Raw genomic sequence first — 129,993 nt, forward strand, 5'->3', positions numbered from 1 at the left:
TGCATGCATGAGCAAAGGAAAGTGAGGCAGCATTTCACTTTTGGCAGCCGGGAGCAACAGTTGGCATCCTCTGTGGATGGGATTTAGACTTTCATGAAATAAAACAAATAAAAATGGATAAAAAAAAGAAAAGAAAAAAGAAAACAGGGCCATCCTGTGACCGAAATCAGCATTCAGATGATGCGATTAGGCTGCAGAGCATTTGCTCCGGCTGTCCTGAAATAATATAGCAGCAGCGCAGCCGCTGCAGAGGCAACATTTGGCTAAAAATCCTTCCATCAACACAGTAACATCCCTCATCACGGAGCGACAGAGGCCTCCGACAGCATCGGGAGAGAGTCCGGTCTCAGTCTGCAGGTTTCAGGCAGCGTTAACACATCACTGCACCGCAGAGCGACAGACGGCCTTCTGCTGCTAGAAACGCCACATCAGAAATATTCATCTGAAAATCTGTCACGTATTACATTTCATTTCAGTCTGATGAGTTTCTTCTCCTGGAATCTGTAGCCAGAGCTCAAATGTATGCTCTGTGTGCAAAGTGGATTTAAACAGCAATAATGCAAAGGTGACTGATTGTGATCATTATGTGGACTGCTGGTAAAGGAAAGAAGAAATGATGTAAATCGTTAAGCACAAAGTTCTAAAAACAATCAAAAATCACCTAAAATTGATAGCAGCTTGCTGAGATTGCCTGTAGTTTGCATGGAAGACGCCGACCCTGCTGAAACTCACAAACCAGAATCAGCCAATGATCACCCTCAAAGTAAAAGTCGTACCATCACAACCAGCATGTTTCAAAAAGTGCAGCTTTTACTTTGGCGGTGAGTGGTCTCTGGTTCTGCTGAAATTTGTAGGCAAGTTGACGTCTTCCATGCAAACTACAGGCGACCGCAGCAACCTGCTATTAACCAATCACAGTGAGTTCTTTGGTACAGATTTCACCCTGCAACCACTCGCCAACCACTTAGGGAATGCATGTTTTCCCTTAGCAACCACTCTCTGGGCCTAAATGAATAAGATTAAATAAATAAAATGTATTTTATTATTTCCTTGCACTTCTTTGATTTTTAAGTTCATGTATATCACAATAACACCTCAGACAAAAGCATTTGTGACTTCTCGTTTATTGTAATTAAAGAACCAAATATTAATATTCTTTATTCATGACTAAAGGGCTCTATTTTGGGACCCTTTATTTGTTTCTGACTTAGTTCTATTGGTGGGAATTATGAAAGTATGCAGCAATGAATTAAATAGAATTGTTTCTGTTTAACTTAATTTTTCACTGGTTTTAATAAGCAGCTTCTTAAACTTGAATTTCTTTGCTGGATTTATGTGTTTTTACTTCAGTTTTTAATGACTCCACTGATTCACTTACGTCTGTTAAGTTTTATATTATCTGCATCGTGTTATGTCAGAGTCTCTGTGGTGGAATGAAATGTGCTGTATAAATAAAGTTTTACCTGATTTTTAGTAGAACTGTAATGGGATGGGTTATTTTGCCTCACTGCGCTAGAGAAAGTCTAATAAAGTTTATTGTGATCTGTCTGAGTGCTTTCTGTAGACAAATGATGTAAAAAGTCTATTTGGGACAAACATTTCAGATTTAAGGTGTCAATAATCTACATCTGTCATTCCCAGCATGGCCTAAAACTCAAGACTGAATATTAAAAATGAGAATAAATGGCTGGTTGTTTGCAGACTTAATGAAACCAGCAAAATGGAGTGAGTTTCCCTCCATGCACGGCAGATTATTTCACAGTAACAGGACAAATAATCCCAGCTCTCGCCTTGGGAACGTGACGCTCATTAATGTTTCTACTGCTTCCAAACAGGTTAGTGTAGTTTGGATTTGTTTGTGGCAGCAAACGTGGAGTCACGACGTCGTTCTCGGTTAATGTTGTGAGACTCTTTAAGGAAACTGTGTGATGGAATTTTTTTCCTGGCTTTAATAAAAAGAAACGAGCTAATTAACAAATAAAGTGAAGTTTTAACTTCTCACATTCACCCACTCGCTCTCACACTCTTTGTTTCACTTTAGATTAGTTTGTTGCTCGGTTACATAACTGTGTTTAGAGGGCAGTTACATAAAAATATGAAAACCTATTTAACACAAGGAGAAGAAGCAGCAAAGGTTCACCTTTGTATTAGAGCACAGAGAGAAATGTTTAAAAGAAAAGTTTAAATGTTTAAACTGAGACTGAAATTCCAATTTTCCAAGCAAAACTACTGATCACAGAGATTGAAGATCTCTTCATCATCATGATCATTTCTCTAACACTCAGCGATTTGAATTAAATATCTGAGGTAATTTGTTTTCAGTGTTCACCTCAAATTTTCTCTTTATCCTCATTGGTTTGTTACACCGCAGTTTTAATCTACCGCTGCACTACAATCCACTTTTCCTGTTCCTTTACTCATTTACAGTCTGTGTATTTACCTCTGGGATATAAACCTGTCTTCTTCCTGCAGGTTTATGTCTCCATTAAACTGTTTTTTTAAATCTCCCACAGTCAATGAAAAGTCACTTCACCGATTAGGTGAAAAAAGCTTTAAATTATTTAACGTGAACCCTTTAACTCTGTGGAAGTACTCGACGACTGACTTTAGTTATATTTATTGATAATTTATAGATTAATTGATTTATTGAACCTCACACGGTGAAGAGCAGCCTCCTACCGTTTATCGTCCTTTGACATGTGGCTCCCTCTGCTGGACAAACCCTGAAACAGCAGACAAATTTTTTTTATATTAATTTTGCAAGTTACACCTCTAGGACAGGTGAATGAGCATTCATAGCACGCCATTTCACATTTACTTGCAGCTGTTAAAGCCGAGCAGAACATCATGGTCCAAAGGTCCTTCAGTAAAGGACGAGGAAACTTTCCTAACCTGTTTACTGATTGTGAGTCTGAGAAAATGGTTCAAACTGAGCCTGATCTTTATACGATATTTACAACCGGGTTCTCAGTGGAGGAAAACGTTGCTTGCTGTTTGGATCCATTTGAGTCCAGTGAGGCTGAAATTTGAATAAAATCACAGTTTATTTTAATTATTGGCTCCATAGTGGAGTTGAATCAAATTAAACGTGGAGTTGAAATTAGTCTCATTGTTGATCTTAAGCAGATAATGAAGCTGCAATAAACTGACTGTTAAACACAAATATTGAGCAGTAAGCTTTTGAGGACAAATTAATATAAAGACGAGGGTTCAAACAGATGAGACAGACCCAGTGAGACTGACTTGAATGGTTTCCACATTTAAACAAACCTCACTTTAAACTACAGCCATGACCAGAAGTATTTGAACTGACAAATTAAAGCTCTGATGTTCAGCTTTAATAATCAGAGGGTTTCATAAAAATGCTGCGTTAACTGTTTACGAATTAAAGCCATCTTCACACAAACTATAAATACTTCTAAATAGGAATAATTTACAGAATTATGGACCTGACTGGAGGTTTGGCTCCTCGAAGATTGACACAAACACAAATAAACACCCAGGAGTCATGTTTCAGTTTCATTACCAGAATATTTATTTTATTCTTTTTCTATTAAAACACTAGCTGCCATATTTAATAAAACAGCCAACGGCCAAGTGCCTCAGTCCTCATCCTCCAATCAAAACTCCTCAGACAGGTCACACAGGTCTGTGGGCGTGTCCTTGGCTTTGCTGCTGCAGTGCGAACTAGCTGGCCCCTCCCCTCCCCCAGTGATTGTTGTTGCTAGTAGGTGGGCGGAGTCGGGCGTGGTCCCCTGGAAACCATCTCCATGACAGGAAGTGGAGTATTGCATCGTTAAGTGACGGCCAGCTGAAGAGAGAGGGGTTTCTTTTCCGTTTTTACCCCTTTTTGTTTTCCATAAAAATACTGCCTCACTTTTATGTATACATATTTAAAATACATATACATAACTGGACACTGGTGTCTCCTGGCAGTTAAAGATATGAAAAATTCAAAGCCTTAAAATAAAAACTTTTTGGGATGATTTTTGGATTTTTGAAACTTTCTCAAGCTACAGCTATGAGCTAATTAGCTTAGCATAAAGATTGAATGGGCTTTAACAGGTAGCTTAGGTCTGCCCACAAGAAAAGCACCTCACGATTAGGATGGTATGTTTGTTTAAGCGGCTTTAAAAAGTGTAAAAATCAGAATTTCCTTGGAGTATAGTTTTAACTGGTCCCAACACAACAACGTGTATGTAGCAGATTAAACTAAACAGACCCAAGAGAGCCGGGCTGCCAGTGTCCACTTCCAGTGTTTTTGCTAATGATGCTAATTATCTCCTGGCTGTAGCTTACAAGCAAGGTGGTGGTGGTGTCATGAGGATCCAATTGGTTTGACTGTTACCGGGCAGAAAACAGAGTTGGGACAAAATTTAATTTTAAAAAAAGAAAAAAAAAGAAAAAAGAAAATAATGTTAAAGGTGAAGAAATAGGAAGTTTGAGAAGCAGAGAGCAGTGTTAACAAAAATTAACATAAAATAAGTGAAAAGCAGCAGGTGGAGCTTTCTACATGTGCTGATGGAGCACCTGGGGTTAAACCTGAAGCTACCTCACTAAACCCCAGGTTCTGCATTTCAGTACAGACCTCCGCTCAGTGGGAAACTGTGTGACTCACTGTGGGGGGCTTTCAGTGCAGCAAGTAACTGTAATCTTTAAAAGCGGATACAGGCAGCAGAGTTTGAGTTTTTGGTCTCCAGGCAGAAGCCTTGCAAGAATAACAATTAAAATATCAAACAGATCGCAGGAGTAGAAATAGGTGCAGCTATCCAACTATAAATCCATCCTATTAAATATTATGGCCACTTATCCTCAGGATAAACTGACAGTGGGATAAGCTGGGAGATTAAACCCTGAACAGGCTAACAGAGAACAACAGACAACATTAGCATCACCAATCATCCCAACGTCTTTGTAGCTGTAAGGTCAGGGTAGTGATTGGTGCCTCCTGATCAGGTTTAAGCCAGAGCCAGGAGAATCTGATTTGGGGTTTTATTTACTTAAACATAGCAGACATTTTCTGATTATCTAATCAACGAGAACTTGAGAAAAGTGCGCTGATTTCTATTCAAATAAAGCAAGACAAACTGAGTCCCTTTGCTTTACCGAACAGCCATGTTTACTATGATGAGAACCCCCAAGGGCCGATTATGAGGCAGCAAAACTCAAAATTATTTTTGTTGTAACTGTTCTTATATGGCAAGTGTCAGTTATTTCACCAAACTAAAGCTGACTTCTGCATGGACTAACATATGATCCGACACAAAGGAGGAAAATCTAAAAAAAGAAAAAGAAACTATTTTCTTTTTTCTCCATCTTGAAGAAGCTGAAAACAAGATTTGTAGTAGATAAATCTGAAATGGCATTCACCAGATTTCCAATTTAACGCCATTATCATCCAGAAAGACAAATCGGTTTTCTTAAATGCCACCTCAGATTTCTGTCTTTCAAATGACAAAAAAAAACCCAAAAACGTAATGTCTTTTTCTTTTTCATTTTTAAACAGGCTGCCACCTCAGGAGGATAAAATAACTGCAGATGGTGAAATATGTATAAAAGACTTAATTAAAAAAAAAGAGAGAGATTTCCTGCCTTTTCCTCGAGGTATAAAGGGAACGTGTCCACCTGTGAAAGACCTCCCCTGCAGTATGAAATCACCTGCTGCACTCTCACCTGTCTCTTTAAATTAAACCCGCTTTATAACACAAAGGAACCAAAGGAAAAAAAAAGGATATTTTTTCCTCTTTTATTATGAAATAGTGCTACAATGTACATTGCATGTCCTCCTGACTGTCTGATGATGTGCTCTGGTTTGTAATGCTGGGGGATAAACCTGATAAAAGAGAGTGGGTTAAAGATATCGCCAGGTTTCAGAGAGGTGCGACACAGTGGGAAATAATTATCCATCCTGAAAGGTGATCACTTCCTGTGTTAAAATCTGGTTTCTCTTAAAAGCTTCTGGAGACAAAAATAGTCGATTCTTAAGACTGAGCAGAAACATGAGTCACTCAATCAGATGGACACTTTGCAGTGCTTGTGTCTGTGTATCGAGTCTGTGGTCCACTTCACAGACCAGCCAAATCAAACTGATGGAGAAGTGTGAAATTTAAAAAAAATAATAATAACGATAATGAGGTAAAGAAGGAACAAAAATATGAAAAAAATAAAAGGATGAAGTCTGTTCAGAGAGGAGGACAGGAGCCAGGATGTCCTCCCCGTTCAGTGTGTGCCGGTGGAAAAACCTAATGGGGTCAGGAGGGCCAATGGCAGGCAGGCAGTAGGAGAGACAGCCAATCAGAAGGCCTGCTGGGCAGGATTGTAGTTGAAGGTGGAGGGAACGTGAGGTCGCTCTTCTAGTTTGTCATATTCCAGATGAAATTCCTGAAAACGAGGAGGAAAGTGGTAAATTGTCATCGACTGTACACAGCGTTCATCATATTCTGTGTTTACTTTCAAAATGAAATTTTAGCTTTGGATTTAATGGGATACAAATGCATATTTTTATTTGATCCAATAACATTTTACTATTAAAACAGTTAGCTTTATTTTCCAGAATATAATTGTTCTCAAATGTAGACTTGTTCAATAAAATCAAACAGAAGTTCTGAACCTCATTTCAAGCAGATCTACAGATCCAGGACAAACAGCAAACATTCCTCGCAGAGATGAAGTCTCAAAAATACTTCAGTAATGATCGGTTCATCAGATCTATGTATGTTCTTCCTCCATTGGAGGGGAAAAAAGTAGTAGAACCTTCTTCTTCACTTAGTTTTTCACCTGAGGAGCTCTTTTAGAGGCTGAGACAGGGATAGCAGCAGAAGGAGCTGCCCTTACCACCACACAGCTGTACGAATACAGTCTTTAGTACTGAGTGTTCAAACACTCGGACCAGTTTCATGAAATCAAGATCTGAGAACTGTCAACCTGATCAAATGTAGGCAACACATCCTGGTGCTGATTTAAAGTGTGCGTGTGTGTGCGCGTGTGTGTGTGTTCGTTCACCTTGGCCACCTTCCTCCAGTTGAGGCAGTCAAAGAAGTAGTAGGTCCCTCTCTCATAGGCGTTGGTCTTCAGTGTGGGCTCCATCCCCGGAGCTCGAGTGATCCAAACCCGCTCCTCTTTATGATACCTCCAGTCCCTGTTAAACCTGGACACACACACACACATGCGGAAATGATCGCTTTAAACAGCTTGTACACCATCATAAACGCAGAGAGACATTTCAGACAGCCTGGGGTTCTTTTGGATGCTTTAATCTTTATTTGTAATGAAGATTAAAACATTTAAAAAAAGATGAGAAGCTTCTGAAAAATAGATTCAATCATTAAAAAAAACATTTGCAGACTTATCTTAATATGGAAGGATGTATTTTAGATCAGTATGGAAAAGTGGAGAGTTTGTTGGTGATGACAAGAAGCTGGTGAGCGGATTTCTTTAAAAAGCTGATTGCACTGAACGCCAGCACAACAGGAAACTATGAAATCTTACTTTTATCTCAGTTTCAAGCAATTTTCTCATCCAAACATCAAAGTTATTTAGTTTCCACCCACGTGGTGACTGACTTAGTGTGATTAGGGTGCAGTAATGACCGGTCGCTCTTACAGTTCTACAGCAGCCAGCAGTTGTAGGAGGTCTCCTCCGTTCATATAGTAGAGATAAAACAGCAGATCTTCACCATACCGAGACAACTTGATAGCTGCTAACTGCACATGAGAGAGAGAGAGACCGATTAATACGGACACATTTTTCAGGAGATCAGTCTCATAACAATCATGTAAAGGACCTTTGGGGTGTCTTGTGAAGGAGGTACCTTGTCCCTTATGTGGATGTTGGTTAAATACTCTGAGGGGACGTGGAAGTCTGCAGGAAAAGAAAAGATAAAATCAACAAACAGGACAAAATGAAAAGCTTCATTAGAAAAACTGCACAACTGGTCTGCATGTAATTAATGCAATGAACAGGTGTAGAGTATTTTGATGTTATTTAAGCAACTAAAATTAAATAAATTTAAACTTCAGTAAATTCAGTCTCACATTATAAAAACTGATTGGAAAAAAAATCATGATGCATTAACTCGTTCAGACTACATGGAGGCAGAAAAACTCCAGATTTAAATTTCCTGCTGATGAAGGACTCAACGAGTCCTTATAAATATATATAAACGAGTTTGGCAAACACGCATTAAAAGCAAAGACTTTTTAAAATAAAACAGAATTAAGAATTAAAATCGTTTAAAAACTGTTTGAATCAGCCATGATGATTGTCCTCTGTTGGCCACCAAAACCTTTAACATACAGCAAAAACCCTGAAGAAGAATCTGTGTTCAAGAGTTAAAATTTCCAACTTTGGTGAAAATTAGCTTCACTGCACAGCGTGAAAACCAAGAAGCAATCAGAATGGAAGAGCTCATCGATGCTGTCTGGGGGTGGCTGGAGCCAAGCGGTTCTTCACTGTCAAAGAAAAAGCTCTAACTCAGTGAGGGCTAACAGTCAGACTTCAGGGAAAGCCGTGAAAATGCGTCCAGAAATCGAGAGGACTCCTCCTCGCCCTGCTGGCTGTTTGGAGTGAGCAGGTTTCGAATGAAGCTGGTTTCTTACGTACGACCACATCAATACACTGATGTCGTTCACATATCAGGTCAATTTTGCTTGTCTATTTTAATTCACTCTGCAGGCTGATCTGTCACTTTACTGCTGCACTGACACTGACAGAAATGCCTCCGAAGTCCCAAAAAGAGTCAGACGCTCAGAGTTTCTGAGCCTGTAGAGGTTCCAGCACCTCTCTGAAGTCAGAGTAAACTTAGCATCAGCCTTCACATTTTTTTCACAAAGTATCGTTTCTAATGGTGAGCAAATGGCTCTTCTACAGGTCTGTGAGAAAATGAACACTTTCATGCTGACTTCAAGGTCTCAGGCTACACCCACACTAGCCCGGATAGATTTGAAAATGGCGGTTTTGTCTAAAAACGCTCTGCGTCCACACTATCGTTTTCAGTATCAGTCGTTTTCACAGAGTTCATATATGGACAGCGTCCATATTGAAACGGCAGAAAACTCTTACGTTCCAGTACTGCGCATGCGTGAAACGCAAGAAGATTCGACCTGCCTCATTTCTGTCTGCCGCTTATTTACTTTCCGGCTCTTTGAAATGTCGCGGCAAAATGTCGAGGAAAATCACCGAGTTTTTTAAATGGACTAACAATGAGGTGGAGTTGTTGCTGCGAGTAACACAAAAGTACAAAGTTGCAAAAGCAATTGAGAATTAAAGAATTTGAAGAAAAGTTATCTGAAGCATGTACAAACTGATATTAATCTTTAATTGATTAATTTTAATCTTTAATTAATCTTTAAAATCTTTAAAATTGAGAGCAAACAAAACAACTGCTGTATAATGCCCTCTGCTTAGTTTAATTGGTCACTTGACTGCATCACACAGTTTTCAAATCTCTGCGTTTTCGAGAGCGTTTTTAAAACGCTGTGTTTTCCTTGAACGAAAAACGCGGTCTCAATGTGGACAGGAGGCCAAAACGGGGAGAAAACAAAAACGCATTTAGTGTGGACGTAGCCTCAGTCACTACTTCCAGGTTGGTGTTAAACTCACCTATATCCTGCGGTCGACATGGAGCCGATGCCCACGGAGACGCAAACTTAGGATAGAGATTCCTGACAGAGAGAGGGAGAGAGAGAGGGTCTGAGTGTGAGAACAGTGACAGGTCATTCAGCTGCTGCTGCGGCCATTCAAAAAAACAAACTTTAAAGACGCCGCTCGTCTCCAACTATAAATCGTGTTTGCATGTGCGACTCGTACTCAGGCGAGTTGAGGTTGAGGCCAAGTGTGGTGAGGTCTGAGCCCAGCGCCAGGTGGACCATGCCGGGGTCAGTCTCCGCTGCCCGGATGAATGTCAGCAGGCCAATCATTCCAAACTGGTCTGTTACCATGCCACCAGGGATATTGGTCACTCGCCCTGGGACACAAAGACAACAGAGGATTACGGATTAGCTTAAAATCTCTCCTGCTTGTTTTTTTTTTTGTTTTGTTTTTTACCCAAACTCACTCAAAGATAAGAAAATCTCCTTCTAATGGTTTTGAGTTAATTAAATGAGACGAAAAAAGCAAAACAAAAAAGACATCGCAAAGGAAGAGCTCCCTTTTAAGACAAAATCCACCTGCAGCATCAGGCTGAGGGTGGGGAAGCTATCTGCTGTGACAGACTGGGGATGATGAGGACGGAGGGGAAATAAGGAGGATGAAAGTGTTCGGAGGTTCTTTTAATACACAGATTAAATTCACATTAACGATTTTCAGTTCCGGCCTTTTTTAATTTGGTTAAACACGTCACAGCTGGGTATTCAGAAACCTATTAAACCCTTTCATAGCAACATAAAACTGCATTTGTTTGGCAGACTCATCATCTGATGACAACATTTATGATTTTACATGTTCCATTATAGTTTCAGCTGCTGAAACAAAAGTATTTCCCTACAGTAAGGACAAATTAAGCTTTTCTTATTTTATCTCGAGTCTGTGATAAACTAATAAAGCTCTTATGTCCCATTCATTTCCTTTCTCTTTAAATTCTCAAAGAGATGACTCTAAACATTTTCAGTGTTAACATTCAGAAACAAAGATCAGCTGATGTCTGGCTTTTGAGCGATTATCTGATCGAACTGTCTCACCGTCAGGAAGCACCTGAATCCCTTTCTTCTGCTGGTTGTTGTTGCTCGGTGCAGAGCTCTTATCGCCGGGGAACTTTGGACCATCTGAGTTAGAGGCTGGCTTTCCCGATGAGTTCAGATTCTGATTGGATGGAGACAGACGGGACAAATGAGGATGAGTTGGGAAGTTAAAGAAGCAGAAAGCGGATGACGGAGAGAGACAGAAATGTCACCGTTTTGCTGTCTTCGTTGGTGCTGGTGGGGTCTTTTGTTTGGTAGTTTGGCCCTGGGAGAGCTGGGAAATCTTCGTTGTGGATGGAGAAGTCCTGCGACTGCTCACTGGACGGCTTGGTTACCATGCCAACTGGAGAAAGTGACCAATTGCAGGACATTAACAAAACACACAACAGAATGACACACTGATCAGCAGCAAATGTAAGATTTTTAAAGGTTTTTATTGAATATCTATTGTGTTTGACCAACGGTTGAAAATATTCAGTTTACTATAAAACAAGGAAGAAAATCCACTAAAATAAGCGTTCCGTATTTCTCATCACTGTCCCCCAACGTGCTTCAATTGAAGTTAAAGCAAATATTCTAACAGATCCATAAATGGTTTGATTTTCTTTACATTTTATTGGCTGCTTGACTTTTGTAAAATCTAGACCACTGCGTAGAATTAAAGGACAACTCTATATTAGACAAACGGGACACAAACAGATAAATGTCCCTTCTGTATTACCGTAGGGAGCTCGACCGGTCAGCGGGTTGTGCAGTGGGGTGGGATTCGAACCTCCATCCCTCCGACTCCTGTCAGCTAATGCCGGGAAATCTGACAGGTCCAACCCCGTCACATTCTCACTGCCGTCTGAAACGAGTTCAGAGAGTTCACATTACAGCAGGTTGGGTAACAGCTGACAGATTTTTTAAAATTCTGATGTCACTCTGTTACCTGTGCCATTGAAGATGTTGTTGGATAGCGAGTTGTTCATGAAGCCTGGATTCCTGTTCACCCCGAACCCTGACATACTGACACACACACACACACACACACACACACACACACACACACAGGTTTTACGTAAATTTCATACAGGTTTTTGCCATTATGAGCTCTTCCTCTCTATCGTTTCAAATCATAAATAATCATAAACATTCCTGAACCCTCGTCTCCATCACACGGTCCAGATGTGCTGCTGAAAACCTTCCTTTCTAACAACACAGGTCAAAGGTCACATCTGGACCGCAGTGATGCGAGTTACCTGTTGATGGTAAACGGCTGCCGTGCTTGCTGCTGTTTGGGCATCCCGATGATGCTGGGTGACGACCGGCTGGGACTCCCCATACTGCCGCTCCTCCCTCCTCCACCTCCACGCTCTCCGCCTCCCATCCCACCTGACTGCCCCGTTGGACCCCCCACCTGCTGGTTGTGATTGAGCACACTCCGGCTGCTCATGGGCAGTATTCCCCTGCAGGAAGAAGTTTGTGGTTTGAAGAAGAAGCAGAGACACTGACAGAGAGTTCTTATAATGAGTGCACACAGTGTGAGGGGTACCTGCTGGGTGAGGGGGGCGTGTGCATCGAGCCGGCATTGGGCGTACTGGAGAGCTGACCGGCAGACTGGTTCAGCCCGCTGCGACTCAATGGAGGAACTGCACTGCTGTTCATGCCTCGCATGGGAAACCCCAATGCACCTACAGAGAGAGCAAGCAGACAAGCGTGAAAAACGAGGTTGACTCTCCCACGTTTTCTCTGAGATAACATCACAGTAATGAGTCGACATTATTCAGCAGAAACAGGTCAGTGCCTGTCCGTCTTACTCTGCGGGCCGTACAGGCTGGCTCCGAGCTGTGACAGCTGACCCGTAGAGGAGGCAGAGGAAGACGCCAGCATCTGAGGAGGACAAACACACAATCACACAGATCAAAACACAGAAACACACACAGCAGCTGCAGATGCAGCAGCATGCTCTGTTACTGTCAACCACTCAGGTAAGCTGTGAAGGGCTCTGTGCTGCATCCCCGGGCAGTGAGGACAAAGTGAGGATGAATAGAAGAGGGCAGAGATGACAGGGAGACGAGCTGTGTGCTGTTTTTACAACAAGAGACTCGTTTTTCTTTGTTTTTGCTTGAGTTGTTTCAGCTGAGCTCTCACCCCCTTGGACAGCGGTATCAAATATAAGGCCTGGGGAGCAGGATTGGCCTGGCATAACCTGGCCTGGCCACTCAATGGGTTTGGAAAATGTGAAGGAGGGCTTAAATGTTTGCACTTTTAAATGTACTTTAATGCGCTTTTCCTGCTGATAGAAGCCTCCCCAACAGCCGTTCAAATCAAATCAAATCAAATCACTTTTATTGTCACATCACATGTGCAGGTACATTGGTACAGCACATGTGAGTGAAATTCTTGTGTGCGAGCTTCACAAGCAACAGAGTTGTGCAAAATACAATAATGTAAACAAGCAAAATACAAGAATGGCTACATCTGAAACTAATAAATATATGTACAATTAGGGATGGGTATCGAAACCCGGTTCTTGTTGAGAACCGGTTCCCATTGTTTCAATTCCTTGGAATTGTTTGCCATTTTTCCAAACGATTCCCTTATCGATTCCAGTCGCCCCGAATGACGTCACCACGTTGCGGAGCATCATTTACCTGGCAGGAAACACGGCGGCCAAGCAGCTCAAACGCTCAAAAGTTTGGTTATACTTTACGAGAACGGATGACAACAGGGCAACTTGCAAAGTAGGTATTTCATTTAAGGGAGGAAACACTACGAATATGCAAAAGCATTTGCTCAGAAAACACGCGATAACCTTAAATGAATGTCGTGTTTTTAATTCCGCTCCGGACTCGTGAATCTCAGCCCAGCAGCAGCGGTAACGTTTGCACGTCCTCTCCCGTTAATGCGGCAGGTAAATAATCAACTAACAGTGCATATTATGTTAGCGCGATCTGCCTTATTACAAAACCTGCCATTACTGTGCATTTAGGTGACCATGATGAGAGAGACAGACAGAGTCTGGCTCAGATGCTGGCAGTTCTCACTGCAGTCTACCGGTAGCGTCTCCTTTCAGGCCAGGATAGACGAATGTCACCGAGCAGTGACTAAGTTTGTGGTCAAAGGTTTGCACCCATTTACCACAGCAGATACCCCCGATTTTCAGTAAGTGAATGTGTTTAATTGTAGGCAGGGACATTACTGGATATTCTTGTGTAATTGCTACTGAATAATTTATGTTATACTTTGTTATTGCTACAGAAGAATATTTATTTTATTATTTTACATTTACAATTTTTTTTCCTGGGGACCCTGTAACACCCCATTGATGAGCCGTCGGCTGTGGATCTCTTAAGATCTCACTGCTGGGTTTGTAAGGCCATGTTACTCCTAAATTTCTATCTTGTTCAAAGAGACAATATAAAACAAAGTTCTAAGCTAATCGACTTTAGTGTTCTCCTTTTTTAAAAAGAATCGATAAGAGAATCGATAAAGGATCGAATCGTTAAACAGAATCGAAAATGGAATCGGAATCGTGAAAATCTTATCAATACCCATCCCTATGTACAATATATAATAGTTAGGGGTGCAACGATACACAAAATTCACGGTTCGGTTCGGTTCGATACTTTGGTGTCACGGTTCGATATTTTTTCGATACAAAAAAATGTTCATGCATTTTTAATTTGTCATTTATTAAAATTATAAATATATATTTTAACTCAAAAGTACAGTTTTTAAATTTAACCCTAACCCTTGTGCGTGTTTTTTATTTTGACAGCGAATGCGCACCTGCGGACCACTTATGTGCAGCCCTGGTTATTTAGCTCATCATATTGCAGCCACAGAAATTCTTTTGTCCATGAAACCATAAAGCTGCACTTTCTTTTTGCCTTATAGTCTGATTTGTCATAACTTCTCCGTTTTGTGGTAAGCTTTTCTTTGGCTGTCACTTCTTCACCCTGACCTGTCTTATTTGGCTCAGCAGAACTGAAATGCTTTTACACGCTCACTCACATAAGCTCAGCGATTCTCTGCGCGATCAACCTCTCACATGTTTAAGCTTGCTGCGGGAGATTTCACTTGTCATGTTTGCATAGTAAGCTAACGATTAATAAGACGATGTCAGAGGAATTGGTGCACAAATTATCATCACTCACAGATCAGTGCTGTCGCTCTCTATACACAGTTTGCACGATTGCAAAGTGAAAGCAAAAAAACAAGCGCAAATTCAAACGCGACTTCAATATGTCACATATTGACAGTGGCTCACCCATGCCAATGACATAATTACCCAGCTACATTTCTGAAAGAATGCAAAAGCATTGACATATATTTTTCCTACAATAGCCCGACGGGCAGGGAAGAGATAGATTTTGGTAGCCCGACTGAAAAAATCGCTAGCTCCGGGACGTCGGGCTAGCGATATTGCAAGCCCTGTATCTGATTGAGGAATCACTCATCTTTGGAAAAGAGAGTTTATTACAGAGAAATGGCTCTTTCCAAAATAAAAGCTATACTATCCGCTTCTTCTGGGCTATATTCTCAGCAGCATAAGGAGAATCATGTGCTAACAGCTGTCTAAATGACTCGGCTAAAGTTAGTAGCATGCTTGCTTTTTTTTGTCTGCTTCCACTTGTCTTTGCACTAGGATGATGTCGGCGTAAATGTGCAGTCATATTCGTTGTGTTCCCACTAGTGCTTTCAGGTTAATCTCGTTGAAATGACCTTAACGCCACAACACGGCAAATCTCCGTTAACGAGCTACCGCCGATCGCTCCGTGCATGGGGCTAGACGGCAAACACGTTAACGAGCTAACTGCGCTAACACACTAGTTCACACCAATGTAATTGAGCATTGCATGGCACATCCAACATACTGTTTTACTTTAGTCCATGACTCGCTTACCTTCAGGGTCATACGTCACATGAAAACCAAAATAATTCCAAACGCCAGATCTGAATGTTGCAAGTAGAGCTTAACTTCTGTCTCGCTAGCTTGCCCTGCGCTCTTCCTTCTGACTATGCTGTCTGTGTTGAGCGCTCAGTGGATCTGCGCTCGACAGTGCAGCCTAGGCGGAGTAGTCGAACACAGATTCACTGAGCGCTCAACACAGACAGCATCGTCAGAAGGAAAATTGATAAAATAAATTACAAATGTTGTATTGTTCGATACATATGCGTACCGAACCGAAAGCACTGTATCGAACGGTTCAATATCGATACGAATATCGTTGCACCCCTAATAATAGTATATGCATTTCTGGATGTGTATACTAAATATTTTTCTACGTGTGTGTGTGTGTGTGTGTACACATATTTTACAAATTAAATAGAGTAAACAATAAATAAAATATATAAAATAAAATATACAGAGTGAGACATGTGCAAAACAGTGGCGTTACTGTACAGTATGGAGTGCATAATGTTAAAGTTCCAGTAGTGAAGGTGAGGTGTCTATGAAGTGTTCAGCAGTCTGATGGCCTGATGGAAGAAGCTGTCTCTCAGTCTGCTGGTACGGGACCGGATGCTGCAGAACCTCCTTCCTGATGGAAGTAGTCTGAACAGTTTATGGCTGGGGTGACTGGAGTCCTTGATGATCCTCCCCGCTTTCCTCAGGCACCGCTTCCTGTAGATGTCTTGGAGGGAGGGAAGCTCACCTCCAATTATCCATTCAGAGCACCGCACTACTCGCTGGAGAGCTTTGCAGTTGTAGGCGGTGCTGTTGCCATACCAGGTGGTGATGCATCCAGTGAGGATGCTCTCAATGGCACAGTGATAGAAGGTCCTGAGGATGCGGGGGCTCATGCCGAATCTTTTCAGTCTCCTGAGAAAGAAGAGGCGCTGCTGCGCCTTCTTCACTGTTTTGTTTGTGTGTACTGACCACGTAAGATCCTCAGCCAGATGTACACCAAGGAACCGGAAGCTGCTCACTCTCTCCACAGCAGCGCCGTTGATGGTGATGGGGGTGTGTACTTCTCTGCACCTCCGGAAGTCCACTATCAACTCCTTTGTCTTTGCGACGTTGAGGGTGAGATGGTTGTCTTGACACCAGTGGGTCAGGGCGCTGACCTCCTCCCTGTAAGCCGTCTCATCACTGTTGGTGATAAGACCCACCACTGTAGTGTCGTCCGCAAACTTCACAATGATGTTGGAGTTGTTAGTGGCTGTGCAGTCGTAGGTGTAGAGTGAGTACAGGAGAGGGCTCAGTACACACCCCTGTGGAGCACCAGTGTTCAGTGTGACGGGGGATGAGGTGATGCTGCCCAGTCTGACCACTTGGCGTCTGTCAGACAGGAAGCTAAGGATCCAGCTGCAGAGGGAGCTGCTCAGTCCTAGATCCTGCAGTTTCCTGTCCAGCTTCGAGGGAACGATGGTATTGAATGCTGAGCTGTAATCTACAAACAGCATTCTCACATACGTGTCTCTCTTCTCCAGGTGTGACAGGGCAGTGTGTAGTGTCAGGGCTATGGCATCATCAGTGGACCTGTTGTGGCGGTATGCGAACTGTAGAGGGTCCAGTGAGTCGGGTAGTGCAGAGCAGATGAAGTCCCTGACCAGCTTCTCGAAGCATTTGCTTACGATGGGGGTCAGGGCTACAGGTCGCCAGTCGTTCAATGAGGAGATGGTGGAGGATTTGGGTACAGGGACGATGGTGGCCATTTTGAAGCAGGCTGGGACTACAGACAGAGAGAGGGAAAGGTTGAAGATGTGCGTGAACACTCCAGCCAGCTGAGCCGCGCATGACTTGAGGACGCGGCCGGGAATCCCGTCCGGACCAGTAGCTTTGCGTGCGTTCACCTTCCTGAAGCACCTCCGCACATCCTCCTCAGACACAGTGTGCGCACTGACGTCATCCGCGGTGCACACACTGTCCGGTCTCATGGTGTTCGCTGTGTCGAATCTAGCGTAGAATACGTTTAGATCCTCACACAGAGAGGCCGTGGTCTGCGGTGTGCTGGTTTTCCCTCTAAAGTCTGTGATCATGTTTAGTCCCTGCCACATACTCCGAGGGTTGTCAAACTGTTGCTCCACCCTGTCCCTGTACTCACGTTTGGCTGCTTTGATCGTCTTCCGGAGTTGGTAATGTGCGTGTTTGTAGTCCGATGTGTTCGCGGAGGCAAAGGCGGTGCTCCGTGCCGCCAGTGCCGCGCGAACATCTCCGTTAATCCAGGGTTTTTGATTTGGGAAGGATTTAACTGTTCTGGATGGGACGACATCTTCCACGCATTTCCTGATAAATCCGCAGACTGAGTCTGTGTATTCATCAATGTCCCTAGCAGCCACGTGAAACATTTCCCAGTCCGCGTGATCAAAACAGTCCCGCAGCGCAGACTCCGATTGGTCCGTCCAACAGTGCACCGCCCTCCGGGTTGGAGCTTCCTGTTTCAGCTTCTGCCTGTAGGCGGGCAGGAGCAGGATGGAGCGGTGATCTGATTGGCCGAATGGGGCGCGGGGGAGGGCTTTGTACGCATCCCGGAAAGAGGTGTAGCAGTGGTCGAGTAGCCGATCTCCACGAGTGTTAAAATGGATGTGTTGGTGGAGTTTGGGTGAGACTTTCTTCAGGTTTCCCTTATTAAAGTCTCCGGCTGTGATAAACGCTGCCTCTGGGTGTGCGGTTTCCTCGCTGCTGATCGCGCTGTACAGTTCCCTGAGTGCTCGGTCAGTGTCGGCTTGTGGGGGAATGTAAACAGCCGTAATAATCACTGCTGTAAATTCCCTCGGTAGCCAGAATGGCCGGCACTTAATCATCAGGTACTCCAGGTCCAGTGAGCAGAAGGATTTGACCGGGTGCACGTTCGCATAATCACACCAGCTGTTGTTGATCATGAAACACACACCACCGCCTCTGCTTTTCCCAGTAAGATCCTGTGACCTGTCCGCGCGATGCACGGAGAACCCCGGTAGTTGTATTGCGGAGTCCGGTACCTTGTCCGATAGCCAGGTTTCTGTGAGGCAGATCACGCAGCAGTCCCGCATCTCTCGCTGGAATGAGATCCGTGCCCGAAGCTCGCACAGCTTGTTCTCCAGAGACTGCACATTAGCCAGTAATAAACTGGGTAACGGTGGTCTGCTAGTGCGCCGTCTCAGTCGAACCAGAACGCCAGATCTTCTCCCTCTGCGTCGGCGTTTGCGGCCTCCAGGGCCAGAGAACAAAGGCGTCTCAGGTGAGATGAATGGGGGGTCTGCAAACGGAGCGTCCGTGTTGCAAAACTTGAACTCCGGAAAGTTATAAGAAAGACCGTCTTTTATGTCCAGTAAGGTTTGTTGGTCGTACACAAGGAGACATGTGCTACTCGCGAAAAAATGAAGGAAAAGTAAAATTAAACACAGAAAAAAGCTGTTGCTTGGGGGAGCTCGCGACAAGGCTGCCATACTCGGCGCCATCTTGGATCATTATCGTTCATACTAAATTAAAAGTAATTAATTAATAAATAAACAACTAAATGACTGGACAGTTTCTGTTTTTTCACTACTAAGTATAGAAATTTCAGATTTTTTTTTTAAATGACATTTTAAAACTGACATTTTCTGGACAGTCTAGCCAATGAGCTACAAGAAGATTTTTTTTCTGTAATTTTACACATTTTCTTCCTAATAAGAATTATGCTGACAGATTTCTTTTATTTATTGCAGCATATTTCTTTATCATTTGGAAAAATTGAGACATACTTCTTTTTCTAGTGCATGAAATACAACACCTGGAAAAAGTGACAAAAACGGCCCCAAGATATCATCTTATATTCAATACTGTGTACTTCCACTTGGATTTAGGGCATTTTTTTTTAACATGAGGATACTGAATTTCACACATGTGAATGAAATGTAATGCCATGGGGCACTATGCCTTATGTACATGTGCAAGACCCATAAAACGCCTCTGAAGTTTCTTGACTGGCTGAGCATGTCCAAACCCTCAAATGCAGTTTTTTGACAATAATTATAAACCGTAGGGCTGCTCAATTAATCAAATTTTAATCTCGATTACGATCTAGGCTTTCAACGATCATTAAAAATGACTGAGCCGATTATTAGCCCCTCCCTCGTGCTTTACTCTTGGGCTGCTCTGTGTGGCAAATCGAGCCCACCTCTCTGCATTTCAAACACGTCTCACAAGAGCAGCGGTCCCCAACCTGTTTTGCGCCACGGACCGGTTTATGCCCGACAATATTTTCATAGACCGGCCTTTAAGGTGTTGCGGATAAATACAACAAAATAAAACTAGTACCGGTACCGAAAAAAAGAAAATTTATTCATAACACACGTGAAAAGACCAAGGAAAACCGAGTAAATGATAACAAAATAACGCTGAAAACCGATAAAAACCCTGAAAACCATACATTTCACACCTGAGCCTCAACTCTCACGGCCCGGTACCAAACGACTCACGGCCCGGTACCTGTCCGAGGCCCGGGGGTTGGGGACCACTGATTAAGAGGACCCAAGGGAAGCTCGGAAAGCTAAGCAGAAGTTATTTGGAGAGGAGAGTGACTGCCGTTGGTTGAAAAGAGAGGTAAAAAAACTTCAGTGGTGTGGAAACATTATGGGTTCGCGGAGTCAGACGTGGATCAAGTAGACATAGTGTGTAAACTTTGCTACAGTGTCGTAGCTGCACCACAGAGCAACACTGCAAAGTTCACTAAACATAGATGTTTACATTTTTCATTTATTTTTTATATTGCAAACATTTGCATTGTTATCAGTATTTGCACACTATTTTATATTATTTTTTGACTATCTTTAAAGTCATTATTCAATACATTGTTATTGTTAAATAAATATCGTCAAATAATCGAGATCTCAATTTCAGTGAAAATAATCGTGATTATCATTTTTGCCATAATCGAGCAGCCCCAATAAACCGTAATGATTGCTGAACGTGCAGGACTCACGTCTTTGTCCGCACGGTGAGGAGGGAACATGGACTGCTGGCTGTAGTAGAGACTGGAGTCGTCCGGGTAGTCACTCTCTATCCCTCCCTCCATAAACTTCTTCCGGTTAGCACCAAACATGCCGCGTGTCACCTGGGAAACAAGACGACGGGAAACAGTCAGACCAGTCATTCCTGGACAGAAGTCATTCACTGTCATGGAACATTTCATGCTCTGAAACCAGAAACCTGCTTATGAGCGTGCTCAGAGTCTCATTCAGAAACAACTTTTGCATGACTCACCAAAAAATTGAAATTCAATTTTTAAAATGAAAAACAAAATCCATATAATATTTAGTCTCACTGCTTAATCTCAGGTTTACAGGCTGAGCTGCACCGCTTACGTCTAGATTTTTATGTAATTGTTTTAAGCTTGTTTTTAAAGATACTTCTTATCATTTTCTGCCAAAAACAAACAAATAACTGAACATTTTAATGTTTTTCAGCCTGATCCCAACTCCAACATCTGGATCAGGTTTCAGTATCTTCCCTGTGTGTTGTGCTGACAGCAGTGAAAAATCAATAAGCTACACTCCTCTCTGTGAGGCTTCCTTGATATAAATATGTCTGTGAGCTGATGTTTACTGTTTCTCCTCTGAGTCGCACTGTGGTGGACCTCCTCACTCAGTGTGGCGCAGAGAGGCAATATTAATGCTGTGAACAACATGTTGTGTTACTGTCAGAGCAAAAAAATACAAACTTAAAAACATGTTTTAGCAGCTTCTCTGAACGTTTTCAGCCATGACAACAATTTAAGTGTTAAAGTAAGACCTTTTTAGAAAGTATGTTAGTGCAGCAGGTGTGTAATAGCTGTGCTCACCTGCTGCCTCGCAGCAAAGTAAACAGAGAATAAGGCTGAACTGAGAGAGATACCCGATCCAGGCTTCTGAGGCCGATGTGTGATCCAAACAGATCAGTTGATCCCTGATCAGCGGTTTGGAGCCATTTAGCTGCTACTATATCAGCAGCATTTCTCTTCAGGTTTTAAATATTTGCTTTAACTGAAAGCTCAAAAGACACAGATGCTTGGGAGGCTTTTACTGCATCTATGGCAGGGTAACCTGTTATCAGAAACTGGATTAATACCATTTCTTTCTCTCGTCTCACTCTGTATGAGGATGTGAACTCACTTTTAGGCTAAATGCTAAGTTCTGGTTAAGCAGCATGCACCGAAAGTGACATCACAGGTGCTAGTGCACAGTGTAATATCATCCGGTCACACCCCTCTCAAATTCATGCACAGAGAGATCAGGTTACAAAGATGGAGATGTGACAAAAACACATCTAATCTGGGGAAACACCTGGTCAAAACACAAAGATTTTAATGTCTGTGGCATGTAAAATGTTTTGAATAAACAAAATATCAGAGGTGTGATCTTACTTGATCAGAAACTTTCAGGGCAGCTAAAGCACTGCAGAAAAGGACTAGTACAAGTTTAAGCGTTGATGGTTCCTGATTTTATTCACAGTGAGAGCAGGGAAAGAAGAAACCGACTAAACCACTAATAAAAATTGAGTTGTTGAGTCTCGAGTGAAGCAGTTGCAGCTGTAGACTCTGATCTGAATTAAGACTGTCACCACAAACAAACCTGCAAAGCTGGACCCATTTTAACAGATGAACCTAGGTTGAAAGCATCCAAACCAAAAAGGCTCAAAACTAAAACACTGACAAAGGTGTGTATCCCACCACAGCTCCTCATACTTCCCAGAATACGTTTTAATTACAAAGACAGAGGAAAGCTTCCACTGTTTAACAACTACAGAAAATCAACCGACTACACATCTTCAAGCCTCTGAACGCTTAGTTTTTTTTAACTTTCAGAGTGAAAGAAGTCTGCTGGACGTTTCTGTTTTTTACAGTAAAAGCCTCCACCACTAAATCACTGATCAACAACCAGACTGGTGTGTTTGTGAGGACAAACTGCACATTAGCCAAAAGGAATATCAAAACATCACATCTCATAACATAAAGCACCAGCTAATCTCCATAATGTGTCAAACCTTCCACTAAAACACAAAGCGATGCAAACAGAGATAAGCGACGCCTCCTAAAGCAGGTGCAATCCCAGCTAACAACGGCTAGCTGAGATCCTGCTCGGTTCTGAGGTTTCATAACGAGTTAAAAACCTCACAAACTTTCTTTTTATCCCTGCAGCCGAAGCCCAGTCGTCTGCCTGTCTGTCTGTCTCGTTTCTAAGCGGCGCTGAAGGCGCAGCAGTGTCGCAAAAACGGCTAATGTTAGCTTAGAGTGCTAAGGCTAGCGCTGCTAGTGTGTCTGATTAGCGTTAACTCCAATATTAGAATTTCCTGACAGAACTAAATGAGCCGGCTTGTCCCGCCGTGTGCTGCTATTTGACTGCAGGTCTTCAGGAAACAGCAGTTATCAGCAAGCGTTATCTCTTTAGCGTTAAAAATGTGTCAGACGCTACAGCTATCTAGCTGAGCAACGCACACAGGCTAGCAGCTTCTGTCATAGGAATACATGGGGCTGTTAGCATAGAAGCTAAGCTAGCTGTTGCATTTATGTGAACGTAGAAAAGCATCTAATTGGAAACCCGGAGGTCGTTAAATTACGGTTTAACGACTCGGTAACACCGGGATAGACGCTGCTGTACGGACAGAAAATGGGGCTGAGAGGAGAACTGCGGGCAGGTGTGCTTTTGTCCGTGTTTGGGCCTGCTGCGCCTCCGCTGTTAGTTCCCCAAAACAACAACAAAAAGCACCGAAACCGGGCCGCGCCGTTCAGAGCCGTACTGTACCCGACTGCGCCCTTCACCAGCTGGGTCTTTGCAGCGAGCACACAAACTCGGGTTCATTTAAAGGACCCTCAGACCCGAAACTCCCGAAAAAAGATTTTAAAGCAATAAAAAAGGAGCTCACCGCATCAATCCTTCTTCCCCGCTACAATCCAAGATGGCCGACATCTCACTGCCAATCAGGAGGATGTTGGGAAGGCTCCATCACTCTACTCTGTTCTACTCCACTCAACTCTACTGTCAGACACCAGGGCCTTCTCTTTAAGAGAAGATAAAGTTCAACTTCTGTTATGTTCACTTTAACCGGATTACTCTTATGTTCCTCTTCCTCTTCTGTTCCACTCCATGTGAAGTTGAATCAGAAATATCAGCTTCACAGTGCACATGTGGCTGCTCTGCAGTGGATTATTTATGAATGTTTGCTACCCTAACTTTTCATTTTTTATTTTAATAACACAAAGTATCTGTTGACTTTGTTAATATTAAAAAAGTAACAACATTTGCTTACTTTTATCATAATTGTTATTCCTACAGGGGTTTGTTCATATTAAATAAAAATATTCATCCATACATTTTCTTTTACTTATGGGTCTGGGCCACAGGGGCCATCCTACGGGGTGGATTGCAAGTGGACTTCAAAAAAGAAGTACAAAGTTGTCCACAAAGCTGGACCCAGGTACAGAGATCAGCCAGTCATACTGAGCTCTCGCTTCACCACAAAAAAAACAGAATAACTCCCCCTAGACCCGAAGATGCCAAGACGCTTAAACTCCTCCACTTAGAGAAGCAATTTGTCCATGACCCAGAGTGTGTGCTCCACCCTTAAGCTTGTTGGAGAGGTGCTCCACCCTTGGAGATGCTCATCCAGCTTCTTCACCCTCAGTGGTCAACATACGCCGGTGTCAGTTGGAATTCATCATTCACTGAAGGAAACAGAACTGACGATACCACTGATCAGGAGAACCTTTGAACATAATGTCCTTCAGTTACAATTATCTTATATCGATCAACCTTAAGACATTTTTGTGTTTTCATGTGGATATTTTTCAAAGTAAAAGCAAAAAAAAAGAAAGAAAATGCTGATGTACATGTGGACTGAAGCCTCCTAATGTAAATACACAGGCAGAAAAAAAAATTCATCCTTATTTTTATTTATTTCTAATTTTTGTGCGAAGGTTTGTCAGTGCTGTATCAAACAGTTTTTATTTAGCTCTAGTTTATTGTAATAACCTTGGTCTTCGTATCCTTTTTACATTGTATGAATATACAATGTTAATATAATCTTACAACCTAGTGTATTTTTCGAAGTCCTTTGTGTTTCACATTTCCCTGAGATCTTGTTTGTCACAGAGTGGACTACGTTTTTGTTTCTGATTGGACCATCCCGCTGAAGCGCAAGCTGGCCAATGAGCGATCAGGAAGAGGCCGATGGCGTCGATATAAAGTGAGACTCTGCTGCTACACAGTATCCTATTTCTCCTCGGCGAATGGAAAAAGCTCTAAACATGTCTGGACGTGGTGGCAAAAGCGGCAAAGCGAGAGCTAAGGCAAAGTCTCGCTCCTCACGAGCCGGTCTTCAGTTCCCTGTTGGTCGTGTTCACAGGCTGTTGAGGAAGGGGAACTACGCGGAGCGTGTTGGTGCTGGAGCACCAGTGTATCTAGCGGCTGTGCTCGAGTATCTGACCGCTGAGATTCTAGAGCTAGCAGGAAACGCTGCCCGCGACAACAAGAAGACCAGGATCATTCCCCGTCACCTGCAGCTGGCTGTCCGTAACGATGAGGAGCTGAATAAGCTGTTGGGTAGAGTGACTATCGCTCAGGGTGGTGTGTTACCCAACATCCAGGCCGTGCTTCTTCCTAAGAAAACTGAGAAGGCGAAGTAAACCTCCAGTATTTCATAAAAGGGCTCTTTTAAGAGCCACACAAACTTAAGAGTTATCCTCTGATCACAACCCCCGCGCTAACATTTGTTATACTAATGTGAATTACGATCTATGACACACTGATGATTATTATTATTGTTGTTGTTATTCTTCATGTTTATCTCTCTCTCGGGTAACGCAAATAGAGATTTAAAAATGTCTGTCATATATGACGACAGGGGGGGGAGCCTGTGCAACACTGTGCAATATAAGCAAAAGAGCCATAGCTTAATGTGCAGGATGGCCTGACGAGACCAGGAACTAAAGCTTTCCCATTTTAATAATTTCACTTTTTTTAAATCACCTCAGATTTACCAAGATGGCTGGCTGCATCTATTAATGATGTGTCGGTCGCGAACGAAATAGCTCTTAGAGCCAGATCTTTGACGTGAACGACGCGAGCGGGCTCCTCATCGCGAGCTGTGTTTTAGCACAGGGTCTATCATGTTGCCGAGCACAAAGCACTCGAATGTGATGAGCTTTCAATTGTGTTATTTAATTGATCTCGGTAGCTCTGCTTTGGAAGTTCAGTTAACGCTAGAAATGTGTTTTGGAGTTTGTACTGTTTTGTCTCTTTGGTCCACAGCATATATTTATATATCAACACATAAATAAAACCACTTATTTTATATTAGTAATTCCTTTTGTGCATAATTTTATATTGTTGTTAATAATAAATTAATTAGAGCAACAAAACAACCTGAAGAGGCGGTTCAGAGCCGGCTCTTTTTAGTGAGCCGAGCCGAAAGAGCCGGTTCTCTAAAAAGAGCCAGAAACCCCATCACTAGCATCTATAAACTGTTTAAGCACAGCTCCCAGTGTTAGAACAGAGTAGCTATCTCCAATTTCAGTCTAAATCAATTCACAACCAGTAACTCAATGACATAGTGCGCCGAGAGCAGATGTTTGCTTTCCCAACCCGGAAATGCGCCTAGCCTGTGAGAAGCTGAAATTGAGCCAATACTTGGCTGTTCTCAATTACGTCCGCGAGTCGCCTTTAAATTACGGGGCTGGCTGCTCGTTCTCCAGTAGTGTTTCTACACGGCTTCGGGAAAATGAGTGGACGCGGCAAAGGAGGAAAGGGACTCGGAAAAGGAGGCGCTAAGCGTCACCGGAAAGTTCTTCGTGATAACATCCAGGGTATTACCAAGCCCGCTATTCGCCGTCTGGCCCGCCGTGGTGGTGTGAAGCGTATTTCTGGTCTGATCTACGAGGAGACCCGTGGTGTGCTCAAGGTGTTCCTCGAGAACGTGATCCGTGACGCCGTTACCTACACTGAGCACGCGAAGAGGAAGACTGTGACCGCCATGGACGTGGTGTACGCTCTGAAGAGGCAGGGTCGCACTCTGTATGGTTTCGGAGGTTAAATCCACAGCTCTACTCCACAACACAACGGCTCTTTTAAGAGCCACACACGTCACTTTAAGAGCTTTGTTCTGTGATCTTGTTGTTTTTGTCATATTTTGGAGGGAAGTCCTGAAAATGTTAGTGAACTACCTGCCAGTATCACCCACTGACTTCTGAAGCAGCAGTATGTTGTAACTTCACAAACTATTACCGACTGACACTCCCAACATATTACAATGACTTTATCTTTCTATAGGCTATAAGATTTTGTAATGTGTGCTTTTCTAAACAAAATTACAATAACTGATGTAACCACAAACTGAACTTCAGAGGTTACAGACCTATTCAATACCACTGTTTATTAAAACTCACCTATAGCAGGAATGTGAACATTCATAGACCAAACGATAGATTTCACTGATTTTTTTTTTTTTTTTTTTTTTTTTTTCCCGGTTTATTTGTAAATGTCTTCTTGCCAGAAATTCGCTTAAAGCAGAAGTGCTTATTTAGGTTTGTTTTGTTTTGTTTTTTTTGTTTGTTTTTTTTAAAGATAACCAACCCACCTTTGATCTAGTACAGGGTGGACATGAGTGGATGAAGCTTTTGAAACCTCTTCCTGATGTCTGCCTGAAATATCATTTTCACCAATCATATCAATGTAACAATTCTGATGTGTGATCTTCCTTTCTCCACAGGCTTACTCAGCCTACAATCCTGACATAACCTTCATACAAGGAACATTATCAAAGATATGTTTTAGTACCCAGATTTTATGCACTTGAAATGCAGCATGTCTGTTTAAACTGCAAACAAAGTATCAAAGGCAACTGTAAATGCTCTGTGATGAAATGACCCACATCGCAATCAAGAAGTTTTGTCAGGTTGTCTACGTTTAATTGACGTGCTTCCAGGTTAAAAAATAAATTAAAAACATTTATAAAAAAAAAAAAAAAAAAAAAAAGCTCCTTTGAAGGAGCAGATCAGAATTACAGAAAATACACCACCCACAAAGTGTGTTTGCATGTAGCACACAGCTGTGGCTCGCTGTCGGTCTAAATGAATCTTAGACCTAAATGAGAGTTTGTAGTGATTTATAATTATTATTATTATTAGTCTGAACCTCTTTAATCTACTCAGCTGTCTTGTTTTTAAGTTTTAGTGCAAGTACTTTAAGGAACATACAATGTTTATGCTCTTACTACACAGATTTCTGTTTTTACAGCAAGTTTATAAAAAGAAAAGTCTAATAACTTTACAATGTAAGTCAGTCAGATTTTTATTCATGTAGTAAAACAGCTAAATGTGTTGCACACACTGATAGACTAACAGGGCTGTCCCACTTCAGTTCTAGTGTGAACATGAGTTTGACACCTATGGATTAAAGATTTAGTTTAATTACTTTAAGCAAGTGTAGTTGGTTGAGGACAGTCGCGGGATTTTATTTAGCTTTCTCATTCTTCTTGGCCTGGATGTTGGGCAGCTCACCACCCTGAGCAATCGTCACTCAGCCCAGCAGCTTGTTCAGCTCTTCGTCGTTGCGGACGGCCAGCTGCAGGTGGCGGGGGACGATCCTGGCAAGGGTGTAGATTTGGTTTTGGCATTGGTAGGGACAATGATTCAACCACCGAACACTGCCCTGCTTTTGTTTTTGCTTCTTGATAAAAAGAAGAGAAATATACTTGCCTACATATGCTGTTCTACATGCTTTTAAACCTTTTAAAATTACAATTCATAGTTTTATGTGAATTATATAATGTCAAATTACTATTAAACAAATGACTGAGAATTTTAGACTTTAGTTTACTTCAGACATATCATATAAACCAGGTATCATACAAAAATAAAAAAAAGCTTCATTTTTGTAACTGAAGTCAGTGATTTCCACGTTCATGCCGACTGTAGTTTCTAGTATAGAAAGAGCATAAAGATTAAAGTGTGAGTATAATATTGATGTAATAGTAAGAAAGGAGCGAGCTCTTGGTGGGAGGGAGTTGGCTCTTAAAAGAGCCGTTGTTTGTAGGAGAGCGAGTAGCTTAAGCTCTCTCCCCGCGGATGCGGCGAGCCAGCTGGATGTCTTTGGGCATGATGGTGACCCGCTTGGCGTGGATGGCGCACAGGTTTGTGTCCTCGAAGAGACCGACCAGGTAAGCCTCACTGGCCTCCTGCAGAGCCATAACGGCAGAGCTCTGGAAGCGCAGGTCGGTCTTGAAGTCCTGAGCGATCTCGCGGACCAGGCGCTGGAAGGGAAGCTTGCGGATGAGCAGCTCGGTGGATTTCTGGTAACGGCGGATCTCGCGCAGAGCCACGGTACCGGGCCTGTAGCGGTGAGGCTTCTTGACGCCTCCGGTGGCCGGGGCGCTCTTACGCGCGGCCTTGGTGGCGAGCTGCTTCCTGGGAGCTTTGCCGCCAGTAGACTTGCGAGCGGTCTGCTTGGTTCTTGCCATTGTTTCTTACTTTTCTTTTCCTGTGTTAAGGGCAGATTTTGTAGCAAACAGAGGAGACTCGCTGCTCTTAAAGTGTGTGCCTGGCTGTGACGCGGTGCCGCTCCGGCTCGTGATTGGTGAGGGGCAGCACCACGTGGAGCCTCGGTGTGTGCTTCTCATTGGAGAAAAATGCATTGAAATTGCGCGCTGCCGCAAGCCTCTCTGCGATTGGTGCGTGACGAAGCTGCGCGCGCTCTGCGGAAATATAAGCGAGGCTTTGAGCCGATCAGGCCACATTTCCTTTGAGTGTCGATACTACGAAGAAAAGAACCTGTCAAAATGAGTGGGCGCGGAAAGACCGGAGGCAAAGCCAGAGCTAAGGCCAAGACTCGTTCATCTCGTGCCGGGCTTCAGTTCCCCGTGGGTCGTGTCCACAGACTGCTCCGCAAAGGCAACTATGCGGAGCGTGTGGGAGCCGGCGCCCCCGTTTACCTGGCAGCTGTGCTCGAGTACCTGACCGCTGAGATCCTGGAGCTGGCTGGCAACGCAGCCCGCGACAACAAGAAGACTCGTATCATCCCACGTCACCTGCAGCTGGCTGTGCGCAACGACGAGGAGCTCAACAAGCTCCTGGGGGGAGTCACCATCGCTCAGGGTGGTGTGCTGCCCAACATCCAGGCTGTGCTGTTGCCCAAGAAGACCGAGAAGCCCGTCAAGGCTAAGTAAACGCAAAGCGCTCTGCTTCAACAAAAAACAAAGGCTCTTTTAAGAGCCACACACTTCTCTCTGAGCAAACCTCCTTCTTGATGCGTCATTAACAACTTGTGTACTTGGAAATTTAGCAGAGATGCACCTTTATTTATTTTGAAATGTATATTAATTCATGCCATCTTTCACAGTCAGGGACTCAAGTGCACCTTAAAAACTACATTTTTAACTGAAACTGTCAGTTTGCTTTATTGTCATCAGGCAAGAATAAAAAGTTAAGCTCAAATTTTAACATTGCATCCCAAAATAAAACTAAAAGAAATTTGCAGTGTCTCTCACTGTGTGATTAAGGCCTGCGCCTTGTTCAACCTCAGTGTGCTCCTGTAGCTTAATATTTTGAGGTCAATTTGAAGCTAATCATTAGTGATATCCTAACTATGACTGTAAACATGGTTCACTCGCTTGATGATAATAAAAGCAGATCCTAAGCTCATGGAAACACAAACGCAATAGTAAATCATAACACGGAACATGAGGAGCGGGACAGGTGGAGTTCTTTGGTGCTGCAGGAACTATCCAGGTACAGAGGGAGGAAAATGTGGAGCTGTTTGCAACATGTTCGGCACTGCTGCTGAATTTGGGACATTTTGCAAAGTCTGTGTCTATTGTGAGTACAATAAAACAATGATTACAATACAATGTACTAAGGTTTGCTTAGATAATAGGGGGCAGCTGGAGATCAGAAGAACAGGAAATGATTCGTAAGTGTTGATTTTGTTAGAATGACTTTGTCAACTCCTGTTTTAAGGACAATAGTGGATTTGTGTGCTCGAAGCATTTCATGCGACCTTAAAGCTCTCAAGAATGACATTGAGTTGCTGAACCCTGACCTCTAACGTGCCAAATCAGTGGGTTTATCTATAAACTTTGGCGTGTCTCTGTATGGAGGAAAGAATTTATTGACAGTGGGGGTCTGCCTTGCGTAAAATGGGAGTTACAGTTACTAGCCTGGGGAGAGGACAAACCCCCCTCCCAGACTGAACAATATAATTAGTGGAAAACTACTGAGGGGGACACAGGGCAGCCCCGGACTCTTCTTCAGCTGGGATATCAAAAGGATCGGTGAGGTCAAGAAAAAGTATAAAACACTATATTTTGAAATAATGGATTTCCCCGCATCCTTAACCCTACAGAACTCAATTTGTTCAAATGTACATGAATCAAATTGGTTATGAAATTAGTAATGAAATAAATACATGGTAAAATAAATAGCTGTATGGGTTCAGCTTGGAGTAAAATGTGTGTCCTTAAAATCACCGAATATCAATTCAACTGGCCTAGATTTAGTCAGGTAAGGTTGTTGAGTAAAGCATTTCAAATGGATTATATTGGCTAGGTATCAATAAACTATACATTGTACTTCCACTAAAACAGCCAGTATAGGCTTTCAAAAAATAAAAATATAAGTGAAACATATCTCATATATAGATAATAACATGCATGTATAAATGTAATATTTTCTGTCATATTTGTTGTTTTTTAATAGAATATTTTAAAATGTAGGTGATAACTTTTAAAGGTGTATTTCTTGTATGATAGTGTCTCATAGTAAAACAAGTGATGTGATGTCTTGTACTATGAAGGTATGATTGTAAATATTGAGTTAACATCAACATTATAGCAACAGTGCTGATGTTGACTAGATGTTGTATTAAAAGTATATTATTCTAGATTAACTTGAATACTCACATAGTAATGGAGGTCTCAACATACTGCAGTCCCTCTGGCTGAACCAATACAAAATGGTTATTGGAAACACACAACACACAGTACTGTATGAGTTATGATAAATAAAGTAAAGAGGTTTTAGTATGCAGGTTAACTTGAATACTCACCTTACTCAATGTTGGGGGATAAGTATTTTCTTCAAGAGGTCGCTTTTTTTCTGCAACTCTGTCTATGACCAAGTCATTGTCAAGGGACATGGGGATGTCTTTCTCTGTAGTCATAAGCATGAATGCTTCCAGGTGTTCTTGTGACTGTGTGCTTCTTATTCTACTTTTTATGTGTTTGAGAACAGAGAAACTTCTCTCACATGCTACCTGTGTCACAGGCAGAGTAAGAAGGTACCTGTATCCCCAGCCAAGAATATGATAAGCATCTGTGAAGAGGTTGTATCGTTTCAGAACCTGATAACAACAGACTGGGCATTCCTTGCAAGATTTGCACTGTTTGTTTAGTACATCTGTGTTCTCTTCTTCGTCATCATCACAGCCAACCCCTACCATCCTGACCTTGTACTCTTCAAGTGCAGACATTTTAAGCCGTGGCCACTGAGCTGCCAGACACTTTAACTCAGACTGCAAGTTTCTTTCCTTTTTTTACTTGCAGCTGCGTTTTGCATCGTTTCTTTCCATCGTCATTGCCTCCTACTCCACTTCTTCTACTCCTTGCCTGGCGGCCACAGCCAATGCAGCTGGCATCCAACTTAGAGGTGCAGTGGGGGAAAAAATAGGCGTTGAAAGCATGCGTGGAGAGTGGTGGGCCGGCCCGCCGGCCTTCCTGGAGTACCGGCCGTTCTGTGATTCTCCAGAATCCACAGATGGCCAGTCTGCCCCTGGTGGTGAGTGTGAGGAAGGGGCTCTTGTGTGTTGCTGTGGTGGCTCTGAGAAGAGCCGTTGTTGAGTGTGAGAGTGGTGGCAGCTCACTTCTTCTTGGCTGCTGTGGCCGCCGCTGCGGGCTTCTTGGCCTTCTTGGGCGACTTCTTAGCGTCTGCGGGCTTCTTGGCTGCTACTGCCTTCTTGGGCTTTTTGGCAGCTGCTGCCGGGTTCTTGGCTTTGGCCGCGGCGGGCTTCTTGGCTTTGGGAGCGGCTTTCTTTGTGGGTTTCTTGGCTTTGCTCTCAGTAGCCTTCTTGTTCATCTTGAAGGATCCGGAGGCCCCGGTGACCTTGGTCTGCACCAGAGTGCCCTTCGCCACCAGGCTCTCGATGGCAGTCTTGACACGGGCCTTGTTCTTGTCCACATCGTAGCCTCCGGCACCCAGAGAGCAGCTGCGGACACGCCGCTGCGCTCCTTGGAAGCGGCCACGGTTTTCACAATCAGCTCGCCCACGCTGGGGCCAACTTTCTTGGGCTTGGAATCCTTCAGCTGTTCAGGAGGATTCTGCTTTCTTCCGCCAACTGGAAAATGTGTAAACACAGATTTTTGTCTAAGATAAGTAAAATGCTGCACAATACCTCCGACCAACTCCATCATGTGCTGACCAGTCATAGGAGTGGGTTTAGTGAGAGACTGAGATTACCAAAATTCACCTCTGAACACCACAAGAAATCATTCCTACCTACTTCCTGTACAATCATCCATCTTATGCACAGCACTTACTACAATAGTTGCATTATATAAAGGCAGATAGAAAGGGAAAGGTGGCTACAGAGCCATCAAATTAGGAATCAGATTGAAGATAACTTTGATGGAAATTCCTCTTTGGTCATAGCTAGAAAAGCTGGATGCGAAGGACACAGCAGAGCCTGACTGTGGCATAGGCAGTATAGGCAAATGCTAAAGGTGCCATCGATCCAGGGGGACCACAAGTGGGGGGAAAAAAATACAAAAAAAATATGGTGTTCCATTTGGCATATAACCGACACAGGACCACATAAATGCATGTGTGGAAAAACTGCAACAAAACAAACAGACAGAGGACCAAAACGATACAGACACAAGGCCGTGCAATGGAAAGCTAAGAAACAAAGATGCTGTTATATGCTTCATACTCAGATTATAATTAGAATCTTAAAGTTCAAGTTGTTACGACTTCATGAAATTTCCTGTTTTGAAATTGAACGTCTTCTGCAAATCCTACTGGGGATGTGATCGCATGCATAATCATATTGTAACGATCGTTAGAGGTTGACTTCATGCAGCTTTTCCTTCAAGAGATGTAGTTGTGCTGCAGAAAAGTCAAGAGTGTGCGGGAGCTCTCATCAGTAGTGATGTGTCGGTTGCGAACGAAATGGCTCTTTGACGTGAACGACGCGAGCCGTGTTTTTTTTTTTCTCTCCCTCTCTCTCGCACTTTTTTTCCACTTCACTCCGCATGCGAGCCTTGTGCTTTGCGCTGGGAAGAGGGGGGAGAGGCGGTTGTTACACTCGCAGTAGCACAGGAACAGAGCGGGAGGGAGAGACAGAGAAAGAGAGCCAGGGACAACAACGTCACATTAGAAAGGTATAGTAATCATCCACAACTATTTTCAGTTGCAGATGATAAAGGATTCAGAAAGTTTATTCATGCAGGTCCATATGACAGAGAATATGCATGTTCTTTTTGTTTTCATATTATAATTTATATTTAATTGTGTTGTGGTTTGCAGTGTTTTGTGTTGTTTCACTTTAAATTTGTAAAAGGAAAAAGCTGAAAATTTAAATAGTTAAAAGTTGAAATGTGAATAGTTGGTTTTTGTATTATATGATTTATTACATTTTATGTGGAGTGAATAAATAAAAGTATATTTATGGTGGCCCCTAGAGACAAAGCATGTACAAACTCCAAAACACGTACAAAAGACAACAGAAATGCTCCAGGATGCTAGGCGCAGTGTTGAGCTTTTGTTACCTAGTGGCTACACAAGCCAGGAAGTACTAACGACTGGATTTGGTGTGTGGTAGTAACAGGTAAATGAACATTTTTTCTTTAAATTATTTGAATATATATATGAGTGCTTGTGTATAAATACACAAACAATACACATATGCTTTCATGCTTTCAACTGTGTAATTTAAGTGATCTAGGTAGCTCTGTTTTGGAAGTTCAGTTAACGCTAGAAATGTGTTTTGGAATTTGTACGTGCTTTGTCTCTAGGGGCCACTGCATATATTTATATATAAACATATAAATAAAACCACTTTTTTTATATTAGTAATTTCTTTTGTGCATAATTTTCTATTATGGTTAATAATAAATTAAAGCAACAGAACAACCTGAAGAGGCGGTTCGGAGCCGAAAAAGCCGGTTCTCTAGAAAGAGCCGGAAATCCCATCACTACTCATCAGGGTTGATGGCCTTTTTTTTATTAAAAAAATAAAAACCTTACAGAACGCCAGTTGTACTGTGCCTGTTCAATAAACTGATCAGATCAAAATGTCTGGTGCTTAACACGTTAATGTTACATTCATTATAATTTATTTTAGTAGCAGTAAACCAAACTTGGACTTTTGTCATTAAAGATGAACTAAGCTCTTCCGATGTGTGTGTGGCTCTTAAAAGAGCCGTTGTTGTACATATACTGGTCTCAGATTAACTTGAGCTCTCTCCCCGCGGATGCAGCGAGCAAGCTGGATGTCTTTGGGCATGATGGTGACCCGCTTGGCGTGGATGGCGCACAGGTTTGTGTCCTCGAAGAGACCGACCAGGTAAGCCTCACTGGCCTCCTGCAGAGCCATAACGGCAGAGCTCTGGAAGCGCAAGTCTGTCTTGAAGTCCTGCGCGATCTCACGGACCAGGCGCTAGAAGGGAAGCTTGCGATGAGCAGCTCGGTTGATTTCTGGTAACGGCGGATCTCCCTCAGAGCCACGGTACCGGGCCTGTAGCGGTGAGGCTTCTTCACACCGCCAGTGGCCGGCGCGCTCTTACGGGCAGCTTTGGTGGCGAGCTGCTTCCTGGGAGCCTTTCCTCCGGTGGATTTACGGGCGGTTTGCTTCGTTCTGGTCATCTTGGTTTGTGAAAATAACATTATACGGTGTACTGCGGAGATGCCCCTTTATCCGGTCGTAAAGTCTGACGTCACTAGCCGTGTCTGGACCTAAACTCTGCTGCAGGTCCATATATCAAACATCACTATGGCATTACTGAGACTTGAAAAACTGTCTAAAGTCTTTCATCTTTAATAAAATGATCAGCGTTCTGCTCTACCAGGTGTAACAATTGAGTTTAACATCCAGGCATCCATGAAAACGGAAGTTATGATATTTAACGGAGTTAGAAGTTAGCAGGAAGTTAGCTCGCTAGCTTCTATCTAAATACAATATAGCATGTCCTGACTGCGGGGTTTTGGAAACAAATTAAAACGTACAGCTTTCTTATCACTTCCAACATAAATGAAGACAGAAAACTAAACAGCAGTGACGTTTGTAGGGTTACTGAAGTTGGGCTAGCTGGTATATAATGATGTGCTACGTGACTGCTAGCGACACAGCTATGTTAGCATAATATAAACAAGCTAACTTTTTTCCACTCCATAAAAGTTAACGTGAGTGTTCTCGGTGGTCAGGAACAAATGTAATCGCATGGCAGGATGCTGTAAAAGGACCAAACTTCAGCCAGGAGAACAACTGAGATAATCCATCCACAATACGAGGTTAGTCATTCATATACTGCTGCATGGGCTGGGCTGTAGCTACATCTTAAGGTTTTAAAAACTGAGCTTAAATAAATGATTAGCGGTAATAAAAGCCGAGGGAGGTCAACAGTGATCACTGACTGTTTTAGGAGCTTTTTGAGATCAAATAGAAGAAAATACATAACATTAAACATGTTAACAATACAAAAGCCATATTAAAAACAGACTACTTTAGGCCCGGAAGTAGGATTCGTCACGTCATCACTTAACAACCGGATAGCCCACCGCTGGTGCCACTACATCGCTAATTGGTCCATTGTGCGTACTTGTGTCTACACTAATACAATTCAAATTAACCTATCAGGTCAGCGGTACAGTGAATTTTTAGTTAAAAAACATTAGCACAAGCTTAAAATAACTAATAACTAATAATCCTTTTGTAATTAAAACAATGTTTTAAAGCTTGGAAAGTTTAACAGGGAATGACATTATTTCTTTATTATTTTAAGCTTCATTCTTAAAGCTGTGATAAAGATTACAGGGAGGACTATGTGTTTCTGGATAAAGACAGCTCTTTTGCAGCTTTGCTTCGGTACATCACCTCAGTGGGTTTTGAATTAAACTATGGAGATGTGTTTGAGGTGTAAACTTTCACTTTTAGTTTAGGCTTCAAAACAAGTGTTGCTTTAACTGTCTAGTAATTGCAGACATTTATACAGTCTCACATTTTAATATCTGCAATCAGGATCTGCCTGAAGTCTAGAAACCACAGGCATCACGTGTTTCCTCCTCTTCAGGCCTGTACTGCATCCACCTCGTGCTGCTGCGTGTTTGTGGGTCTCTGCCTTCAGTCTTGTATTTAATAACTGAAAACCTTCTGTTGGGTGGAGATCAGAGCAGCATGTTTTTAGTATCTTTACTTTGAAGGTTGTAAAGTCATTAATGATAAACAGAATCCAGCACATGACGGAGGTCTGGTGAGCTGTGATCGGGTTGCCCTCGAACACTTTTTTGGAGCAGTTTGTGTGAAACAACTCTTTTAATCTGAAACTGTTCAACAGGTCACGCTGACACAGCTTCATGCCTGATCAGTTTATTTATTGATTGATTGAATGGCGTATTTACAGGTCATTTAAACAGTCACTTGGCGTTTTAATCATGGACAAGAAATAAAACAAAGATAGCGAAAAGGACGACCAGCTGAAGGATAGAGGTATGACAAAGCGAGACTAACATATGAGAAAAAAAATAATCATTAATCAGAAATATTCTGTTCAATCCACAGTCTGATAAAATTCAGTGCCTTTAAAAGGACACCAGCTTTCCCCATAAATACAGTACTTTAATGCAACTTAGAGGGAAATAAATACATTTGATGACACTTAACAAAGGGAAAAAAAAACTAATTTAATACACAATCCTCTAAAAAACTCAGATCAAGTTGAACATTTCAGAAGTTAACGCTTTAAAAATTATTTTAATTGCAAACTTAATGCCATTTTGTATTTTTCCACAGATTCAAACCCTTAAATGTTCCTTAATCCAGCTGGAAAAATATTAAATACCCCATAATATACTCTGTATAATGTTAGCCTAATTTGCCCCAAAGAGCAGGAAACAGCTTCATCTGAATCATCAGTCAGAGATTTAAATGTTTTCTACCTGATATTAATTAGAACCTAAAACTTCTATATCAAAGCATCTACAACTCTGCTCATGCTTTAAAGTTTTTACAGAGTAAAATCAGATTAATCAGAGCCTGTTGCTGAAAGAAGGTCCAGTAAATACTCCTTAGACATTGAAGTTAACGTTTGTTTTATTTATTTTTTTTTACCCATTAAACCATTAACATTTAATCCATTAAAACTGTTCTCTTAAATATTCCACTTCAGGTGAAAAACTACAGAACAACGTAAACACACCTGTGGTGATCTTTAATCCATTCATCATTTCCAATAACACCTGCAGCCGAAAGTATTTGACTCCAAACGTGACATAAACCCTCCCTAAACCTGTTGTTCCCGGCTGTGTCCGCCTAAATACTCAAAGGTGTTTCAGGGTCTCTTTGCGATGTGATTGGATGAAGCTGCTCTGCATTCCTTCGCTGATCCTTAGCTGAAAACCTCTCCGATCTTTTTCTTTTAAAGCGACTGAAGCAATTGAGCCAGAGTTTCCAGAGACTCATACAAAAAGCTTTGTCTTCAACAGTCCGACGTTATTTACACAGTAAACACACAGAATATGTACAAACTGCAGCGACACTCGACTCCACTCATCCTCTCAGGCCCCCATCCAGTGTCAGAGTGCCAAACCTGCAGAGGTGATACAGACCAGACAGAGTTACATTTGTGCCAAAATAATCACACTAAAGTTAAAATAAAAGAAAGTCAAACAAGAAGCTGAAGGCAGGTTTTCAGAAGCTGGCTCAGGCAAACAAAAACATTTTTATTCTGTTTCTAAGAAAGTGTTCACGTGTTCAGTGTCAGTGTTCATAAATCCAGGTCAAAATTACCCCCACCTCTGTACTTCCTGTGGGTTTGGTTGCTGTTTTTAAACTGAACTTTTGTGTTTTTCAGCTCTGAAAATATGAAGTAGAAACCTGCTGAACTTTAAAATGCAGAAAAAAAATAAGTTGGCCACATTTGAAACTGTTTTAGTTGATGGTAACATTTTTATTTGCTTCATTAAATATACTAACATTATAATTATCTAATTTTAATGGAACTTTAGGAGGATAATGTATAATCTGTATAATGTTCACTTTTCCCTCATAAAAGACCCTAATCATGAGTGTTGACACTTCAGTATGTATCAATAAATTTGTGGTTTGACGACCATTAGAATACTGGTATTACTGGTAGTACTAAGTGTGACAACTTGATTTTAAAAATCAAATTCTTTTAGAATAAACTTTACTGTATTTTAGGGGTCACTGATCAGCTCATTTTTTGTCCTTATTGTTTTGTTAGGGAGTTGACACTGGTCCATATTATTCAGAGGCACGCTCATAAGCATCTTTTAGGTCTAAATTTTACATGAGCTGATTAAACAGAAATCAAAGTTATGTCAAACATAAGGCCCTGGGGCCAGAATCGGCCGACCAAAGACTCCAACTAGCCTACTGCATGACTTCGGAAATACAAAGGAGGGCATGAAATTTGGACTTTAACTTTATTTTAGTTTTACAGCTTTTGCTGATGGTGAGGAGCTCCCCAATGGTCATTCATACTACATTGAAATAAATAAGTAACAGGTAAACAAATTACAGAAAGTTACAGATTTTATATTGGGTTCACAATAAAAATAAATAAACAAATACAAAAGACATTAAATGGAATGGTTTTGAGAACTGACAGATTTATAACTGTAGGACAGTCTGCACTGCACTTCTTTATCTTATATTAAGATGTCACTGGTTCGGCTCAGACTGGGCTATATGTGGGCTACGGTGTAAAATAAATTTGATATCCCTGGTTTAGAGAAAACATTCAGTCAATAAATTCAGAACCATAAACATCGAACCTGCGTCTGTTTCCGAGCGGTCTGCGTACTTTTTACATTTTAAATCAAACAATAGAAACAGAACCTGCAGCTGATTTACTGTAGTCTTAAATTGAAAACAGAAAAGTCTGACCTCTCTAAGAAATGGTTGTTTTCTGCCAACTCTTTGACCACTCCCTCCATCTCCTCCTTCAGCTTCTTCATCCTGAAACACAGAAGCACTGAGTCAGCACTCACGGCTGCTTCAGATGGAACTCAACACGATGCGACAATAGAGAGGAAACAAACAAACCCCAGAGTCATCTCCACCAGCGTGTTCTGGCTCAGGTAGGCCTGAGGCTTCATGCCACTGGACACCAGAGGAAGAACTTTCTGTGGCAGCTGTTCCTGCAGCTGGAAGACAAACAAACAGACACGTATTTCTGTCACTTCCAGACTTCATTCTGGGAAACTGGTCGTAAACGAATGTGCTTAGTTATGATGACAGATTTCGTGTCCGTCAGCCGCCCAGCACCTGAAATCGCTTTAATGTTTACCTTGATGGCTCTCTCCATCAGCATGGTCACCTCCTTCTCGATGCTGATCAGCTGACTGGACAGGTTTAGCAGCTGCTTCCTCACATGATGAACTTTCCTGAAAAAAAAAAAAAGCAAAAAAGCAAAACGTCAACACTCAAGCCGAGAGGAGCTCAGGTCACGACCCAGCTGCCCGCTTGCCTGTCATTACCTCATCCACTCCTCGCTCTTGGAGATGAAAAGACGGTACTTCATTGCGCACTCGTCTGTGAACAGAGTCCTGGCCTTACTCGCGTGAAGGACCAACTTCTGTCTGTAGGAGAGAAACAAAAACATGGCATCAGAAAGAAGGCGGAGCCTGATGGAGGACATCCACATAGCTGACAGTACCGGAACTTACTTGTCAAACTTGTGGATCTGCTCCTCATTGTACGGCAGACCTGAACAGAAGAAATGAAACCAAACCATTTAAAGTTTCACTTTTACTCCTGTGACAGCGACATGCTCTCGGTTTAAAAGATTTTAAAATTGTCTTAAATTAACTAAAACCTTCAGTTCATTTGCTTTAAGCACAGCGTGACAGTGTCGTGTCATCATAACTGTTGGTAAACCTCAACAGCAAACAAAAGCTTTTATTAAACAGAAGACTGTAAGTGTGCTGTCAGTAAATGGAAAAGAACAGCTCAACAATGACAACAAAGGAGAGCTGCACATATCCCCCACATCTTAAACTTCGACTGATGGAGGATCACTTTTGTTTCAGTTTGTTTGTTTTGTTCAAGAAAGAAATAGAAATAGAAATGATTTCTGATTTTCTGTTATGCAGGTGCAGAATATTTCGTAACATCTGACATTTAAAAAGTTTAATACAGCAGCGAGGTTGTGAAGGTAAATGTGAGTGTCATCTGCATAGCAATGGAAGACGAAAGCAAATAAATAGAAAATAAAATGGAACCCAAAATTGAGCCTTGCAGTACACCACAGGTATTGTGCAAATTGTGAAGAAATGAACAGCCACATAGCAACATCGGGCATGAAATAAAAGCTGCTGATATGGTACAATCTGCAGTAAAGTGTGTGGTGTAAAACTTAGTAAATCATGTTTTTATGTTTTCTTTAAATAATCTTCCAGAATTATTAGGTGCTCTGAAAAGGAAACTCCTACAAATACATGTGCTGTTGGACCAGCCGTGAAGCTAACTGTGTGCAGGCTTTCTGTCTCTGAGCCTCATCAATAAATCTCCTTAGACCAACAGAAGTTTTGACCCTGATGCAGACTGTAGGTGAAGCTGGTTCTAAATGAAACGTGATTTAACGGTGACTCTTCCTCCACAGATAAACAGCTGAATCTGCAGCCGTGTTTGTGAACTCACGTCTCTCTGCTTTGTCCTTCTTGAACTGCTGGTAGATGGCGGTGATGGCGTCCAGCAGCACTTTGATCTTCTCCACACTGCAGAGAAAAAGCCCAGCGTCACGCACTGCATCACCACACATCACTTTTGCATTATTATTTCCTGTTCTTTCAAACTTACTTCCTGTCCTCAGGGTGCGTCCCAACTTGCTGCGTCCAAGTGTCGGTCAGAAGGCCTCCAGGCAGAAATTTACTCTTGACGTCTTGTGTTGTACGTTCGATGGGCTCCAGAGAGCCGGAGATCTGCACAGAAACATTACGTCAGGACGAAACAAAGAAAAATCACCAACATTTTAAAAACAGTTGAAAGAAATAAGGCACAGTTAGACGACTGCACCATAATTAACAGACAACCCCAGACTCTAATGATATCATATGTATGGTGATACTGGAGGTTTTTAAAGTGAGCACGTGACCAAAAATTCTTAACTCAAGTGTTTCTGAGAGTCAGTGTCACAAAACTACTAAGCATTTTTCTTATAGTCCTACTCAGCTGTTAAGTTTGACCTTTTAAACCACATGTGTCAAAGTCAAGGCCCGCGGGCCACATCCGGCCCGGCGTACATTTATATCCGGCCCGCAAGATCATTTTATATAGATGTACTATTATTGTTATGCATGGCCCAGCAATATGAGGCGCTAATAATATACAAACTACAGATCCCATAATGCAGCGCTGCAGCCTCCTCACTGAAGGCTAGGCTAACTGGGAACATTCCCGCGTCAATCAAGTCAAACTTCTGTTATTGCAAAGCTAGCCGCGCACAATGGTGGAGAGAAAAGTTGATTCTGAAAGCAGAGCCTTTCAGCGCCAGTGGGTGACTGAATATATGTTTACAGACATTGCTGGTAAACCCGTGTGTCTTATTAGTGGAGCTAATGTGGCTGTAATTAATAATAATAATGGATTGGATTTATACAGCGCTTTTCAAGGCACCCAAAGCGCTTTACAATGCCACTATTCATTCACGCTCGCATTCACACACTGGTGGAGGCAAGCTACGGTTGTAGCCACAGCTGCCCTGGGGCAGACTGACAGAAGCGAGGCTGCCCCTCTGGCCAACACCAGTAGGCGGTAGGGTAAAGTGTCTTGCCCAAGGACACAACGACCAGAGAGCCTGGGGATCGAACCGGCGACCTTCCGGTTACAGATACGCTTCCCAACCCCCTGAGCCACGGTCGCCCCAATTAAGGAAATTAATTTAAGACGGCACTACGAGACAAAACATCAGGATAAGCTGAAAAACCTAAATGCAGAGCAGAAACTACAGAAAGTAGAAGAGCTAAAGAAGAATCTGACATTTCAGCAGACTTTTTTCACCACAGCAAAATCACAAAGTGAAGCTGTGTATTGTAGCAGAGGAGACAGTCAAATCAGCCCGGTACCACTCTGAAGAGCTGCATGATGAACCTGTGCGACATCTTGTGTCCAGACAAAACGCAGATTTTGGCAAATGTGAGCCTGAGCAGAAATACGATTGCTGATCGGGTTTGTGAGATGGCCACTGATTTAAGAACATAGTTGTGTGAAAGAAGCAAAAACTTTATTGCATACTCTCTTGCTGTGGACATTGCGCAGCTGGCCATCTTCATCCGTGGAGAGGAAATATTGAACATTAAATCGATGCACGGGACAACAACAGGGAAAGACATTTTTTAAAACGTATGTCAAAGTGTAGCCGACATGAAACTGCCCTGGGACAAACTTGTTGGACTTACAACAGATGGAGCGCCGGTGTTGTGCGGTGAAAAAAGTGGACTAGTCGGCAGGATGAGAGTAAAGATGCAGGAGGAGAACTGTACCGACGAGTTAACAGCATATCACTGCATCACACACCAGGAAAGGCTGTGTGGTAAAGTACTAAAAATGGAGCATGTAATGATCACCGTAACGCAAACCATAAATTTTATCTGAGCTAAAAAATTAAATCACCATCAATTTCAGTCTTTTATGTGGGAAATAGATTCAGAGTTTGCCGACATTCCTTATCATACAGAGGTCCGTTGGCTGAGATGGGATAAAAATTCTCAATAGAGTTTTTGAACTCAGCAAGGAAATCTGTCAGTTCATGGACATAGCATGTATGATGCGGTGAAGGCATTTCAAGTGAAGCTGTCACAAATGCACCAGTGCAACCTGCCTCACTTTCCCTGTTGCCAAGTAATGCTGAACCAAGTCAGCGGACTTTGCTGAACTGCACCTGTGCAGATTCATATGGAGCTGCAGTGTAATGATACACTCAAGGGAAAGTACGACACTGAATGGCCCGCACAGTTTATTAGTTCCTTTCCTGAAGCAATGCCCAGCTCTGTCTACATGCGGCTCGAACCTTGTGTTTGCTTTCATTTATTTTTTCTGGGGTTTTTGGCAGCATGTTCATATTTCTAACTTGCATAATTGACAGGATATATTTTTATGAAGGGCAAAATATTTAAAGTTAAAGTTTCTTCAATTCTCAAACTCAAAATCAGAGTCACCACCAAGAGTTCAGTGTGGCTGTTCTCTCAGATTATTACTGTCAGGTTACAATAAAATTAAAAAAGAGGATTTATGAGTTTCAGCTCGTTCAGAGGTTTTAAGAACCAAGCTGATAAAAATCTGGAGAGTCTGAGAGACAAAGAACTGCAGCATGTTAGAAAGATGTCTGAATAACAAATGTGATGCACAGAGAGAGGAAAAGAGCGCCAGCACTCACTCTGAGAACTTTCTTGTGCATGTCTGAGATCTCGTCGTATTCTGACGACAGCATGTTGGCCTGCATCAGCCCCTCGAACCTGAAGCACGGCGAGAGCATCACGTTATTAACAAAACTTTCAGGATTACACTCTGGAAATTATTATTATTCAAACACTGCATTACATTTCACTTTTAACAGTTAATGAAGGCTGAATTATGAAAAACAGATCTAAAGAACTGTGACCATCTAAGAGAGTTGCTTACATTGACTTTGTGGATTTGTTCAGTCTTAAACAGAAATTCGAGGTTGGTGGAAAAACAACTTGAGACTAGGGCTGGGCCATATCATACCGTTCATGGTAACACCGGTATAATGTTTGGCAACGATAAGAAAATGAAATATCACTTTAGAATATGGGTAAAACACACATGCGCAGTGCCTTTGTTTTCGTACGCACATGGCAGAAAAAGTATAATGGCGACGGACAATGAGAAGGGCGAAAGCAGATCGTTGAATGAAACTGATGAAACAGAATTGGTTTGTAAAAATGCTGCAACTTCAGTGGTGTGGAACTGGTTTAGCTTTCATCCCTCAGATACACAACAAAGCACTAGTTTTGGTAGAGCATGCTAGCGGGCCGTCGTGATTACCGTGTATTTTGGAAAATACGGCACACTTAAAATCAATCTGAAAATCGACAGTGCCCCTTATGTATGAATTCTGGTTGTGTTTACTGACCTCGAAACGATTTTATGTGGTACACGGGGCTTGAAAATCTGTCAAATGTTTTAGTACGACTTTGCTAAGCTACAAACTCACACCGCTTGATGGATTGTCGGAGCTTTACGGCTATCATAGGCAGGAGCCTCGCGGAGTGGTACATAATATTACCGTATTGTGTGTGTATAACCACTTTTTAAGTTTTGTGGATATTATACACGGTTATGCTGAGGATATGTCGGCCAGTTTCCACTGGAAATGCCTTTTGGTTAAACTGTCAGCAAGGAATTTGCATTGTAAAATTTTTATATAACTTTATTGCACATAAAAAAACAGCTGCTTGTTTAAGTGAAAATACATGTTTGTGATTTTTTTTGCACTACTAAAGTTGAATAAAGTCTCGAGTTGTTAAGTATTTTGTCTACTGTCAATTATATCGTCAGTTACATCGTTATCGCAAATTTTCAAATGTATATCGTGATAAATATTTTTGGTCATATCTCCCTGCTCTACTAGAGCAGTGGTCCCCAACCCCCGGGCCTCGGACCGGTACCGGTCCGTGAGTCGTTTGGTACCGGGCCGCGAGAGTTGAGGCTCAGGTGTGAAATGTATGGTTTTCAGGGTTTTTATCGGTTTTCAGCGTTATTTTGTTATCGTTTTGATCGTTAACTCTGTTTCCTGGGTCTTTTCACGTGTGTTATGAATAAATCTTCTTTTTCTTCCTTACCGGTACTAGTTTTATTTTGTTGTATTTATCCGCGACACATTAAAGGCCGGTCCGTGAAAAATATTGTCGGGCATAAACCGGTCCGTGGCGCAAAAAAGGTTGGGGACCGCTGTGCTAGAGACTATTAAATGTAGTGTCAAGTTTCTGTGGACTTGTTTTGCAGTAGTTTTAAGTCTCAGAAGTAAATGCTTTCAATACTTGTTCTGAGTCCCTTTGGTGACTTCAGCGTCTTTGTGATAATTTTAAGTCTCTTGGCAATAAAATATATATATATAATTTTTTTTTTTTTTTATTATTATTATTATTATTTTTTTATTTTTTATTTTTATTTTTTTAAATGTCAAGTGTTTTGGTAGTAACTACATGAGTCTTTGTGCTACTTGGTGATAGTTCCAAGTCTCGTTGTTTCTAGTCTCTGCAAGAGGCTCTTTGGGCCGGTTGTTCACTGCAGCGGTTTTGAGTCTCCTTGTTTTAAGATTTTTATGTTGTGGAAACTTGATCATATGACATTAGGATCTATATAAGTTAGAACTGAGGCCATTGATCTCGCTAATCTAAGGGTCAGGCGCTGGCTTTGTTCGTTTGTGATGCATCTGTAGGAGCAGTGTGCGGGTTAACGGCCTCACTCACAGCTGCTCGGTCTTCTCCAACATCTGTGTGCAGAAGTTACACAGATGGAAAACCTCCAACTTCTTGCGCATAATCTCATTGTAGTCCTCCTTCATCAGCTCACTGCACGAGTAAATACACAAAGAAAAATGACATCACATGAGAAAACCAACTGAGCTCCACATCTGAGAAGATTTTTGTGACGTGAACTTACATTAAACCTCGAACTCCTTTCCGCACCAGCTCCTGATAAAGCAGCAGAGACTCTGAAGTTTTCCACAAATGGCCGACATCTCCTGCAAAAGTCTGAACAACAGGAAGAGGAAGGTCAGCGAGCATCGAGGGACTGAAGGAAAAAAAGACTGGCTCACGGTGGTCCCTCTGCAAAAAGCTTCAAGTTTTTTTGTGGTAGTTTGTACCCATCCATCCTCTTCCACTTATCCTTTTCAGGGTCACGGGGGGGGGAGGCTGGAGCCTAACCCAGCTGTCTTGGGGTGATCTATAAGTTATTTTTAGAGTCCCTTTGCAATCATTTCTAGTCTCTATTTATCTATCTATTTAAAAATAGTTCAGAATTATTCTGAGTAGTTCAGTCTTTGTAACTCTGTAAATCTGTTTGTAAGAGTTCAAAATAAACTTTTTTCTTAAAAGTCACCAGATGAGTGAATTAGAGAAAGATTAATGGGTTAGAGTTCATCCTGAAGTGGTCCTGATTTCTTATGCTGACACACCTAAGCTCCTGTAATTGAACAGGCCGTATAAACTAGCAATGTTTTACTATTTTTTTCCAGGGCCAATCAGATTCACAGCTAAGATGATGTGAGTTCAGTACCTTTGCGTAGCTGGCGTCCAGGTCGAGGTCATAGCGGGGCTGAACTTTAGGAGGACTGGCTGTGAAAACAAAATCAAGTCCAGTTTCTAACCAACATATCCCATCACAAAACCCATCACATCAATTCTGGTTTTATTAAACATGACAGAAGAAAAAAAAAAGGACATGCATACGATCTTCAAAGATGAGTCCCACGGTGGCAACGGACTCACGGCTGACGAGCATGATGGGATTTTCTCTGGAGGTCTTGGGGAAAGTCTTGGCCTGGCGGTTGGCGTCGAGGACGAGGCGGCGGCCCTCGTAAAGCAGCTCCTGATTATGCAGAGGGATGCTGGTCCTGCGGCACAACAGTTCCTGGAACAGCGCTGCCCTGTGGGCACATGAAGAACAGCAGCTTTCAGACACCGCGCAGACTGTTTGAGAAAGCAGGTGCACGGGCACTCAAGGCTTACGTGTTATACTCATGGATGTAGACGTGGTGCAGCGTGGCCTGCTGCAGGCTGAAGACATAAACGACGGTTCGGTGCAGGATGTCGTTGGTCTCAGCGAAGAACTGATCGAAGCCCCAACATTTCTCCTGATCGGCCTCCAGGATGTTGGCGAGAACTGGGGTCAGGAGGCTCTGAAGACCCCTGAAACAAAACCAGAGACATGATCTGTGTGTGTGACCATGAAGGAAATAACAGGCCGAGACATTTCCACACATATATCCCTCAACATGTTTGTTCATGAGCGTGATGATCAGGGTGTGTGCGGGTCTCATACTTTGACAGGCTGCAGGACACCGGCATCTCTGTGCTCCACTCGATCTTCCCGTTCTCACACTTCTGATGGCCAGAGATCGTCCCGGACGGCTTTTCTGTGATGATTTTATACCTGAGGCAGACAAACAGCTGGGTAAGTTTCAGCTCAGTCCAATTCGTGTCAGAATGGTCAAAGGTCACAGCTAGATCTCACATGACTTCTTTGTTCCTGCGCGGCCCTTCGAACGGTCTGAAGGGAAGGCTGCCGGTAGCGGCGTGGTAGAACGTGACGCCGATGCTCCACAGGTCCACCGTGGCTCCGTACTTCTTCTGGTGGTCTTTTCTCAGCACAGCGCGCTCGTACATGTCAGGGTGCTGCATAAGAGACATATGAAGAAGAGTTACTCAGCAGCAGCTGCACCAGCTGTGACATCACTCACTGGCATGTTTGTGTATGCTGCCATCTTTTATCTACAGTTCCTGTTCACTGCGTGCGTTTGTTTTGCTGACCAGGTACTCCTCAGTGCCATACAGAGACACAAACTGCTCGTCGTCCTCCAGCTCTCTCGCTGCTCCAAAGTCGGTCAGCTTGTAGACGGAGCGTCCGTCCTCTCCGATCACCCTCATGATGTTTCCCGGTTTGATGTCCCGGTGAACGATGCCGTACTCTCTCAGGTGGTTCATACCTGCCACTGAAGGGGACACAACAACCAATCAGTTTCAGTCGCCATATTGAACCATTTATATGCATTTCTTTCCACATTTAAAGAGAAGACTGATCACTCGTGTTTGATTTCCTTTTAACTGCTGAAACTTCACAGAGCAAGATTTCACATTTAAAAGAACCTGATCGGCTGGAACCAACGCAGAGTGTCACAGTTAAATGTGTCCCTCACCAACATCATGGAGAACAATGAGGAACTCGTCCTCGGGGAGTCCATACGCATTGGACGACTCCTCCAAGACAGTGTAGAGACTCCCGCAGGGACAGTACTCCATCACCAGGACCTTGTGACGGGTGTTGGACTGAGAGGAGGAAGAGGACGTTAGAAGGATGTTTTTACTCTCCTTAAAGATGTCAACATTATTTCTCAGCTACAAAATATAATTTCAGCTTTGGTCAATTTTTACATGTTAGTTTAGTTTGAATTCACTTTGAAGAACCACATAAACTGAGCCTAAAAGCTGAAACTAAAGCTGGAGCTGAGAGTCAGGAGGTAGAAGCGCCCGACAGGCTAATTCAGGGCTAAAAATTACTTGTTTTAGTTACTGAAACAAACATCTGCAAAACTCTTTTAATAACCATGAAATTTGAATCTTTACATTAAAAACTAAAAATTGCGAAATCTGAATGTTGTTGTCAGATTTATGTCATAAAAATGTTATACTTTTGTCTTCAATTTAAATATTTAGGACTTCACTCTTGTTTCTGTTTTTTAGGTTCCATCTTCTTTTCCTCCTCTTACATTAGAGGAAATATTCCTTCTTGTTTTGGGCTATAAACCAATTTTATGATGATGGGAATCTTTAGTGGCAGCTTTCAAGGTTTTGAAGATCAACAACATGAAAAATGAAAATAATATTTTCTGCTTTTTTTAATTAAATATAACTTAACTATGAAGAGCAGGTAACACTCCCAAATTCTGCTGAATATTGTTCACATTTACAGCTGAATAAACTCTGTAAACTTAGGCAGCTGAACAAATAAATGAAGCCGAGCACAAGGATACAGTGGCAATACCTCATCCTTGTGCTCTGCTTCATTTGTCTGACGGGTTCTTTTTCACAGTGAGTATGAGTCGTGGGTCAAACCTTCAGAGGTTTCTGTCTGGCAGAGTGGAGCTGAGCTCTTTATCACAGCCTCACATCATTCAGACACTTTTGGGCCTTTCAGCTCAGTTATGGGACTCACAGGTATTGTGTGAGCCAGATGTGGCCAAAAAGTCGCGACATACCTGACATCTGGCTCATATAAGATGAACCTGAAGCTGCGTTAAAGCATGTAGACTCGACCTGAATCAACAACAACAGCCAGGCCCGAATGTGGGCCAGCAGTTGCACATCTGGGCCACATCTGGGCCCAGATGTGCAACAGCCCTAGCTAACCTAACATGTTATTTCTGGAAGATTCCCGTTTCCTCCTGGGATCAAATCAGAGATCTTTCACTTGCTAGGACTAAATATTCTCAGTAAGAATAAAACATGAAGTTACTGACCTCCTCCTCCACAGCGAACAGCTTCACGATGTTCTTGTGGTTGAGTTTCTTCAGCACCTCGAACTCTCTCATCTGGACATCAAGCGGCCGCAGAAAACTCAGGTTGTTGAACACCTTGACAGCGTATAGGTCGCCGGTTTTCTACACACAGACGTGTACATTACACTCAAGAATCATCACTTTTTAAATAAATCCTGTTTTTAAAAGAGGTGAAACTCAGAAGGACCATAAATATTATGGGAGAAATTTGCCCTCAGCGTAGTCTGCAGGCTGAAGGCAGCGTGAAGGGTTTAAAGCACAAGCTGAGCTCAGACACGAAACTCAACCCGACATCAGATTTAATTATTCAGATCTGAAAAGGAGAAACTTTTCTGCACAGTAACAACGTTTTTATGAATGAATTCAACCTGGAAGAAATAAATGAGATCAACATCGGTGTGAAGATCAATAACGCAGGTTTTACTAAAGACTGAGTTTGTTCACCCCAAGATGATGTTACCAGGGTAACAGACTGTGAAGTCAATGACTCCGCCCCTCATGCAGAAGTAGCTGCCTGGCTCTTTTTCAGTCGGAATCAAAGCTCATATGAAAGCTTTCACGTCTTTACAAACAAGAAACTAATGTTAACTTGTTATTCGTTAACTGTGGATAATAATGGATAATTGTGGATTTTGTGACTCAGGACAAAAACAAACTCTGATTGGCTTTTGTAGAACCGAAACTCTGAGTTCAGGTTTAGAATTTGTTAAACCTGCTTTCTGGAATGTGTCCAGGTGACATCTTTAGGTTTGAGAAGGTGAAAATAACATACGAGCCTCTCACTCTGACATGTTAAACCATAAACTGTAAGCGTACCTGAATGTTTCCCCTTTGCAATCAGGGGAAACACTCAATATCTATCTGCTATCTACCATCAGTTCTGAACTCAAATATCGCTGAAAGACTTTGAAACAGTTCACTTCTTCATAAACAGAAGGGATCAAAACCAGAATAAAAATATCTTGATATCTTCACGGTGTTTCTGTATTTCCAGAGAGAAAAACAATTCGCGGCTGGCATGGCAACATACCTTGTGCCGTCCACGGTAAACATTTGCCGTCGCTCCCTGACCGAGCAGGTCTGAGATCAGCCACAGGTAGTTGGCGGTGCTCTGCATCCTGAAGGCTGCGGGTGATCCTGCAGACACAGCACAAACTGATCAACATCAAGGGAAACAACGATTAATACACAACACAACCCAATCAGTCGAGTTTACTGCTAAAACACTTGGAGGTAAATAGATTAGCTAAAAAGGAGACAACAGTTGTTACTGATACAGTAAGAAGCAGATTTTTATTTTGAAAATCTAGTAACTTAAACCCTAACTGAGGGCCTTTACTTTGAAAATCTGAGGCATTTCTGAGAGTTTATTTTCTCTTAGAAGCATGTTAGTCTTACTTTAAAAAATTAAGGGCCTGTCAATCAGTATTCATCAATATACAGCATAACCAGCCAGTTTATACACACTAGAGACTCTGGCTGTGTTTGATTTATATTGATCAATCAACAATCAGGTCATCAGTTGTTGATTGTAGTGAACAAATCATCGATACCGATTGGGCGTTTTGGTGTATACTGATCTGAATTTGTGGCATCTATTGATTGTTATTTGTGGTTTGTATGGGTCAGTTATTTCTGATCTACACTGTTCAGCTGTTATATTGATCAGTTGTTTCTAAGATGCATCCATTAGCTGGCTGTGGTGCAGAGTCCACAAACAGCTAATCGATAAAGAGCAAAAACAATAGATCAATATTCAGCAGAAACAACTAATCAATAACTGATAAAGTGATCGTGTTAAACTGCTGTACATATCAGTAATAAATCAATCAATAAATAAAAAGCACCTGGTTGGAACACTCCCGCCACTTAATATATATTAAAAAAATAAGTTTAAAAAATGTTTTTTCGCTGCGTCACCGGTTGCGTCGTGACGTCACGGCAGCTGCCTGGAAATTCCCGTTTGAGGCCTGAAACAAGAAAAAGGTAGAAGTGCGCGCAACATGAAGGTTATTCAGCCGACTTTGGGTCGTTACCGGACAAACGATGACGTCTTTAACCTTTGTTTCTGTTTACTGTTTACGGTTTCCGGTTAAACACGAACACAGCTGAACGCTTCCACCTGCGGGCCATCACACTTCAGGTTACCTGCTGACCCCGTGCCGCACGAGCTCCTCTGGGCTGGTTATCGATCCGGTATCTGTTTGATCTGTTTGTGTCTTATTTTTGCTTTCTGTCGACACGAACCGGAACGACCAAAAAAACCGCGTCACTTGAGTAAACCTACCGTCCAAACCGAGCCCGAACACCGGGTCCGTCAGCAGCGAGCCCCAGGCTCTGTATACGTGCGGAAAGTAAAAACACTACCGGGAGTTTTCCCCGTTAAAACGACCCGTCTTTATTTTGTTTATTTCCTTACCTTCGCTCTGCGGTTGAGCCTTCTTCTTCCGCTATTGTCGGGTCACGTGACAGCAGTAATCTAATCAGAGAACCCAACATATGTAGGGGTGTGGCCTGATCCTACCGTAATACCGATAGGATAAGTATGGCCTCAAATTGTGGTCATAAATATTTTGTACTTGTATATCAGTTTTGTACATGTAAATCAGGATTTGTATGTGTAAAAAGAATTTGTGTGAGCGTAAAAAAGATTTGTATGTGTAACAAGAATTTGTGTGTGCGTAAAAGAGATTTGTATGTATCACTTCCTTTGAGCCCATAGGAAGTGGAAGAAATACAAATCGATCTGGATTTATTTATAACATACAGCTGTGACGCAAAGGTTTGTACATCCGGTTATTTGCAAATAAAATAATCACAGATTTCTTTTTTTGGACCAATATTTGTATTTGGAAGAAAAGTACTTTATATTAATTACAATATCACAAAATCGGTATTATTAAAAAACAAGTATTTCTTGGATTCTTAATATATATTAACTCTCAAATATATTTAATATTAATATAGAATACTATTAACATATTATTAATTGTGTGCGAGTGCATTATTAATTTCTTATGCCTTGCATTTTAGTTTAAGGGTTTTATTACATTATTAACATTAGCATCATAGTAATGAAACATGTTTGAAAATATGCTTAATAATCTCTTGTAGCAATTTTCTTAATAGGGATTAACAGGGATTTTCAGCCCTTCTTGCGGGACTTTTAAGTAACATGAACTAAATGTAAATGCAGTGGTAAATAAATATAGATTTTATTCTGAGCCGGTGAAGGCAGATTGGTCATAGAAGTGCTTATGTTTGACCTAATGTCTCACACACATTAAACCTCTAACAGTTGATTTCACTGCAGGACTGAGCAGCCATCACTCATGTGAGGGTGGCTGCCATGGCGACGCTGCAGTTGATCCAATTTTTCACAGACAGCTGGGACCTCTAACACAGAGGCGGAGCCAGACATTTGAAACACCCGGGGCTTAGCCCTAAAGGGTAGTATGCATGTGGGATTTTTTTTTTGGGGGGGGGGGGGGGGGGGGTTAGAAATGACTGAAAGATTAATAGGCTCTGTTTTGAGTTTTGTTCAAAAAAGAATGACTTCATATAGGGAAAAATATATATCACATGTGCAGGATACCTTAAACTAGTTTTTTAATTAAGCAGCAAGGCAGAACAAAGTCGGGGCTGTATCAAGACACGAGGACTAAACCCCAATTCAACCAGACCCAGAACTGATCCGGAATTAAAACAGGACTACAACAGTAACCAAGACAGAACCAGAATCAGAACTAGATGATAGTAGCACTAAAAATCATCATAGACCTGCACTACACTTGTTTTTTTTAATTCTACCAAAGTCCACTATTTAGATTGAGAAAAGTTTATATAATTATTTAGCCTTGTTGTGCAAACAAGCCTGCATAACTTAATAAATATAGAATTTGAAAAATAGCAAACCTAAAAAGAAACACTAGGTACGAGATACATGAGGACCTATGATACGGTGATACTTTTGGTAAACAACCATTTGACTAACATGTGTGTCTCACCTGCTCTTGTTCCATCTCTGTTCTGTCCTCATTCTCCATCTCCCTCTCTGTTCCTCTCTCTCCCTCTTTGTGCTGACAATCATCAAATATACAGTTGAAACCAGATATTTACAAACTCTTCAGACCAAAACACAAACACTTTTTTAATTGTAACATCAAATCAGACTAAATGTTTATTTTTTTTAGATTGATAAATATAAAAAACATATTTGTTAACTTTAAGAGTAAAGAGAGAAACTATCTGTATTTCTTAATTGCAAATTGCACCAAATTGTATTCAAACTTGAGCCACACTTATGGAGCTCCACAGTTCTTTTCCTGGTGTTTTGGTTGACATCTCTTGATTTTCCCATGTCAAAGAAACAGGCTCTGTGTTTTGCCTTATATGCATCCACAGCTGTGCCACCAATTTACTCACATGGACTCTACTAACCTATCAGAAGCTTCTTCAGCTCACAATGGAATCGTCTGGAGTTTCTTATTAATTAACAAACTTAGTGTACATGTACTCACAAATTTGATCAAAGTGATAAAAAATAGACAGCTCTGTCTCTCTTTATTCTGACATTTAACTAATTCAAAAGATATTTCAATATTTATCTAAAACAAAAGTTTACTCTAAATTGATGTTTTACAGTAAAAATGTTTTATGTTTTCTCCCTAAAGTGTATGTAAATAGCTGGTTACAAATGTGAATATCCTGCTGTGTACTGAAATCCCTCTTGTTTTGCATAGAAATATACTGAACAACATACAAAGCATAATATATAAAATAACATTTACCTGAGTTTTTTCTTTGAAAGAACCCTCTAATGTCCATTCTTATATTTCAGTACATAACTGAAACCGATTTAGTCGGGGAGGGTAAGAACTGAAAATATGAAATAAACACACGTAAGCTAAGACTCTCTAAAAAAAATAGCATTTGTTCGGCTTTTCATTTCGCCATTTGTTGATTCACTTGAACAGCAAGTAACGTAATATTGGTCAAGTGATCAGTTTGATATCAATCTTTCGTGATGCACCGTCATATTTACATTATTTGTACGGTATGAATGATTTGCTTTGGTACCTGGTCAAACTTAAGCTCTCCTTAGTATGGCTGGCTCCGTTTCTCCAACAGCGGACTCACAGACAGCAGCTGCCCCGCCCCCTCGCTCAGTCGCTTAGTGCCTGAGCTCGGATCATACCAATATCAGGGGGGATTCACGCACAGTCGTAAATTCCCAGTGTGCACTATGTGCTTCGAATATTGTGTGTACTTTTTGTTTTATACAGTTGTCAGCCAGGCATCTAACTATGAAAAAATTACACTCCAAAAGACCCCGGGCTTCTGACAAAACAACCCGGGCTTAAGCCCAGTAAGCCACCCCCACGCTCCGCCCCTGCTCTAACAGCTGGAGGGTAGATCTCTATGGAGGGATAGGGCTCATGTGAATACTTTCAAAGCAGTTCTGAAAAGTTTGCTTAACCGTGTTAAACTGTGGCATAAACATAAATGCTGTTTTGCTTCCATTCTGGAAAATTAGACTCACAAAAGTAATTATCATCAGATTTTATTTTTCCTGTGCAGACGGAATGAAAGCATTTGAAAATAATGAAAAATGGCTGAAAACCTAGAAGTATTGTGTGAAGCCACAAAATGTTCAAACATTTTTTAATAAAGCTGCATTTGAAAAAAGTTTAACGAAGCTAAACCCTGCATCATTTCTCTTATTCTCTCCCATTTTTTTCTTTTGTAGTTACATGTATTTGTTTATCTCACTCCCTCAAGTTTCTTAAACTCTCTTAACCCTCTGGGCTCTATGGTGGCCATTTGTGGCCACTTCACTTTTTTCAGCCATTTTCGCTGTGTTAAAGCAAATGGAATGAAACTTTCCAAGGGTCTCGATTTTTTTTCAGATTTTTCAATTTTTTTTATTTATTTATTTTTTTTTTCCTGAGAATTTTTTATTGAATTATGTTTTACTTATTTTGAAACTACCAGTTTATTTTACTATATCTTATTTCATTTTTTTCACACTTAACCTCCTAAGACCCAAACTCTTTCATGGCATGCATTTTTAATTTTCTTTGCTATTTGGGCTGATTAGGACCTGATGAATGTAAAAACAAAAAATTTACATGTTTGTTTTTTTTAACCTGATTTTTGTTTCCATATATGAGGACATTCGCTTTACATTTTGATAGAACAGTGGAAGTACAACACCCTCATAAGTGGATATCAGGCCCTTGTAGAGCAAAATTAGTATTTTGGTCTAGACAACCCAAAATGTGATGTCCACATATGTGGACGCCAGGTCCTGGGAGTTTAATGTTCATGTTTAGTTTAGCCTTTTGTGTACACCACTTTGTGATTGCTTGTCTGATTGCTTGCGCTTAATAAAAAAACTTTACATACTTGTGAAGTATGTAAAGTGTGTTTTTGATGGGTTTTTTTGTGAATAAAATTTGGGGTTGTGAGATTTGCAAATCTTTAAATTCAGTTTTTATTTACATTTTACTGGGCATCCCTTTTTTTTCAGAATAGGGTTGATAATCTTCTTTTGCCAACAAACCTTCTTGAAATCATCAAGTCTTTCTTTGATGATAATTTGGTCACAGTTAAACTGACAGCAATGAGAACTACAGAGCATTCACTAATCACTTTTCATTAACACTGTTGGCTTTGTTTTAATTAGCTGTTCTGAATGACACCAGTGTTTCTGTCACACTGTGTTCCTGGCTTACACTATCCAACTGTTGTGTTTACCTTATACTGTACATCTGTTTTACATTTAGTTGTTAAGAATATTTAAGAATTTTTAAATGAGGACTCTTTTTTTTGCACAGGGTTATGTTATAAGTTTTACATTTATTTATAAAACATATTTAGAGTATGTTAATTTGAATCATTTGCATATGTAAACACAATTTGCATGCATGTATACCTTTAAGAATTGCATGCAATCATGAGATAAATCTGTGTTATGGCTATAAAAAGAATAAAAGAATATTGAAAAAAATAGTATGAAACTAATTTTTTTAGAGCTTTTCAAAACTATGAAATGTTAAATCTGTTCCATCAGTGGTATAAATGGCAACATTTCAATGATAAAATGAAAATCTTGGCTTGAGGCTGGAACTTGGAGAAAGTATATTGAGTACCCAAATTAAAAGGATTTGTGCTGTAGGGGAGTATAAGTAAATGTGCTCAATAAATCTGTTGAATTCTTTTGATCAAGATCATTCTTGCGTGATGTGTTTCTTTTCTTTCTTCTTTTCGCTGATGGTTCCAGTAGATGAGAAGTAGGTGATCAGTCAAATCATTATGACTCTTCCCCATGGCCCTTGGCTTTCCATTCCCAATTTCATTGCTGAGATATGTGGGTATTTGTTGATAAAGTCTTAGTTTGGATCACAGTCCAGAAGGAGAAGCTGACCAAATGACTGAACAGCAAAAGTCTCTGCAACCAGAACAGTGTGAGATCATAACATCACAAGTATTTGTAAGTGATATTACCTGAATATCAAAATTCTTGCAATAAACATTTTTACCTTTGTCCTTTAGAAAATCATAACTGTAGACTGAAATCTGCTGACAACATTGATTGACAAACAAAATGAACTGCTTGCTGTTGCAGATCAATTTATAGCAAATTTGACCAGCCTGGTTCAAGACCTTAACAAATTGGTTCTCTGTTGAGTTTGTGACCATTTTAAAATGCATAAAGAATGAAGTCTTTAAAAGGCGGGTGGGTATTTATGCAAATGGATTATAAATTAAGTAGAAAGATAAATGTGATTAATCAACTATGTACAGAAACATAATTTTCGAAACTAAAATTAAATCTGAATTTAATCTTTCAAGAGGCTGACTCATCAACATAAAACCACAATGAAAACACTTCCTCAAATCAAGAGCAGCTTTTTCTTTAGAAAATAATGTGAAGGCAACTCGCCACATTTGAGAAACAACAGATGCCAGGACACAGAAACTGAGGCACGACTAACCCATCTTACTGTAAGTTAACCTCATGGCAGAAGAATTAGAGCTTTCTGAGTATTCCACCATACATGACCTTGGGGGAAAAAAGGTCAAAACTGGAACAAGCAGCATCAACTCTGCTCAATCAGGTAAGAATATGAGAAAAATGCAAACTAAAAGAGAAACAGTCACGATTTTGAAGTAATCAGAAAGCTGTCTCACTATTGTGAATGTACTATGTATTTATCTGTATGTTTACAGAAAGAAGACTCCTGAGGATGGGGATTGTAACTTTAGGAGTATTATGTATCTTACAAGCCATCCTCAATATCTCCCTGCACCTTGCCGGTAAGTTGTGAACACAAATATATATTTATAATGGAAAATAAATGTATCATAAGTACTGTAACATGTTTTCTGATGGAAAGTTAAAAACAAATATGACCCACAAATTATGTTTATTTCCAGTTTATTCAAAAGAGGATATCAATCAGTTTCCTTGCAACACCTCTGTGATAGAAGACATGTGCCAGACCGAGCAATTTCAGTCGAATTCAACCCACTTATGTTCCTGCTGCAACAACCTGCTGCAAAGCCTACTGAGAGAAAGAGACCTCTTGCAAGACAAAATCAGTCAGATTTTTCAATTTTTAACTTCAGCTCCTTAAATACATCAATAATATACACTATACATCAAATTGTTCCTCTTGGCTCTATCGTGGCCATTTTTGGCCAATTGAAACCCATTATAACCACCTTTTTTGATTCCTTGTTATTTACAGTACTAAATCATGCAATTTAGGTAAAATTGCTTTCATTCTAAACTCAACACATGAAAATTGTAGTTTTTAATGTTTTTTACCAAATGACACCATTTACCCATTTTTGGCCAAACAAGCAATTACATGTAATATTCTTAGTTTCCAATAGCGATGTTTGATGGCTTACCACACTCCAATGGACCAAAAGAATGAAACAATTTTGACATAAGTTTGATCTTAAGGATCTAATTGTTTGTGCATGACATTGCAGCACAAACATGTATTTGCAAGACAGACTGGAATAAATAATGACGCATCAAATATTACATAGGCTGCAGTGAATTTCTGTTGATGCAGGCTATTGAGCTTTGAGGTTCCCAGTCAAACTTAGCTTTGAAGCTGTTGAGACAACGCCGGTCTCTGCGATTCTTTTGGTCCTGGTAGAGACCACGCTGAGATGTTTCCATGTTTTACACAATCCTTTTATTACCCATTATTCTTACAGATACATCTGGAGATCAGCACACTGCATTCCTATGCAGTCCTATGCTAAAGGCTGATCTAAAGAACTCACACAACAGTTACAGTTATAACCTCTGGTCTCCTCCCCCCTACAGTAAACACCTACAGGGAGTGCAGAATTATTAGGCAAGTTGTATTTTTGAGGAATAATTTTATTATTGAACAACAACCATGTTCTCAATGAACCCAAAAAACTCATTAATATCAAAGCTGAATGTTTTTGGAAGTAGTTTTTAGTTTGTTTTTAGTTTTAGCTATTTTAGGGGGATATCTGTGTGTGGAGGTGACTATTACTGTGCATAATTATTAGGCAACTTAACAAAAAATAAATATATACCCATTTCAATTATTTATTTTTACCAGTGAAACCAATATAACATCTCCACATTCACAAATATACATTTCTGACATTCAAAAACAAAACAAAAACAGACAGAACAAACAAATCAGCGACCAATATAGCCACCTTTCTTTGCAAGGACACTCAAAAGCCTGCCATCCATGGATTCTGTCAGTGTTTTGATCTGTTCACCATCAACATTGCGTGCAGCAGCAACCACAGCCTCCCAGACACTGTTCAGAGAGGTGTACTGTTTTCCCTCCTTGTAAATCTCACATTTGATGATGGACCACAGGTTCTCAATGGGGTTCAGATCAGGTGAACAAGGTGGCCATGTCATTAGTTTTTCTTCTTTCATACCCTTTCTTGCCAGCCACGCTGTGGAGTACTTGGACGCGTGTGATGGAGCATTGTCCTGCATGAAAATCATGTTTTTCTTGAAGGATGCAGACTTCTTCCTGTACCACTGCTTGAAGAAGGTGTCTTCCAGAAACTGGCAGTAGGACTGGGAGTTGAGCTTGACTCCATCCTCAACCCGAAAAGGCCCCACAAGCTCATCTTTGATGATACCAGCCCAAACCAGTACTCCACCTCCACCTTGCTGGCGTCTGAGTCGGACTGGAGCTCTCTGCCCTTTACCAATCCAGCCACGGGCCCATCCATCTGACCCTATCAAGACTCACTGTCATTTCATCAGTCCATAAAACCTTAGAAAAATCAGTCTTGAGATATTTCTTGGCCCAGTCTTGACATTTCAGCTTGTGTGTCTTGCTCAGTAGTGGTCGTCTTTCAGCCTTTCTTACCTTGGCCATGTCTCTGAGTATTGCACACCTTGTGCTTTTGGGCACTCCAGTGATGTTGCAGCTCTGAAATATGGCCAAACTGGTGGCAAGTGGCATCTTGGCAGCTGCACAATTGACTTTTCTCAGTTCATGGGCAGTTATTTTGCGCCTTGGTTTTTCCACACGCTTCTTGCGACCCTGTTGACTAATTTGAATGAAACGCTTGATTGTTCGATGATCACGCTTCAGAAGCTTTGCAATTTTGAGACTGCTGCATCCCTCTGCAAGATATCTCACTATTTTTGACTTTTCTGAGCCTGTCAAGTCCTTCTTTTGACCCATTTTGCCAAAGGAAAGGACGTTGCCTAATAATTATGCACACCTGATATAGGGTGTTGATGTCATTAGACCACACCCCTTCTCTTTACAGAGATGCACATCACCTAATATGCTTAATTGGTAGTAGGCTTTCGAGCCTATACAGCTTGGAGTAAGACAACATGCATGAAGAGGATGATGTGGACAAAATACTCATTTGCCTAATAATTCTGCACTCCCTGTAGTACAGTGGCCAAGGGTGCTGACACCCTGACCCCCATCTCCTTTTTAAGGTAGTGTCCGTTTGCCCTTTGTCTGCCCCTCACTCTCAGTAACTCTTACTTCTTGCCCTGGGGGTGGGGGTTGATTGTCCTCCTGCCCTGCACCCCAGTTCTTTGTTCCCAATCCAGGCCTATTTTCTATACCCATTAACTGCCATATTGTAATATTACAAGCAATCCCAAACTATATTCTCTTTAACTCTGATCTATATTAAGGAATCTATTCTCAACAAAGTACATGCTAAAAGCACTTTTACTCTTGTACTTTTCATAAAAAGCGAGCAGCAGATGGAAAAGAACGTAGGAGCATTTTCTGAGAACGAGGAGCCGGCGACTGAGTGGATCCCTCATGAAGGGAAAACCATGTGGGTCCCACTACTGAAGAGAGACTGCTCTATAATCCAGTACCTACTGATATCAAACCAGGGCTCACCCTTTATGCAGTTCCCTGTGTAACGCGGTTAAAGGACCAGGGTTTTTATGTTTTTCTGTCACTGCACAAAAAAACAAAGATGCATAAAAGTCATTGATACTATTAATTATTGCTATGCATGTAACCTCTATCAGGGTTAGGAAATAAATCAGATGGCATGTATTATTTGGAAAAAAATTGGGATTTTATGATTTTTTTTCCATTTATGAGTTCTTAGGGTTCTGTGATCTAACTCAGCGGTCCCCAACCCTCGGGCCTCGGACCGGTACCAGTCCGTGAGTCATTGGCCACGAAAGTTGAGGCTCAGGTGTGAAATGTATGGTTTTCAGGGTTTTTATCAGTTTTCAGCGTTATTTTGTTATCGTTTTTATCGTTAACTTGGTTTTCCTGGGTCTTTTCACATGTGTTATGAATAAATCTTCTTTTTTTCGGTACCGGTACTAGTTTTATTTTGTTGTATTTATCCGCGACACCTTAAAGCCCGGTCCATGAAAATATTGTCGGGCATAAACCGGTCCGTGGCGCAAAAAAGGTTGGAGACCGCTGATCTAACTGGTATTTAAAGGTTAAAATTCTGAATTTGAATGAAATTTTGATTTTCATGAAGAGCACTGATGCCAATTAAAACAAAATAAATCAATGAAAGTGGAATTTTCTTAAATATATATTAATTTTATAGCATTTTGTAAACATAAACAAGGGGTGGCAATTTTTGGCCACGAACAAGCTGAGAGGGAGTTTTTATGATTTTGCTCTCCCTGCACAAAAATAACAAAGAATTATAATCAATGTTGATGTGAATCAATTACATGTCGCAGACTCTACTATTAATAATACAAGAAATTCCAGTAGCACTGCAATGATACAAAATTATATTTATGAAAAGAACTGAAGTTAGTTAAAAGCTTTATGCAGAAAAAATGGCAAAAAAAACAACAATATAAAAATAATAAAAATTACAGACTTAATCTGTTGGTGGACACTTTTGGCCACGGACAAGCTGAAAGGGTAGTGATTTTGAACAAACCCAAATTTCTTAATCCTTAAATTATCTATGGTTGCTCTTTTTAGTATGGATGTAATACCCTCTCTGACCACAGAGGAGCGCTGTCTGATGTCGAACCTGAAACACAAAGGTGTATATAAATGAAACAGCCTCTCAAAGTGTCCACTGTTGTGGTTAAATTTAGTACTGCAGCACGTTCATGATGGGGCACACCTTACTAGAGTAGCATGTGAGACACCAGGGTTCAATTCCCTGCTGGGAGATAAAGCTTTTTCTTGTTTTAATTGTTAGGAAAGTGTAGGACTATGAGAGCAACAAATCATTTGAGAGGATTTTCTTGTCAGTGACTCAGGAACAGATCATCATTCTGTGTCAATGCACATGTAAGTTTTGAAGCTCAGTAAGACAACAGAGTCATCAGATGGAGCACCCTCGAGCACCCCACCAAATGATTCCAAGAAGACCGGGTACTCTGAACTGCCGTTCAGCACATAAGCGGAAACTACAGTCCTCCGGTTCCGGGGGGCAACTAAGCGATGGTAGCTTAGACCGTAGTCTCTCGATCAAAATCCAGGAATCACCCCATAAAGTCAATTTACTACGACAAAAATAGTCTTAGTGAATTTCTGGATAGGGTAACGATGGCCACGAAACAAAAAAGCAGGAAGACTACTACGCAAACGACAAAAGAGGCAAATTTGCTTGCGCATGATGCCGCTACTGTTAGCTCTGGCGAAGACATGTCTGGTGAAGCTAACACGGAGGAAGAAGTGATGAACAAATTAATACTTAAAGAACTACGTGAATATCGACAAGAAATTAAGGGAGAGTTCACAAAGACAAATGCTAGATTGGATGAAGCTGAGAGCAGGATTGAGGGAAATGAGAGGAAACTACAAGATATGGAAGAAGTGTTAACAAGCCTGCTGCGAATGCAAGAGCAGCTACAAGAGAAGTTAACAGACCAGGAGGGCCGCTCGAGGAGAGAGAATGTGAGAATATATGGAATACCTGAGGGCGCAGAAGGAAACGCAAAAGCAATGGTAGCGTTTATCGAGAAAGTCCTGAAAGAAAATTTGGGAATCCCTGCCTCAACGGAGATGCACATTGAAAGAGCGCACCGGGGCCTGGGTCCGCAGCCTCCACCAGACGTGAAGCCCAGATCTATCCTTGTTAGATTCCAGAGTTTTAAAATGAAGGAAGAGGTGATCCGTCTGGCATGGCAGAAAAAAGGTTTCACTATGGATAATCACCTAATTAGCATCGACCATGACTACGCTCCAGCAGTTCTGAAAAAGCGGAAGGAATATGCTGAAGCCAGGCGTGCATTAAAGGAAAACAAAATACGTTTCCAAACCCTGTATCCAGTCCGTTTGAGAGTACATTATGAAGATGGAAAGATAACGTATGACACGGTGGAAGAGGCAACGGCGGACATGGCGAGCCGGGAACTGTCAGTAAAAGTGATTGAAAAACCAGTGTCACTTTGGGAGAGGATTCAGCGAGCAGCATGGCAGCCCGTGCGAACAAGGCGTTCTTCGGAGGCGGCGAAGCCACGCAGCTTCAAAAACAAACTGCGAGCGTTCAGACGTTCATCACTGGATAATACAGGTTAAACTTAATCCTAACTATAACAAATGGACTTTAGTAGTGACAATCGACGGTTAAGACAAGATAAAGAGCCACACTTAACATAAATGTGTTAAGTAATTTGATCGAAGTAAAGGGACAAAAGGGGAGAGGACCATCATGACTGTTACCACAGTAGAGGGCCCTGCAACTCATTTTGGGTTGGAGGCTTTCCCTCGGACTTGCTACAGGTCAGAAAGAGGACCGTGTGGGTGGAAGTCAGAAGAGGGAGAACTGTTAAGTGTTCACAACTTTATTTATTTGTTTTTATTTATTTGTTTATTTTTGTTAGTTTGTTGGTGGCAATTTTTGTTTTACTGTGTTTACAAGGCAGCAGCTTATATGAAGTGGGGGAGAAAAGGGGAAATTGTAAGGTATGAATGCAGGGAGAACCAATTGAATTAATATCCTTCAATGTAAATGGAGTTCTAAATCCAGTCAAAAGAAGTAAGATTTTGTCTAAATTAAAAAGGGAAAAGGCACAGGTGGCTTTCCTCCAGGAGACCCTGAGTCAATCAGAACATGATAAATTGAGAAGACAAGGTTTTAAAAACGTATTTTCGTCTTCATACAAGGGAGGACATAGGAGAGGAGTTGCTATACTTATTTCAAATACAATTAATTATGAACATATATCAGAACTACAGGATGGGGAGGGAAGGTTTATAAAAATTACGGGTAAAATTGAAGGTCAGGAAATGACGTTTATAAATGTGTATATTCCTCCGGGAAGTAACTGGACAATATATAAACAAATATTTGATTTAATGGTGAATTCACAAGGTCTGGTAATCTGTGGAGGTGATTTTAATATTAGATTGAATCCTAAATTAGATGTGTCTGGAGCATCTATTAGCTCAAATGCTCTTACAAAAAAATTTAATCAATTGATGGAGGAATTGGGGATAATTGATGTTTGGAGAGAGTTACATCCTAAAAGCAGGGACTATACCCACTACTCCTGTCCCCACAGGACTTATTCTAGAATAGACTATTTCTTTATGGTCAGTAATGATTGTACTAGAGTAAAGGGATGTCACATTAAAACGATAGATCTTTCAGATCATAGCCCTATTTCACTGTCTTTGAGTTTAGAGAAGAAAGCAAGGAAGGTGCTGTGGAAACTGAATTCAACCATATTAAACGATCCCATACTAAAACAAAAGTTAAGAGAAGAAATAAAGGATTTTCTTGAATTAAATGATACCGGGGAAGTGTCGCAAATCATATTATGGGATACCTTATAGGCAGTAATGAGAGGAAAAATAATTTCAATGACCTCCCATCTGAAAAAGATAAAGCTTCAAAAATTAGTCAACCTTCAGGCAAAGTTAAAACAACTACAACGGGAAGATGGATACAAAGGTAATTCTGAGATTAAAAAAAAAGAAATAAAAAAAATACAGGTCGAAATTGATGAAATTTATACACAAGAAACTCAAAAGAAAATTATTTTTTTAAAGCAGAAATATTATGAGATAGGAAGAAAATCCTCTAAAGTCTTAGCCTATAAACTGCGTAAACAGAGATTGGAAAACACAATTCTTAAAATAAAAAATCCTCAAACAGAAATCCCAGTCTTCAATTAATTCAATACAAAATATTACATAGAGTGCACTATACAGGTCATCGGATGTTCAAGATGGGCTTTACGTCTACCAACAACTGCTCACACTGCCAAACCAATTCACCGGACAATTATATCCACGCTCTTTGGTTCTGTCCACCAGTTCAGAAGTTTTGGCGCGAGATATGTGAGGACTTATCAAAGTGTCTGAAATGTAACATTCCAACTTCCCCCTTAGTGTGTTTGTTGGGCAGCTTGGATAATGTCACTTCAGAAAAGAATATAGCCCATATGGTTTTCACTGCCCTATGCATAGCCAAGAAAACAGTCCTCATGAACTGGAAAAATAAAAATAATCTTAATTCTAACCAATATAGAAATTATCTATTAGATTACATTAGTCTTGATACAGCCTCTGCCACCACATCAGGTCAATTGCTCTGGGCTCCTTTGATCAGCTCCATCACCTAGTGGGGGTGGGGGGTCATAGTTTGGTCCCGCCTTCACTGTTGTGATTGGTGTGGGGGTAGGGATAGGCTTAGGGCATCGGGGGGTTCCCCGGAGGCATCTTCCTTGGGGGGCTCAACCCGGGGTAGTGGTCATGTCCGGTTAGGGGCTCTGTTGGCTCTCAGGTGACTGTTTCCTCGTGGCTACGTGCAGCGGGGCTAGGGGAGGGTCTGTGCTGACGGACGTGGGTTACTGACCTGGTAGCCTGGCTGCCCCTGGGTGGGTCCGGGATGGGCGTGAGGTTCTGGGGGTGCTCCGTCTCTGGGCTGGGGCCCGCAAAGATGGCGGCGCACGTAGTTGCAGCAGCTCAGTGTTCTACCGATCGATGCTATGTTTGGATAATTTTGTACGCCATATGTTTGTTTTTGTGTTCTACCAGCCAAGCGAATAACATCTATAGCCGACATGATCTCCTCAAGATTGGAGTAAGTTACCGCGAGAGCGTGACTAGCAAATTTGTCCGCTTACACAAGATACCGGTGGAAATAGCGAGGAGTCCGGGCTCCCCATGGATTGTTATCCCTTCGGGGTGGAGGCGCAGACGGCGTCGAGAGAGAAGGAGACGGCGAGGCTGCAGGGCCGGCGCGCTAGCCAGGCTACGGAGGCAGCCACTCAAACCACCGCTCCCCAGCCTATTCATCACAAATGCCAGATCCCTCGCGAACAAGTTGGACGAATTGAGGTTGCAAATAGCAGCGAATAACTTCATCAAAGACTCATGCATCCTTCTTATCACTGAATCCTGGCTACATCAATCCATTCCAGACTCTGCTATTGAGCTAGCAGGCTATACCACACAGCGAGCGACATGACCGAACAGTGGACTCCGGTAAGCGCAAAGGAGGGGGGCTCTGTATGTATGTGAACAACAGCTGGTGTACCAACACAGTGATAATAGACTACAGGGCTACAAAGCTGTCTCAGGGCTACAAAGCTGTCTCACACCCGGCTTTTGGGAAGTCTGACCACAACGCCATCTTCCTCATTCCCCAGTATAAACAAAGCATACGGAGGGAAGACGTGACCAAGAGGGAGGTAAAACGGTGGACTGCCCAATCAGAAGCTACACTACAGGACGCACTCAACGACGTAGACTGGGACATGTTCAGAGCATGCGCAGTCGACATCAACGAGTTTACGGAAGTAGCAGTATGCTTCGTCAATATGCTAGCGGAGGAGATTATCCCCACTGCGAGAGTCACCACATTCCCAAACCAGAAACCGTGGATGGACAGATCGATCCGCACTGCAGTAAACGCCAGGACCGCCTCCTACAACGCGGGTCTCGCCACTGGCGATATGAGCGCCTACAAAGCGGCCTCATGCGGCGTGCGGCGCGCGGTGAGAGATGCCAAACGCAGGTACCGGGAACGTGTGGAGTCCCGCTTCCACCAGGGCGACACACGGAGTATGTGGCACGGACTACGCACCATTACGGACTACAAAGCCAGGGACACTGCGCCGATCAACGCCGACTCTGCATTCACCAACGAGCTGAATCGGTTCTACGCCCGTTTCGAGGTTAGCCAGGCGGCTAATGCTATCTACCGCCTGACTACCGAGGACAGTGACGTCATCAGCGAGAGACCGGTGACCAGCATCGCGGAGCATGACGTCCGAGCGGCACTGAGGAGAGTGAACACAAGGAAAGCGGCGGGGCCAGACGGCATCACCGGCCGTCTGCTGCGCTGCTGTGCTGACCAGCTAGCAGGTGTGTTCACCTACATCTTCAACGAGTCCCTGGCGAAGTCTGTGGTCCCCACATGCTTCAAAAGATCCACCATCATCCCTGTGCCCAAGAACAGCAAACCCTCATCCCTGAACGATTACTGGCCAGTTGCACTGACCTCGGTAGTAATGAAGGTGTTTGAGAGGCTGCTGAAGAACATCATCTCCTCCTCCATCCCAGACACCACAGATCCGCTGCAGTTCGCCTACAGATCCAACAGATCCACAGAGGATGCCATCGCCCACGTCCTACACACCACTCTCAGCCACGTGGACAAGAAACAGGGTAACTATGTGAGAATGCTGTTTGTTGATTACAGTTCAGCGTTTAACACAATAGTGCCCTGCAGACTGTTCACAAAGCTGAGGGATCTGGGACTTAACAGCCGTCTGTGTGCATGGGTGTTGGACTTCCTCACTGGCAGAACTCAGGTGGTGAGGGTGGGCAGGTGCTTCTCCAACAGCATCACCATCAACACAGGAGCACCTCAGGGATGTGTCCTCTCGCCACTGCTCTACTCCCTCTACACTTCAGACTGTGTGGCCACCCATGGCTCCAACACCATTGTGAAGTTTGCTGACGACACAGTGGTGTTGGGTGCCATCTCCAACAACGATGAGGCGGCCTACATGGATGAAGTGAAGAATCTGGCATCGTGGTGCCAGGACAACCACCTCCAGCTGAACGTCAGCAAGACCAAGGAGCTGGTGGTGGACTTCAGAAGGGGTCAGCACAGAGACTACAAGCCCATCATCATCAATGGAGCTCCAGTGGAGAGGGTGCAGTCCTTCAAGTATCTTGGTGTCCACATCTCCTCAGACCTGACATGGGCTGCCCACATTCAGGTCCAGACCAAAAAGGCTAGGCAGCGCCTGTATCACCTACGACAACTGAGGAAGTTCAGGGTCTCTCCAAAGATCCTCAGGATTTTCTATACAGGCGCTGTGGAGAGCATCCTCACACAGAACATGACATCGTGGTTTGGGAACAGCTGTGTGAAGGACCAAAAAGCTCTCCAGAGAGTGATCCGTACAGCAGAACGCTGCTGCAGGATTGCTCTCCCCCCGCTTCAGGACACCTACACCAGGAGATGCCGGACTAGAGCAGCGCAGATACTGAAGGACCCGTCCCATCCTGGCAACAAACTGTTCCAACTTCTGCAATCTGGTAGAAGGTTCCGCATCTTCCGGGCAAGGACAGAGAGACTCAAGAGGAGCTTCTATCCCCAAGCCATCCGTGCCCTAAACACACACACCCGCCCTCTCACATCATCTATAATTGACTGAGACAGGACTCTCTTCCAGACACTAAACCAAGGCACAATGTACATTTCAATTCCTTTTAATTTTAAATATGTTTATATTGTCTATCCTGTAAAATAGTCAGATGTCTATTCATATTAATGTACAGAATTCACCTGCTTGCTGCTACTACTGCACATTCACCCAGTGTATATACTACATATATATATATATATATATATATATATATATATATATATATATATATATATATATATATATATATACATAATGTTCTTCCTCTACTCCCCCCCCCCCCCCCCCCCCCCAATTTTTGCACATGTCGAGGAGCATGTCAGGCTACATTTCACTGTGTGTTATACTTGTATAACTATGCATGTGACAAATAAAGAACCTTGAACCTTGAACCTTGAACCTAGACCATCACTGTTTACCGGACATTGAATATCTGACTGTTAAATGCAGGCCCATCTACCTACCTAGGGAGTTCACCGTTGTCATAATAACAGCTGTTTACATACCACCAGATGCTAATGCTAACTCGGCGATTGCACTCCTGCATACAAACATCAATAATAAACAGAGCACTTACCCTGACGCTGTACATATCGTAGCAGGGGACTTCAATCACGCAGACTTAAAAAGAGCAATCCCCAAATTCCACCAGCACGTCAAGTGTGCCACTAGGGGTGACAAGATTCTGGACAAAGTTTATTCCAACATCAAAATGGGCTACAGGGCCAGACCTTTGCCACATCTGGGTCAGTCTGACCACTTGTCACTGTTTCTAATCCCTGCATATGCCCCCCTCAAGAAAACTGCTCTTACCATCACAAAGAATATTACCATATGGCCAGAGGGTGCCTCTCAGCAGCTGCAGGACTGTTTTGACAGGACTAACTGGGATATCTTTGAACATCAGGACTTGGAAATGTTCACAGACAGTGTCCTCTGCTATATAAAACACTGCACAGACACTGTTACAGCAGTCAAACGGATCCGGGCTTATCCCAACCAAAAGCCCTGGATGACCCGGGAGGTCAGGCAGCTGCTGAAGGAGAGGAACATTGCGTTCAGGTCTGGTAACAGGGATTACTACACCACAGCCCGATCCAACCTGAAGAGAGGCATCAGAGAGGCAAAGGGGGACTATAGGAGGAGGATTGAGGACCATCTGAAGAGTAATACCAGCCGGCAGGTGTGGCAAGGCATCCAGCACCTAACCAACTATAAGATCAATCTCGGAGCTGCGGACGGTGACCTGGAGCTGGCAGAGGAGCTGAATATCTTCTTCGCCCGCTTTGAGACCAGGGTACCGGAGGTATTGGAGCCGCAGCAGCAACACGCCACCCATAGCAGCACCACCCTCACCCTGGAAGAGCACGAGGTGAGGCGCATGCTGCAGGCTGTTAACCCGAGGAAGGCGGCGGGTCCTGATGGTGTGCCAGGTCGAATATTGAGGGATTGTGCAGAACAGCTGGCTGGGATCTTCACCAGGATCTTCAACAAATCCCTCGCACAGGCGACTGTCCCACTCTGCCTGAAGTCCTCCACCATAGTCCCCTTGCCTAAGAAGCCCCACATCACCGGCCTGAATGACTACAGACCGGTGGCACTCACCCCAGTGGTAATGAAATGCTTTGAGAAGCTGGTCCGCAGACACATCACAGCAGCCCTGCCCTGCAGCCTGGATCCACACCAGTTTGCCTACAGAGCAAACCGGTCCACGGAAGACGCTGTAGCCACAGCACTCCATGCTGCATTAACTCACCTGGAAGAGCATGGTAGCTATGTGCGGATGCTCTTCGTGGATTACTGCTCAGCTTTTAACACCATCCTTCCACACAAACTGGTGGCCAAGCTACAAGACCTGGGGCTTCCATACAGCACCTGCATGTGGATCAACAGCTTCCTCTCGGGCCGTAGACAGAGAGTCAGAGTTGGCCATCACACATCCTCAGCCCTGAGTCTCAGCACTGGCTCACCCCAGGGCTGTGTGCTCAGTCCACTGCTCTACTCTCTCTACACACACGACTGCACTCCTCGCCACCACAGCAACATCTTTGTGAAATTTGCAGATGACACCACAGTGGTGGGGCTCATTTCCAAGGGAGACAAGTCTACGTACAGAGACGAGGTGGAGCAGCTGACGTCATGGTGTAAGGCCAATAACCTCCTCCTCAACACTTCAAAAACCAAAGAACTCATAATAGATTTCAGAAGGAAAAAGGCAGAGATCCAACCACTATTCATAAATGGGGACTGTGTAGAAAGGGTGGCAAGCTTCCGCTTCCTGGGAGTCAATATAGAGGAGAACCTTTCCTGGAGTGTGAACACCTCCGAGCTGCTGAAAATCACGCCATCACGCCACTCTTGTGTTAATCTATGCACGGTCTGAAGCATGTGTGTGGGAACGTATGTGAATGTTTTACTGTTACATCTTATTAGTATTTTAAGTATTCTATCTATTTTATTTATTGAATTTTATTGTTTTATTTATATTTTGATATTGCTAGGGATGATGCAATGATCGGGGACCATTCTTCATTTCGTTGTTCTCGTGACAATGACAATAAAGTTTCTGATTCTGATTCTGATTCTGGGCGGGCCTCGGGGGCTTGGGTCCTGGTTGGTGTGTTGCTGGGGTTGTGGGCGGGTGGGTGCATGGGGGCCCGGCCCTGGCGCAGGGTGCCGCCGGTGCGTCGAGCCACCTGGGGGGCTCTTCAACTGGTGGGGGAGATTGTCACATCTTGCAGGAGCTTTCCTCTCTTCAGGAACTCTCTCTGCAGGAGGGAGAGATACAGGAGAGGTGGAGGAAGATCTCAGCCTGGGCGTCTATTGTCTTATGTAGTCTGGAAGATGAGTGGATGGTGGGGTGGGTGCAGTTTTCTCTGTGGTGGGGTTGGGTGGACTGTCCCGGGCTCTGTGGGGCCGGGAGGCGCTGCTGCACTGGGCCCCGGTCTGGATGGGCCTGGGCCCCCTTTCCCTGGCTGGTCATGGAGTATGGGGGTGCCTACTGGGGTCAGCGGGGGAGCTGGCCCCAGGGAGGGGTCACTTTCCCCTCCCTTCCTTCCCTCCCCATCTCCAGCTACCTCCCTCTTCCCGCTCCACCACAACCACCCACACATGCAGGGCCTTGGAGTAGGGGTATGTCACCAGGGTGCAGAGGAGGCTACCCCCCCCCCCCCCCCCTCTGTCCCCTTCTGGCTGCCTCTGCCTCAATTTTATCCCACAACTTAGACATTCACATTACTCACACTCTCATTACACATACATATAGGATCTTGGGGGTGGGCACGATACACGGACTCCAATAGACCATCAGGGTGTACACCTCACCCCTGGCGTCGTTGCCCACCTCTCAATTTTAAATACACATAGACATTGAGGGCTAGCAGGAGGGGCTATGCGCTTACCTGCTGCTCTCTGGCAGGTAGCTCCATGCCCTCCTGGGTTTTAAATGCACCTTAGAACACACATGCATCAACACTACAATGAGCGGGTGGAGGGAGGTTTGGAGTCTTCTCTCACCCCCATTCTCTGCGGCCTGCTGGAGCGGGGGGGCTAGGAGGAGGAGTTGGCCGTCCGACTGCGGTCTGGAGTGTGGGGCCTCCCTGCTGCTGAGGAGTCGGGGCGGTCTGCCTCTCCCCACTGCAGGGAAAAGGGTAACACCACCTGGGTCTGGGTGCAGTTCCCCCCTCCAGGGGCAAGGGTACCTAGACCCGGTTCGTAGAGTACGCTTGGGGAGTGTGATCGTGTGTACAGCGTCTCTTTATGTCTGTGGAGTAAGTGCATATGAGAGCATGAGGGTGGGAATGGATGTTTGTATCTGTGTGTGCCTGTATGTCTGTGTCTATATGTCAGGTTGGGTATCAGATGCCACCTCTCTGGGGACATCTCAGGCCCTCCAAGGTATGGAGGCCTATCTCCCCCCACCACCACTTCCCCTGCCAGTGGCGGACTCCCTCAGACATCGGTGCGTTGGTGGTTCTTTGTGTCTGGGGGTGGGTGTCCAGGTACACACCGGCTCACTCCTTGGCGGCCGCTTATCGGGGCCTGGAGCCTGGGGCTCGCTCGGGCCACTTCGGAGGTGGGGTGCCCCCGGCCTCTCGGCCTGGGGCTCGGTCACTCAGGCACAGCTGGCTGCCGGCGGAGCTCATGGGCGCGTCACTGCAACTCCCCCTGGCTTCTGCTCCGCGGCTGCTGGGTGAGCCCTCATCTGGGACTCTCCTCAGCTCTTACTGGGACAGTGGCGCGGCTGCCCCTCTGTTAGTCTTCCTTGGTCTCTTGTGTTCTGGGGGCCTCTGGATGTCTGGAGTTTTGATCTCCTCCATACCTGCTTCATACCCTGGAGGACGGGGCAGTGGGCCCCCCACACCCTCTAGCAGATCATTACATGAAGGAACCTTTTAAAAAAACAAGCGCGTCCATGCTCACAGGTGTACACACGGGTGATCACACCCACAAACTACACCCTTTTTGGCTCCTACCTCAAAGCACACTGTGTTCTGTTGATCTTATGTGCTGCACAATAATGTTTAATATTTAGTATTTACTGTCATATTCCCATATATCATTGTGATGTTGTTTATTCTATTACTCTTGTTCTCTTCTGCTTGTTTTCTTTTTTCTTTCTCAACAGGTGATCAATATATGCATTTTTTTTCTCTTTTTTTTTTCTCTTTTTTTATTCTTTTTTTCTGCCCATTCTGTTGCTTTTTGTTTTTTGCCCTTCTCCCCCGTCCCTCTTCTCAGCTGTTTCTCTTTCCCTCTTTCTTTTCCCCCTTCTTTCCCCCAGTCAAGTCTGTCCCGTATTCAACAAGTGAAAATAAAATACACAATAAAAGGTGAATCAAATGGACCATTATAGCAAGGCTGGGATGGTCAATTTGGTAAAGTAAATCCGTTGGGCATCTTTCTTTGCCTTTAGACAGTAATTCTGATGGCAAAAGAGCCAAACGGGACAGGCAAAAAAAAAAAAAAAAGGAAAACACAAAGATAAACATTTTGAAAAATTTATTTTATTTTTTTATTTTTTTTTTGCCTGTCCCGTTTGGCTCTTTTGCCATCAGAATTGTTGTCTAAAGGCAAAGAAAGATGCCCAACGGATTTACTTTACCAAATTGACCATCCCAGCTTTGCCGTAATGGTCCATTTGATTCACCTTTTATTGTTCATTTTATTTTCACTTACTGAGTACGGGACAGACTTGACTGGGGGAAAGAAGGGGAGAAAGAAAGAGGGAAAGAGAAACAGCTGAGAAGAGGGACGGGGGAGAAGGGCAAAAACCAAAAACCAACAGAATGAGCAGAAAAAAAAGAAGAAAAAAAAATGCATATATCAATCACCTGGGTCACCTGCTGAGAAAGAAAAAAGAAAACAAGCAGAAGAGAACAAGAGTAATAGAATAAACAACATCACAATGATATATGGGAATATGACAGTAAATACTAAATATTAAACATTATTGTGCAGCACATAAGATCAACAGAACACAGTGTGCTTTGAGGTAGGAGCCAAAAAGGGTGTAGTTTGTGGGTGTGATCACCCGTGTGTACACCTGTGAGCATGGACGCGCTTGTTTTTTTTTTTTTTTAAAGGTTCCTTCATGTAATGATCTGCTAGAGGGTGTGGGGGGGCCACAGCCCCGTCCTCCAGGGTATGAAGCAGGTATGGAGGAGATCAAAACTCCAGACATCCAGAGGCCCTCAGAACACAAGAGACCAAGGAAGACCAACAGAGGGGCAGCCGCGCCACTGTCCCAGAAAGAGCTGAGGAGAGTCCCAGATGAGGGCTCACTCAGCAGCCGCGGAGCAGAAGCCAGGGGGAGTTGCAGTGACGCGCCCGTGAGCTCCGCCGGCAGCCAGCCGTGCCTGAGTGACCGAGCCCCAGGCCGAGAGGCCGGGGGCACCCCACCTCCGAGGTGGCCCGAGCGAGCCCCAGGCTCCAGGCCCCGATAAGCGGCCGCCAAGGAGTGAGCCAGTGTGTAACTGGACGCCCATCCCCGGACACAAAGAACCACCAACGCACCGATGTCTGAGGGAGTCCGCCACTGGCAGGGGAAGTGGTGGTGGGGGGAGATAGGCCTCCAAACCTTGGAGGGCCTAAGATGTCCCCAGAGAGGTGGCGCCTGACACCCAACCTGACATATAGACACAGAAATACAGGCACACACATATACAAACATCCATTCCCACCCTCATGCTCTCATATGCACTTACTCCACACTCAACCAACGTGGAGACAGACATAAAGAGACGCTGTACACACGATCACACTCCCCAAGCGTACTCTACAAACCGGGTCTAGGTACCCTTGCCCCTGGAGGGGGGAACTGCACCCAGACCCAGGTGGTGTTACCCTTTTCCCTGCGGTGGGGGGAGGCAGACCGCCCCAACTCCGCAGCAGCAGGGAGGCCCCACACTCCAGACCGCAGTCGGACGGCCAACTCCTCCTCCTAGCCCCCCCGCTAGTTTGAAAACTTTAATAGTTTTAGTTGAATTTCTTTTTTAAAATTTCAGTCTGCAACCCTCTCTGTGTGAAAAGGAGCTTATGATGGTGTTTTGAGGTCTCTTCATTCACTTCTGTGTGAGTTACATTTGAGGAATGATATGTACTGCAGTTACTCAGAGTTGTTCATATATATTAGGACCACTCTCACAAGAAGTGAACCAGAAGTGCTTGATTATTCCCTGGCATTGTTCATAAAACTATGTTCTACATCATCCCAGATGTTCTCTGATAAAAATCCATACTGTTATTCACTCTTATTGTAGTATGATCTTAATAGCTTACAGTTGTTGCCGTTGTTGTGTAGCAAAGGCACATTAGACCAGATAACTAAGAAACTTCAATGTAACGTTAAGAATGCCTAATAATTCTAAGCACTAAAAAAGAGGTCCACAGAAGTATATACGTCTTTTCAGTACAGCTGTTAGTAGTAACCCACTGTTTCCTCCCTGCCACTGTTATCTAACACAAAAATAACCCTGCATTTCCTCTCTAATTACAGAAGCTTCTCTCATGCCAGGAAATAACAATTAAACGCTCTGTTAGCACGGGCTAATGTATGATTCAAAAAAGAGAATTTTACTAAGTAATCAATGGAAATTTAATAAATAAGTTAATAGAATAAACATGCTTTCAAACTGCTCTCAAACACCTCCATATCACACAGATATTTCTGGCAGTCATTTGTCTTTCAGAGGAAGGCCAAGTGTAGATAACTGTAAAGGCGAGGAACACCAATAAGTCTATATTTAAAAAAATATCTTAATCCTATTGTGTTATCGTTAGACTTTCTTTGGAATCTCATGTAACTCAGCTGGAATACACAAAAAGCAGACTTACCATAAAGTGCTTACAAGCACCACCTCTTGTGTGTTTAGTCACTTTAGGTATGTAGTAATATTTTATTGCATGTCTGAGTAGTATGAAGAATTGACTCCCTACTGTATATTACTGTATACTACTATTCTTATTGTATATATTGTATATCTTATTCATCTGTTCCTCTGTCTCTCCTGCTGCTTTGAGCATGTACATGACAAAAGAATTTCCCTTGGGATAAATAAAGTTATTCTTATTCTTAAAAAAAAAAAAAAAAAAAAGTAGCCAAGACCCCGGGTTCGGATGGGTACACTGCAGAGTGGTATAAAAACCTTAAAGAGGACTTGCTTCCTATTCTATTGAATACATTCAACTGGATTATGCAAAAGGGTAAATTACCCCCTTCGTGGAAGGAAGCAGTTATTTCCATCATTCCCAAAGAGGGTAAAGATAGGACAGAATGTAACGGTTATCGACCGATTAGTGTATTAAATTTGGACTATAAACTATTTACAGCAATTCTGGCACGGAGATTAGAAAAAATCTTACCTGACATAATAGACCTGGATCAGTGTGGTTTCATCCAACAAAGGCAAACACTGGACAACATAAGGCGTTCCCTACATGTTATTGAACAAATAAACAGAGATGGGGTCCAGGCAATGTTGGTGAGACTGGACGCTGAGAAAGCCTTTGGTTCAGTCAGATGGCTTTTTCTTTATAGGGTACTGAAGACTTTTGGTTTTCACAATAAATTCATTTTAATAATACAATCCCTTTAAGATAAACCAAGGGCTCGCGTGAAAGTCAATGGAGATTTATCTGAATCATTTACTCTAGAAAGAGGGACCAGGCAGGGTTGTCCAGTCTCACCACTTTTATTTGCACTTTATATTGAGCCTCTTGGTCAGTTTATAAGAAACAATACCAAAATTAAAGGTATTGTAGTTGCTGGGGAAGAACAAAAAGTTGCAATGTTTGCAGATGATGTCTTGGTCTTTTTGAAGGAACCTGAAGAATCATTTGAGTAGTTGATGTCCTCTCTATCCATTTTTGGGGAACTGTCTGGTTATAAACTAAATGGTAAATGGTAAATGGCCTGCATTTGTATAGCGCTTTTCTAGTCCCTAAGGACCCCAAAGCGCTTCACACTACATTCAGTCATTCAGCCATTCACACACACATTCACACACTGGCTATGGCAAGCTACATTGTAGCCACAGCTGCCCTGGGGCGCACTGACAGAGGCGAAACCTAAACAAAACACAGGTAATGACACAAAACTATACAGCATCTAACACTTTACGAGATAATTATAATATAAATTGGGAAGCTGAAACACTTAAATACTTGGGAATAATTCTAACTAAGAATATTTCTAATCTATCACAAGTAAATTATGGTCCCTTGTCACAGGCCATAAAATTTGATTTAGATAGGTGGAATCTGGTGCCTTTCTTAAATTTAAACTCAAGGATATTAGCAGTGAAAATGAATGTACTCCCAAGACTCCTCTATTTATTTAGAATTTTGCCTGTTGAAGTAAGTCAAGCACAGTTTGGGGAATGGGACAAATGGATTTCGCGCTTTATTTGGCATGGGAAAAAAACAAGAATTAAATTTAGATCTTTACAGTCAAGCAAGGCAAAAGGGGGGGGCAATGCTCCCATGCTTACAATACTACTATTATGCATCTCAGGTCATCCCCCTGCTGCAATGGTGTAACCCGAATTTGAAAGCTAAGTGGAAATCCATAGAATTCAATACAACCCCTAAATTCCAACTACAAGCCTCAATTGCGGATAAAAAATTGGCAGACCGTTTAGAATATAAAGGACCATGGATTAGCCACACTTTAAAAATATGGAATAAAGTGACTAAAATATGTGGTAGTGAATGAATACTAAAAGTATTTAGATGGTGTGCTTATGACACAGATTTTAAACCAAATGAAAGTGATAATAGATTTCAGTCCTGGATAGAGAGTGGACTAACAACATTCCATTCCTTTACACATAAAGGGACACTACAGAGTTTCCAGTCTTTACAAATAAGAAATGGCTTAAGACAAGTAGATTTCTTCAGGTTTCTTCAAATGAGGGATTACTTTAATAAACACTGCAATATCCCAAACCCAAATATGGTTGAGTCAGAAATTTTTAAGGTAGTTAAATTAGCATATGATAGTTCTCTGAGAAAGGCAATCTCCAAACTATATGATGTGCTCCTTCAAGCAAGGAAGGATACTACTCAAAATGTTAAGATTAAATGGGAATTGGAATCGGGGATGGGTATAACAAACGAGAACTGGGAGAGGATTTGTAATTTTCATTGGTACTCAACAAGTTCTTTATCTTGGAGAGACCACTGTTGGAAGAACATTATTAGATTTTTCAAAACCCCTCATCAAACTAAATATAAAAATGGGACAGCAGAATGCTGGAGAAGATGTGGATCAGAAGAGGCACATTATTATCATATCTTTTGGGACTGCCCTAACTTAAAAAATTACTGGCTGGGAATCCATAAAACTTTGTGTGAGGTTTTTAAGATAAAATTTGACATCAATTTTGTAAATTTGTACTTGGGCTTGGTTGCTGGCTCGGTCCGGGGAGGGGACACAAAACTCTTACAAGCGCTATTAGCAGCCAGCAAAAAATCAATAACCAGAAAGTGGTTAAATCCAACTCCGCCAACACTTGAGGATTGGTTTAATGTGGTTTTCGAAATATTTAAAATGGAAAAATTGACATTCTTTTTAAAAATTCGGAAAGACAAATTCTACAAAATATGGAATAAATGGATTAGCTTTGTGTCCCCCATCTGCCCTGAATTTAGGTAAGACCAGCCCTGAATTGGTGTATCTTGGTGTATCTCCCATGTATCATGCAATGTCAGGTTGACCCTCAACTTCATAATATGTACCTAATGTAGTTTTTGTAAATAAGTTAAACATGCTGCATTATGTAACACATTGTCAAGCCAATGAGTTAATTTTATTTTTTTGCTATCAGAATGTAAAACAAAAGGACTAAGAAAAAGGGTTTTTTTTTTTTTTTTTTTTTCCTTCTCTCTTTTTTTGACTAAATAATGTCAATGCACTTTATTGTAACAAGTCCCTTTTTTTTTCTTCAATAAAAATATAATTAAAAAAAAAAAAAAAAAAAAAAAAAAAGGAAACTACAGTCCTCTCACCAAGGGAAACTCCAGACTCTAGCCCAGCTTCTCTCCAGGAGACAGAGCCCAAACTGTAAGTCCGACCATATCTAGTTAGTATCTATCTCTCAACCTCAAGCACTAGCCCAGGCTCCTTCCTCAACACAGGTTCCATGTCCCAACAGCCAGCCTCAACAGGCAGGGATAGGTCCACCGAAGACCCCACTCTTGACCACCAATCAATACACAATAATCCAACTCCTACGGTGCCTCCTATGGGTAGTGGACCCGCATGAGGGCAGGCTCATGTAGCTTGTTAGGGCTGCACATGGCTTGGCTTCATAGACTAAGGCCCAACCACCAGGTGCTCTCTGCCACGCTCCCTCCCCAGGACGGCTCCAGGGTGGAGCCCGGGTAACCCTTTTCCGGGCTGGATACACCAGTCCCTTGCTTTTTTAATCAATCATAATAGTTGATAGAATTGGCCAAGTGAGCAAAGAGTATGATACACCAACAAAATTCTCAGTTGAAATACACTCTCTCCATGACATTCATGACAATGACAAAGAGTTCCTGTAGCTCATGTGGTAGAGCAGGTCTCTTACTAACTGGAAAGTTTGTGGTTCAATCCCAGTCTGTAATTTCCTTGTGCTTCTCCTAGTATACTTCATCTCTATTCTCTACCATCAGCCAAGCAAGCTGATTCATTCACCATACACACATGGATCACTCTCCAACAAAAACCAAAGCAGCTAAAATTGATCATCAACTTATTTGGCTACTTAACTGACCAGATCAATATCCCAGAAGTTTCATCGACTTGACAGTATAGTCTGATTAAAAAGTTTTCATTCAGTTTCTTTGAACACTATATTCTTTTTACATGTGAAAAACACCACCTTCGAGGGCCCCACCGACTGTCTGCTCCTTGCATCTGACTGCCAGCAAAAAAATCTCTACATATGATATATATATAATATCTCTAAACACAGATGGATCTATCAACAATCACAAATAATAATAGCTTTATTTGTATAGCACTCTTCAAAACACAGAGTTACAGTTATTCACAGTTTAAATAAAAGCCACACATTAAAGATAATTACACATATTTCACCACGCAGTCAGACATTCATTCCAACATACATACATACTTGCAGAGATGCAAATGGCTGCATACTCAAAAAAAACCCCAGAAAGCTAGAAAGATAATCTATAAACATGTGTTTTCAGCAGAATAAAATCATAAAAACAAAATAAATGAATAAAAATCACAGAATCACAGCAAACCTCGCCTCAAGTTTTAAAATCAGACAGAGGGACAGTCCAGAGACCCCAGCTAGAGTATCAGAGAGGCTGACTGCAGTGATATCATAAGCTCTGTCTTGAGTGTTGTTGTTGAAGCTCTCTATGCACTGTTCTTGAGCTAATATGAAGGCCACATGAAGTCTGAATGTCTGTAACTCTCAACTCTGCATGTGGTTTATAAAAAACTGTAGTTTCCTCATTCTGAAGAGGTGAATTCAGAATGTATGTGCGTGTCAATCAGGTTGTGTAAAGTGACAGCACTAGGCCTTTGCCAAATGGTGTAAGGCTGAAATTAAGTGCCTTTATAAGGTACTTGGCCACAGAGTGATTGGCAGAAAGCGATAACATCAAAGAACAGGTGTGCTTAAATGAGCGCCTGTGGGTTTTCCCCTGGTTTATTTCTTAGTGCTGCTGAACATCTTCCAAACAGATCAGTTCCTGTTTTACACAATGCTACCTTTGTTTTTACTAAAACCTGTTTATCCTCTTACTGTTCACCACTTACGTGACACTATTCCCTTAAAAGTAAATACTGCCCACAGATTGAAGGCCATGGGGGAGGTTTGCACTCTGAGTGCTTCTTGCTTGTTCTGAAATTGCTGTCAGTCGTACTTTTACGTTTCCTTTAACTTAACCTGATTTTTATTTTCTTTCGGGATTTTTTGTTTTAATCATTGTTGTATTTATATAAAATTTTATTTCTTTATTCTTTTGATCCTCCTGCTGTAACACAATAATTTATGTTGTGGGATCAATAAAGTATCTCTCTGTCTATCTATAGAGTGATCCGTGGACGTTGTGGATTTATTATTAGGTCGGATTCAACTCTGTTTCCAACTGTTTACACCTCCATACGCTGAATGTTGCTTCTTTGCATTACCTTCTGGGTACTGCATCTTCTCATATATTAGCCTTCCTTGTTGGTATAGCGGTAAGTATCCCCACCGGTTGGACCTGTGGTAGATATTTGTTTGATGCCTCGATGGTGAGATTTTTTTTGATTAGCATTCAAATATCTCAGTGAATACAGAATAAAGATTACCACAAAGTAAGAAAGCACAAGACAAGGCTAATCAAAAGGTATAGGCTGAAGCATATGCTTATTACGCCAACCCTTTCAACCCATGCAGCTCCTTTACACAGGGCTCGAAGCAAAGAAAAAAACAAAGCAAAGCAAAGCAACAAAACAAAAAAACAAACAAAAAACAAAACAAAAAACTTTCCACCTTAGATAAGCAACTACATCAAAGCAAAACAACCAAGAGTTTCAGTATTATTATTATTATTATTATTATTGCTCTTTTCATTCTTGATTTATGTTTTTTTCTAATACTCTATTTTTAAACATGTTTTTAAACAAGGAAAATGAACTACACCTTTTTAAATCACTGTCATAACTATTCCACAAGTTAACTCCTCTAGAAACACATCTTTGCTTTATGTTTGTCCTTATCTTGTTTGTTTGTTTTTTAAAGAAACCTGTTCCCATATTGACTCTCTCTGACTTTAAACAGCTTCTGAGTACTGTGGCAAAGCAAGTTATTTTGTGCTTTATACATTATCTGTGCCATTTTATATTCAACTAAATCATAAAATTTCAGGGTATTCAGATTAATAAACAAAATGTTAGTTGGTTCTATATAGTTGGAGATAATCATTCTCTTACTTAATTGCTAGGAAGGTACCATGTGGGTGTGCATACTGTGGGTAGCTTTTGAACCATCCTATTATTCCAGGGTTTTTCTCCACTTTCACCACTGGTTAACTCACAGGGTTTACTGCTTAATGAGGGTTAATGGCAGTAGATACAGTGTAATCATTTTTCTATAAAATTATATTACTATACTGTATAAGAGTATTAACTACATTACAAATGTATCCTCTGTCCCGTAGGTAAAAAATGCAAAGCCCCAGTCACTCACAACAGACATCGTTATTCAGAGAGCTGTGATATTTGGGGCATCTTGGATGGAGCGTGCCCGTATTAATAGTGTTTGCTCAGGCTGTTAAGTTGCTCCAGCTTCAGGAAGGGATTCCACAGGAATGAACACTTGTCCTGTTAAAAAGAAGAGCATATTTATCATTTTAACAACTCTATTGGTCAGATTTACTAAGTTAGCAAAACTTAATGTTGTTGCAACCACAGAAAAGGCCCAATTTGTGAACACAGCAAGAGCAGCATAGAAAAAAATGATGATGATGATGAGGCAACAGATCTACTTAATAATGATATGCGCTGTAGTAAGAATAGGAACAGGTTTTTTTTAGGATTCTCTTGAAAACAGAAGGTTAAAGAGACAAAGTCATGAAAGTTACTGAGTGCTGGGCACACCGAGGCTTTCAGTCTTAGATCAGAATATGTTATGTTATGTACACTTCTAACAAACTCCTTACTTTGACACACAGTGATGTATGCAGCAGACTTCTTATTATAGTAGATGATTCCAGATATTGCAATAACAAATCCAATCACGAGTCCGCACAGTCCAACAGCTATCTGAGTTCGTTGTGCCACTGGGAGGGAGGGGTCTGAAACAGTGAGATAAAAGTGAAACTCGTAATTATGCAGCTTCAGCTTTATCTCTCTACCTTTAATTGGCATCACAGCAGCAAACTTACCCCAGACCACAAACATCGGCTCGGAGAGACCAAGGTGTTCGACCATACAGGCAATTTTTTCTGCTGAAGTTGGGATGTACTCCAGATAGGAATGAGTCTGGTAGTACCAGTCACCATCAGGCATCACGTCAGAGTAACTGACATCTGTGGTCACCTCCTGGCCGTTCCTCATCCACATCATTCTGATTTGTTTTGGATAAAAGTTGTAGGCACTGCACACAAGCGTAGATGGATGCTCGCCATTAGGCCTTTTCACTGATTTTAGTCTGACGGTGGGTATAGTTGTCAGATTATCTAAAAAAACACAAGTTCCATGCTTATGATTAAGAAAAATACATTAATGCACCTCCTCTGTGAACAGATGTATTCCTTAAATATATGTAATGTATCGTAGAATCGTTGTCAATTATGGCATACTTGGAAATCAACTGTAATGTCATGCAACTGAGCAAAACAAATGAAGTACTATTTTTATTTATAGTAAAATAAATATAATAATCTTATGTCATCAAAAATTATCAGAAAAATATTTGATGTAAAGATTTCACGGCATCAAAACTCCATTCAACATTTTAAAACATTATTAAGAAACAAATCTCTTACATATGGATTGGATGAGGTCTGATGTGTCCGGACACAACAGTTTCCTTTCAGTCTTTCTTGTTAGTGCATCAAAGGGATCACTGTTCCACCTTTTTGCTGCTTCAATTGAATACGCTGTGAATCCCGTCCAGTTGCCTCTTGTGCTGTTGTACTCCATCATCAAGTTCTTATTAAAAATACTAGTTAATATGTACTCGGTTTTTTCAAAGTGTGGCCCTTTGAATGTACAGCATGCTCTCACTTGGTAAAAGTCTTCATCTGTGAGAACTGAAATAAAAAGAAAGAAATGTACTGATGTTAAACATAATAATTCGAATTTAATATTTCACTGATTTGTTCAAACAGAAGACCTTTGCAGCTCACCTGGACTGAAAAGAGAGGCAGCCACAAACAGGATAAGCTTACGAGTGTACATGTTTCATGTGTGTTGTACGACGATTCAGGAAGATGACTTAATCTGCAGCATTTATATGTTCACCAAAACGAGGAAGCGAAAGCAGATAGGCTGATATAACAGTAAAACACTCGGTGGAAACTCCCTCTATCCATTACATTTATGACAATAACTGATAATGATTATGACTTTGCTCCTTTGTTTAGCTAGCTCTTGTTTGTGCACTAATACTAGATGAAGTGACTTCTGTGGACAATCAAACTGTTGTTTGACAATCAGAAACAGTAGAGAGATGTGGGAGCATTTTATGTTGAGACTGTAAAGAAGAATGTTTTGAACTGTAGATTAAATGTGCATAAATTATAAAGATTTGACATGTTGGTTAATTAAGTTCTGTTAGATTTTGTAAATGGATGATGTTACGGCCCTAGCAGGGCCTCTCTCCTCCTGAAGGTGCCTGTGTGGGCGTGTCACACTACCTCTTCTGCCTGAGGTGCCACCTTTCCCTTTTACACAGCTGACTGACGTCAATAATTAAGGAGATTTAAGCCCAGGGAAAGGTGAGCTCTGGGCCAGAGTGCCATTTTGTGTGGGTACAGCTAGTGAGCTGAGTGTTTGCGGTGGTTTCCAGCTAGTGAGCTGCGCTTTCCTTTTGACTTTTTGCTTTGTTTGACCAACGCCTGAGTTTTGTTTGTTTTCTTAAATGGTGATAGCGGCTTGTCCGTCTCTTTTAGTTAGTATAAATTGAATCTTTAATAAAACTCTTTAATTTAACCCTTTTGCCTCCTTGACTCCTTTTTCTGACCCGGTCACTTTTTGTTACTTCCCCCTCCCCGCCTAGACCCCTCAGGGGAACGTAACAAGTGGGGGGTCATCCGGGATATTTGAAAAGGGAGTTCTGTGTTGGATTTGGTTTTCTTTTTGATTATCTCGCTGTGGCACCTTTTAGAGATTAATAACTTCCCAGTTAAGGTAGGTGAGTGCCCAGCTGAGCTTTTTAAGTTCCTCCTTCGGGCACTCTTTTGTTATTTTGCCTTTGTTGTTTTTGGAGTAATCCTGGGTGGGGATTAATTCTCTGTCGGGGGTAGGCAATTCAGGGCTCCGGTCGCTGAAGTTCTGCCTTTAAAGTTGCCTCGAGCCCAGCACGCTCTAGAAGATAGGTAGGTAAAGTTTGTTGTGCTTAGGAACTGGGTAAGTTGTGTTTGTTTATTGTGTATGCTGTAAGAGGTCAGTTGGTCAGTTAAACTAAGTTGTGTAGTTTCTGAGTGAGTTGGCAGACGGGTGTGGTAGTGTCCTAATTGGGGTGTTTTCTAACCCTTCTCCGGCCCCCAAAATGGCTGATGAAGCCATCAGTGCACAGGTGTCTAGAAGCTCGTTTGTAAGCAATAACATCCACCTGGTTCCCGTTTTCTGTGAATCCAGTGTTGAGAGCTTCTTCAGTGTGTTTGAAAACATAGCAACTGCATTACACTGGCCTGAAGACGTGTGGGGGGTGATGTTGCTGTGTAAATTCACAGGTAAGGCTCAGGAAGCTTGCTCTGGTCTGTCTAGGCAGGACAGCCTAGCTTATGAAAAGATTAAAAGTGCCGTCCTCCAAGCCTATGAAGTTGTACCTGAGGCATATAGGCAGCATTTTCGAGGTTTGGAGTTGGCACAGGGTCAGTCCTACCTTGACTTTGCTCGGGAGAAGGCAAAGCTTTTTGGTAGGTGGTGCTCTGCAAGCCAGGTTAACAGTTTGGGGTCGTTACGTGAGCTCATGCTTGTGGAAGATTTTAAAAACTCTGTTCCTGAGTGTATTGCTCTTTATTTAAGTGAACAGAGGGTTTCCACTTTACAGCAGGCTGCCATACTGGCAGATGAGTTTACCCTAACTCATAAAACAAATGCTGTAGAATGTGACATCCCTTCTCACTACAATACATCTTGGAGAGCTAGGAGGGAGCCAGCTAATGAGGCTGAAAAAGTGGTGGTTTCAAGTTCCAAAGCAAAACGGTTTCTTCTGCCACAAGCCTGGCCATGTGGTTGCTGATTGTGTGAAACTTAAGCGGAAAGCGTATCGAAAGGGAAGAAGGCCTGATTTGAAAACCGTCACTCATGGTTCTCAAACTAACAAGGTTGTCAGGCCCAGCAAAGGACCACACTTGGGGCATAGTTGTGTAAGGGGCTCCTGTGGTCAGTGTAAGGGGTCAATTAACCCTGAGCGGCCGCTGGTTGACAATTTCCCAGGTCCCCAAAATGACCTGCAGGGGGACAGGCTGTGTATAAAACCACCAGTAAGACCCGCAACCCTGGCTAACAAACATGCCTGTACCGGTGACTTGAGGAATCGTCTGCAAAGTGTTGCAGTAAGGTCTTCTGACTGCCTGCTGTGTTCTCCACATGTGATGGCTCAAAAAAGCCCTAGCCATCACATGAGACATTGTTTTGAGGGTCTGCGGCCACCTTCAGTAAGTATTTTGAACCCATTGAGATGGGGTTGGCAGCTTCCGCTGACAATGCCTAACCGTTGCTATGGGGTTTGGTAGGTGGAAAACCTGCAATTTGGTGATGCAACCGTTACGGACTTGATTAGTTGTTTTGGTTATCGTAATTTGACAAACCATGGGTTTGCATTTATGGGAGGGGGTGTTACGGCCCTAGCAGGGCCTCTCTCCTCCTGAAGGTGCCTGTGTGGGCGTGTCACACTACCTCTTCTGCCTGAGGTGCCACCTTTCCCTTTTACACAGCTGACTGACGTCAATAATTAAGGAGATTTAAGCCCAGGGAAAGGTGAGCTCTGGGCCAGAGTGCCATTTTGTGTGGGTACATCTAGTGAGCTGAGTGTTTGCGGTGGTTTCCAGCTAGTGAGCTGCGCTTTCCTTTTGACTTTTTGCTTTGTTTGACCAACGCCTGAGTTTTGTTTGTTTTCTTAAATGGTGATAGCGGCTTGTCCGTCTCTTTTAGTTAGTATAAATTGAATCTTTAATAAAACTCTTTAATTTAACCCTTTTGCCTCCTTGACTCCTTTTTCTGACCCGGTCACTTTTTGTTACTTCCCCCTCCCCGCCTAGACCCCTCAGGGGAACGTAACAGATGATAAGCAGATGAAAAATTCATATAAAGAACCCAACTCTAGCAGCAAATGAATGTTTAGATCTTAAAATAGATTACAGAATTCAACCTACAGAAAACATTAAGATATGCTTTCACTTTTCTAACAGCTCTTGTGAAAAACATTACTGAAATTTTCTTGTCGGTAAAGTGAACTGTATAACAAAACCTCATATTCTGTCGCAAAATAAGGCACCTAAATCTCTGCCAGAATGTTTTCACTTGTAATGGTTTATTTATATATTTTTTTTAAACTTAGTTTTCACATCTGTGTAAATAATAGTGTAGTAATTAATAATACTTATGAAGTGTGATGACTTACAATCAGGTAGACGTCTCAGCAACAATGTGTTTAATTCGTTTATGGATACATTCTTTTTTTTCTAGTCTGGTTTTTATTTTATTTCAGTTGAAAAAAAAAAAACCCCCACCATTAAGTCTTTTTTTCTCATTCTACTTGGCATAATGCACCTAATATGATTTTAGAGTTATGGATCATTAGTGAGGCATATTTCAGCGCTAGAATACCAGTAATGAAGACTTCAAGCTCTGCACTAACGCTAAGAACCAAAAATGTGCTGCAGCGTGTCACATCTAAAAGTGTCGTGTGAAAAGTGCTGGTATCACCGTTCAGCTTTACTGCACAGTATTAATAGTATGAAAGAGTTTTATTATAGAAACACTGACACATCAGCCAAAGAACTACTGCTTTATTTTTTAACTAGAAAGACTTAAATCTGTGGGACTAGTGTATTCATAATGGAAAATGTCAATTGTCGCTGGTAATTTTAACACAGCATATGAGCCATTACACAAGGAATGAAAATAAGAGACAGTTCAGGTTTCTCAGTAAACACAGATGAAAGTTATGCCTGCTGGAAACAAACCAAGGACTATGCAATCTGAGCTCTATAAAATATGTAGTATACATCTCAGCCAGCGGGACCAGAGTTCCCTGCTTTAAAAAAAAAGTAGGTTCCTATGAAAACTCCAATCAATCCAAGACTCAGGCCAAGTCCACAGAAGACAGCTGGACCTTTGCTGAGCTCATCTGTTTCAACCTCTGCAGAGGACAGCAGAAAGAAATGATGAATTCTAGACATTAAATCGTAATATATGTGCTAAAATATCTGAAGCTTCTTTGTTCTCACCCCAAAACTTGGTCTGAGGCTCGTCCAGCAATTCATGTTCCACAGTGCAACTGTAGATGTCTCCTTTCTCTGGCACAAAGTTGAGGTAGGACAAAACATAAGCAGTCCCATCAGGATTGGACAAAGTTTTGATAAAAGGGTCTTCCACTGTTACTTCTACATCATTCTTGGTCCACTTAATGTTGATCGAAGGAGGAAAGAAGTGGTTGATGAAGCAGATGAGGGTATTATCTTCCCCTGTTATCACTTCATCTCTGGGGTAGATGATGAATTCTGGTGGTTCTAAATTAAATGAACACATGATTTTCTTAAATTCAACTTTCTGGTTTAAAAAAAAAGATCTAAAAAACTTGCAGCATAAACAGTGAAAACTGAACAGGAAACATAACAGTTTGAGTTTCACTGACCTTTTTTCTTTATTACAGACTTGTCTGGCTTCCATCTGTAGATGTCATTTTTGCACATACTTCGATATAATACTGCATATTTGTAGGCGTCGGGTAAACGAAAACTTACGGGAATTTTGCTCTCCCAAATCAGAAGATCTTTTTTAAAGTCTGCATAGTATACGTCATCACCATCGAATGCTGCACAGATTTGAGTATCACTTGAGTCAAAACATCCATAGATGTGACAAAGTGTATGACTTCCTAGGATCAAGTGACAACACAGTTAAAAACACAGTGTTAATATACTCTAAATGACAAAAACAATAAATTGTAAATACATCTTACAAGATGAAAGTTTACGGATTAACCAGTAATGGGAAATAATGATACCTACCTTCAGCCTCGACGCAGGCTGCTGTAGACAAAATAATTATGGTTTTAAGGAACATATTCAGTCTGTACTTCTCGGTGTTCTGCCTTGTCTTTAGTATCAAAGTTGACGTTGATACAAGACAACTTCCTCATTGTTAAACAAATCATATAAATGTTGCTGGGAAGAGAACAGGAGGAGGGGAAGAGTCAAGTAGAACTTGCTGAACAGCTTAAACTAAGATACATACAGTTTATTGAGCAAAAAATCAAATCCAAATAAACACATTCACTGTGGATACTGTTGGGTTTTTATGAGAGAGAAGCCAAAAATGCTCAAATTATCAGTTTTCACAATTTATAATTAAACATTTAGAATTTCAAATTAGTTTTACATGGTGCCGTGGACCTCCGTCTCTCTGGCTCAGAGACAAAATGTGTCAAGCGGCGGCTGTGTGAAGGCAGGAGAGGTAGTGATGTGATGTTCTGTATCGAGGCTTCGAAGCGTGTGTCGAGTAATGGAGGGGGCGTTTCCGCGATGCGCGTATCGAGGCTTGCTTCATTTATGGGAGGAGCTGAAAATGATGACATCCGAAGCCTCGCTGCCCGGCTGTACCACGTGACTGGTTCATGAAGTGGTTCGGACTTTGCCGCGAGATATGACAGCGATATAAACCCCTCAGACTTTATTCAAAATGTAGGTGTTTGATGGAGAGTTGCGGTTAGTGAGAGTGTGGAGACAGTTTGGAGGTTTATGAGAGTGAGGAGAGAAAGTCAGGAGAGAATGGAGCCAGCTAAGAAGAGGAGGATGTCCTCCCCTGTGTGGGAACATTTTGATCTTATTCCTCCCAACAAGGTATGTAAATTTCTACAGAAGATGTATTTTCATAATACTGATGGTGCAATACAATTTATGTTAAGCGGCTTTACTTTTGTACAAGGTGAAGTGTTTGCTATGTGCCAGGGAGCTGGGATATAACAACAACACCTCATCCATGCTTAGGCACTACAGAGCTTTGCATGAGAATAAGGGGAACAGCGATTGTGGAGCAAGACCAGGTGAGCCATCAAATGCCATGATAATATAGCATGCAGTAATGTTACTAAATGATATAACAATATTATACAACTGTAATAAGTTACGTGTGTGATATTTATATTTGTGCTTTGTCTTTATTGTCTTTCCTCAGGAGAGCAATCTCAAATAGATGAAGACCTGGTTAGCATGGTGATTGAGGACTCCCAGCCATTTAGCATTGTGGAGGACAAAGGATTCAAAAGATTTGTTAAACCTAGCTATGCTCTCCCCACTAAAGGTTATAAAAGGTTATAAAAGCAGTGAAAATTTAGTTTTTACTGAATAAAATATGGGCAGGACTGAGGCCTCAGTGTGTAGCTGTCCATACCTCAACGTTACAAAAGCACAACTACTGTCCACACCCCAACCACACCACACCTCACAGTAAATGATCATTTCCATTTTAAGCATTTCCAAATGATCATTTTCCATACTGCCAGTATAAATATACACAGTGTACTGCCATCAATACAATATACATGTTTTACACACTCCTTTTGTTGTTGACATTTACAGGCTGTGTGCAAAAGGCCACACTCTTCAAATTCATGCCAACTAATATTTTTACGTCCAGTAGGTGTCCTACTAGAGCAAATGAAGCTTCAAGAAGCTTTGTGCTGGGGTGAACCAATTGGATGAAAAGCTTCAGTGCTTCATGAGGCTTCATCTGCCCATCACTAAGGAGAGGACCCAAATGCACGGCTCTAGACACACGGGGATGAACTCAAAGGCCGGTCTTTATTAACAGGAACATAAGAAGCCATACAATAACTAAACTGGGAGCAACTAAAGCTGAGGCGCTGGGAAGACACGGTAAATGCACACAACCTAGAGGGACGACGCAACACAGAACAAAGGGACACTCTGACATAAATACACAGAAGGTAACGAGGGAAGTGGGAACACACGGGGAACACAGCTGAAGACAATTACTCATGACTAGGGATGGGTATCGTTTAGGTTTTATCCGATACTGGTGCCAAATCGGTACTTTTGAAACGGTGCCGGAGCTTAAACGGTGCTCAAACCGGTGCTTAAAGAATGGAGAACACAAACTTTGTCCAAAAACCTCTCATGTTCAGCTGTTTTTTTGTAAAAAGATAACAATGTTAGCCTTTTCTACAGCTATGGGGCATATATGGTATCACTCTTGGCTGGAAGCAGTGCTTAAACAATGGAAAAAACACAAACTTTGTCCAAATACCTCTTGTACCTTTTTAAGGTAATGTTCTTTCTGTCTGTTATGAACCAAATAGGGCCAGGCAATGACATGAGTGAGGTTTCCCACTTTTTCTTTGGTCATTTTAGCCTTTTTGGCCAGGGTGAAGGGAGTATCTGCCATCAAACAAGAAGACAGCCGCATGTAGCTATGATGATGTTTGCTAGTTCACCTTACATGCATTAATGTAATAACGTGGTTAGCCTACTCAACGTAAATTACACACGAACAACATTAAGCTACTCACGCAGAGAAGAACGGCTGCTGCTGCTGCCATCAAATACGGAGCATTTCTCGGCTTTTAAAAAAACGCTATGCGTCGCCAGGTGTTTCATCAGATTCGAGGTGTTGCCTCCTTTGCACAGTATCACAGTATCACCTTAAAGCACTTGTTGCAGGCTGTTGAGTTTGCATATTTTGCTGTGAAGTAAAGCCAGACTTTTGAACGCTTCACCTTGGACATTTTTAATCTGTAGCTCTGCTCTAAAAGAACGTACATACCTGGACCCGCCTACTATCCTCGGAAACTTAAAATGATTGGCTAGAATCTAAAGTGTATCACAGCTCAGGAAAAAAAAAGCACCGAAATGTGCGCTGCTTTTCGGTCTGGTTACTACCGTTTATGTCACCGGTACCCATCCATACTCATGACCGAGCAGGGAGGACACGAAACTGAAAATACTGACACCAAGATGTGGACCTTAAACACAACACAGTACACAGAGATGAGCACAGAGAGAGAGAGGCAGAGAGAGAGGCAGAGAAGAAGGATGAATACGAGGGGATGAGGAGAACACAGAACACAAAGGACGGGAACACGGTACCAGAACAAACACCACAATAAAAGCATGGACACAGGGGGAATCCAAATACCAAACCAAACAATCCAATGGACATAAGGAACAAAATACAAAACTACAGGAAAACTAAGAACACTGGGTCAAAATGACCCAGGACCATGACAAAATGCTGCTACACTCAGGCAGTAAAGACTTTTATTGCGTGTGGTAAAACCAGAATGTTAACATGATTGGTCAGCAGTTGGAGACTTTAGACCCTGTGTATGCCGGCTTGTACACATACAAGAGAGACACGAGAGTTCTTCTAAAGCATACAATTAATATCATTTTCATTTCTTTTCTTAAAACCTCTATTTGCTTCATCTGCCTAGAGTTTAACTCGTCTGTTTCTCTCTCTGGGTGCTCCCTTGACACAGTCAGTTCCTTTTATGGGCATGTAAAGTTCCTGTCACACACACACACGCAGCTACTCAGAGCCATATTTTCTGTTCCTCTCCTGTTTTTTACAGGCTAATCAACCTCTTGTTTTTGTATTTACAATCTACAAACCCTCTTTAGTTCTATTAAATCTTGATGTAAAAACAATACACCCTTATTCCACGCACACACTTTTCTCTCAGACTTCCTCTGTTCACACACTCTCCTATGTGTTATTATTACTTATTTATTATTTTGTACAAATCACACAGAATCATTCAAATCGAGTACTCACAACATTCACACACTCAGAATCACTTAAAATATGCTTTCCTAAGAGTACTTTATCAAACATGCTTTTGAGAATCAGAAAGAGGAAGTAGACAACACTCAGTAACTGCGTCTGTCTTCTTAAAAGAGAAGAGAAATAAACACATATGGGACAATTCTCCCCATCTTAGACAAAATGTGACCTTAAATGTCCTTTTCTAAGTCATGTTCTTCTCTATACACAACTCTTGGCCTCCAGGGCATAAAACTTTGAACATAATTTTTACTTTACCAGAACTAGACCTAATCTAATCCTGTCTCATTCACTGCTGAAGTTCTAGCTCAATGAACACATGTGTCGCAGTTTAAAATTAAAAGAGGAAGTAACTCACACCCAAGAACTGTGTGTGTGTGTTAATGTCTGTGTCCCTTCAAACGAAGGAATGGTGAACATATATGGTGAGTTTTCCTCAATTTACACAAAATATGACATTAAATATCCTTTTTCTAATTCCTGTTCTTCTTTAAACACCATGAATGACCTCCAGGTCATAACCTTTGGACTTATAACTCTGATATAAGTCCACACAGTACGGAGAACCTGCAAGTTCAGTTTTTTCTTTTTTAAATTCTCCACACACTTGAAAAACTGTTTGTCATTTATCTGCCCAAGAACTTCATCAAATGGACCTCACCGGGTCCAGTAATCTTCAGCACATGTATCTCACCGCCGCCAGTGAGGATTTAAAACAGTTTCTTGTCAGCATTCACTTATCAAATGGACCGCAGCCAATCCAGCAATATCAACACAATTGTGTATCCTCATGTACACAACTTAATCTTCACTTGTATCACAGCACATCTAGTACTATTTTCAGAAGTACTTCAACATGGTAAACATTAGGGGTGCAACAATACTCGTATCGATATTGAACCGTTCGATACAGTGATTTCAGTTCGGTACGCATATGTATCGAACAATACAAGATTTATAATTTATTTTATCAACTTTCCTTCTGATAATGCTGTCTGTGTTGAGCGCTCAGTGGATCTGCGCTCGATAGTGCAGCCTAGGCGGAGTAGTCGAACGCAGATTCACTGAGCGCAGGGCAAGCTAGCGAGACAGAAGTTAAGCTCTCCTTGCAACATGGCAAATTGAACCTCCCCCACCCTCATTCAGATCTAGCATCTGGAACTATTTTGGTTTTCATGTGACGTATGACCCTGAAGGTAAGCGCGCCATGGACAAAAGTAAAACAGTATGTCGGATGTGTCACGCAATGCTCAATTACATTGGTGGGAACTAGTGCGTTAGCGCAGTTAGCTCGTTAATGTGTTGGCCGTCCAGCCCCATGCACGGGGCGATCCGCAGTAGCTCGTTAACGGAGATTTGCCGTGTTGTGGTGTTAACGTCATTTCAACGAGATTAACGCTGACAGCACTAGTGGGAACACAACGAATATGACTGCACATTTACTCCGACATCATCCTAGTGCAAAGACAAGTAGAAGCAGACAAAAACAACAGGCACGCATGCTACAAATTTTACCCGAGTCATTTAGACAGCCGTTAGCACATGATTCTCCTTATGGGGACCTGATATGTTTAATATGCTGCTGAGAGTATGCCCCAGAAGAAGTGTATAGTATAGCTTTTATTTTGGAAAGAGCCATTTCTCTGTTATAAACTCTTTTCCAAAGATGAGTGATTCCTCAATCAGATAGATTTATTTTTTTATTACTTTGTTGTTTCTGCAACATTAAATTTAAAAACTGTACTTTTGAGTTAAAATATATATTTCTAATTTTAATAAATGACAAATTAAAAAGACATGAACTTTTTTTTTTGGATCGAAAAAATATCGAACCGTGACACCAAAGTATCGAATCGAACCGAACCGTGAATTTTGTGTATCGTTGCACCCCTAGTAAACATTGATTTTCCTTTAAAATCAATTTACCATTAGAACTCAAGATCACAGCTGACTCGATTCTCTGAAATCCTGAGTCAGTTAAACACCTTGTCCAGCTCAAGGTGTCCTTTTCATCAAACTCATCAGAAGTAGACAGCGCCCAATTTAACTGCACATGTTGTTACTGAACAACACACACACACCAGGCAATCCTTCATGGATCATTAATCAACATGCAAACCAACACAGTCCGCATTGATTATTCTTCTGGACCTCAGCGGATCCACCAAAATTCATATAAGTATATCAACCATTCACCGATTTATTTCTTTTCTTCAGACTACGCCGGATCTGTTAATATCAACAACGCTGCACACTCAGAAATGTACAGCTGATTCTTCCCGTCAGACCGCGCCGGATCTGTTACTTCAGCACAATAAACACTGATTTTCCTTCACAATCAGTTTACCAAGAGCCACAAAACCATTTCTGACTCGATTTTCTGAAATTCTGTGTCACTAAAACATCCTGACAGCACCAGGTGTTTTCTGTCGGACTTCCTCGTCCAAAATTACTCTTTTTACTCACAAATAAGTGTCTCCTACACGATCACCTCTATGAACCAGCCTCGACTTTGGTGTGTCCAAGAGCAAAAGATCACCAGATCTAAGCGCTCTAGGGGGCATATAAGGCTGCAGTAGGTCCGACAGATACCCTGGGGCCTGTCCATTCAGTGCTTAGTAGGTCACCAATAAAATTTTATAATTAATTTTAAAACAAACAGGGAGCCAGTGAAGAGAGGCAAGCACTGGGGAGATATGTTCATGTTTCTTCATACGTGACAAGACATGAGCTGCAGCATTCTGGAACAGCTGGAGCTTTGCTAGACAAGTCTAGCTAACGCCAGCATATAAAGAATTACAGTAGGCCTACCGTATTTTCACGACCATAAGGCGCACTGTGCTAAAAGGCGCAGTCTCAGTTATGTGTGCCCTTACTGTATTTAACACACACATAAGGCGCACTGGACCATAGGGCGCATACAAGTACCGTATGCGTATTTAAAAATAAAGCGGGAGCAAACCTGAATTCGGTACCTTACTCACATTTCTATTGCCGGTAATCGTCATCATCAACAACACACAAGCATACAAGTGTGCATATTTAAAAATAAAGCAGGAGCAAAACTGAGTTTGGTACTCACATTTTTATTACCAATAATCGTCATCATCAACAACACACAAGCATACAAGTGTGCGTATTTAAAAATAAAGCTAGAGCAAAACAAAGTTTGGTACTCACATTTTTATCATCAATCAAACCCATCGAAGTCCTCATCCTCTGTGTCTGAATTGAACAGCTGCGCTAAATCTCCATCAAACATGCCAGGTTCACTGTCTTCACCGTCAGAGTCACTTTCCGTGCCGTGCGGCTCCTCGGAAACGATGCCGGCTTTTGCGAAAGCTCGAACAACAGTGCCAGCAGACATGTTAGCCCAAGCATCTACAATCCATTGGCAAATTGTGGCGTAACTTGCCCGGCACTGCCTTCCACTCTTAGTGAAACTGTGTCTCCACCGGTCATCCATCGCTCCCAGGCCGCTCGCAGCCTTACTTTGAACGGGCGGTTCACACCGATGTCCAGCGGTTGGAGTTCCTTTGTCAGGCCTCCCGGAATGACAGCAAGCTCACAGTTCATTTGCTTCACAAGTTTTTTCACATCGGCTGTGAGATGGGCACGCATAGAGTCACAGATCAACAGCGATGGTGATGCGTGGAAAAAACCACCTGGTCTCCTTACATACACCTCCCTCAGCCACTCTTTCATCATTTCCTCATCCATCCAGCCCTTTTCATTTGCCTTAATGATGATTTCTGCTGGAAACTTCTCTTTAGGCAAAGTCTTTCGCTTAAAAATCACCATAGGCGGCAGTTTCTGTCCATTAGCATGGCAGCCAAGCACAACAGTAAAAGAAGACTTTTCATACCCCGTTGTGCGTATCGTTACCGTGCTGGTCCCCTTCTTCTCCACAGTATGACTCACCGGGATGTCAAAAGTGAGCGGGACCTCGTCCATGTTTGTGATGTGGCTGGGCTGGATGTTTTTGTCGCCGATGTGTTTGCTGCAGTAGGAGCGGAAGATGGCCAGCTTTTCCTTATAATCCGCTGGAAGTTGCTGCGCTACCGTAGTCCTGGTCCGGATGGAAAAATGGCACCGTTTCATAAAACGAAAGCACCAAGACGGACCTCCTTGGAAATGTTCAATGTTCATCTCTTCAGCTAATGAAACTGCTTTTAGCCGAATGGTGACCGTCGAAACGCTTCTCCCGCTCGCTCTTTGCTCGATGATCCACCGCTCGAGTCTTTCCTCCAACTCGAGCCACCTCGCCTTATGTCCGCGGAAACTCAGCTGCGTTTTCTTGACCTGCCGGAGCTTGTTTTCCAGCTTCCTCCATTTGCGAACCATCGATTCGTTAATCTTAAATTCTCTCGCCGCTGCTCGATTTCTATGTTCCTCCGCGTAGCTGATGGCCTTCAGTTTAAACTGTGCTTCGTAAGCGTGTCTCTTTGCCATTTTCAGGGTTGTTAAAACAACGATGTCCTGCATAATGCACATACCTGTTCTTTTATACAGGTATGTGCGATTGTCCCGGTATATACGATCAACGCCCACACTTCACCCTTTAACGTTCTCATGGTGTTCTCTACTACGTCCTCCTTACAACACATAGGGCGCACCGCGCTATAGGGCGCGCCGCACTTTTTGAAGAAAATCTAAGACTTTTAAGTGCGCCTTATGGTCGTGAAAATACGGTAATCAATTTGGGATAGAATGAAAGCACAAATTGCCCGTTCAAGATTTTTAAAAGATAAAAATGATCTCACCTTGGATTAAAGCCTTCGTTTAACCCTTTAAGACCTACCACAGAACCAAGTCCACCAGAGCTTATCTTTAGATTTTTACATGATGTAGTGCCATTGTTGGGAAGATTTCAAGTTGCTATACATCAATACAACCATTATAGCCCAAATTTTAATAATATGTATGCATTAAGTCCATAGTAACTACATAAATTGCAAAAAAGTGCAATAAACTACAAAAAAAATAGAAAATCGTTTTTGTTTTTTGTTTTTTTATATATATTTCTAGTTAGAGAAACTTAAGAGGTTTATCCCTCAAAACTGTAAATAAAACAAAGTTGCACAAAATAGTTTCCAACAACAGAAAATTTATTTTGAGTGTCTTCATAGTTTTATTTTTGAGGTGCACCAATTTTTATGTACTGCAGGAAAAACCGAAAAATAAATATTATAAAGCAAATTTGAAAAAAAAAAAAAGCATCTGCATCAAAATAAACTATTTCCAGCAGTGCAATTTGAGTTCTAAGCAACCCAGAAACTATTCAGAAAAGCATAAACTCAAACATGACTTTTAAAACCACCAGTATAGGCTTATAAGGCCCTGAAGGTTAAAAAACTACATTTGTCGATGATATCACTTCCGGTTTCAGGCAGGTAATGGCGGACATTCGATAGTTTGCGCTGATGTATATTCCAACGTAGGAAGTGTTATGAACAGCTGATCAGATCGGCAAAGCGTGTTTCTGGAATATTATGTTTTTGTTGCTGCAAGTGCTTTTTATGCAATTTTTGCAAAAACTGAGCGTGCCTGCTCCGACCGGTCTTATAGGGTTAAAGAACAAACCCTATAACCGCTGTACAACTGAGCTAATCTGTTTCTCAAAGGTGAACTTATTATCAAATATAACCCCCAAATTTTTAGCATGCGACTTGACAAAAGGTTCTAGACTGTGCAGATTAAAATGTGAGGTGGTGGAATTGCAACTTGGTCCTAAAATGATCACTTCGGTTTTATTGTCATTGAATTTAAAGAAACTAAAGGCCATACCAACCTCAGTAACACTATAAAATTTGATGCTGTTTAGTTTTCTGCCTTCATTTATGTTTGAAGTGGTAGCAGAGCTGTACATTTTAATTTCTCTGAGCCAGAACATGGCATATCATCTTTAGATGGAAACTAGCATGCTAACACCCTGCTAACTTCTAACTCTGTTAAACTTCATAAATTCTGTTTCTCATGGATGCCTGGATGTTAAACTTTATTGTTCCATCTAGTAGAATAGCCACACTGAAGATGAAAGAATTCAGACAGTTTTAACGCTCAGTAATGTGACAGTGTTTCTTTGACTTTGGGACCTGAAGAGGAATTTAGACCCAGAAACAGCTGATGACGTCAGACTTAAAAGGCAGAAAAAGAGAGGCATAAAGGGGAAGCCAAAAGCTCAAGTAAAGCAGGCTGTGAGTTGTACCCTACCTACTTAAGTACAATATTCCATCACTGAAAAGCAAAATTTCCAGCTTACTTAGTTTTTCTCAAATGAACTGAGTTGATGAGCTTTTTGAACAAAAAAGTACTGGTAACTTAAACTGAGTTCTAATAACAAGTTGATGAAAATGGAGTTTAGTCTACTTAATATTTTTAATTAAGCACAATATTAGGTTTTTACTGTATAACTACATTACAAATGTATCCTCTGTCCCGTAGGTAAAAAATGCAAAGCCCCAGTCACTCACAACAGACATCGTTATTCAGAGAGCTGTGATATTTGGGGCATCTTGGATGGAGCGTGCCCGTATTAATAGTGTTTGCTCAGGCTGTTAAGTTGCTCCAGCTTCAGGAAGGGATTCCACAGGAATGAACACTTGTCCTGTTAAAAAGAAGAGCATATTTATCATTTTAACAACTCTATTGGTCAGATTTACTAAGTTAGCAAAACTTAATGTTGTTGCAACCACAGAAAAGGCCCAATTTATGAACACAGCAAGAGCAGCATAGAAAAAAATGATGATGATGATGAGGCAACAGATCTACTTAATAATGATATGCGCTGTAGTAAGAATAGGAACAGGTTTTTTTTTAGGATTCTCTTGAAAACAGAAGGTTAAAGAGACAAAGTCATGAAAGTTACTGAGTGCTGGGCACACCGAGGCTTTCAGTCTTAGATCAGAATATGTTATGTTATGTACACTTCTAACAAACTCCTTACTTTGACACACAGTGATGTATGCAGCAGACTTCTTATTATAGTAGATGATTCCAGATATTGCAATAACAAATCCAATCACGAGTCCGCACAGTCCAACAGCTATCTGAGTTCGTTGTGCCACTGGGAGGGAGGGGTCTGAAACAGTGAGATAAAAGTGAAACTCGTAATTATGCAGCTTCAGCTTTATCTCTCTACCTTTAATTGGCATCACAGCAGCAAACTTACCCCAGACCACAAACATCGGCTCGGAGAGACCAAGGTGTTCGACCATACAGGCAATTTTTTCTGCTGAAGTTGGGATGTACTCCAGATAGGAATGAGTCTGGTAGTACCAGTCACCATCAGGCATCACGTCAGAGTAACTGACATCTGTGGTCACCTCCTGGCCGTTCCTCATCCACATCATTCTGATTTGTTTTGGATAAAAGTTGTAGGCACTGCACACAAGCGTAGATGCATGCTCGCCATTAGGCCTTTTCACTGATTTTAGTCTGACGGTGGGTATAGTTGTCAGATTATCTAAAAAAACACAAGTTCCATGCTTATGATTAAGAAAAATACATTAATGCACCTCCTCTGTGAACAGATGTATTCCTTAAATATATGTAATGTATCGTAGAATCGTTGTCAATTATGGCATACTTGGAAATCAACTGTAATGTCATGCAACTGAGCAAAACAAATGAAGTACTATTTTTATTTATAGTAAAATAAATATAATAATCTTATGTCATCAAAAATTATCAGAAAAATATTTGATGTAAAGATTTCACGGCATCAAAACTCCATTCAACATTTTAAAACATTATTAAGAAACAAATCTCTTACATATGGATTGGATGAGGTCTGATGTGTCCGGACACAACAGTTTCCTTTCAGTCTTTCTTGTTAGTGCATCAAAGGGATCACTGTTCCACCTTTTTGCTGCTTCAATTGAATACGCTGTGAATCCCGTCCAGTTGCCTCTTGTGCTGTTGTACTCCATCATCAAGTTCTTATTAAAAATACTAGTTAATATGTACTCGGTTTTTTCAAAGTGTGGCCCTTTGAATGTACAGCATGCTCTCACTTGGTAAAAGTCTTCATCTGTGAGAACTGAAATAAAAAGAAAGAAATGTACTGATGTTAAACATAATAATTCGAATTTAATATTTCACTGATTTGTTCAAACAGAAGACCTTTGCAGCTCACCTGGACTGAAAAGAGAGGCAGCCACAAACAGGATAAGCTTACGAGTGTACATGTTTCATGTGTGTTGTACGACGATTCAGGAAGATGACTTAATCTGCAGCATTTATATGTTCACCAAAACGAGGAAGCGAAAGCAGATAGGCTGATATAACAGTAAAACACTCGGTGGAAACTCCCTCTATCCATTACATTTATGACAATAACTGATAATGATTATGACTTTGCTCCTTTGTTTAGCTAGCTCTTGTTTGTGCACTAATACTAGATGAAGTGACTTCTGTGGACAATCAAACTGTTGTTTGACAATCAGAAACAGTAGAGAGATGTGGGAGCATTTTATGTTGAGACTGTAAAGAAGAATGTTTTGAACTGTAGATTAAATGTGCATAAATTATAAAGATTTGACATGTTGGTTAATTAAGTTCTGTTAGATTTTGTAAATGGATGATGTTACGGCCCTAGCAGGGCCTCTCTCCTCCTGAAGGTGCCTGTGTGGGCGTGTCACACTACCTCTTCTGCCTGAGGTGCCACCTTTCCCTTTTACACAGCTGACTGACGTCAATAATTAAGGAGATTTAAGCCCAGGGAAAGGTGAGCTCTGGGCCAGAGTGCCATTTTGTGTGGGTACAGCTAGTGAGCTGAGTGTTTGCGGTGGTTTCCAGCTAGTGAGCTGCGCTTTCCTTTTGACTTTTTGCTTTGTTTGACCAACGCCTGAGTTTTGTTTGTTTTCTTAAATGGTGATAGCGGCTTGTCCGTCTCTTTTAGTTAGTATAAATTGAATCTTTAATAAAACTCTTTAATTTAACCCTTTTGCCTCCTTGACTCCTTTTTCTGACCCGGTCACTTTTTGTTACTTCCCCCTCCCCGCCTAGACCCCTCAGGGGAACGTAACAGATGATAAGCAGATGAAAAATTCATATAAAGAACCCAACTCTAGCAGCAAATGAATGTTTAGATCTTAAAATAGATTACAGAATTCAACCTACAGAAAACATTGTTAAGATATGCTTTCACTTTTCTAACAGCTCTTGTGAAAAACATTACTGAAATTTTCTTGTCGGTAAAGTGAACTGTATAACAAAACCTCATATTCTGTCGCAAAATAAGGCACCTAAATAATCTCTGCAACTAACTACAAGCTTCTTAAAAACTATTTTTCATTTTCAGTAAGTTTCCAGAATGTTTTCACTTGTATTGGTTTATTTATATATTTTTTAAACTTAGTTTTCACATCTGTGTAAATAATAGTGTAGTAATTAATAATACTTATGAAGTGTGATGACTTACAATCAGGTAGACGTCTCAGCAACAATGTGTTTAATTCATTTATGGATACATTCTTTTTTTCTAGTCTGGTTTTTATTTTATTTCAGTTGAAAAAACCCCCCCCACCATTAAGTCTTTTTTCTCATTCTACTTGGCATAATGCACCTAATATGATTTTAGAGTTATGGATCATTAGTGAGGCATATTTCAGCGCTAGAATACCAGTAATGAAGACTTCAAGCTCTGCACTAACGCTAAGAACCAAAAATGTGCTGCAGCGTGTCACATCTAAAAGTGTCGTGTGAAAAGTGCTGGTATCACCGTTCAGCTTTACTGCACAGTATTAATAGTATGAAAGAGTTTTATTATAGAAACACTGACACATCAGCCAAAGAACTACTGCTTTATTTTTTAACTAGAAAGACTTAAATCTGTGGGACTAGTGTATTCATAATGGAAAATGTCAATTGTCGCTGGTAATTTTAACACAGCATATGAGCCATTACACAAGGAATGAAAATAAGAGACAGTTCAGGTTTCTCAGTAAACACAGATGAAAGTTATGCCTGCTGGAAACAAACCAAGGACTATGCAATCTGAGCTCTATAAAATATGTAGTATACATCTCAGCCAGCGGGACCAGAGTTCCCTGCTTTAAAAAAAAGTAGGTTCCTATGAAAACTCCAATCAATCCAAGACTCAGGCCAAGTCCACAGAAGACAGCTGGACCTTTGCTGAGCTCATCTGTTTCAACCTCTGCAGAGGACAGCAGAAAGAAATGATGAATTCTAGACATTAAATCGTAATATATGTGCTAAAATATCTGAAGCTTCTTTGTTCTCACCCCAAAACTTGGTCTGAGGCTCGTCCAGCAATTCATGTTCCACAGTGCAACTGTAGATGTCTCCTTTCTCTGGCACAAAGTTGAGGTAGGACAAAACATAAGCAGTCCCATCAGGATTGGACAAAGTTTTGATAAAAGGGTCTTCCACTGTTACTTCTACATCATTCTTGGTCCACTTAATGTTGATCGAAGGAGGAAAGAAGTGGTTGATGAAGCAGATGAGGGTATTATCTTCCCCTGTTATCACTTCATCTCTGGGGTAGATGATGAATTCTGGTGGTTCTAAATTAAATGAACACATGATTTTCTTAAATTCAACTTTCTGGTTTAAAAAAAAAGATCTAAAAAACTTGCAGCATAAACAGTGAAAACTGAACAGGAAACATAACAGTTTGAGTTTCACTGACCTTTTTTCTTTATTACAGACTTGTCTGGCTTCCATCTGTAGATGTCATTTTTGCACATACTTCGATATAATACTGCATATTTGTAGGCGTCGGGTAAACGAAAACTTACGGGAATTTTGCTCTCCCAAATCAGAAGATCTTTTTTAAAGTCTGCATAGTATACGTCATCACCATCGAATGCTGCACAGATTTGAGTATCACTTGAGTCAAAACATCCATAGATGTGACAAAGTGTATGACTTCCTAGGATCAAGTGACAACACAGTTAAAAACACAGTGTTAATATACTCTAAATGACAAAAACAATAAATTGTAAATACATCTTACAAGATGAAAGTTTACGGATTAACCAGTAATGGGAAATAATGATACCTACCTTCAGCCTCGACGCAGGCTGCTGTAGACAAAATAATTATGGTTTTAAGGAACATATTCAGTCTGTACTTCTCGGTGTTCTGCCTTGTCTTTAGTATCAAAGTTGACGTTGATACAAGACAACTTCCTCATTGTTAAACAAATCATATAAATGTTGCTGGGAAGAGAACAGGAGGAGGGGAAGAGTCAAGTAGAACTTGCTGAACAGCTTAAACTAAGATAAATACAGTTTATTGAGCAAAAAATCAAATCCAAATAAACACATTCACTGTGGATACTGTTGGGTTTTTATGAGAGAGAAGCCAAAAATGCTCAAATTATCAGTTTTCACAATTTATAATTAAACATTTAGAATTTCAAATTAGTTTTACATGGTGCCGTGGACCTCCGTCTCTCTGGCTCAGAGACAAAATGTTGTCAAGCGGCGGCTGTGTGAAGGCAGGAGAGGTAGTGATGTGATGTTCTGTATCGAGGCTTCGAAGCGTGTGTCGAGTAATGGAGGGGGCGTTTCCGCGATGCGCGTATCGAGGCTTGCTTCATTTATGGGAGGAGCTGAAAATGATGACGTCCGAAGCCTCGCTGCCCGGCTGTACCACGTGACTGGTTCATGAAGTGGTTCGGACTTTGCCGCGAGATATGACAGCGATATAAACCCCTCAGACTTTATTCAAAATGTAGGTGTTTGATGGAGAGTTGCGGTTAGTGAGAGTGTGGAGACAGTTTGGAGGTTTATGAGAGTGAGGAGAGAAAGTCAGGAGAGAATGGAGCCAGCTAAGAAGAGGAGGATGTCCTCCCCTGTGTGGGAACATTTTGATCTTATTCCTCCCAACAAGGTATGTAAATTTCTACAGAAGATGTATTTTCATAATACTGATGGTGCAATACAATTTATGTTAAGCGGCTTTACTTTTGTACAAGGTGAAGTGTTTGCTATGTGCCAGGGAGCTGGGATATAACAACAACACCTCATCCATGCTTAGGCACTACAGAGCTTTGCATGAGAATAAGGGGAACAGCGATTGTGGAGCAAGACCAGGTGAGCCATCAAATGCCATGATAATATAGCATGCAGTAATGTTACTAAATGATATAACAATATTATACAACTGTAATAAGTTACGTGTGTGATATTTATATTTGTGCTTTGTCTTTATTGTCTTTCCTCAGGAGAGCAATCTCAAATAGATGAAGACCTGGTTAGCATGGTGATTGAGGACTCCCAGCCATTTAGCATTGTGGAGGACAAAGGATTCAAAAGATTTGTTAAACCTAGCTATGCTCTCCCCACTAAAGGTTATAAAAGGTTATAAAAGCAGTGAAAATTTAGTTTTTACTGAATAAAATATGGGCAGGACTGAGGCCTCAGTGTGTAGCTGTCCATACCTCAACGTTACAAAAGCACAACTACTGTCCACACCCCAACCACACCACACCTCACAGTAAATGATCATTTCCATTTTAAGCATTTCCAAATGATCATTTTCCATACTGCCAGTATAAATATACACAGTGTACTGCCATCAATACAATATACATGTTTTACACACTCCTTTTGTTGTTGACATTTACAGGCTGTGTGCAAAAGGCCACACTCTTCAAATTCATGCCAACTAATATTTTTACGTCCAGTAGGTGTCCTACTAGAGCAAATGAAGCTTCAAGAAGCTTTGTGCTGGGGTGAACCAATTGGATGAAAAGCTTCAGTGCTTCATGAGGCTTCATCTGCCCATCACTAAGGAGAGGACCCAAATGCACGGCTCTAGACACACGGGGATGAACTCAAAGGCCGGTCTTTATTAACAGGAACATAAGAAGCCATACAATAACTAAACTGGGAGCAACTAAAGCTGAGGCGCTGGGAAGACACGGTAAATGCACACAACCTAGAGGGACGACGCAACACAGAACAAAGGGACACTCTGACATAAATACACAGAAGGTAACGAGGGAAGTGGGAACACACGGGGAACACAGCTGAAGACAATTACTCATGACTAGGGATGGGTATCGTTTAGGTTTTATCCGATACTGGTGCCAAATCGGTACTTTTGAAACGGGTGCCGGAGCTTAAACGGTGCTCAAAACCGGTGCTTAAAGAATGGAGAACACAAACTTTGTCCAAAAACCTCTCATGTTCAGCTGTTTTTTTGTAAAAAGATAACAATGTTAGCCTTTTCTACAGCTATGGGGCATATATGGTATCACTCTTGGCTGGAAGCAGTGCTTAAACAATGGAAAAAACACAAACTTTGTCCAAATACCTCTTGTACCTTTTTAAGGTAATGTTCTTTCTGTCTGTTATGAACCAAATAGGGCCAGGCAATGACATGAGTGAGGTTTCCCACTTTTTCTTTGGTCATTTTAGCCTTTTTGGCCAGGGTGAAGGGAGTATCTGCCATCAAACAAGAAGACAGCCGCATGTAGCTATGATGATGTTTGCTAGTTCACCTTACATGCATTAATGTAATAACGTGGTTAGCCTACTCAACGTAAATTACACACGAACAACATTAAGCTACTCACGCAGAGAAGAACGGCTGCTGCTGCTGCCATCAAATACGGAGCATTTCTCGGCTTTTAAAAAAAACGCTATGCGTCGCCAGGTGTTTCATCAGATTCGAGGTGTTGCCTCCTTTGCACAGTATCACAGTATCACCTTAAAGCACTTGTTGCAGGCTGTTGAGTTTGCATATTTTGCTGTGAAGTAAAGCCAGACTTTTGAACGCTTCACCTTGGACATTTTTAATCTGTAGCTCTGCTCTAAAAGAACGTACATACCTGGACCCGCCTACTATCCTCGGAAACTTAAAATGATTGGCTAGAATCTAAAGTGTATCACAGCTCAGGAAAAAAAAAGCACCGAAATGTGCGCTGCTTTTCGGTCTGGTTACTACCGTTTATGTCACCGGTACCCATCCATACTCATGACCGAGCAGGGAGGACACGAAACTGAAAATACTGACACCAAGATGTGGACCTTAAACACAACACAGTACACAGAGATGAGCACAGAGAGAGAGAGGCAGAGAGAGAGGCAGAGAAGAAGGATGAATACGAGGGGATGAGGAGAACACAGAACACAAAGGACGGGAACACGGTACCAGAACAAACACCACAATAAAAGCATGGACACAGGGGGAATCCAATACCAAACCAAACAATCCAATGGACATAAGGAACAAAATACAAAACTACAGGAAAACTAAGAACACTGGGTCAAAATGACCCAGGACCATGACAAAATGCTGCTACACTCAGGCAGTAAAGACTTTTATTGCGTGTGGTAAAACCAGAATGTTAACATGATTGGTCAGCAGTTGGAGACTTTAGACCCTGTGTATGCCGGCTTGTACACATACAAGAGAGACACGAGAGTTCTTCTAAAGCATACAATTAATATCATTTTCATTTCTTTTCTTAAAACCTCTATTTGCTTCATCTGCCTAGAGTTTAACTCGTCTGTTTCTCTCTCTGGGTGCTCCCTTGACACAGTCAGTTCCCTTTATGGGCATGTAAAGTTCCTGTCACACACACACACGCAGCTACTCAGAGCCATATTTTCTGTTCCTCTCCTGTTTTTACAGGCTAATCAACCTCTTGTTTTTGTATTTACATCTACAAACCCTCTTTAGTTCTATTAAATCTTGATGTAAAAACAATACACCCTTATTCCACGCACACACTTTTCTCTCAGACTTCCTCTGTTCACACACTCTCCTATGTGTTATTATTACTTATTTATTATTTTGTACAAATCACACAGAATCATTCAAATCGAGTACTCACAACATTCACACACTCAGAATCACTTAAAATATGCTTTCCTAAGAGTACTTTATCAAACATGCTTTTGAGAATCAGAAAGAGGAAGTAGACAACACTCAGTAACTGCGTCTGTCTTCTTAAAGAGAAGAGAAATAAACACATATGGGACAATTCTCCCCATCTTAGACAAAATGTGACCTTAAATGTCCTTTTCTAAGTCATGTTCTTCTCTATACACAACTCTTGGCCTCCAGGGCATAAAACTTTGAACATAATTTTTACTTTACCAGAACTAGACCTAATCTAATCCTGTCTCATTCACTGCTGAAGTTCTAGCTCAATGAACACATGTGTCGCAGTTTAAAATTAAAAGAGGAAGTAACTCACACCCAAGAACTGTGTGTGTGTGTTAATGTCTGTGTCCCTTCAAACGAAGGAATGGTGAACATATATGGTGAGTTTTCCTCAATTTACACAAAATATGACATTAAATATCCTTTTTCTAATTCCTGTTCTTCTTTAAAACACCATGAATGACCTCCAGGTCATAACCTTTGGACTTATAACTCTGATATAAGTCCACACAGTACGGAGAACCTGCAAGTTCAGTTTTTTCTTTTTTAAATTCTCCACACACTTGAAAAACTGTTTGTCATTTATCTGCCCAAGAACTTCATCAAATGGACCTCACCGGGTCCAGTAATCTTCAGCACATGTATCTCACCGCCGCCAGTGAGGATTTAAAACAGTTTCTTGTCAGCATTCACTTATCAAATGGACCGCAGCCAATCCAGCAATATCAACACAATTGTGTATCCTCATGTACACAACTTAATCTTCACTTGTATCACAGCACATCTAGTACTATTTTCAGAAGTACTTCAACATGGTAAACATTAGGGGTGCAACAATACTCGTATCGATATTGAACCGTTCGATACAGTGATTTCAGTTCGGTACGCATATGTATCGAACAATACAAGATTTATAATTTATTTTATCAACTTTCCTTCTGATAATGCTGTCTGTGTTGAGCGCATCAGTGGATCTGCGCTCGATAGTGCAGCCTAGGCGGAGTAGTCGAACGCAGATTCACTGAGCGCAGGGCAAGCTAGCGAGACAGAAGTTAAGCTCTCCTTGCAACATGGCAAATTGAACCTCCCCCACCCTCATTCAGATCTAGCATCTGGAACTATTTTGGTTTTCATGTGACGTATGACCCTGAAGGTAAGCGCGCCATGGACAAAAGTAAAACAGTATGTCGGATGTGTCACGCAATGCTCAATTACATTGGTGGGAACTAGTGCGTTAGCGCAGTTAGCTCGTTAATGTGTTGGCCGTCCAGCCCCATGCACGGGGCGATCCGCAGTAGCTCGTTAACGGAGATTTGCCGTGTTGTGGTGTTAACGTCATTTCAACGAGATTAACGCTGACAGCACTAGTGGGAACACAACGAATATGACTGCACATTTACTCCGACATCATCCTAGTGCAAAGACAAGTAGAAGCAGACAAAAACAACAGGCACGCATGCTACAAATTTTACCCGAGTCATTTAGACAGCCGTTAGCACATGATTCTCCTTATGGGGACCTGATATGTTTAATATGCTGCTGAGAGTATGCCCCAGAAGAAGTGTATAGTATAGCTTTTATTTTGGAAAGAGCCATTTCTCTGTTATAAACTCTTTTCCAAAGATGAGTGATTCCTCAATCAGATAGATTTATTTTTTTATTACTTTGTTGTTTCTGCAACATTAAATTTAAAAACTGTACTTTTGAGTTAAAATATATATTTCTAATTTTAATAAATGACAAATTAAAAAGACATGAACTTTTTTTTTTGGATCGAAAAAATATCGAACCGTGACACCAAAGTATCGAATCGAACCGAACCGTGAATTTTGTGTATCGTTGCACCCCTAGTAAACATTGATTTTCCTTTAAAATCAATTTACCATTAGAACTCAAGATCACAGCTGACTCGATTCTCTGAAATCCTGAGTCAGTTAAACACCTTGTCCAGCTCAAGGTGTCCTTTTCATCAAACTCATCAGAAGTAGACAGCGCCCAATTTAACTGCACATGTTGTTACTGAACAACACACACACACCAGGCAATCCTTCATGGATCATTAATCAACATGCAAACCAACACAGTCCGCATTGATTATTCTTCTGGACCTCAGCGGATCCACAAAATTCATATAAGTATATCAACCATTCACCGATTTATTTCTTTTCTTCAGACTACGCCGGATCTGTTAATATCAACAACGCTGCACACTCAGAAATGTACAGCTGATTCTTCCCGTCAGACCGCGCCGGATCTGTTACTTCAGCACAATAACACTGATTTTCCTTCACAATCAGTTTACCAAGAGCCACAAAACCATTTCTGACTCGATTTTCTGAAATTCTGTGTCACTAAAACATCCTGACAGCACCAGGTGTTTTCTGTCGGACTTCCTCGTCCAAAATTACTCTTTTTACTCACAAATAAGTGTCTCCTACACGATCACCTCTATGAACCAGCCTCGACTTTGGTGTGTCCAAGAGCAAAAGATCACCAGATCTAAGCGCTCTAGGGGGCATATAAGGCTGCAGTAGGTCCGACAGATACCCTGGGGCCTGTCCATTCAGTGCTTAGTAGGTCACCAATAAAATTTTATAATTAATTTTAAAACAAACAGGGAGCCAGTGAAGAGAGGCAAGCACTGGGGAGATATGTTCATGTTTCTTCATACGTGACAAGACATGAGCTGCAGCATTCTGGAACAGCTGGAGCTTTGCTAGACAAGTCTAGCTAACGCCAGCATATAAAGAATTACAGTAGGCCTACCGTATTTTCACGACCATAAGGCGCACTGTGCTAAAAGGCGCAGTCTCAGTTATGTGTGCCCTTACTGTATTTAACACACACATAAGGCGCACTGGACCATAGGGCGCATACAAGTACCGTATGCGTATTTAAAAATAAAGCGGGAGCAAACCTGAATTCGGTACCTTACTCACATTTCTATTGCCGGTAATCGTCATCATCAACAACACACAAGCATACAAGTGTGCATATTTAAAATAAAGCAGGAGCAAAACTGAGTTTGGTACTCACATTTTTATTACCAATAATCGTCATCATCAACAACACACAAGCATACAAGTGTGCGTATTTAAAAATAAAGCTAGAGCAAAACAAAGTTTGGTACTCACATTTTTATCATCAATCAAACCCATCGAAGTCCTCATCCTCTGTGTCTGAATTGAACAGCTGCGCTAAATCTCCATCAAACATGCCAGGTTCACTGTCTTCACCGTCAGAGTCACTTTCCGTGCCGTGCGGCTCCTCGGAAACGATGCCGGCTTTTGCGAAAGCTCGAACAACAGTGCCAGCAGACATGTTAGCCCAAGCATCTACAATCCATTGGCAAATTGTGGCGTAACTTGCCCGGCACTGCCTTCCACTCTTAGTGAACTGTGTCTCCACCGGTCATCCATCGCTCCCAGGCCGCTCGCAGCCTTACTTTGAACGGGCGGTTCACACCGATGTCCAGCGGTTGGAGTTCCTTTGTCAGGCCTCCCGGAATGACAGCAAGCTCACAGTTCATTTGCTTCACAAGTTTTTTCACATCGGCTGTGAGATGGGCACGCATAGAGTCACAGATCAACAGCGATGGTGATGCGTGGAAAAAAACCACCTGGTCTCCTTACATACACCTCCCTCAGCCACTCTTTCATCATTTCCTCATCCATCCAGCCCTTTTCATTTGCCTTAATGATGATTTCTGCTGGAAACTTCTCTTTAGGCAAAGTCTTTCGCTTAAAAATCACCATAGGCGGCAGTTTCTGTCCATTAGCATGGCAGCCAAGCACAACAGTAAAAGAAGACTTTTCATACCCCGTTGTGCGTATCGTTACCGTGCTGGTCCCCTTCTTCTCCACAGTATGACTCACCGGGATGTCAAAAGTGAGCGGGACCTCGTCCATGTTTGTGATGTGGCTGGGCTGGATGTTTTTGTCGCCGATGTGTTTGCTGCAGTAGGAGCGGAAGATGGCCAGCTTTTCCTTATAATCCGCTGGAAGTTGCTGCGCTACCGTAGTCCTGGTCCGGATGGAAAAATGGCACCGTTTCATAAAACGAAAGCACCAAGACGGACCTCCTTGGAAATGTTCAATGTTCATCTCTTCAGCTAATGAAACTGCTTTTAGCCGAATGGTGACCGTCGAAAACGCTTCTCCGCTCGCTCTTTGCTCGATGATCCACCGCTCGAGTCTTTCCTCCAACTCGAGCCACCTCGCCTTATGTCCGCGGAAACTCAGCTGCGTTTTCTTGACCTGCCGGAGCTTGTTTTCCAGCTTCCTCCATTTGCGAACCATCGATTCGTTAATCTTAAATTCTCTCGCCGCTGCTCGATTTCTATGTTCCTCCGCGTAGCTGATGGCCTTCAGTTTAAACTGTGCTTCGTAAGCGTGTCTCTTTGCCATTTTCAGGGTTGTTAAAACAACGATGTCCTGCATAATGCACATACCTGTTCTTTTATACAGGTATGTGCGATTGTCCCGGTATATACGATCAACGCCCACACTTCACCCTTTAACGTTCTCATGGTGTTCTCTACTACGTCCTCCTTACAACACATAGGGCGCACCGCGCTATAGGGCGCGCCGCACTTTTTGAAGAAAATCTAAGACTTTTAAGTGCGCCTTATGGTCGTGAAAATACGGTAATCAATTTGGGATAGAATGAAAGCACAAATTGCCCGTTCAAGATTTTTAAAAGATAAAAATGATCTCACCTTGGATTAAAGCCTTCGTTTAACCCTTTAAGACCTACCACAGAACCAAGTCCACCAGAGCTTATCTTTAGATTTTTACATGATGTAGTGCCATTGTTGGGAAGATTTCAAGTTGCTATACATCAATACAACCATTATAGCCCAAATTTTAATAATATGTATGCATTAAGTCCATAGTAACTACATAAATTGCAAAAAAGTGCAATAAACTACAAAAAAAAATAGAAAATCGTTTTTGTTTTTTGTTTTTTTATATATATTTCTAGTTAGAGAAACTTAAGAGGTTTATCCCTCAAAACTGTAAATAAAACAAAGTTGCACAAAATAGTTTCCAACAACAGAAAATTTATTTTGAGTGTCTTCATAGTTTTATTTTTGAGGTGCACCAATTTTTATGTACTGCAGGAAAACCGAAAAATAAATATTATAAAGCAAATTTGCAAAAAAAAAAAAGCATCTGCATCAAAATAAACTATTTCCAGCAGTGCAATTTGAGTTCTAAGCAACCCAGAAACTATTCAGAAAAGCATAAACTCAAACATGACTTTTAAAACCACCAGTATAGGCTTATAAGGCCCTGAAGGTTAAAAAACTACATTTGTCGATGATATCACTTCCGGTTTCAGGCAGGTAATGGCGGACATTCGATAGTTTGCGCTGATGTATATTCCAACGTAGGAAGTGTTATGAACAGCTGATCAGATCGGCAAAGCGTGTTTCTGGAATATTATGTTTTTGTTGCTGCAAGTGCTTTTTATGCAATTTTTGCAAAAACTGAGCGTGCCTGCTCCGACCGGTCTTATAGGGTTAAAGAACAAACCCTATAACCGCTGTACAACTGAGCTAATCTGTTTCTCAAAGGTGAACTTATTATCAAATATAACCCCCAAATTTTTAGCATGCGACTTGACAAAAGGTTCTAGACTGTGCAGATTAAAATGTGAGGTGGTGGAATTGCAACTTGGTCCTAAAATGATCACTTCGGTTTTATTGTCATTGAATTTAAAGAAACTAAAGGCCATACCAACCTCAGTAACACTATAAAATTTGATGCTGTTTAGTTTTCTGCCTTCATTTATGTTTGAAGTGGTAGCAGAGCTGTACATTTTAATTTCTCTGAGCCAGAACATGGCATATCATCTTTAGATGGAAACTAGCATGCTAACACCCTGCTAACTTCTAACTCTGTTAAACTTCATAAATTCTGTTTCTCATGGATGCCTGGATGTTAAACTTTATTGTTCCATCTAGTAGAATAGCCACACTGAAGATGAAAGAATTCAGACAGTTTTAACGCTCAGTAATGTGACAGTGTTTCTTTGACTTTGGGACCTGAAGAGGAATTTAGACCCAGAAACAGCTGATGACGTCAGACTTAAAAGGCAGAAAAAGAGAGGCATAAAGGGGAAGCCAAAAGCTCAAGTAAAGCAGGCTGTGAGTTGTACCCTACCTACTTAAGTACAATATTCCATCACTGAAAAGCAAAATTTCCAGCTTACTTAGTTTTTCTCAAATGAACTGAGTTGATGAGCTTTTTGAACAAAAAAGTACTGGTAACTTAAACTGAGTTCTAATAACAAGTTGATGAAAATGGAGTTTAGTCTACTTAATATTTTTAATTAAGCACAATATTAGGTTTTTACTGTATAACTACATTACAAATGTATCCTCTGTCCCGTAGGTAAAAAATGCAAAGCCCCAGTCACTCACAACAGACATCGTTATTCAGAGAGCTGTGATATTTGGGGCATCTTGGATGGAGCGTGCCCGTATTAATAGTGTTTGCTCAGGCTGTTAAGTTGCTCCAGCTTCAGGAAGGGATTCCACAGGAATGAACACTTGTCCTGTTAAAAAGAAGAGCATATTTATCATTTTAACAACTCTATTGGTCAGATTTACTAAGTTAGCAAAACTTAATGTTGTTGCAACCACAGAAAAGGCCCAATTTATGAACACAGCAAGAGCAGCATAGAAAAAAATGATGATGATGATGAGGCAACAGATCTACTTAATAATGATATGCGCTGTAGTAAGAATAGGAACAGGTTTTTTTTAGGATTCTCTTGAAAACAGAAGGTTAAAGAGACAAAGTCATGAAAGTTACTGAGTGCTGGGCACACCGAGGCTTTCAGTCTTAGATCAGAATATGTTATGTTATGTACACTTCTAACAAACTCCTTACTTTGACACACAGTGATGTATGCAGCAGACTTCTTATTATAGTAGATGATTCCAGATATTGCAATAACAAATCCAATCACGAGTCCGCACAGTCCAACAGCTATCTGAGTTCGTTGTGCCACTGGGAGGGAGGGGTCTGAAACAGTGAGATAAAAGTGAAACTCGTAATTATGCAGCTTCAGCTTTATCTCTCTACCTTTAATTGGCATCACAGCAGCAAACTTACCCCAGACCACAAACATCGGCTCGGAGAGACCAAGGTGTTCGACCATACAGGCAATTTTTTCTGCTGAAGTTGGGATGTACTCCAGATAGGAATGAGTCTGGTAGTACCAGTCACCATCAGGCATCACGTCAGAGTAACTGACATCTGTGGTCACCTCCTGGCCGTTCCTCATCCACATCATTCTGATTTGTTTTGGATAAAAGTTGTAGGCACTGCACACAAGCGTAGATGCATGCTCGCCATTAGGCCTTTTCACTGATTTTAGTCTGACGGTGGGTATAGTTGTCAGATTATCTAAAAAAACACAAGTTCCATGCTTATGATTAAGAAAAATACATTAATGCACCTCCTCTGTGAACAGATGTATTCCTTAAATATATGTAATGTATCGTAGAATCGTTGTCAATTATGGCATACTTGGAAATCAACTGTAATGTCATGCAACTGAGCAAAACAAATGAAGTACTATTTTTATTTATAGTAAAATAAATATAATAATCTTATGTCATCAAAAATTATCAGAAAAATATTTGATGTAAAGATTTCACGGCATCAAAACTCCATTCAACATTTTAAAACATTATTAAGAAACAAATCTCTTACATATGGATTGGATGAGGTCTGATGTGTCCGGACACAACAGTTTCCTTTCAGTCTTTCTTGTTAGTGCATCAAAGGGATCACTGTTCCACCTTTTTGCTGCTTCAATTGAATACGCTGTGAATCCCGTCCAGTTGCCTCTTGTGCTGTTGTACTCCATCATCAAGTTCTTATTAAAAATACTAGTTAATATGTACTCGGTTTTTTCAAAGTGTGGCCCTTTGAATGTACAGCATGCTCTCACTTGGTAAAAGTCTTCATCTGTGAGAACTGAAATAAAAAGAAAGAAATGTACTGATGTTAAACATAATAATTCGAATTTAATATTTCACTGATTTGTTCAAACAGAAGACCTTTGCAGCTCACCTGGACTGAAAAGAGAGGCAGCCACAAACAGGATAAGCTTACGAGTGTACATGTTTCATGTGTGTTGTACGACGATTCAGGAAGATGACTTAATCTGCAGCATTTATATGTTCACCAAAACGAGGAAGCGAAAGCAGATAGGCTGATATAACAGTAAAACACTCGGTGGAAACTCCCTCTATCCATTACATTTATGACAATAACTGATAATGATTATGACTTTGCTCCTTTGTTTAGCTAGCTCTTGTTTGTGCACTAATACTAGATGAAGTGACTTCTGTGGACAATCAAACTGTTGTTTGACAATCAGAAACAGTAGAGAGATGTGGGAGCATTTTATGTTGAGACTGTAAAGAAGAATGTTTTGAACTGTAGATTAAATGTGCATAAATTATAAAGATTTGACATGTTGGTTAATTAAGTTCTGTTAGATTTTGTAAATGGATGATGTTACGGCCCTAGCAGGGCCTCTCTCCTCCTGAAGGTGCCTGTGTGGGCGTGTCACACTACCTCTTCTGCCTGAGGTGCCACCTTTCCCTTTTACACAGCTGACTGACGTCAATAATTAAGGAGATTTAAGCCCAGGGAAAGGTGAGCTCTGGGCCAGAGTGCCATTTTGTGTGGGTACAGCTAGTGAGCTGAGTGTTTGCGGTGGTTTCCAGCTAGTGAGCTGCGCTTTCCTTTTGACTTTTTGCTTTGTTTGACCAACGCCTGAGTTTTGTTTGTTTTCTTAAATGGTGATAGCGGCTTGTCCGTCTCTTTTAGTTAGTATAAATTGAATCTTTAATAAAACTCTTTAATTTAACCCTTTTGCCTCCTTGACTCCTTTTTCTGATCCGGTCACTTTTTGTTACTTCCCCCTCCCCGCCTAGACCCCTCAGGGGAACGTAACAGATGATAAGCAGATGAAAAATTCATATAAAGAACCCAACTCTAGCAGCAAATGAATGTTTAGATCTTAAAATAGATTACAGAATTCAACCTACAGAAAACATTGTTAAGATATGCTTTCACTTTTCTAACAGCTCTTGTGAAAAACATTACTGAAATTTTCTTGTCGGTAAAGTGAACTGTATAACAAAACCTCATATTCTGTCGCAAAATAAGGCACCTAAATAATCTCTGCAACTAACTACAAGCTTCTTAAAAACTATTTTTCATTTTCAGTAAGTTTCCAGAATGTTTTCACTTGTATTGGTTTATTTATATATTTTTTAAACTTAGTTTTCACATCTGTGTAAATAATAGTGTAGTAATTAATAATACTTATGAAGTGTGATGACTTACAATCAGGTAGACGTCTCAGCAACAATGTGTTTAATTCATTTATGGATACATTCTTTTTTTCTAGTCTGGTTTTTATTTTATTTCAGTTGAAAAAACCCCCCCACCATTAAGTCTTTTTTCTCATTCTACTTGGCATAATGCACCTAATATGATTTTAGAGTTATGGATCATTAGTGAGGCATATTTCAGCGCTAGAATACCAGTAATGAAGACTTCAAGCTCTGCACTAACGCTAAGAACCAAAAATGTGCTGCAGCGTGTCACATCTAAAAGTGTCGTGTGAAAAGTGCTGGTATCACCGTTCAGCTTTACTGCACAGTATTAATAGTATGAAAGAGTTTTATTATAGAAACACTGACACATCAGCCAAAGAACTACTGCTTTATTTTTTAACTAGAAAGACTTAAATCTGTGGGACTAGTGTATTCATAATGGAAAATGTCAATTGTCGCTGGTAATTTTAACACAGCATATGAGCCATTACACAAGGAATGAAAATAAGAGACAGTTCAGGTTTCTCAGTAAACACAGATGAAAGTTATGCCTGCTGGAAACAAACCAAGGACTATGCAATCTGAGCTCTATAAAATATGTAGTATACATCTCAGCCAGCGGGACCAGAGTTCCCTGCTTTAAAAAAAAAGTAGGTTCCTATGAAAACTCCAATCAATCCAAGACTCAGGCCAAGTCCACAGAAGACAGCTGGACCTTTGCTGAGCTCATCTGTTTCAACCTCTGCAGAGGACAGCAGAAAGAAATGATGAATTCTAGACATTAAATCGTAATATATGTGCTAAAATATCTGAAGCTTCTTTGTTCTCACCCCAAAACTTGGTCTGAGGCTCGTCCAGCAATTCATGTTCCACAGTGCAACTGTAGATGTCTCCTTTCTCTGGCACAAAGTTGAGGTAGGACAAAACATAAGCAGTCCCATCAGGATTGGACAAAGTTTTGATGAAAGGGTCTTCCACTGTTACTTCTACATCATTCTTGGTCCACTTAATGTTGATCGAAGGAGGAAAGAAGTGGTTGATGAAGCAGATGAGGGTATTATCTTCCCCTGTTATCACTTCATCTCTGGGGTAGATGATGAATTCTGGTGGTTCTAAATTAAATGAACACATGATTTTCTTAAATTCAACTTTCTGGTTTAAAAAAAAAAGATCTAAAAAACTTGCAGCATAAACAGTGAAAACTGAACAGGAAACATAACAGTTTGAGTTTCACTGACCTTTTTTCTTTATTACAGACTTGTCTGGCTTCCATCTGTAGATGTCATTTTTGCACATACTTCGATATAATACTGCATATTTGTAGGCGTCGGGTAAACGAAAACTTACGGGAATTTTGCTCTCCCAAATCAGAAGATCTTTTTTAAAGTCTGCATAGTATACGTCATCACCATCGAATGCTGCACAGATTTGAGTATCACTTGAGTCAAAACATCCATAGATGTGACAAAGTGTATGACTTCCTAGGATCAAGTGACAACACAGTTAAAAACACAGTGTTAATATACTCTAAATTACAAAAACAATAAATCGTAAATACATCTTACAAGATGAAAGTTTACGGATTAACCAGTAATGGGAAATAATGATACCTACCTTCAGCCTCGACGCAGGCTGCTGTAGACAAAATAATTATGGTTTTAAGGAACATATTCAGTCTGTACTTCTCGGTGTTCTGCCTTGTCTTTAGTATCAAAGTTGACGTTGATACAAGACAACTTCCTCATTGTTAAACAAATCATATAAATGTTGCTGGGAAGAGAACAGGAGGAGGGGAAGAGTCAAGTAGAACTTGCTGAACAGCTTAAACTAAGATAAATACAGTTTATTGAGCAAAAAATCAAATCCAAATAAACACATTCACTGTGGATACTGTTGGGTTTTTATGAGAGAGAAGCCAAAAATGCTCAAATTATCAGTTTTCACAATTTATAATTAAACATTTAGAATTTCAAATTAGTTTTACATGGTGCCGTGGACCTCCGTCTCTCTGGCTCAGAGACAAAATGCTGCTACACTCAGGCACTAAAGACTTTTATTGCGTGTGGTAAAACCAGAATGTTAACATGATTGGTCAGCAGTTGGAGACTTTAGACCCTGTGTATGCCGGCTTGTACACATACACGAGAGACACGAGAGTTCTTCTTTACTTATGTTTACTGTGCTTCTCTAAACGTACACAGGTACACCGTAGAACTGGTGAATACAAATGTACAAGAAAATTATATTCCAGCCTTTAAACATATTGCAATATAAAATTCACAAAATATAAACAAACATACCACTTTGGCCTGCAAGTCGACAAACCAGTGTATTTTGAACTTAGGACTTGTTATCTCTTCTTTTACATTCACACATCTCGACTGTCACCTTGAGCAGCTTCTTTGACCTTTTTTTCCCAAAACAGGAAGTGGCCTCTGGCCTTAACTTAAATGTTAACATGCTCAACATAAAAATAAAACATACAAAGTAAAATGCGTTAATTACATTATCATTACAAGAGCTCCACCTAGTGGTCAAGTACTAACAATCCAACAGCTGTTACACTATGTCTGACTCATGTTTCTTCTTCTGCACCTTTTTGGACATTCCCTAACACCAGAATTCATAGCCCTGTTGTTCTCTAGACAAGTCAGAACTAAAGTTTTATACCTTGTGGTGACATCACCAGTCCTGGCGGACGATCCCTCTCACACATTCCTCAGAGAAGAAGGCTTCTCTCTTCTTATGGCTGTTAGTATCTGAGTCTAAATTCAAAGCTATCCTACAATGCATATCTGTGTGCAATATAGGATCAAACATAATATATATCACATATATATATATCACATCTCATTTGTATCACATATGTGATACAAATTTAGGTAATTGTGTAATATAAAATAATGGGAGTACATGAGCTTAGCAGATACAACAGATGGTAAGTGTTGATGGCTAAAGTTGAGTCTACTCAAGCTCTAATTCATAATCTTTACAAGCGTGGCACAAGAAGAGTTTTGAAGCTTTTGCAGGTGAAGCAGAATCATTGATCTGCCTGCTCGTTGTTCTTATAATAAATTCTAGGTGAGGAGGAAAAGCCACTGGGCACAGGGAGAGCCAACACCCCAGGAACGTTTAACCCACAATCCTGCAATCCTAATTACTGTATTTAGTTAAATGCTGCCACCTGGCATGGCATTTTAAAATCAAGAGCAAACAAGTTCTGCTAACTTTCAAGTTACTTTTTCTGTTTCACAACATACAGTCAGGCTCCACACGTATTTAAATGACAACAACATTTTTGTAATTTTGGCCACAATACACCATCAAAGTGGATTTAAGAGCAAACAAATATTCATGTGATTGTCTAAGGAGCTTGGGAAGAAACGTGTCTGGACTTCTTTAAGTTGGACTTCTGTTTAAGTTGTCCATTTTGGACAGAGAGGACAGATGGTTTGAAAGTGGAGTGAAAGAAGCCATCCATGTCCACTGTGAACAACCATCTTTGAACAGAGGCGGTGGCTTACGACACCAACTGTCTGCCATCTATAATCCAGTTTCGAGATCCTTCCCAGACGCCTTAACGCCCACTCACATCCTGGGCCATTTGACGTCAGGAAATCACATGATAGGGTGGATAGGTTTCACAAGAAGTTCCCCTGAAACCCATTTTCACACTTTGGCTCGTGTGATTAGGTAGGATCATTAGGAGGCAAGGCAAGGCAAGGCAAATTTATTTGTATAGCACAATTCAACAACAAGGTGATTCAAAGTGCTTTACAGAAACATTAGAAACAAGAACAAATAAAAAGCATGATTTAAAATTGATTAAAACAAGCAAACAAACAAACTAACTAAACACACACATTTCACACCTGTTCGCGCGATCTGAACCCTTATCGTAAGGGGAGCTACCAGTCCTTCTGTGGACGAGCTACTTTCTATTTTAAATTCCCTGAATTTAAAATACTCTCTAGACCCAGTCTAGACCCAGCTGGGGAGCTACCCAGAGCTCTAAACCCACTTAACAAACAGACAAACAAACAAAACAGTATATAAAATCAAAACAGATAAAATCAGAAATAGATAAGATCAGTAGTTAGTGTAAGTTTTGAAATTTAAGCTTAAAAGTGTGGATTTGGTGCTTTATTCAAATGCAGCTGAGAATAGGTGAGTCTTCAACCTGGATTTAAATAAACTGAGTGTTTCAGCTGATCTGAGGCTTTCTGGGAGTTTGTTCCAGATATAAGGAGCATAAAAGCTGAATGCAGCTTCTCCGTGTCTGGTTCTGACTCTGGGAACTGATAAAAGACCGGATCCAGATGACCTGAGGGATCTGGAAGGTTCATACTGGGTCAGGAGGTCACTGATGTATTTTGGTCCTAAACCATTCAGAGCTTTATAGGCCAGCATCAGAACTTTAAAGTCTATCCTCTGACGGACAGGCAGCCAGTGTAAAGACCTCAGAGCTGGACTGATGTGGTCCACTTTTTTGGTCTTAGTGAGTACTCGAGCAGCAGAGTTCTGAATGAGCTGTAGTTGTCTGACTGATTTTTTAGGTAGACCTGTAAAGATGCTGTTACAGTAATCAAGCCTACTAAAGATGAATGCATGGACTAGTTTTTCCAGGTCCTGTTGAGACATCAGATCTTTTATCCTTGAAATATTCTTGAGGTGATAGTAAGCTGATTTTGTTATTGCCTTAATGTGTTTTTCTAAGTTTAGGTCTGCATCCATCACTACACCCAAATTTCTCGCCTGGTTTGTGGTTTTTAGATGTATAGATTGAAGTTCTCTGGTGACCTGTAATCGTTTTTCTTTGGCGCCAAAGACTATTACTTCAGTTTTGTTTTTGTTTAGTTGGAGAAAATTGTGGCACAACCAGGTCCATTGTCCCTCTTGGGGGGACACTCCCATAAGGCTTAAATCTGGGACTCTCCACCAGAGGCGGAGCCAGACATTTGAAACACCCAGGGCTTAGCCCTAAAGGGTAGTATGCATGTGGGATTATTTTTTTGGGGGGGGGTTAGAAATGACTGAACGATTAATAGAGATAAGATAAGATAAAACTTTATTAATCCCTCGGGTGGGTTCCTCTGGGAAATTCGGTTTCCGAAAGCACAGCACCGACAGAAGTTACAGAGTTACAGAATATTATATATATATATATATACACACACACACACACACACACACACACACACACACACATATATAAATACAGAGACAAATCTAAATAAAATATACGAAGGGGATAAATAGAATAAACAGGAATAAAAATAAAAATACAAGTGAATTGCACATTTCAAGTATTGAGGTCTATTGCACCATTGACTATTAACAAAAGTATTGCACAAAAGGTATTGCACAGTGAAGTGAAGAGGCACTACAGCTTAGTTGTTCCCCCCTCCTTTGTCCACCTGTTTCCCCTCCCTCTCCCCTGCAGAGAGGAGTTAAACAGTTTGATGGCGTGTGGGACAAAGGAGTTTTTAAGTCTGTTAGTTCTTGTCTTGGGGAGAAGCAACCTGTCACTGAACAGACTCTTCTGGTTGTTAATGGCCATGTGCAGAGGATGCCCAGCATTGTTCATAATGTCCAGCAGTTTTTTTAGTGTCCTTTTCTCTGCCACTGTCACCAGAGTGTCCAGCTTCATGCCGACCACAGAGCTAGCCTTCCTGATCAGTTTCTCCAGCCTGGATGAGTCCTTCTTTGCTGTGCTGCTCCCCCAGCACACCACAGCATAGAAAAGTACTCCAGCAATCACTGACTGGTAAAACATCCTCAGGAGCTTCCTGCAGATGTTAAAAGACCTCAGCCTCCTGAGGAAGTACAGTCGGCTTTGGGCTTTTTTATACAGGTGCTCTGTGTTGCATGACCAGTCCAGTTTATTGTTCACCCACAGCCCGAGGTACTTGTACTTGTTGACCACCTCCACCTCCTCCCCTCTATCTGAACCGGCAGTGGACCTTCTCTGGACCTCCCGAAGTCCACAACCAGTTCCTTAGTCTTTGAGGTGTTGAGTTGAAGGTGGTTTGTGTGACTCCATGCGACAAAGTTCCTCACCAGACTTCTGTACTCCTCTTCCTGATCATCCCAGATACACCCCATGATGGCTGTGTCATCTGCAAACTTCTGAATGTGGCATAATTCAGAGTTGTAGCAGAAGTCAGAGGTGTACAGGGTGAAGAGAAGAGGGGACAGCACAGTTCCCTGTGGTGCTCCTGTGCTGCTGACCACAGTGTCAGACGTGATGTCCTTTAGCCTGACGTACTGTGGTCTGTCGGTGAGGTAGTCGGAGATCCAAGCCACCAGGCAGGGGTCCACCTCCATCCTGTTCAGTTTTTCCTGAAGCATACAGGGCCGGATGGTATTAAAGGCACTGGAAAAGTCAAGAAACAGGATCCTGACCGTGCCTTTTCCCCCATCCAGGTGTGAGTGGGCTCTATGCAGGAGGTACAGGATGGCATCCTCCACTCCGACATCCGCCTTGTATGCAAACTGTAGTGGGTCCTGGGCATGTTGTACCTGTGGTCGGAGGAGGTTGAGGAAGAGCCGCTCTAGAGTCTTCATAAGATGTGACGTCAGTGCCACCGGTTGGAAGTCATTCAGCTCATTGGGCTGGTTCCTTTTGGGGACCGGGACGATGCAGGATGTCTTCCATAGGGCAGGTACTCTCCCCAGTCGCAGACTGAGATTGAAGACTCGTTGTAGCGGCTCCCCAAGTTCAGCAGCACACGCCTTTAGCATCCTAGGACACACCTTGTCTGGGCCTGCTGCCTTTCTGGGGCGAAGCTTCCTCAGTTGTCTCCTGACCTGATCCACTGTGACACTGGGAGATGTTTGGGAGGAGGGGGGGGAGAAGATGTCTTGCTGCTGAGAGAGGGATTGGAGGAGGGGGGTGTCTTAGTGTCAGGAAGGGGGGGAAGCGAGGGAGGTAGGAGAGTGGGGAGAGGACTCTGTAGTAAAGGTGAGGGTGAGGGGGGGGGGGGGGGTTGTGGGCTGGTCAAACCTGTTGAAGAAGTTGAGTTCGTTTGCCTTCTCCACAGTCCCCCCCCCACTGTGCTTTACTTGGTGTTGTGGCCTGTGATGGTTTTCACACCACTCCAGACCTCCCTCATATTGTTCCTCTCCAACTTTTGCTCCACTTTCCTCCTGTAGGTGTCCTTTGCTTCCCTCAGGCAGCGTTTCACCTCCTGCTGTGCTGCTTTCATCTCCTCCTTCACTTTGCTCCTGAAAGCCTTCTTCTTCATGTTGAGGACAGCTTTGACTTCCTGTGTTACCCACGGTTTGTTATTAGGATAACACCGTACCGTCTTAGCAGGGGCGACCGTGTCCACACAAAAGTTGAGGTAGTCTGTAAGACAGTGTGTCGCCCCCTCTATGTCCTCACCATGTGGGCTCAGAAGCACATCCCAGTCTGTGGTGTCATAGCAGTCTCTTAGAGCATCCTCCTTTTCTGGGGTCCATCTCCGGATGGAGCGCGTTGTGACAGGCTGCCTTTGGACGAGGGGTGTGTATTGTGGCTGTAGGTAAACCAGGTTGTGGTCTGACTTCCCTAGTGGGGGGAGGGGGGTGGCTCTGTATGCATCTCTCACATTGGCATACAGTAGGTCAATTGTCCTGTTGCTCCTTGTGGGACAATTCACAAACTGGTGAAAAGCAGCCAGAGTAGAATCCAGTGTGGCATGATTAAAGTCTCCAGATATAATAATGAAAGCCTCGGGGTTTTGTGTCTGAAGTCTTGCTGTGACTGTGTGTATTTTCTCACAGGCAGCTGCTGCGTCGGCCCTCGGAGGGATGTAAACACACACACAGATCACATGACTGAACTCCCGAGGTAGATAATATGGCCGCAAGCTTACAGCTAGCAGCTCCAGGTCCGGACGGCATACCGAAACTTTAATGGAGACGTGTCCAGGGTTACAGTATCTGTTGTTAACGTAGACAATGAGTCCCCCACCTCTGCTTTTTCCACTGACCTGCGTGTCCCTATCGGCTCTCACGGATGTGAAACCGCACAGGTCTACGTTAGCCTGCGGGGTTAGCTCGGTTAGCCACGTCTCCGTGAAGATAAACAAGCTGCACTCACGGTATAGTCTGTGGTTGTTCAGAGCACACAGTTCGTCCATTTTATTCTGTAGCGAGTTCACGTTGCCCATGATCACTGTCAGGATTGATGGTTTGAATCGCCTCCGGTGATCCGCTCTCCTCGCTCCAGCTTTGCAGCCTCTGTAGCTCCTCTTTATCTCAGCCGGGATGTTGTGTCGCATGCCGGTCTGTCCCTTTGTTCTTAGTGCCAGCAGCTCCGCTCTCGAATAGATGAAGGAGCTGGTTCCAGAAGTTTTAAAAAGTGCATTATCCATCTTGTATCGCTATATCTAAGAGGTATAAGTAGAGTAACTAGAGGAAGGTGAAATAAAGTTTGAAAGCCTAGTCTAAAAAAAGTTAAAGTTAAAAAAAGGTGCGGTGTTGCAGAGCTACTTGGAAAGGCTGCCGTCACTCCAGCGCCATCTTTCAAGTAGGCTCTGTAATAGGCTCTGTTTTGAGTTTTGTTCAAAAAAGAATGACTTCATATAGGGAAAAATATATATCACATATGCAGGACACCTTAAACTAGGTTTTTAATTAAGCAGCAAGGCAGAACAAAATCAGGGCTGTATCAAGACACGAGGACTAAACCCCAATTCAACCAGACCCAGAACTGATCCTGAATTAAAACAGGACTACAACAGTTCAAAATCAGGACTACTGAGGATTTAACCAAGACAGAACCAGAATCAGAACTAGATGATAGTAGCACTAAAAATCATCATAGACCTGCACTACACTTGTTTTTTTAATTCTACCAAAGTACACTATTTAGATTGAAAAAAGTTTATATAATTATTTAGCCTTGTTGTGCAAACAAGCCTGCATAACTTAATAAATATAGAATTTGAAAAATAGCAAACCTAAAAAGAAACACTAGGTACGAGATACATGAGTACCTATGATACGGTGATACTTTTGGTAAACAACCATTTGACTAACATGTGTGTCTCACCTGCTCTTGTTCCATCTCTGTTCTGTCCTCATTCTCCTCTCTCTCCCTCTTTGTGCTGACAATCATCAAATATACAGTTGAAACCAGATATTTACAAACTCTTCAGATCAAAACACAAACACTTTTTTAATTGTAACATCAAATCAGACTAAATGTTTATTTTTTTAGATTGATAAATATAAAAAACATATTTGTTAACTTTAAGAGTAAAGAGAGAAACTATCTGTATTTCTTAATTGTAAATGGCACCAAATTGTATTCAAACTGAGCCACACTTATGGAGCTCCACGATTCTCTTCCTGGTGTTTTGGTTGACATCTCTTGATTTTCCCATGTCACAGAAACAGGCTCTGTGTTTTGCCTTATATGCATCCACAGCTGTGCCACCAATTTACTCACATGGACTCTACTAACCTATCAGAAGCTTCTTCAGCTCAGAATGGAATCGTCTGGAGTTTTCTTATTAATTAACAATAAACTTAGTGTACATGTATTCCTAATTTTGATCAAAGTGATAAAAAATAGAAGCTCTGTCTCTCTTTATTCTGACATTTAACTAATTCAAAAGATATTTCAATATTTATCGAAAACAAAAGTTTAATCTAAATTGATGTACAGTAAAAATGTTTTCTCCCTAAAGTGTATGTAAATATCTGGTTACAAATGTGAATATCCTGCTGTGTACTGAAATCCCTCTTGTTTTGCATAGAAATATACTGAACAACATACAAAGCATAATATATAAAATAACATTTACCTGAGTTTTTTCTTTGAAAGAAGCCTCTAATGTCCATTCTTATATTTCAGTACGTAACTGAAACCGATTTAGTCGGGGAGGGTAAGAACTGAAAATATGAAATAAACACACGTAAGCTAAGACTCTCTAAAAAAATAGCATTTGTTCGGCTTTTCATTTCGCCATTTGTTGATTCACTTGAACAGCAGAGATAGAGTGTGGAGGGGCATGAAGACCATCACTGGATTCAGGCCAACCAACAGCAGGGGAGCTGAGGGAGGTGAGAATAGAACTAACGAGTTGAATCTCACGTCGGCAGTAATGACACCCGGTTACGCCAATCGGAGGTCACTAAAATCAATATTGAATCGGTGTGCAACTTTGCCAAAACAATGTCGGACTCTGTAGTTTTCTCTGGTCCCCTCCCCAATCAGACCAGGAGTGACATGTTTAGCCGCATGTTCTCCTTAAACTGCTGGCTGTCTGAGTGGTGTCCCAGAAACGATGTGGCTTCATAGATAATTGGCAAACCTCTGGAGGAAACCTGGTCTTGTTAGGAGAGACGGCATCCATCCCACTTTGGATGGAGCAGCTTCATTCTAGAATATGGACAAATTTATTAAACCCCCAAAATTGACTATCCAGAGTTGGGACCAGGAAGCAGAGTTGCAGTCTTACACGCCTCTCTGCAGCTCTTCTCCCTCCTGCACCTACACCCAAAACCATCTCCATAGAGACTGTGTCAGCTTCCAAAAAGACAAAAAACAACTAAAAACCAGCAACAAACAACTTAAAAAAAACAATTACAAAGAAAGAAACAATACAGTATCCACATCTGAACCAAAGAGTAAAACAGTGAAATGTGGATTATTAATATTAGGTCTCTCTCCTCCAAGTCTCTGTTAGTACATGACTTAATAATTGATGAACAAAGTGATTTACTCTGCCTTACAGAAACCTGGTTGCACAGGATGATTATGTTTAGTTTAAATGAATCACACCCCCGAGTCATTCTAACTACCAGAAATCTCGAAGCACAGGCCGAGGGGGCGGTGTGGCAGCAATTTTTCACACCAGCCTATTAATTAAGAAAGACCAAGACAGACTTTTAATTCATTTGAAAGCCTGAGCTTAACATTGTCCACCCCAGCTGTGAAACTCAGAAACCAGTCTACTGGTTATCATCTATCGTCCACCTGGGCCTTAACACAGAGTTTCTGTCTGATTTCTCAGACTTTTTAATATAATTAGTTCTGAGCTCAGATAAAAAATTATTGTGGGTGATTTTAACATCCATGTAGATGCTAAAAAGACAGCCTCAACATGGCATTTAATCTGTTATTAGACTCAATTTGGCTTCTCTCAAAATGTAAAAGAACCCACCCACCACTAATCACACTCTAGACTTGTTTTAACATATGGCGTAGAAACTGAACATTTAACAGTGTTTCCTGAAAACCCTCTCCTGTCTGACATTTCCTGATAACTTATACTTTTAACAATAATTGATTACACAGTGGTGAAGAGTAGACTTATCAAAGTAGATGTCTTTCTGAAAGTGCTGTAACTAAGTTTAAGAATATAATCCACCCAGTTATCATCAATGCCCTGTACCAACATAGAGCAGAGCAGCTATCGAACGCTACCCAACAGAGGTCGATTATCTTTTAATCATTTCACCTCCTCACTACGTACGATCTGGATACTGTGGCTCCTGTGAAAACTAAGGCCTCAAATCAGAAGTACCTGACTCCGTGGTATAATTCTCAAACACGTACCCAAAAGCAGATGACTCGTAATCTGGAGAGGAAATGGCGTGTCACAAATCTAGAGATCATCATTTAGCCTGGAGAAATAGTTTGCTGCTTTATAAGAAAGCCCTCCGCAAAGCCAGAACATCCTACTATTCGTCACTGATTGAAGTAAATAAGAACAACCCCAGGTTTCTCTTCAGCACTGTAGCCAGGCTGACAAAAAGTCAGAGCTCTTTTGAGCCAACATCCCTTTAACGTTAACTAGTAATGACTTCATGAACTTCTTCACAAATAAAATTTTTATCATTAGAGAAAAAATTACCAGTAACATCCCACAGAGTGTAATATTACTACAGCTACTCTTAGTACATGATGTTAAGTTAGACTCTTTTTCCCAATTGATCTTTCTGAGTTAACTTCAATAATGTACTTCCTCCAAACCATCAACCTGTCTTTTAGACCCCATTCCTACAAAACTGCTCAAGAAGTCCGCCATTAATTAATTCTTCGATCTTAAATATGATCAACCTATCTCTAATGATCGGCTATGTAGCACAGGCCTTCAAGCTGGCTGTATTTAAACCTTTACTCAAAAAGCCATCTCTAGACGCCAGCAGTCTTAGCTAATTATAGGCCAATCTCCAACCTTCCTTTCATATCAAAAACTTGAAAGAGTAGTTGTCAAACAGCTAACAGATCACTGCAGAGGAATGGTTTATTTGAAGAGTTTCAGTCAGGTTTCAGAGCTCAGCACAGCACAGAACACTTTAGTGAAGGTTACAAATGATCTTCTTATGGCCTCGTACAGTGGACATCAA

At 41.6% G+C, this 129,993-nt stretch overlaps 12 protein-coding genes, 2 long non-coding RNA genes and 1 pseudogene across 22 annotated transcripts; 5 read left to right on the forward strand and 10 right to left on the reverse strand.

Moving 5' to 3' along the window:
• Positions 1 to 3,511: 3,511 nt before the first annotated feature.
• Positions 3,512 to 23,602, reverse strand: LOC120744113 (CCR4-NOT transcription complex subunit 2-like). Of its 3 annotated transcripts, none has more exons than XM_040048258.1 (15): positions 23,470 to 23,602; positions 20,552 to 20,683; positions 12,476 to 12,548; positions 12,211 to 12,349; positions 11,918 to 12,124; positions 11,608 to 11,684; positions 11,398 to 11,523; positions 10,889 to 11,019; positions 10,677 to 10,797; positions 9,808 to 9,964; positions 9,601 to 9,662; positions 7,784 to 7,860; positions 7,603 to 7,703; positions 7,003 to 7,147; positions 3,512 to 6,381 (listed from the first exon to the last, which is right to left on the reverse strand). In XM_040048258.1, exons 2-15 carry the CDS (start codon positions 20,669 to 20,671, stop codon positions 6,295 to 6,297), a joined length of 1,623 nt encoding a protein of 540 aa, XP_039904192.1. In that variant the 5' UTR covers positions 20,672 to 20,683; positions 23,470 to 23,602; the 3' UTR covers positions 3,512 to 6,294. The 3 variants fall into 3 exon arrangements, with proteins under 3 accessions (XP_039904192.1, XP_039904191.1, XP_039904190.1); XM_040048257.1 differs by lacking the exon at positions 23,470 to 23,602 and adding an exon at positions 23,349 to 23,427 and having other exon boundaries at positions 7,811 to 7,860; XM_040048256.1 differs by lacking the exon at positions 23,470 to 23,602 and adding an exon at positions 23,349 to 23,427.
• Positions 23,603 to 24,806: 1,204 nt separating this feature from the next.
• Positions 24,807 to 25,611, forward strand: LOC120744139 (histone H2A-like). Its single transcript, XM_040048300.1, has one exon. The coding sequence runs from the start codon at positions 24,833 to 24,835 to the stop codon at positions 25,226 to 25,228; it is 396 nt and encodes a 131-aa protein (XP_039904234.1). The 5' UTR covers positions 24,807 to 24,832; the 3' UTR covers positions 25,229 to 25,611.
• A 673-nt stretch (positions 25,612 to 26,284) lies between these two features.
• On the forward strand, positions 26,285 to 26,706 carry LOC120744143 (histone H4). The gene has a single exon (XM_040048304.1). It carries the CDS (start codon positions 26,323 to 26,325, stop codon positions 26,632 to 26,634), a length of 312 nt encoding a protein of 103 aa, XP_039904238.1. The 5' UTR covers positions 26,285 to 26,322; the 3' UTR covers positions 26,635 to 26,706.
• Positions 26,707 to 28,447: 1,741 nt separating this feature from the next.
• Positions 28,448 to 29,131, reverse strand: LOC120744137 (histone H3). Its single transcript, XM_040048297.1, has one exon. The coding sequence runs from the start codon at positions 29,056 to 29,058 to the stop codon at positions 28,648 to 28,650; it is 411 nt and encodes a 136-aa protein (XP_039904231.1). The 5' UTR covers positions 29,059 to 29,131; the 3' UTR covers positions 28,448 to 28,647.
• Positions 29,132 to 29,328: 197 nt separating this feature from the next.
• LOC120744140 (histone H2A) lies at positions 29,329 to 29,785 on the forward strand. The gene has a single exon (XM_040048301.1). It carries the CDS (start codon positions 29,377 to 29,379, stop codon positions 29,761 to 29,763), a length of 387 nt encoding a protein of 128 aa, XP_039904235.1. The 5' UTR covers positions 29,329 to 29,376; the 3' UTR covers positions 29,764 to 29,785.
• A 2,254-nt stretch (positions 29,786 to 32,039) lies between these two features.
• Positions 32,040 to 33,046, reverse strand: LOC120744134 (annotated as a pseudogene).
• Positions 33,047 to 34,976: 1,930 nt separating this feature from the next.
• LOC120744149 lies at positions 34,977 to 42,481 on the forward strand. Its single transcript, XR_005698306.1, has 3 exons — positions 34,977 to 34,987; positions 35,895 to 35,897; positions 42,285 to 42,481. It is a non-coding gene; the product is annotated as an uncharacterized LOC120744149 (long non-coding RNA).
• On the reverse strand, positions 37,157 to 52,612 carry tbk1 (TANK-binding kinase 1). Of its 4 annotated transcripts, none has more exons than XM_040048249.1 (21): positions 52,490 to 52,612; positions 51,101 to 51,207; positions 50,032 to 50,172; positions 48,712 to 48,841; positions 48,326 to 48,507; positions 48,030 to 48,190; positions 47,838 to 47,948; positions 47,525 to 47,704; positions 47,246 to 47,442; positions 47,073 to 47,131; positions 46,455 to 46,546; positions 46,262 to 46,363; positions 44,203 to 44,281; positions 41,628 to 41,749; positions 41,469 to 41,545; positions 40,496 to 40,535; positions 40,307 to 40,408; positions 40,117 to 40,213; positions 39,873 to 39,973; positions 39,714 to 39,785; positions 37,157 to 38,391 (listed from the first exon to the last, which is right to left on the reverse strand). In XM_040048249.1, the coding sequence occupies exons 2-21, from the start codon at positions 51,185 to 51,187 to the stop codon at positions 38,352 to 38,354; spliced, it is 2,172 nt and encodes a 723-aa protein (XP_039904183.1). In that variant the 5' UTR covers positions 51,188 to 51,207; positions 52,490 to 52,612; the 3' UTR covers positions 37,157 to 38,351. The 4 variants fall into 4 exon arrangements, with proteins under 4 accessions (XP_039904183.1, XP_039904185.1, XP_039904187.1 ...); XM_040048251.1 differs by having other exon boundaries at positions 51,101 to 51,225; positions 52,490 to 52,508; XM_040048253.1 differs by lacking the exon at positions 52,490 to 52,612 and adding an exon at positions 52,358 to 52,483.
• A 5,020-nt stretch (positions 52,613 to 57,632) lies between these two features.
• LOC120744145 lies at positions 57,633 to 58,632 on the forward strand. Its single transcript, XR_005698301.1, has 4 exons — positions 57,633 to 57,811; positions 57,928 to 58,193; positions 58,306 to 58,392; positions 58,513 to 58,632. It is a non-coding gene; the product is annotated as an uncharacterized LOC120744145 (long non-coding RNA).
• A 23,894-nt stretch (positions 58,633 to 82,526) lies between these two features.
• On the reverse strand, positions 82,527 to 85,192 carry LOC120744128 (class II histocompatibility antigen, B-L beta chain-like). Of its 2 annotated transcripts, XM_040048287.1 has the most exons (6): positions 84,560 to 85,192; positions 84,438 to 84,463; positions 84,197 to 84,362; positions 83,594 to 83,887; positions 83,369 to 83,503; positions 82,527 to 83,030 (listed from the first exon to the last, which is right to left on the reverse strand). In XM_040048287.1, exons 1-6 carry the CDS (start codon positions 84,609 to 84,611, stop codon positions 82,981 to 82,983), a joined length of 723 nt encoding a protein of 240 aa, XP_039904221.1. In that variant the 5' UTR covers positions 84,612 to 85,192; the 3' UTR covers positions 82,527 to 82,980. The 2 variants fall into 2 exon arrangements, with proteins under 2 accessions (XP_039904221.1, XP_039904220.1); XM_040048286.1 differs by having other exon boundaries at positions 84,197 to 84,463; positions 84,560 to 85,191.
• A 3,281-nt stretch (positions 85,193 to 88,473) lies between these two features.
• On the reverse strand, positions 88,474 to 90,083 carry LOC120744131 (H-2 class II histocompatibility antigen, A-Q alpha chain-like). Its single transcript, XM_040048292.1, has 5 exons — positions 89,985 to 90,083; positions 89,615 to 89,770; positions 89,239 to 89,481; positions 88,832 to 89,113; positions 88,474 to 88,743 (listed from the first exon to the last, which is right to left on the reverse strand). Exons 2-5 carry the CDS (start codon positions 89,667 to 89,669, stop codon positions 88,613 to 88,615), a joined length of 711 nt encoding a protein of 236 aa, XP_039904226.1. The 5' UTR covers positions 89,670 to 89,770; positions 89,985 to 90,083; the 3' UTR covers positions 88,474 to 88,612.
• An 8,647-nt stretch (positions 90,084 to 98,730) lies between these two features.
• Positions 98,731 to 102,167, reverse strand: LOC120744129 (class II histocompatibility antigen, B-L beta chain-like). 2 transcript variants are annotated; one of them, XM_040048289.1, is made up of 6 exons: positions 101,545 to 102,167; positions 101,423 to 101,448; positions 101,182 to 101,347; positions 100,579 to 100,872; positions 100,354 to 100,488; positions 98,731 to 100,014 (listed from the first exon to the last, which is right to left on the reverse strand). In XM_040048289.1, exons 1-6 carry the CDS (start codon positions 101,594 to 101,596, stop codon positions 99,965 to 99,967), a joined length of 723 nt encoding a protein of 240 aa, XP_039904223.1. In that variant the 5' UTR covers positions 101,597 to 102,167; the 3' UTR covers positions 98,731 to 99,964. The 2 variants fall into 2 exon arrangements, with proteins under 2 accessions (XP_039904223.1, XP_039904222.1); XM_040048288.1 differs by having other exon boundaries at positions 101,182 to 101,448.
• Positions 102,168 to 103,297: 1,130 nt separating this feature from the next.
• On the reverse strand, positions 103,298 to 104,850 carry LOC120744126 (H-2 class II histocompatibility antigen, A-Q alpha chain-like). The gene is made up of 5 exons (XM_040048283.1): positions 104,808 to 104,850; positions 104,438 to 104,593; positions 104,062 to 104,304; positions 103,655 to 103,936; positions 103,298 to 103,566 (listed from the first exon to the last, which is right to left on the reverse strand). The coding sequence occupies exons 2-5, from the start codon at positions 104,490 to 104,492 to the stop codon at positions 103,313 to 103,315; spliced, it is 834 nt and encodes a 277-aa protein (XP_039904217.1). The 5' UTR covers positions 104,493 to 104,593; positions 104,808 to 104,850; the 3' UTR covers positions 103,298 to 103,312.
• Positions 104,851 to 113,552: 8,702 nt separating this feature from the next.
• Positions 113,553 to 116,997, reverse strand: LOC120744127 (class II histocompatibility antigen, B-L beta chain-like). 2 transcript variants are annotated; one of them, XM_040048285.1, is made up of 6 exons: positions 116,366 to 116,997; positions 116,244 to 116,269; positions 116,003 to 116,168; positions 115,400 to 115,693; positions 115,175 to 115,309; positions 113,553 to 114,836 (listed from the first exon to the last, which is right to left on the reverse strand). In XM_040048285.1, the coding sequence occupies exons 1-6, from the start codon at positions 116,415 to 116,417 to the stop codon at positions 114,787 to 114,789; spliced, it is 723 nt and encodes a 240-aa protein (XP_039904219.1). In that variant the 5' UTR covers positions 116,418 to 116,997; the 3' UTR covers positions 113,553 to 114,786. The 2 variants fall into 2 exon arrangements, with proteins under 2 accessions (XP_039904219.1, XP_039904218.1); XM_040048284.1 differs by having other exon boundaries at positions 116,003 to 116,269.
• Positions 116,998 to 118,117: 1,120 nt separating this feature from the next.
• Positions 118,118 to 119,665, reverse strand: LOC120744130 (H-2 class II histocompatibility antigen, A-Q alpha chain-like). The gene is made up of 5 exons (XM_040048291.1): positions 119,630 to 119,665; positions 119,260 to 119,415; positions 118,884 to 119,126; positions 118,476 to 118,757; positions 118,118 to 118,387 (listed from the first exon to the last, which is right to left on the reverse strand). The coding sequence occupies exons 2-5, from the start codon at positions 119,312 to 119,314 to the stop codon at positions 118,257 to 118,259; spliced, it is 711 nt and encodes a 236-aa protein (XP_039904225.1). The 5' UTR covers positions 119,315 to 119,415; positions 119,630 to 119,665; the 3' UTR covers positions 118,118 to 118,256.
• Positions 119,666 to 129,993: the final 10,328 nt, after the last annotated feature.

The sequence above is a fragment of the Simochromis diagramma genome, unplaced genomic scaffold (assembly GCF_900408965.1).
Source record: "Simochromis diagramma unplaced genomic scaffold, fSimDia1.1 OVJJ01000557.1, whole genome shotgun sequence".
In the NCBI taxonomy this organism is placed as follows: domain Eukaryota; kingdom Metazoa; phylum Chordata; class Actinopteri; order Cichliformes; family Cichlidae; genus Simochromis; species Simochromis diagramma.

Bases quoted from the DNA above. Each gene is read 5' to 3' on its own strand.
- LOC120744113 (XM_040048256.1), bottom strand. From the start codon at position 23,405: ATGAACCCGAGTTTGTGTGCTCGCTGCAAAGACCCAGCTGGTGAAGGG. The intron at 11,020-11,397 runs GTAATACAGAAG...CACTTTCTCCAG, and splicing joins GACCGGTCGAGCTCCCTACG to TTGGCATGGTAACCAAGCCG. The intron at 6,382-7,002 runs GTGAACGAACAC...CCTCGTTTTCAG, and splicing joins ACTGGAGGAAGGTGGCCAAG to GAATTTCATCTGGAATATGA.
- LOC120744139 (XM_040048300.1), top strand. From the start codon at position 24,833: ATGGAAAAAGCTCTAAACATGTCTGGACGTGGTGGCAAAAGCGGCAAA.
- LOC120744143 (XM_040048304.1), top strand. From the start codon at position 26,323: ATGAGTGGACGCGGCAAAGGAGGAAAGGGACTCGGAAAAGGAGGCGCT.
- LOC120744137 (XM_040048297.1), bottom strand. From the start codon at position 29,058: ATGGCAAGAACCAAGCAGACCGCTCGCAAGTCTACTGGCGGCAAAGCT.
- LOC120744140 (XM_040048301.1), top strand. From the start codon at position 29,377: ATGAGTGGGCGCGGAAAGACCGGAGGCAAAGCCAGAGCTAAGGCCAAG.
- tbk1 (XM_040048249.1), bottom strand. From the start codon at position 51,187: ATGCAGAGCACCGCCAACTACCTGTGGCTGATCTCAGACCTGCTCGGT. The intron at 47,443-47,524 runs GTAAGCCTTGAG...ATGTGCCCACAG, and splicing joins TACATCCATGAGTATAACAC to GGCAGCGCTGTTCCAGGAAC. The intron at 41,750-44,202 runs GTGAGTGCTGGC...GTTTCTGTGCAG, and splicing joins TGCACAAGAAAGTTCTCAGA to ATCTCCGGCTCTCTGGAGCC.
- LOC120744128 (XM_040048286.1), bottom strand. From the start codon at position 84,611: ATGTACACTCGTAAGCTTATCCTGTTTGTGGCTGCCTCTCTTTTCAGT. The intron at 84,464-84,559 runs GTGAGCTGCAAA...TTTTTATTTCAG, and splicing joins TGCCTCTCTTTTCAGTCCAG to TTCTCACAGATGAAGACTTT. The intron at 83,504-83,593 runs GTAAGTTTGCTG...TCACTGTTTCAG, and splicing joins GCCGATGTTTGTGGTCTGGG to ACCCCTCCCTCCCAGTGGCA.
- LOC120744131 (XM_040048292.1), bottom strand. From the start codon at position 89,669: ATGTTCCTTAAAACCATAATTATTTTGTCTACAGCAGCCTGCGTCGAG. The intron at 89,482-89,614 runs GTAGGTATCATT...ACTTGATCCTAG, and splicing joins AGCCTGCGTCGAGGCTGAAG to GAAGTCATACACTTTGTCAC. The intron at 88,744-88,831 runs GTGAGAACAAAG...TGTCCTCTGCAG, and splicing joins GCCTCAGACCAAGTTTTGGG to AGGTTGAAACAGATGAGCTC.
- LOC120744129 (XM_040048288.1), bottom strand. From the start codon at position 101,596: ATGTACACTCGTAAGCTTATCCTGTTTGTGGCTGCCTCTCTTTTCAGT. The intron at 101,449-101,544 runs GTGAGCTGCAAA...TTTTTATTTCAG, and splicing joins TGCCTCTCTTTTCAGTCCAG to TTCTCACAGATGAAGACTTT. The intron at 100,015-100,353 runs GTAAGGAGTTTG...TCTTTTTAACAG, and splicing joins ATACATCACTGTGTGTCAAA to GACAAGTGTTCATTCCTGTG.
- LOC120744126 (XM_040048283.1), bottom strand. From the start codon at position 104,492: ATGTTCCTTAAAACCATAATTATTTTGTCTACAGCAGCCTGCGTCGAG. The intron at 104,305-104,437 runs GTAGGTATCATT...ACTTGATCCTAG, and splicing joins AGCCTGCGTCGAGGCTGAAG to GAAGTCATACACTTTGTCAC. The intron at 103,567-103,654 runs GTGAGAACAAAG...TGTCCTCTGCAG, and splicing joins GCCTCAGACCAAGTTTTGGG to AGGTTGAAACAGATGAGCTC.
- LOC120744127 (XM_040048284.1), bottom strand. From the start codon at position 116,417: ATGTACACTCGTAAGCTTATCCTGTTTGTGGCTGCCTCTCTTTTCAGT. The intron at 115,694-116,002 runs GTAAGAGATTTG...GTGTTTTTTTAG, and splicing joins AGACCTCATCCAATCCATAT to ATAATCTGACAACTATACCC. The intron at 115,310-115,399 runs GTAAGTTTGCTG...TCACTGTTTCAG, and splicing joins GCCGATGTTTGTGGTCTGGG to ACCCCTCCCTCCCAGTGGCA.
- LOC120744130 (XM_040048291.1), bottom strand. From the start codon at position 119,314: ATGTTCCTTAAAACCATAATTATTTTGTCTACAGCAGCCTGCGTCGAG. The intron at 118,758-118,883 runs GTCAGTGAAACT...CATTTAATTTAG, and splicing joins GTCTGTAATAAAGAAAAAAG to AACCACCAGAATTCATCATC. The intron at 118,388-118,475 runs GTGAGAACAAAG...TGTCCTCTGCAG, and splicing joins GCCTCAGACCAAGTTTTGGG to AGGTTGAAACAGATGAGCTC.